This window comes from Thunnus albacares, chromosome 4 (genome assembly GCF_914725855.1).
Source record: "Thunnus albacares chromosome 4, fThuAlb1.1, whole genome shotgun sequence".
Lineage (NCBI taxonomy): Eukaryota > Metazoa > Chordata > Actinopteri > Scombriformes > Scombridae > Thunnus > Thunnus albacares.
This window is the reverse complement of record NC_058109.1, coordinates 11262804-11381466: the sequence shown is the minus strand read 5'-3', so window position 1 is coordinate 11381466 and position 118663 is coordinate 11262804. Positions and strand designations below refer to the sequence as shown.

Genomic DNA, 118663 nt, shown 5'->3' with positions numbered 1-118663 from the left:
GTGCTGAGCACTCCCTTGTCGCTGCTATGTCAAGGGTAACGCCAAAGGCAATGAAATGGTGTGTCCCTCTTGAAGGGAGCCTGGCTGCCATTTGCTGCAGAGGTTTTGGCAAGGTTCCCAGAAGGTTTAATAAGTGTAATGGTGCAACTGGCACTCACACCACTGTCCTGTCTTTGCTTTTTGTTAAGAATTGTTGCGCTGCTAAATCAGCTGGATAGACTGTCTCAGTACATTTTTCATTTGTCTAAGCTTTAGACAGTCAGGACAGTATGAGGAAGTGATATTGTTCTGTCCAGTCGAAAGGCAATCTTTCTTACATCTTTTTGAACGTTTTCTACTATTAAAAGGCCAAATAATGTCCCACAGATCAGCTTAGTCACCAGATTTTATGTTTTTCATGCTTCACAGAGGCCGAATTAAACGCTGATTCTCCCCAATCAGCCATGTATTGTATGGATTTCCCTGGAGAAACCTGCAGTGGTAGTGTGATGCAGCTCTCTCCAGCTGTCCAGTGTAGGAAGGCTGGTAGTCTATTGATTTCAGATGGCAGAATGAGACTTCATTATGTCAATTTAATTAAAATCGAGGCACTGAATTGTTGAGTGGGAAAAGAAATTTCAATCAACAGCAAAAAAAAGTGCCTGGATATTCCAATATGTATGTTTAACTCCTAGATCACTTACAGTACATGTCTTTTCTTCTTATACAATATATTGAATGAATAATCCTAAAAGAAATGCTCAAAAAACATGTCAAGTTGTTGAGCTGAGTGTTTTGTTTGCAGGCAGCACTATGCTTGATATAACCTACAACATAAACACTAACTCCTACTTGACTTGTGAAATGTTGTCTAATTAGACGACTCAGTAATCTATGTCTCCCTGATGAGGCCGCAGCAGTGATCTGTGTCGGTCCTGCAGCTCATACCACCTTCTGCTGTTTTAAATTATTCATCAGTTACATGTTAGATGCCTGTAAACAAGGAAGGGAAGAACCAGCTGCCTTTTATGTTGCTGCTGAGTCTGCCGGAGGTTCACGGTTACTACTGCTGGAAAAAAAAAAAAAAAAAAAAAACTTCCCATCTGTGTTCTGCCTGCCTCTATACTGCAGCAAAACCAGCCCAAGCAGACGTGTAACACCCCCTCACCCATCCTCTCCTCTCCTCCTCCCTCCTCTCCTTCTATCCTCTACTGAGGTCCTCGCACCTCACTGCACTCAGGTTCCTGCAGAGTTCCTGCAGCAGGGAGGCACAAGACCTAAAACTGAGCTCTGTAAGAGCCACTGCAGACTGCTGTTTACCGTCTTCACCACTTCTTTCACTACTCATTGATTCCCTGCTTTTGCTATTTCCTCCCTCTCTCTTCCTCTCTCTCTCTTCCTCCCTTTCGTCCTGCGTCTAATTCTCAAAGCTCAGCACTCCCCATCTGTGTGTACCAAGGGAAAAAGTGAGCAAGAAAAAAAAAAAAAAGGAGGAGGAGCGCAGTTGTTAGTGCGCCACAGAAAATGTAAACCCCCCTCCACCCCTCCCCACCCAATTGATGACAAGGAGGGTTTTTATTGAGTAGCTCCTCAGCCAATGAACGAACAGTGCCGGGAAATACAGCAGTGAAACTGCACCGGCTGTGATGCTTTTTGCTGCTTGTCAGTGTGTTAGAACAATGTTAATCTTTCTGAGTGTTTCCTCTCCTCTCTACCAGATCTGACTTTTCTTCAGCAGCACCTTGAACCAAGGAAAGTCCAGTTTGGAAAGAACCACCTTCCCCCAGGTGAAACTGGGTTTTTTTGCAATGTCTTTTGAGAGTGGGATTAACCAAAGTGCAGATTGTTAAGATTTTTTTCTTCCTGTCAAGAGCTTATCTGACCTGTTCTCTGCTTCCACTCTTTGTTTAGGACGGCAGCACATCTCTCTTTAAAGGTAAGCTGCATATTTTTACTCTGTCTGTCCAGAACAGCATCATCAGTTACTGAGGCTTTGCTGTGTGCCAGGATGTCACAGAGGCACCTAGCCTCATTACACACATCCTGCCTGAACGTGGAGAAAAAAAAGCTCTGCAGAGAGAGAAAGGGAGAATAAACGGCTCAGGGGTAATTATAGCAGACAGTGTTACCGTTTTGCAGTCGCTCCTCATTTTAACGTGGGGAGTCTTACAGTAATAGCAAATCTGCCAGAGTGGAACTTTTACAGCATGCCGGTAAGTCCTCATGTCTGGTGCGTAGCATCATGTCGTGCTGCAGTATACTGTTACATAATAAAAACAAACGTGCGTGTGTGAGGGCAGAACTTGAGATGCTTCTACTGTAGAAACATACAAGACATACTTTCTATTAGTGGAGTAAAATCCAGATGTAAATGACATTGTTAGAAATTGATTAAGAAAGAGAGATGTTTGATTTTTTAAAACACGGGGATATACATGTTCCTGAACAAGAGAAGAAATAGGTGGAAAATAAGATGCATTATGCTGATATATGATATGCACCTGATCATCATGGCTTTTCTAGGGCAGATGAATTTTTTACAGTGTGTCCATCTTTAGAGGGATGATGAGTGAGCTCACTGTTATACAGTAAAAGCTCTGGGGGAGTGCATGCAAAGTCAAATCTGCTGAGCCAGCAAGAGTGAAGGGCCCTCGTAGGAGTCTGCAGAGATCCTTGTGTTGAAATGAATCTGTGAATCGTCCTGTTTGCAGTTTACATAAAGTCTTTTGATACCTTTTCTTTTAATGTTTTGTACTAAAATATGTGATGGATGGTAGTTGAAGGCAAAAGCTCACTAACGTGCATTTAAATTTTCCGCATTACAGCCACTAATGGACACAGATTACCTTGTCAGTCAGTCCGCAGTTTGACATTCTTGTCATTTTCTTGTCATTAAAGCAGCACATTCACTTCTTTTTGTCCTCATATGCATTTTGCTTGGATGGATATTGCTCTGTATTCCGTATATGTATCACAAAAGATTTTATGTTTAGCCACAGATATGGGTGAATGCAATACATGTTATCATCATGTCATGTATGCTCCTGGTCTGCTTATGATGCAGTGAACAGATCAGGGGATGCAGCGGTCCCCAGAGGTGTTTTGAGTTCTGTACATGACTGGGACAATCCTAAGTGCGTGCGCCAAATGAGGGCTTCCTTTTGGCACAGCAGAGGTGAATTAAGGGGTGTGTAGCTGCAGTATGTCTCAACATTTTACACACATACTCTCCTCTCCTACCACCTACAGTCTGTACTTGCCTTTGTGCATTTTGTGCTCCAATTGATGTTTAACGTTTCACCTCTTATTATTAACTCTTATTATAACAATTAACTATTAATAATTATTAAGTCTTTGCTTGAAATGCATTCATAATGTCAGATGAAGTATTTTTAAACTGTGTGGAGGGATGTTGGGCGATGACAAACATTCTGTCAAGAGAAAATATAATTTTGCATTTGAAGTAGTGCTTTCTTGCTGAATTAGCATTTAGCTGCACTCTGAAGGAGGATTAGTCATACAGTTATTGTATGTCGTCTGTGCTTGGTGTCTGGCGATGAAATCAGCATTACTGTACATTTCTTAGATAAGATTATATAATAATGTGTCCCCCTTTATATGAGACTTATCAAGCTTCACTCACAAACATATTCAAGCACGCTTTTTCATTTTATCTTGATTGACATAAATGCATCGTCGTCTTTGGTTTTGTCTTGTTGGCACGACAATTACTGAATGTCCTGGTGTCCACCCACATTGCATCAATGACAGGAATGGTTGAAAACAGCCTCCTGAAACTACCAGCAGGTTTAGTAGGCCACTACTGGTCCATATATGTGTGACTGCATGATTGTAATGTGTATTCAGTGGCTTGCTGAACAGTCAGTTGAAGGACTGATGAGTGTTAGAAATCAAAATTTCAATAATGTTCTCTTCCTTTTTGTAGACAGCTGCAGTTTTCAAATCATCTTTGAGTTTCTACATCTCAGCTCCTCCTGAGGAGAGGTGTGCATGCCCGCAGCACTTCAGCTGCCTGATGGTTCATGAAATGGGATTCTGTCCTGCAGCCTGTAATCCTGTCCTATATCACTGTGCATGAAACACACTGAATGTAGCAATCACAGCAATAGGTTTATTTATTGATGTTTTTTTAAATACTCTACACAGACATTTTCCCCTTGAGCTACCATAAGTACTGTGAAACGTACTGCACTAAAAATATAGCATGCCTTCATAAGCACTAGTACTGACTATACTCAATAACAAAGTCACATTTGATGATGTTGAGAGTTATTTTGACAGCTATCACAGACAGTGATGTCTGACAGTGATGTTTTGCAGACTGTGAAGGCTTCCCTGTGAAAGTTGCTGAACCGTTGTCTTTGCTGGTGCTGCAGTGCGATTTCTGTCAGTTGAATGTCATCAGCACAACACTTCTCTGCCCGAGGATATAGTCAAATGGATTTCTGCTATTGTGTTGATTTGCCGTGTGAAAGAAAAAACAGACGTCAATGCTAAACCTTTGGTGACCTTCAAGATGGAAAACGCTACAAGCACTTAAGTCTTGGAGGACCAGACTATGGAGCACATGGAGGAAAAGGGAGAGAGAAAGCCAAGTCATCACACAGAGTGGGATAACGATAGAGTGAGAAGAAGCCATACAGATTTAATGGGAGAGTGTAGGACCAGAACTGGATTTACTGTGAGTATATAAGGATCTGGTTGACTTTATGAACCCTATTGTATAAACACAATATCTGACTACTGAAAAGGAATCCAAGGTGACGCTTCACTAAAAGGGTTTTTGATTTAAAGTATGATTTGAAGAACTTAGAATAAAATAATAATCTATGTAATCAGTATTTACTCATTATGATCTGATAGAAGAAGCTGATCAAAGTATATAATCATAGAGGGATTGTGATAATAATTACAGAATAATTAGGCTACTAAGTTGAGTAAAAGGACTGAAAATATATCTTTTGTTTTAAAACAAATGTAATGTTGATATAATTGTTAGAAATGAAACAGTTGACTTCATCAAATTGACAAATATGTTGAGATGAAATGTCTGTTGAGGGGCACAGTGTTAGCGTGTGTGCAGTGCTGTGAAACAGAGAAGTGTGTGACATGCCCAGAACGTGCCGAGAAGGCCTGGTGGACATAGATGGCGGGTGAATTTGGGAAGTAGCCGGAATTATGAAATGCTAATAGAGCAAATCTGCACATAGATATAAACAGGAGGGACTTGCCCTGATGTGACCCTGGATCAGGACACTACTGGTTCAGATAGTGTGTAACCAGATTAGATCTATAGATGATGGTTCTTGTCTGTTGCTTTAGATGGAAAATCATCATTTCTTCAGCTTAAATAACTTCCCAGCAAATTCAACAATGGTTACAATAGAGGAAAGAACTGTTGTTAACTAAATCTCTGTCTCTCGTCCTGCCTATTGTGGACAGAAACCTCAGTGTCAAAGACACTTTATTATGAAGGCTGGTCAGCCACTGTCGTACTGGAGTGACAGGTGACAACAGTATATTTCTTTGTTTACCTGTTTATGCAATATTGTTTCACATGCAAAGCAGTTCTAGCTTGGCTCTTAGCAATTCAAAGCTTCTAATGTACATATTTGAAAAAAAATACAGCGATGAAGGTTACACAAAGGATGCTTAAAGAATGACTGCATCTCCTGTGGTAACAATAGTTTAAACTAATATCCAATAAGAAGAGGGGAGTAATACAACAATAGAATAATGATAACAAATGATACAATATCTGTAACATTATAACATTTTGCAGCATTGTACATCATTTAAAAACAATGTCTACAGGGGGAAAGCAAAGCTAAAAAGATGAGTTTTTAAAAGATAGGCAAAGAAGATAGACTTGAGTTTTATGTTTATCCATTTTTATTAATGCTACCTAATAAGCAGGGTTAGGGTTATCTAGCTAGTGTGATAACTTTGATGACACAAGTGCAAATTCAGCTTTTCATACTGCAGATCACAACAGATCAGCTCAAAAACAATTTCATGTTCTGCAGTTGCTGAACTACAAAGAACTACAAACCTTCCAGTAAAAGGCAGCTGAGGGGATGTCAATATTTAGAAGCCATTTGCACAGAAAGGTGAGAGTTTTGTTTTAAATTTTTCAAACAATTAGTAAACCAAGACAAGAGACTTGAATCACAAAATAATTAATTTTAACCATTAAGATGTAGGAAACGAAAAATAGCCAGAATATGAAATTGAGATGCTTCCTTATAATGCAACACAGCCAACAATGTATGATTCTGACGGGTTTGTTTAGCAAGCAGTGGATCCACTGCACAACCAATGTGTTGCTTTGCTTTTTCTGCAATGTGTGCATTTTGTCTTTACAAACCTGCTGAATTTGTTTCTGCAGAATGTTAACCGTGACAATTAATCCCAATTTAACTGCTTCTGTACAAACATGTAATGCAGACAAATCCACTTTAACTGCTGATCATCATATCATTACACAGTTCATAACTGATTATTTATTAGAATTCTTTACACTAATAAAAATCAAATGATATATTAGCTGATATCATTAGCTCAGTGAAGACGGTGCACATGACTCTAGTGTCAGGCCAACCTCTGCAGTCATGTGCAGAGGAGGATCAATACTTTTCAGCAGATCAATTTTGATTGCTTCAGGCGCAAATTAATCTGTTTGAGTACCAGATTGAGCAACAACAATTGGCGTTCCTTGGTACTGTACTGTATGTGCATTTATCTGTATGCCTTTCTACCACCTCTGCTACAAAATTATAGTCTAAATGCTGTAACACTGTAAAACTAAAACTCAAGCTAATGTGGAACATTCTCACTTTTCAGGTGAAGGACATATATTATAAATAGAGGCTGTCTCAGATTTTGAGTCAGTTACAGTAAATCAAAGGTGTTAACAGCGACCGCTTTTCATTCGTCAGGGAAATCTGTCAGACACACTGAAATGTGCATGAAGTCTCCTTGAAGTTTGATCACCATTATAGAGAGCCACGCTTGAACAGTTACAGCTCAAACTGATGTTGGTCACTTCTGTGTATTAAAGAGCACATGAGCAGCACTCTCTGTTGGTGATTCTGAGTCCTGCACTCCTCACAGAGGCTTGATGACCAGGAATGACAGCAACATTAAAGCAATAATACTGTACTTCTATCTATTTATGAGCTGAATGTTGTTGATAACTTAAAATAGAATATTTGATCACTTAAAACAGAGCAATGAGGATCTTTCTGCCATTTTTTTTTTTGGGTTGATGCATAGTATGAACCTGTTTGTGAGGATTTGCTGATGATGGATTTTTTTTAATGGTACCAATTTGTCTTCTCCTCTCTGAGCACGAAACCCCTTGACAGATTTGGAAATTTGCTGGAGCAGAAAATGGAAGATGCCAAGATTGACACATTTGACTCTGATCTGTACGAGATTTGCCTTTGACTTTGGACTAAAGACTTTAAGGATACATCCTTAAATTTTCTTGCTTCTAAATTCTATATCACTTATGTGTATTTTGATGAAGCTTAGAAATCAGAAGGAAAATGACTGTGCGCTACTTAATTAGCAAAAGTCGAGGATGAAATCTGATTTGAAATGGTGGCCAGAGGAAAAAAAGAAATGTAGGAAGTCAGCGCAGAAGGATCCGATAATTACTTACGGCACTCGTGTCCCTTCTGGCTTCTCTTTACTCAGTACTACTCCGTCATGTTGCCCCAGATCTGTGCAGTTGGGCAACCTATCCTTCACTGGTGGAGCAATGTATCCTCTCTCTCTCTCTTTTTCCTCCCTTTCTGTCTCTAAATGTTGCTCTCTCTCTCTGTCCCTACCTCCCTCTCACACCCTAAATGCATCAACATCCAACATTAGTCGGTCAGGCTATTTTCAGCACCAGCAGGAGAGAAACAGAATGTGTGTAGATGAACATATCTGTTTTTGTGTTTGTTGTCAGGGTGGATTGAATCCTGATGATGTGTGCAATTAATCTGTATTTGTAGGAAAAGGATGTGAGGACAGGAACGTGACAGATAGTAGGAAAGTGTAATAAACAAGTGTTAGGTGCAATCTGAGGAATATAAAAGTATTTCTCTGATCACAACTGAACAAATTGTTTAGAGTGACAAAAAAAAACAAAACTTGAAGGACAGGCAGTCACCATCACCTCCAGAAAGACACTTTTTTCACTTTTGTGCAGTTAATCACACCTTTTGTTGTCATGATTTCTGGCAGTTCAAAGCAACTTTTTGATGTGACTGGTTCTGTTTAATTTTTCATGCTTTGTTACTTCTCATCACCAAAGGAAAATGTTTGTGGGAGTCATAGTTGCAATAGTTTGCCTTTAAGCTAATGTATGTGGATGAACTCACAGGGGAAATTTAGAAGGAAGACAATGTGCGGTTAATTACTTTTGTTAGTTTTACCCTTGTGATTACAATTGTTTTCCACGTTTTTCATGATGCAAGTAGATGGTAATATGCTGTTGCACAAAAGTGTTTTGTTACTGATTTCTGATGGACACTGGGAGACGTTTGGTTTAGTTGATGGTTGAATTGTTTAAAAGAAACATGCTTTTTCTTAACTAGTATCTACTAAAGCTACATTTAAGTTGCCAATGTTTCTACTCACCTTCTCAGTTAATTTTAAAGGTTGATATTAGTGTGATGTCCTTCCTGCTGTGTTTGGTGGGCAAGTTCAGGTGGCAAATGGTGGACTCGGGAGGATTGTCAGTTGATGTAGCTCCCCGGTAAGCCTTGGCCTTTGAGGATTTAAAAGCCGGCCCATTTACTCTCTCTTGTCTCTGCTGTCGTCCACTCTGCATCCTCCTCTTATTTTAACACCATTCAGACATTATTTTGACGTCTACAGCACATGTTACAGATACATTTCATTGCAGACTTATTTCCACACTCTAATTTGTTTGAATATTTGATTTTTGTTGAAAAATGAGAGAATTCTGAATCCTGGTGAAAATTGGCGCAGTCATGTGTTGGTTTCAGCCCGTCTTCATCCATAGGGAATTTTGGCAGCTGTAGCTATTTTACTGCTTGTTGGATGGTCTTTTTGGAAACCCCCTCCTCACACCATTTTGATGTTGGATTAGGAGGTGCTGTATCAGACAATTTCTGTAATTTTCCAAAACTGACATTTACACCAACTTGGTGTCATGATTGGCCAGCTGTGTGTAGGGGAGAAAGGAGCCAGGGTTTAACTATTTCTGTCACTTTTCATTTAAACAACCAAGTGCAACACCATGTATGCCTTTCAGGAAAGACAGTCTGAAAATGTGCAATGTTTCCCCATATTTAAATGATATCACCTCTTCCCCTCTATATGATGGTCAGCTTTTAACTCTGCCTTCCAGTGTGGCTGTTTAAAACAACAATAAACACATTTGATTTCCAACAAGGTCTGACAACACATAGTATTAACTGCTTCTTTTCAAGCATTAACGTGACCCTCAGTGCTGTGCTTTGCTGTCTGACACAGTGTCTTTTTTGATAGTACAACTGAGGGGCACCAAAGCTGTAAATCTTCAAATCCTACACACAATTGACTTTGAAGGGGGCAGAACATGCTATTTGTGATTTTCCATCATTTATATATTGTTTTAATGTTTGATGTCTATGTCAAACATGGGTAAAGTTCCAAAACATGAGGTGAGCATATGTAAAAATGCTCCCTGAAAGTCAACACTTTGCAAAGTTACCTCTACTTTCCATGACACTGGCTTCAGATCAAGCCCACAAATGGCCATCCGTTCCATAGCCTTCTTTGCTAAGGTTGTTCCATGGGTTGCTCATGTTGTCTGCACGCATTTTTCGGATCACATTTTGGCTCGGACAGTACAGATGTATTTGAGAAGTTGACATGAGTAAAGAATGAGAAAATGTAGCAGAAGGCAGCTTCTGGGAGCAAACCAATCAGAACAGAGTGGGCTCATCGGTAGGGGGGCCTTAAAGCAACAGGAGCTAAAACGGCCTCTTTCAGACAGAGGCTGAACTGAGGCATTAAGAGCTGGCATAAAATAAATAAGGAGGGTTTTTAAAACTGTAAATTATGCAAAGATACCTCAGTAGAGACTCAGAATAAAAATATAGACCTGAAAATGTGCACGATAAGTCCCCTTTAATAGAACTTCTTCACAGCGATTATTTTGAAATGTTGTAGCAGGAAAAGCACAGGTGTCATTAATAACATTAATGAAAAATGCATCTCATTTAATTATTCCAGTTCCAGGGCCCTCCATGGTCTACTGCATGCTGATTCATTTATATCGCTTTCTGAAACACCTCAAGCCTGTACACATCCATGTTACACCCACACAGGTGTTTCCACTTATGTTGTCTGATTAGGTCTCTTTACACAACCGTGTTAGTGCATACAAACTGAGCTTGATTAACATCTCCCTCACTTTACTGTCAGTTTTGGAGCAAGATAAATTACACCCTCATCATTCTTATTTAGTACATGACGTTTGGTGACATCAGGTAACTCCCAGCATAGCTCCTCCAGACTTCAACCTGAGCAGAGGTCTAATCAGTCAAATGAAGTAACAACACCTGTAAGCGTTTGTGGGGCTTTACAAAGGAAGTGAGTGATCGTTACTGTTATTAGTTCCACCTGTGTGTATGTAAGATAATAGTTTAGTCTTTATAGACAAAGGTAGCCTATGGTCATCCCCTGAATCATCTTTCTATTCACTTGTAGGATGTTTTGGCATTTTTTTGGCCCAGCAAACACAATTATATCCTTTGCTATTTTGGGTTAAACCAGTCATGGCTTTACTCACGTGACGACACTGACCGAGATCTCAAGGCTCTCTTGTCCTTCACTGGGAGACAGTCTCTGTAGTATCACCATGCCAGTAACTCAGTTAGCATGAAAAGCTGCTGTCAAAGCACAAGAGTTCTTCTTCGACACACACACAAACACACACACACACGCATACGCATACTTTGTTGACGAACTGCTACTTGCAAGACTCTCAAACACAGATACGGATGTACTGAGCCAACTATGACCATATGGTGCTTTCTGTTTACTGTTATCCAAGCTGCAGTATGACTGGCCGGAGTGCGGCCAGAGCCTCGCATGTGTGTGAATGTGTGTGTGTGTTTGTGAGAGAGAGAGAGAGAGAGAGAGAGAGAGAGCAATATAGAAAAAGGAGGTTGGCTAAACAGAGTAAAATGATGACGTAAAAGGATAGATGAAAGCAAAGACGAAAGGAAGAAATGAGGCACAGCAGGAAATGGAGGAAGAATGTGAGCAGCTGACTGTTGGACAAACTGCCTTCTAGCTTTGTATTTCTCTGTTACACCCCTGCATTGCAGCACTCCCTGCAGGAGCTGAGGGGGTGCAGTCTTTTCTACATCCTCTCTGCTGCCTCAGAGGAGACAAATCATCTCGACCAAAACGTCCCGGCACAGCTCAGCACCAGCACCAGCTGTCCTTTGCATATGTTTGTTATCTTGGGCTTTGATAGCAGTTGTGTTGCTCTTATCGATGTCCCAGCGCAGCGGAGTTCTCCGGCCTGACTCATCCTTTTTTGGAGAGGACGACTAGTAAAGTGAGATAGGGGGAGTACTTTACTCATTCACAGATGCTCTGAGGAAATGAGAGAGCCAGGGAAGAGCAGGCATATCCCACAATGCACTGAGAATTCAGCTGAACCAATCCTAATGTACTATCACTGCCTGGGTTGATGCTGCAGCTGCATTGTGACCTTGCACTAAACTCTGCCAGAAACTAAAGCTGCTGAGTCAAGAAGAAGCAGAGAAGTGATTTATCAGATCTGGTCAAGAACATTAACTGATTAAATCCAGTGAGCACATTGAGGTGATTGAAAAGCAATTAATTTCTGAAAACTGCAACCTTTCTTTTTTTGCATTTTGTAAAATTTCACTTACAATATAAGATAATTTTTTATGATCAATGGTAGGATTTTTTTTTGTCAATCTTGTTGTTTGATCAATCTTACTAGGAACACAGAGTGGTTCACACTTGGGCTAACGTTACCTACTTTAGCTATATGTGCCAACAAGGCAGGTATCATAATCAAGTAACGTTAAATTAGTATTGTGACAATCGTCCGACTCAGTGTAAGTCCTGGAGCTGGGGAAAGCAGCAGGCTGTCAATCAGCAACCACACGGCAAGTCTTCAAATCTTACTAACAGAGCAATAATTTCCAAAATGACCACCAGCACACTTATTAGAGGGCTAGAATTAAGAGATTGAGACCATAATGAATTAGAGAGAAGTTTAATGGGAGTCAATTGGAGTCAGGGATGTTTTGGAGCCAGCATGTAGCGGCCGTTGATGGTGCCACTAGGGGTCTCTCAATCAAAATAATAACAAAAGACAGAGTGTGATGATGGTGTGAATTAGCATGGTATCATGGGAGTTGTTGTCTTCATTGTTAAACAACCAGCTTCTTCACTTTAGGATTACTTCAGTGTTCATCGTTTAGGATGTTTTTACCGGGACCCGAATTATGTGCGGAGGTCTCCTCCTCTCAAGAACAAATAGACCCGGTGATTAAAACAGGTAAAAACACTGAACAAAGCAGCTTCACGTTAAAAATCAGTGTTTCTTTGATGCTGTTCAGCAGGCACAGGACGTCTGGTAGGTGCTGCTAGCCAAGCTGCTGTTAACGTTTGCTCAGCTTGTTTCTCTGATAACTTAAGATCCATATGTTTAGCAGGTTTTTACAAGGAGCCGAAATATCCATAGAGGTCTCCTAATCTCCAAAAACAATATACACAGGGATTAAAACTGTAAAAATACCGAATAAAGCTGTTTCACATAAAAAAATCAATGTTCCTCTGACAATGTTTGGCAAGCACTGGACTTCCTGGAGGGGCTGCTAGCCAGCTTGCTTCAGCCTCAAACTCTGGTAGTTGCTACTTGCTTCAGCTACATTCCTACTTCTCCAGGATCCTGCGTTTCCATGCAACTTTGCAGTTCCTGACATTCACAACCTGACCACCAGTTGTTGTCAGACTTTCCCACTGGTCCAAATCACCTTATTTCCATTCCCACCTGGTCACCTGTGTCTCTTTCTCCAGTCACTCAGTACCTGATTCCATCATCACCTGATTGTCATCTGCCCTAATCACCCAGTTGCTTACGTATCAGCCCATTTGCCACTGTCCTCTGCAAGTTCATCAATGTTGCCGTGTGCCTTTGCAGTCCAGCTACTTAAAACCTGATCCTGTATTCTGCTACCTCTGTCTGCCTGTAACTTGAACCTGAACCTGTTCCTGATTTTCTTTGCTCTGCTACCCATGTTCTGACCCTGCTGCTTGTTTTTGACCTACCTGTCTGCATTGCTCCTTTTGATTTGTTTGGACTGTTCAGACCACCATCCCAATGCTAAGCCTGTTACTGACCACTGCTGTCAATTTAATCTTTCCTGTTTGCCTCGTGTGTCTGCATTTAGGTCCTCAATCCTGTTGCCTGTGACACTTTGACTCAAAACCTGCTCTCAAAATGGAACAATAATGAAAAAGAATAAACTCTTGGACATGTGGAAGATCAGGGCTGACAAAAATAAAATAGTTTGACCACATAGAGATTTAATTTCATGTTCCATTTGTGTGTGCAGAACGTATGACAAATTTAAATAATTTTAATTTTTAATGAAACATAAATTTTAATCTGCATTGTATGATTTTTAGGAGAAATCACATTAGCTAATAGCAAAAGGACTTTGCCAATTAAATATTGCTTTCTGTTTCTATTTCGCAATATTTGTTAAGAGTCATTCACAGGCTCCTGCAGGCCCAATATTGTTTTTCTAACCCTTCCTATCAGATTCCATCTGTCTAATGCATTAAGGATACTAAAGATAAATGGACTGAAAATACATGTTTTTGCAGAAAAATGTGGCTCTTGAGTACTTAAGTAAGTACTGGAATAACGAGCAGCAAAGAAAATCCAAACCCACTGAGAATAATGTGGCTATTAGTCTTATATCTGATATTTATTGAGTCTCTCGCTCTCTTTATAATAGTGTTTGGCTTTCTGCCATTAACTTTAATCATTTTTTCCCCCTTTTTGCAGTTTATTTTACAAAAAAGACAAGGTTTACTGTGTCCTAAATACTCAGATCCTTTACTCAAGCAAATGTACCAGTACAATTTAAAAATACTCAATTTCATGTAAAAGTCCTGTATTAAAATAAGTAATAAGTAATTAATTATAGGTAAATTATAGTATTATCAGCTAAATGTACTGTATATAAAGTATACAAAGTAAAAGTATCCATTCTGTATGGACCCTGTGACTGATATTGTACAATCTAATATATGACATTATTAATTGTTAACATTGATGCATCATTGCATCAATACCACTTTACTGTAGCAACTGATCAGTTTTTAAAAACTACTTTACATACAATTAATGTAGTCTGGGGATTCTCTGTAGAGGTCAGGCCCACTTCTATAAATCAGATAAATCTGATGGGTCATGAAATTTTTAAAATGAAACACTGGATACCTCTTTGAGCTTCTAAAAGTTATTTAAATTAAACCATGTGAGAAGTTTAGAGGAGAAATCCTTTTGGTGTAACTGCTAACTAATAAATATTTGAAATGTAGTGGAGTAGATGTATAAGGTAGCATAAAATGGAAATACTCAAGTAAAGCACCTAAAATGTGTACTTAAGTGCAGTCCTTGAGTAAGTGTATTTTATGTCCACCACTGGTCCTAAATCTGCTTTTGAGTGAATTAAACTTGTTGTTGCCAACTTGGCTCCTCTGGCAATGCAGATTTACAGTGAGTGATAAATGCTACTGTAGAATTACTGACTGTGGGGACTTTCCAGTGCTGTTTTACTTGGGCAGCAGGGTAGACCAGTGAGTGGAGTCTGTCCTTTAACTTGCAGGCACATTTTCAAAGCCCTGGACAGTAAACATCCACTCTGCAGACACAGAATCCCAGCTGAAGCACTGCTGTTCTGTAGCTCACCCTGACCTCTGACCTTCTTTTGGAGGAGGCACTAAAATTGTGTGCATTGGCCTGAGTTGTAATCTGTCCCACTGCTTTTCACTTTTCTTTTCCCTTATTTTGTTTCCCAGTCTCCCTGTCACAGTCTGCCAACAGTGCAGTAACAAAATTCAAGAAAAGCTAAGCTAACTGCTAAAAGCCTGCTGGTTCCAGCTTCATAATGAATGTGCACACAACAATTGTCTCATCTAACTCTATTCAAACTATTCCTTTAAAGCACCCAAACGTTTAGATGCAGTTGATGTTTACTTCTGCAGGTGTAACATTCTCAGTCTCTCAGTCCTGAAACCACAAACTAGCAACAGATCCTTCTGATGCTTCTTCAATTCTCCCAAGCCACATCTTTTTTACCCTCATGATGTCCCCTCATACACACCTCAGTCTACCAATCCATTAACATCTAATTTTTTAGTTATTTTTAGCTGGCAAGGTCATTTTATTCTCTTCCAGAATGAGGATGCTAAGAGAATCCGATGAAAAAGAAAATCATTAAACATAATCAGGAAATGACTTTGAAGCATGTAGAAATATCCAACCTTATTAAAGCAAAAGACCTTGAACTGTTTTGTACAAAGTTCCAGCTTAATGTTGTATTCAAAAAGATTTGTCTGTGTCACTTCCACTTTTGTCAAATGCATTTAGTAGATGAGTTGGGGAGAAAACAGCAGACAAATATATTTGGGCATAATTTATAAAAGGAAAAAAAAAAAGAAATCTGTGATGCAGCAGTTTTGTGTGAGGTCCCTGCCCCCCTCTGGCAGAAGGAGCTCATTGCGCTGTAACCTGACGTGAGAGGAGCCACATCACGCCAGCTCCTGACAGCTGCTAGCTGAACACGAGCACACAGAGAGGTATTTCCCCAAGGAGACTGAGGAGAGAAAGACAAAGAGTGAATGCCGAGATGGAAGAAGTTCAAATATGAACAGAAGTAACTACATGTGGGACGTTTCCATGCATTTGTTGATTGATTTGAAGCCAGTTTATCTTGCAGTCTGAATATAAGACTGAGCTATGAAGACTTTTTATCCAGATTTTCATATTCAAGCCTATAGCTCTTTACATTTGCATACTGTAGATGTCTTGGTCACACTTCACTTGTTTCATCATGTAATGGTTTTAGCTGGACACTGTTTGCTGCATTTTGTTTGTATTGTAACTGGTTCTTTTGCAATCAGTGAATATATTCACTTCCTATCTTCACTGAGAAGTCTCCTGAGGGATCAGTGAAAGGCAGACAAGTTGACCTAATCATTCTTGTTGTTTGTTCTGAACGGGTTTAACAAGGAAGAATCCCTCCAGAGGGTTATATCACACTTCTGAGATCAATTGCTGGGATCCAGTTAATTGTATGAGCTCAATGTAATATGGTTTGGAGCTGATGTGGTAAAGAGAGCACATCCTTAAGAGTTCGTCAGCCTATCCTACTACCTCAGCCACCGCTACCTTGCTTGTTCTCCATCTCTGATCTCTGCGAATTGTGGCTTTATTCATCAAACACATCCCCTCTTCCTCCTCCAAAGCTTTTGCATATTGATCTTTTACAACTGGCCTCCAATACTCGACCAAAGAGTGGCATGCTGCAATCAGCTGTGTGAGCTGCATCACAAATGAGGTTGGGGAGAGAGAGATGGAGAGACAGAGGTAAAGAGGCTGCGTGCATGAGTACATTGAGGGAGGGAGAGAGAGAGAGGGAGTAGGGAGGTGTGTGACGGGAGGGTGGAAAATGGGGGAGATGGTGTGCATTGGAAAAGGAGGAGGAGGAGGAGGAGGAGGAGGAGGAGGAGGAGGAGGAGGGGTGTAGTGCTGCAGTGGAGAGAAGTGAGAGGAGACTGCAGTCTCTGCTTATGGGAGAGATCAGACTATGCTACCACAGCTCTGAGTAACTGTAGCCCAAACAGTTACTTATATTGGATGGGCCACCTCGCGAGGGGGAATACCACATCTGACCGGTGAGTTTTGTTTTAGAGATCGTGGAAGATTATTTATGTGACATGAATATAATCAAAAACTAAAAGATCTTAGAGGATCTTTTCTGCATTTTCAAACTAAGTGAGCCATTATAAACTATCATACTGTGACTGCATTCTCTGCACCTGAATATCCTTGTGTATCAGGATGTCACAGAGGCTTCTCTTTGTGGCTGAGTGATGCTGGCCAGTGATGAGCTGCAGAAATCAAAGGCAGATAAGGGCTGAGTGCTAATGGAACAGAGGTAAACACTCTGCTAAAACAAGAAGGGGGGGGGGGGGGGGGGGGGACACGGACATATTTTGGTGTATTTGTATTCAGTCGTTATCCTGATCACTGCTCGTTTGAACAGAAAACATATGCTAAGTTATGGAAGTTAGAGTGTTGAGTTATTCCTGCATTGGATCAGTGGATTAGGGGAAAGGTTATGAAGCACGGAGTTAATGTAGTTTATGTGTCACAGACTGTCTTTGCCTTAAATTTGTGTCTGTTGCAGTTTCTGACATGTTTTGTCTAGGGTGATATGCTGAGAAGTCTGTATAATGATTTCTGGGGCAGTTATATTTTTGGGAGGGACCCCTTTTGCAGCTAAAATTTTAATCATAATCATCATCGCAGAGAGGTAGCAGTGTGCGTTCATTTCATGCCCACGCCAACCGCTCCGGCAATGACTTGACAATGGCCTTGAGCCAATTGGTTATTTGATTGGCTGGTCACTCAGACTATAGGTAGGTTGTGGGCAATTCTGGATAGCTGATAGACACTATCAGGATTGCTTAGCAACAATGATCGGCTGGCCTTCAGCACACGGGCCTCCACTGTATGCGAATGGTGTGCATTTGACCACAAATCTCATCAGTTAAGACGAGGGAAACGTTAAAAAACACATACTGGAATGCAATTTTTATTGATCTGTAGCCTGTGAGTCAATGAAGATAAGGTTACATTATGATTGTGTTTGCCAGACATTGATAGAGAAGTCTGCCGGTTCACTTTCATGTGGTGATGCTTTGCCTCAGTTGAAATGACACAAATCCTCGCTACAGCAAAAGACTCACAGTATATCTTTCTAATTTGACACATGAACTGTGTGTGTGTGTCTGTGAAACCCTGGGATCCGTTGTTGTCCTGCTCATTTAAACAGGGGATAGACATTGTCTTTTAAAGTGTGACAGATCTTTTCTCTTTCAGTGCTCTCTGAGGGTGATAAAACCTCTGGATAGCTCTGAACATTTGAGAGCAATGATAATAACAGAGTGTCTTTTTTTATTTGATGTTTCGTTTTTTTTTATTTTATAAACCTACATGTACTCCCACACAGTACTTGCTTTACAGCCTTAGCAGTGACATTAAACTAACTGATGAATCTTTTAAGGAATAAGAGAGAGAATCACGTAACATTTGCTCTGCTTGCTAGAAGATTTATTAATTTCATTACCTTTTCTGTTAAAACACTTTTGTCCAACAGATTCATCACCTTGAAGGAAAAGCAAAAACAAACACTGAGAGATTATAGCTGCAGAACAAGTGGATGGTCGTAAAGTTGCCAATTATTCTGTAGCATTATGTTGAGCTGGTGGGGGGCATGAGAGCATAAAGGCAGCGTCCAAATCATGTTGTTCAGACTGGAAAAAATACCAATCTAAGAGTTTTACTGCAGTAAAAAATGGTTGCTGTTAGCATATAAACTGCTGAACTGCTTGTGCTCTCAGCATCCCTATTAGTGAAATTGCTGTCTACTTTAAGTAATCTAATAAATGACAAAAAAGAAAGAATTGTCTTTCTCTGCACCATATCGTGATTTAATCCTAAGTGAATTGATGCTACAGTTGTCAAAATCTCCCCTGTTTTCTGCAATACACAGCAAACCTAATTTTGGACCAGAGCATCAACACCTCAATTGCTAATAGTGTGCTGGTGTCACTCCTCATCATGCAAAGAGCAGACTGAGAATAAATAATATAATGCTCGCTTGAGCCTGAGAGGTAAATTGATTTTGTTGGCTGTTTGTGGTGGATTGAATTACCAGAGAATAGAAAGCTGATGAATTGCGAGGAGGACGCTTGTTTTAATAGTCTCTCATTGTGGTGAGAATGACAGTCTTATGATAACAGTTTAGTTTATTCCTCTTATTGGACTATAATAAGGATTACAGTAGTGTTAGCATAATGAATGACCAGCCATATGTTACTTATTGATTTCTTTTGATAAATTGTAAATAGTTGGTAGATATTAATACAAATAAGTCAATGCAAACTCATTAATTTTCCATACCTGCTTGTTCTTATTTACAGTCATGAAGGGGTAATAACTTGTCAACATGCATCCGGTGGAATGCAGGTTTCTTGTCCACCACCGGATTAAAACAGACAAAAAAAAGACCCCCAAATCCACCTAACATGCATATCTTTGGACTGTGGAAGAAAAAAAGCAGAGGGAGGACCCAGATTCAACCAAGTGGCAACTACCACGGCTTGAGGCTGAAGCTAATGCGGAAGTCCTTTAAAGTGCCATGCCAAAAATACCTGGCTCCAATTGACTCCCATTCAAAAAGCATCAACTTCTCTCTAGAAATACTGAGTAAATAGTTTTTTTCAACAAGTCATTATTGTCTCAATTGCTAAATTCAGACCCTCTAATGGGTGTGATGATGGACATTTTGGAAATTATTGCTCCGTTAATAAGATTTAAAGACTTACAGTAGCTTTGATGTCTGTCATGTGGGTGTTGAGTGACAGCTGTTATTGACAGTTGGCTCACCTGTTGCTCTCCCCCAGTTCCGGGACTCGCACTTGATTTTGATTATTGTTGCAATGTTTAAGTAAGTTTAATGTTACTTGCTAACGATACCTGCTGTATTAGTTAGTTAATGTTAGCCCAAGTATGCACTGCTCGGTGTTCCCAGTAAGATAGTGTGAAAGGCAACACCGGCACTCCTTATTTGGAAGGTCCTGGCTCCAAACAGAAAAGATGGCACCGACCATAAGCAGCAACTTTGGCCTTCAAACCGGCTCAAATGCCTACCAATGGATGATGTCACACCTCGTTACGTCCACCTTTATATACAGTCTATGGATTCAACCCGAAGATTTCACAGCATTAACAATGGAGCCACCATCTACCTGTAGAGATCTCCCTGCTTCCCCACCTGTCGGAGAGAACTCCTTTAATTCTGTGATAGCTCAGTCAGGACACATCTTTAACTCTGGGTCTCATTCACCTCAGGCAGTTAATTGTGTTCAGAGGGGGAAGGATAATCACCTCAGCTTCTGCTCATTCCTCACACAGACAGTAAATTCACACATCATCTATATAAACGGACGTGTTTGGTTTCAATTTTAATGCTTTTATATCCCGTGAGATATCTCTATTGAGAATGTGTGCTCATCCGCAGCTCTGATTTCTGTATAATCCTTCACTAAAAATGCGTATTGTAGATTGTGATGACTCTCAAACTGTTTACATCTTGATTTCATCATCTTCCAGACAATTGTTTCAGCACTACGTTTATCCTTGGAGTCTCTAATTTGTTCATCAGTTTGGTCCTTTCCCAGTGGATCACAAGAAACTGGATAATGGTACTGACTGATATGTTACCAAACTGTGTTTAAATTTCAGTAAATTTTAGTAACAGTAATCCTTAGGTGAAAGTTTATTTAACATGCAACACTGGCATCATTGCCATCATTTCTTTTTGTTCTTTCATGAACAAATCTCATTACTGAAGTTGTGACACTTCAGTCATTTCATGTTGCTTATCCTTGCTTTCTGTTTGATCTCTGTGTGTTTTAGGGACGCTGCGCCTAGTCTTTGACAATGAAATTCAACTTATTCAGAAGGCCACAGGCTGTGGCAGCCGCAGAGCCCACCGGTGCCACCACCGTGACCATGGCTCCCACCCCGGCGATCATCTCCACCGCGGCGGACACCTCCAGCTCCAACAACACAGAGATCAGCAAGAATGACATGTTTGAAGAAATCAAGAGCAAATTCTTGAATGAAATTGATAAAATCCCACGTAAGTAACTCATAGAAAACACTCTCTGAGTCAAAATGCTCTTTATATGATAAAATTTGTTGTAAGAAATACAGAAGTTCCAACTCGGTCTCAATTTTCCCTCTGTTTTGAAAACCACAGTGCCTCCGTGGGCTCTGATTGCCATCGCTGTGGTGGCTGCTTTGCTCATCCTTACCTGCTGCTTCTGTATAATCAAAAAATGCTGCTGTAAGAAGAAGAAGAACAAGAAAGGGAAGAAGGGCAAGGATGGCTTCAACATGAAGAACATGCAGGGTGGCGAGGTATGATGCTTCGTGCTTTCTACAAGCTGAAAAGTCAGGGTAACAAAATGTTTCGGATGATGTTTTTTTTTCCCTCTTTGCTACCTTCAATTTATTATTCAAGATGCTATTATTATTTATGACATTTGTTGCTGAATTTATTCATTTAAAGATGTCTCTAGCTAACTGAATTTGATCTTTTACCTGCAGCTCTTGTAGCCCAGGCTGTAGAGGACACAAGGAGAGCGCTCTTCCCCTCCATTTATTTGATGTTGTTGTTGTGGTGGTTTAAATGTGTGACGTATTCCATTGTGGCCTGTGGTGAAAAATGACACACTTATTACGGGGTAGTGAGAAATAATGGGTACTGGGAAGTGGAAAGTTTTGTTTTTGACAAGTCCCAAGCACAAAAAGCTGCATATCATAATTAAAGAAAATGGATGAAGGCATGAGGACCACAGATGTATTGGGAGATTTCAGGGGCAAAATACAGTAAATCAGAGGATAAATGTTAGAAAAGCCAGTGATTAATTTGAAGCCTAATCAACTGACATCACCACAGATTGCCCCGCACTCCAGTGACAGTTAATTAAAGCAATCAATTATTAGTGTCCACAATGTGAATAATTGTCCCAGGCTGTGCTGCCGAAAACAAGTGTGTCATTTCTCATCATAATTGTGGTGGTGGTGGTGTTGACTGCCTTTCTTTTGTAGTGCGTTTGGTGTCTTGTGAGTTGAATCTCTTCCTCTCTCTGCTCTCCTCCTTTTTTTTCCCGCTTTGTGTCTGTCTTTATGTGTGCCTCGTGTTTCTTGACTGTGGTGGACTCCTGCGCTACGGTAGGTGGATAGTTCACGCTGATGCTCTCTGGCCCCCTGGGGCGGAGGGGGGTTTCATGGAATGAAAGTCGTAGCTTCCTTGGCATTTTTGTTTACTTTTTAGTCCCCCACCCCAACTTTTTATTTATTTATTGATTTGTTATGACAGCTTGAGAATGTAATAATGGAAAGCTATGATGTGCTCCATAAACCCCAGAGAGGAGAGTCTAACCATCTAACACATTGTTCGTGGGACAATGTAACTGTAACTCACGCCAATATGGAAAGTATTGGATTAAGAGATGATATGCAAGACAATTTTAACACTATTAATCTATGCATGTGATGAAGGGCATGGTTGGTTGGTTGGGAGACATGGAAATGGTGATGATAAAACTGCATGAAATAGAAAAATACTCGCAAATCTGTCTTTCTGATTGTAATACTCAAGGAGGAGTTAGGATGTGGAGACACTGGATGGCCCAGAAAGAGTAATAATGCTTCAAACTCAAGGTCACCTCTGCAATGAGGCTTTAATTTAACTACAGTAATAACACTGAAGCAATAAGACTCTATATTATTCAAATAGCTGGCTGTGCCCTTTAATCCTGAACCATTATTATAATAATGCTGAACTGAAAAGAGAGGCATTTTTTGTGATGCCACATACATTTAGAGGTGGGTCAGTGCAGATAAAAACTTTGGGACTATATCTAGAAATATTAAAGTTTTGAGTGTAGGGTTTCATAAAATAAAACAAATTACAATCCAGCTAAAAGTCAATAAAGTATGAGGTCTTTTGAAAGCCATCTCCTTGCCCTGAATATTATGTCTTTGCCCTTATCATTTAATATGCATTGGCGTTAGCTGTTGTGAGCTAGTTCCTCAGGATTTTTTATATAAACATGTATTGTTAATGCTTTATTTTACAAGTCCTTTAATTTTATACTAATTTCCTAAAAGTTTTCTAATTAATTTGCAGGTATTTAATGGTTATTTTTACAGAAAGGGTGGTGCAATTTGGAACAAATTATGAGAAGAAAAATGTAAAAAAAAGTGTTACGTTGGTTTAATTGGTAAGTAGCCACTCATTATATTTGAGTTGATATTTGTTAATTTGCAAAAAATCTTAATAAATTACACTCTTAACAATCATTTAACAGACAGAAAATACTTAGTTTTCAGTGTGTAGTTTTGTGTATAGAAAGATGTATTAGAGTATTAGGTTTCGGTAACACTTTATTTTACAGATCCCCTTATTTTCCTACTAATTTCTTGGAATTTTCAGATTTTACCTAAAAGTATCTGTGGTGTAATTGTTAATTTTTAGGACATCTCTTTGAAAGGGTTTTATTTAAATATAGGAAATGCACTCAAGAAAGAATCTACTGCAATATGCTAATATGTAGTTTGACAGAAAACTACACATAGAAAACTAAGTATTTTCTGTCAGAGAATTGTTAAGAATTCAATTTATTAAGTTTTTTTTGCAAATTATCCCAAATATAATGGATGGGCACTTACCAACTAAACCAACTTTCTTATACTTTTTTACCAAATTGCAACCTTTCTGTAAAATTAACCATGAAATACATGCAAATTACCGCGATAATGCATGAAAAATGAAAGACCTGTAAAATAAACTGTTAACCATATCTCCTTGTTCATTTGGTGAAATCAAATCCTTACAAATGAGCCTTTTGATAAACAAGACAACAACATAATATTTGATTTTATTGGAAAATGTTTGCATTTATTACCCCTCTTAGTGGAACTAGCATGCAATGCCTCCACTGACACTGGCTGTCACTCTACTGCACTGGCATGTCGAAGGAATTGCCCAATGATCCAAAAACACTGAGAAGACAAGGTGTGCAGAGTTTTTTAAAAAATGTGTGAATATGTGAATTTTGTGATAAATTCCTGGTTATTATCATCAGGTGCTGTGCAGGTAAGCAGTAACCGAAACATGTATCTCCCACGTAAAAACTCCTGAAGCTCCAGTGTCTGTGGCATGCTGGCTGTTGTGGGGAGCCCAATGTTCTGATTCACAGTCCACTGATTGTTAACGCTGTGGTTTCTTTTGTTACCTTCACATCACAGAAACTCCAGGATGACGATGACGACGAGGGAGAGACCGGACTGACGGAGGAGGAGAAAGAGGAAGAAGAGAAAGAACAAGAGAAACTTGGGAAGCTGCAATACTCCATAGATTATGACTTTGAGAATACAAAGGTCTGTTTTTTTTCAAGCTTAAGCTTAAGCTCATTAGTCTCTGTATTAAAAAAACTAAATATTACGAAGAAGCCAGTCAGCTTAGTATGGAGATCAAATTGCCATATGATGGTGATCATATGGATATTAATCTTCATATGATTACATGGAGATATCATAGTTACTTGCTTTCACAAACCAATTTATATCCCATTCGTCAGGAACAATAGCATTTACAAGGCTTTTGCGGACTACAAAACACAAGATGTAATTTATTTTCTTTCTCCAAATGACTGTACAACAACATGTGCAAACTTCTTACAGCTATAAGCACTGGTTATTAGTAATAGAGGAATTATGTGCATACTCCTATGAGGGGACATCTCCAACAATATAACCACAATCAGCAAGAAATAACAAAGTTGTTTGCTCTAAAAGATGTATGCACAATCACACATTATTTATACAGGCTAAAACATGAGTTTCTTCTCATCATCTAAAGAATAAACACATAGCTGAAGGATTTCAGACAGACTCAATTGCATATAAATATCATAATTAATTGCATACTAACACAGTGCTATTGTGGTATGTTGCTGAAATGCTTAGACTGCTAATAGCCCAATAGGTGGCACTAGCACACAGGCTACAGACCTCAATTGATAAGAGTGAATAAGAGTGAATTTTTTTTTGCTGTATCAAAGTGAAGTAATTAAGACAACAACTAAGTGGTCATGCTCCCCGGAATATATATAAAATGATGTATATAACCTTTTGCAAAATAACAATGACTAAAACATTAGATGGATCATATAACGAGAAATATATGTTTTGAAGACAGCAACCCACATTATCAAAACAAAGGTAACTTACAGCTACGAACAGGTAACTCAATGATGTAAGAGAGGTTTGCCAGATTGAGGAATCCTGTTGTGCTCTATGGGTTGTTCAAGGAGCAGCAAACAGCAGGCAATGCCAGCAGAAAAGCTGGTTTATCTTTATGCTTCCCATTAGCCATTCCATTCTAGCATAGTTCCCATCACAAAAAGACCTAGCTTTTCCCATAGCTCTCCCCTGAGTCAGGTCCAGCTACAGGGTAGGCCTTCCGTTCTGTTTTATCTTCAGTTGCAGCTCAAAAGCAAGCTTAGTAAGCTTAGTAAAGTCATTTTTTAAAGAGAAACTCAAAGTCCCCATCTCCATCCATTCTGCAAACTTGCTAACTGGTCCTGCCGGCTACTCAGTGCATGAAGTCGTAAACTAGCCGATGATAGTGTTTGATTGGTGAGAAGCCAGGTTCAACCTGACCTCCCTTGTTTGTTTGTTTTTAACAATGAATTGACCATTCAATGTTGAGCTTGGCCAAGCCTGGCCTCATTCTGATTGGCTACAACATTTACTTTTTGTCTCTAAGGGAAGCCAGGCAAAGCTGGCCTCCTTTGAGCGATCACAAGACAGAGCAGAGGACATAAACTACACATTGTAATGCACACAGCAGAGGGGTGCTTTTTTGCTTGCTACATCAGATAAAGAAGGGATTGGCAAAAATAAGTAAAGGACATATATGTGGAAATAATAATTTTCATCTTCTTTATTAGAATATATTTTGTGGGGAGGCCAGGCTTCCTTTGGCCTCTGAGAAAAACCCCCTCCGGTTTTCAGAAGTTATCACACTGTGACCACTATGTGAAATCGAAGAAAACCTTCTGACATTCAATTCATCTCCAGTCAGGCAAGATGTTTGTGGTGATTGATTTGCTTTAGTTGTCAAGTGATGTTATATAACCAATTTTGCAGCTCTGACTCTGCAGCGGTGACCCCGACACAAATGAACAATCTTATAAATATTGGATTTTCACCCTATAAAATTCTGTCTTCACTGCTTCTGTCCCCTACACCCTGCCCTCTCCTCTGCACACAGCTCACAGTTGGTATCCTTCAAGCTGCGGACCTCATGTCCATGGACTCAGGAGGAACCTCCGATCCTTACGTTAAGGTCCTGCTCCTACCTGACAAGAAGAAGAAGTATGACACCAAAGTTCACAAGAAAACACTGAACCCTGTCTTCAATGAGACGTTTGTATTCAAGGTTAGTCTCTCAGCCTTGTATGTCCGTGATAAAATATATCTACAGTTACAGAATTTGGTGCAGAAGAGGTGTAAACCTCGCTTTACAGCCTGCAATACTTCAATATGTATCCATGCTGCTGTAAACAAAAAGAGAGACGTAGAGCAAACATTTATGGATGATGGTGAGAAAGTGTAATAATAAGACTAAAGTGCAATAGGACTGTGTCTTGTCAGGTTTCACAGGATATGTGTACTCACTGGCCTGTGCAGTCTACATGCTGCTCTTTTTTCTGTCCTGGCTAATAAAGCCCACAGAGACTTTACAAGTGGCTCTGGGTCATGCTGGAAGCTCTGCCTGTCTGCAAATTTGCAGCAGCTAAAAAAACTGACTGTCTGTGAATGTTCTCTCCCAGACAGAACTGAAGAGATGTCCATTGCCACGTTTATTGTTTTCGCTTTCCAGGTTTATTTGAGATTTCTTCCATTTTCAACTTGAAAGCCTTTTTTCAGTTCCACATGTCTAGACTGGGTATCTACAAAGGATGGTAGCATGCAGAGTAGTTCTCATCTTCATTTAATAATGTTTCAGTCAGCTGGAGCATGTTGTCTAATATTCCTAAGCATGTTTTAATTAGTGTTTAATCTCCTCACCTGGTTTTCCTACACGCATGGAAGCGGAGGGTGAGGGGAGGGTATTCAGTTGGTTGTAATCTGCAACCTCACTACTAGATGCCACTAAATCCTCCACACTGCACCTTTAAACCAGAGGAAAAAGGCATGTAATTAAATTTATGTTCTTTAAATACAAATGACTTGTCTTTTTTCCTCAGGTACAAGGTATCTTTTGTCAAATTCAAATGCAAATTCAATTTCAAATTCATTTCAACTTATTTAGTTTATCTTGTTAGCTTCGAATATTTTTTTATTCAATGGTTTCTTGTGGTAGCTGGGAAGTTAATTAAGCTTCTCTAGTCAATCTGACTTACTTGTCATTGCACTTTTTAAGAAAATAAGGGCAAGCAAATAAGGGAAAGTGTACATGTGGTGAAAAATCATTTTGAACATATCAAATTCCTAAAAAAACTTTTACATCTTCTCATTATTTAAAATTCTTTGATTCCATTCAATAGTCATATCATCCCATTGAAAAATAAATTCAAATTTATAAAATGTGTTTGTTGATCAGGTACCCTACGAAGAGCTCGGTGGAAAGACACTGGTCATGTCTGTTTATGACTACGACCGATTTTCCAAACATGACGTCATTGGAGAGGTGAAGATTCCCATGAACACCATCGACCTTGGGCGGCCGATTGAGGAGTGGCGGGATCTAGACAGCGCTGATCAAGAGGAGGTGCTGTTAAGAATCAAACTGATCAAATTATACTGTGAAAGATGAATAAGATAACTGATTGATATGCAGCCGTCAAAATAGATATTTTATATAACTGTGCAAATATTCAATCATCTGAATTCATTTCTATTTTATTTTTGATGGGCTGAAATGTGTCTTGGTTGTCTTCTGTGAGCTTATAAATTTGAGTCTGAGATGTCTGAAATTTTTCATAGAAAATATAATAGATTTTTCACATTTTCTTCTATTAACTATGGTGTTTTTGTCTTTAAAGCAATAGTTCAGTAAATATGTTTATTTGCCAAAAAATAGTCCAATAAAACCACAAATTTCCCTTTTTACACTGGTTTTTGTACAGATTAAGCAAACAAGAAACAACATATCAAGTAGTGAGCTTTAGAGTTGTAGGTTGATAGATTTTGTTATGTTTGGACAGAGCCAGTTTAGCTGTTCCCCCACCCTATTTATTCCAATCTTTATGCTGAACTAAGCTAAATGGCTTCTGACTTTAACTTCATATTTACTGTGAAATCATGACAGCCTTATTGATCTCATCTAACTCTGGGCAATAAAGCGCATATGCATATTTCCCAAAATGCCAAACTATTTTGAAAAACTTTTTTGAGCAAAAACCATCTTATTGAGTGCCAAAATCTTGGAACTAAGAATCTAAATAGGACTGTGAAATTCCAAGAACACAGACAATATTGCCTCAAGGACAAGAAGACCTCAATTTCAGCCCACGGGAAAAAATGCAAGACACACAGCAGACAGTAGCTGAGAGCATTTTGCACCAGGCAATCATATTCTAAATTGAGCAGTTTGCTGGTATTGTCTGATGAGCATGTGTGCCTGTCATTTCTGTCTCTTCTCTCCGTGCTGACTGCTCAGCCTGAGAAACTCGGAGACATCTGCATCTCCCTCCGTTATGTCCCCACTGCCGGGAAACTCACCGTCTGCATCCTGGAGGCAAAGAACCTGAAGAAGATGGATGCCTGTGGATTATCTGGTAGAGAAATGCAGTCATCAACTCAAAGTTACAATGTTGGAATTAGAATTTACACTGCAGCACTTTGATTTAGATTGCTGCTGTTTGGGAACACACAAGGCTTCAATTTGTGTCTCTACAATTGCATCTATGACTATGAATTTCTACTTTTATGATCACTGCAGTCATGACACAATGCTAAGGTACAAGGTGGTCAATTGCATCAACTATAGAGAAAGGAGGGCTCACCACACTTAGGTCCAATGCAAATATTTGATGTTAAAGTCAGTTTTTTAGTCACTAGATCTTCATTAGGGCAACATTTTTTGACAAAGGAAATCCCACAACATATGATGACATCTAATAAAAATAAGCCTGTGCTTTGTCATGAAAGTACACCTCAGAAAAGCAGTTTACAACTGTAATTCCCTAGGTCCAAATACATAGAAAAGTCCACACATATTACATAACACAAAAAATATAATGACAGACATATATTTTAGTGGAAAAAATGTAAGGAAATATTGTATAAACATCAGGAAAGCTAATAACGACAAGAAAATAACTTGCCTTTACGGACTCCATTGCTGATCATATTGTTGCTCTTTGCAGATCCCTATGTAAAGATCCAGCTGCTCCAGGGGGGTAAACGTTTGAAGAAGAAGAAGACTACAGTGAAGAAAAACACCCTAAACCCATACTATAATGAATCCTTCAGCTTTGAAATCCCTCTGGAACAGATGCAGGTACAGTGCAAGTCAAATCAATGCTTTAGGACTAGGATTATCTACTTCTACAGTAGATAATCTTCTACAGTAGATAATCATATTTAGCTGAGTTGTTTTTCTCCCTTAAAAATGTGTTTCAAATGAATCTGCACTTATCTGTTAATGATGTGATGACTTTGTAAATTACAAATTCTCTCTTGTGCCTTTCTTAGAAAATCTTGGTGGCGGTCACAGTGTTTGATTATGACAAGATTGGTAAGAACGACGCCATTGGAAAGATCTTCGTGGGTAGCAAGGCAACTGGTTTAGGTCTGAAGCATTGGTCTGACATGCTGGCTAATCCACGCCGCCCCATCGCCCAGTGGCATCCATTGCAGCCAGAGGAGGATATCGATGGTCAGCTGGCATCCTTGAATGCAAAGAAGTAACGTGCTCGACCAACCAGCTAATGCACTAACTCAGAAACCCAACCCCACCCCTACTTTGCATGAGACCCATGACTTAACACATGACTACTCGTCATGAAACCTGTGCAGCAAAAAAGAGACATCGTAGAATATCCGCTCATTCATGGTTAAGTCCAAAAAAACTCTTTTAAGCATCACATTTCACACGTTAGTGAATGCGGAGAAGAGTGGCATTGAGTTATCGGGTGACTGGTTCATGAATGATCGACTTTTGGTCTTTCTTTGATTTGAAGAAAACTTAGAAACTGATTCTTAGGGTGCTGACTTTGAATGAAAGTCTTGGTGAAGACAATGCTGGAATAAAGCTTTAGTTTAGTTTATAGAGCATGCTTTACTTACCTCCCCACTGCTCTGCATACATCATGCCCAGTATTGTATCTTGCTAATAAGTGTGCTATAACTTGCAATAGAAAGTACTGTAGTATTGGGTTATTTCCTGTTTAAGTCTATCAATACAAAAAGATTTAAATGACAATGAGAGAGGTCAAGGTCACTGAATGCAGTGGCCCATGTTGCAATATGTTTTCAAGAAATATCTGTATAAATGATTCATTTTATCAGCTCACATTTGAGAAGGAGAAACATACAGTACAGAAGCATACAGTATGGCAGGGATGACACAGTTGTCTGATGTTTGTTGCTTGTTTTGTGTTGCCATGAAGGCACATCTATGCATTTAGTTCAACACACATTTGTGTCTTCGGACAGATCTAACGTAGGACAGGAATACAAGGGTGCCTTTCCTGATATGACACTTTGAGAAATATAGTAGGCTTCATCTTTTGTTTTATTTATAGGAGGGGGGCTTTGTGCTGAGTGAATATCATTCAAAAGTAGTCAGGGACATTGTGAATGTGCCATCTGAAATCTGTCTTGGGTTGTGTTGACCACTTGGATGTAAAACCTTACTTATCCATGAAGTAAGGTTGCTCGAAGGCTTACAAATGATGTTCAAAACAATTATGACTATGCTTCTTTTGAATTTTGCTGTTGCTTCATAAAACAGTGCCATCTCACTAATTTTATTTTATATCTTTCCTTGACTAATTTTGTGGTTTATCCAACACAGCACACTTCAAAACTTTAATTGTTTCTGGTGAAATAACATGAGGATTCCAGTCAGAGATGACATTTTTTTTATAGAGAATTGGATTTGAACTGTAAGATGTAGCTGCACTTTTTAAGATAATGTGAATTCAAGTAAAAAAAAGCAGGTTTGTAAAATCTAAATACAGCAAGTGCTACATCAAACATATTATACAATATACAAATCCAGGACCATTTGCTTGAACCAAATAGAGCTGCAGAGTCGAGCATGTATCATGCCTCGCAGTACTTCATGTTGTTTGGAAATGCTCACTCATCAGCCAGCTTCCTCAACCTGGAGCCAAAGTACTGCAACATGGTGGTGTTACAACTTCATCACAGACATACTGTGTTAGTGTGATGTGCAGAGGTATGAAAGCAAAAAAGGATAAGCAAAAGAATTTGAATTGTGAAGTTTAATCACTGCTTAATGTTGAAATTTTAATACTCCGAATTCACAGCACTGTAATATTTCTATTTTTGAAAACCATCTCTCTGAATTTATGTGGTTTATATCATTCTTTGAGATTTCTGTGACGTAATTTCAAGCTGTGCAATTGCAAAAATTGATTGTGCTAAAAGAATTTTATTTCAGGGTTTACAAATTCAGGCAGAAATTTCAAGTGTCCAATATTTCAAAAACTATTTTCAGGTTACTCAGATTCAATCAATCAGTCAATTTTTGATATAAAAATTCAAGTCAAGGCCATTCAAACACCAAAATTCAAAATGAAAAATTCAAACTTGAAAATTCTGGCAATGTTATGTCAATCATATAATCCAAAGCTAAATTCAAATGTGAGACCGATGAGAGACACTTCAATCTTCAATCAGTATTTGTCAAAATGAAAAAAAAATGCACAACTTGAAATCACGTACTAGAAATGTCAAAGATAGGAATTAAAACCACATAAATTCAGACAGATGATACTCAAAGTGAAATATTTATCCTCTATAATTTCAGCAGCATTTAAATCTCAACATCATCAGTAGTGCTTACATTTCACAATTAGGCATTCAGTTTCTCATAAAATTCTAATCATTACATGCTTCCTTTGCTTCCATAGAGGCCATGTTATGACCAGAAGTAAAATTAATCTACAGGATTGTGAGCAGCAGCACACTGATAGGTCCATTCACAGTACTTCTTCCTATTGTTAACATTATGCATCGCGCAAAACTTGTTAATAGGCTACAGCATGTATTTACAAGATGATGTAAATAGTAGCATGTTTTAAAGAGGAACCATAATTATATTGTGTATGTGTGTTTGTGTTCTGTGTCATTTTTGATAATAAAACTGAGTGAAAAAAAAGTATGCACTGACTGCAAAGTGTATGTATTTTTGCTGAATGGGACTGAATGTATGTCTGAATAATCCATGTTACTGTAGGGTTCACGGGCTCCTTTAACGCCTGGAGTTAAAGCAGGGTTGCTTTGTGTCATTTGTGGAAATCCCCTCAGTTTGCCATGATACTGCATGATTGTCTGGTTTTCTGTCATCGTTTGTATGTGTCGTCTTTGCTTAAACCAGTGTTACACTATGCTTGAGCTACAAGTCATGTAGTTATTGTTAATTTCTGCTTGCATTTGTTGTGTTGGTCACTAACCAGTAAAGTGTATATATTTTTAAAAAAGGAGAACATTTGCTGGCTCCTTGCTTTTCTATCTGTACCATAAGTGTTACCTTCATTTACTCCTGCCAGATGGGTGTCAAGTCTTAGTTTATCAAATGTAGATACACGACTATGACTTAATAATTGACTTGCAGCCCTTTTCCTTCATTCCTTCATTAAATTGCACCTCCTCATCTTATTGCTATTCAAATAAACCTTCTAGTAGATGTCTGATTATACTTTTTAACATAAAAAGTGAGTGAAGTCAATAATTAGCATAATAAATGGGGCCAAACTTTGTTTTTTATTTTCATTAAACAGTAGTTTTTGCTTTGCTGAATTAGTTGTGTGAAATATTATGACTGCATATTATTGATGCAGTCCTCTTAAGTAGCTCCAGTCTTATAATTAAGCAATCAATAATCTTTTCATTACAAATGCCACTCTATGAATGAACACGCGGTTTAACTAATGGATTGCAATGGGATGAGCTGGTGGTGTCACTGTCTTGTGCATGCTCTGAGATATCGATGCTGTGTCTAACCATGACATTTCAAATTTGGGGATTTGTTTTCCCCGTCGGCTGTTTTCAGTCATTGTCATTTAGTGTTTGATAAACCTTTATTCACAATGTACAGTGCAGTAATCTTCATGACAGTCAATCTTTTACATTACAATGCAGCTATCTCTCTGTGTTTGAGGAACTGAGAGGAAGACACAACAAACGCATTCCCCTTTTTAATATGTAGTCACATCACATTATTTTCTGCAATGTGTGTCAGATCATCCTTACCAGCTGGGTGTGGCTGGGCTCATTTGATGTACTCTTGTATGAGCTGCCACCAGATTCTGTCTGCTATTTTGTGTATTTGCAATAGGACCAACAGAGCCCGTGTTTGTTTGTTGATGTTCTGTTAATGGACTACATGAGTTTGTCACTTTTCTGCAATGCAGGCAACAAAATCCCATGTCTTCCTGGGTCTCAGAAGCTGTCTTGAACACAGAGCAGACTCAAACAGTGCAGAACAACATTTTCAATGCAATACTGCCAACCGTGCTGCTTCTATAGTGGTTCCTCTTTAGTCAGTCTTTAGTCCTCTAATGTGAACATAGCCATGATACAGAGCACCCAAAGAACTGATTATTATCCCACTCACTCAGTCGTTCACTTACCTAGCAACACAGACAAGGGAAATGCTTGAACTTCTTCTTGACTCTTGTTTTTGTCTTGTTGTAGAGGTGTGTCAATAGTTGTGCCTTTTTGTGAACTGCATGATCTATTTCTTTACGAAACCCATGTTTTCCAGCAAAAAAAAGAAGGAAAAAAAGACCAAAAAATTTGTGCTCATAAAGTATATCACTCTATGTAGAACTGAATTACTCAAGGGAACCAAAATATGGGATGTCATCAGGAGATATCTGTGTGTTGTCATAATGTAATCATAGGAAATAAAGTCATTTTAAGTAGCCTCGTCCAGTGTGGTGTGTAAATGTAACTTAACTCAGGGAGAAGAGAGGATGCTTTTCCACTAATGGTCAGTTGGTGGCATTGTATACAACATGTAAGTAAAAGGGAGCAGTGTTGAACAGCACATGTTCACTCACACCATTGATACAAACAAAATGAGTTGACATGAGAGACCAAATAAAATGCATCACAGTCACAGAGGTTTCAAGGTGTTTTTGTTAGTCTGTTCACCATAGCTTGTACTAAAAGAATCTCACAGATGAATGTTTGTAAAAGCATGAAGACCACTTTCATGGCCCCTTCTCTTCAATCAAACTGGTCATAAAATACTATGTTTTAAATGAAATGAAATAAAATAGAATTTAAACTGATATCTCAGTCAGTTTAGCAAATATCCTTAATTATTCATTTAAAAAATGGCTCATTAAATCTAATAAATGAGAGACAAGATTATTCTTAAGCAATGTGGTGCTTCTAAAGCATACATAAAATATGTTGATGAGTAGGTATTTGTGTTCAATCATGATTATCAGTAAATTTAAAGGATATGTCTGGCGCTTTTCTCTATTTTACTTATTGTTAACTAATCTCACCAAACCAACAAAGAACTCATCCTACTTACAAGTATTGTGTGTGTGTCCAAAGCCTGATATATCTTATTCCTCTGTGCTGTAGACCTAAGCTGTTGTCCAAAAACTACTAAAAACACGTCAAAGAGCCACACTGTTGCACTGGGTGACATGTTCCTTGGCCCAGGAGAGTTTTGGGCATGTTAGTTTGTTTAGAAACGTCATCTTTTCAGTCTCAAGAGGTTAGTTTTTGTACTACAATACACATTGTAAATAACTTTAGTACAAAGTTATTAATAACTTTAGTATAAAGTCATTTATACTAAAGTTGTGAAAGAGGTTGCGATATGTAGCACAAAAAGCTAGTGAGGCTCTGTAAACAGTGGCATCTGTCTTACACAGAACTGCTCTCTGGTGAGTGACAATGTGATAACTGTTACTCTTTGGAGTCGTTTCTAAACAAACTAACATGCCTGTAGTCTTCAGGGCTAAGAAACATGTCACCCAATCCAATGGCGTGGCTCATTTACGTGTTTTTAATCGTTTCTGGACTACATCACAGAGGAAAAAGACATAGCAGGCTTATACTTATAAGTAGGATGATTTTATTGTTGGCTTGGCTCTGCACATGAGATCTGTTGACAATAAAAAAAATATAGAAAATTGCCAACTAAATCCTTTAAGTGAGAATCCATTTTAAAACTGAATTCACACTATTCCCCTTGATTTAACAGTACTTGTACTATTAAAAAAGACAAATTATTAAGCTTCTGCACTGGCCATGAATTGACTAAATCCGTTCAGACATTTACATTCACATAAATCTGTTTTTGTGGTGGTGCTGACAGTTATGAGACAAAATGAGGGGCACTTTTTCACTCTGTGGCTACCTTTTATGCATTTGATTGTTTTTATGTTACATGTTAAGAGGGAAAACATGTCTTGGGCCATCAAACTTCAAGGTAAAGCTCTTAAATCAGAGATGACGCTCCCAGGATAGTGAGATATGCAACTCATCTATCATCTCCTGTCCCTGATAGCTCAGAGCCGGTTTTCAGGGTCTGCATATGGAAAGACAAAATATTTGCAGTTTCCATGGCAATACCTGCAATAGTTTGTCCATTTATGCATGCAGGGATACTGTTGATATGAGACTGCAGTTTCGTGAATGGCTTACTCTCGGACAATCTGTTCTTATAAACACAGTGTTTAAGAAAAAACACATGGACTTGTTGTTTGCATTTGCCTTTATATAGAAATATTTCATGAATATATGACTATAAATGGTATTTTCTCTTTGGGAATGTGTTGCTACTGTAGATACAGTACATTTAAAGGAAGCTGAATTTAAAACCATCTTTTTTTTCACACCTGATGTGAAATGTGTCTTTGTATCTGCGAGTTTCAATCACTCAACTGACAATGAAAAAGCAGGAAGGTCGTCTTTTAAAGGCATCAGAATCATCACCTGTATCCTCATCAATGACAACAGAAAGAATACAGATAGTAGATATAAATATGGCCTCTGACACCCTTCCCTTTTCATCTCGTCCTTTTCTGCTCACTTGGACAGTTTAGTGATGACCCGGATTAAAGCTCCATTCTCATCCTTCAGTCTCTGGTTCTCCATCTTTAGATCTGCTTTAACCTGAGGGAGAGGGCACAAGACAACTAAAGTGGAGACAGAGGTAACATCACATGTTTGTCATAGCCTGAAGGGCCCATTTCCTTAGGGGGAACATTTCTAATCATTCTAGTTAACATAGAGTAAGAGCTGAGTCAATAAACAGCCTAAAAAGACTCACTACAATCCTATCCGACATTCCATGTGTTATTTAATAGCTCTGTGGATTGCTTCTTATTTATGGTTTCAAAATGCATTCATATTTTTTGGGTTGATACCCTCCTTTGATTAATTTCATTCATTTGATTTATATTTGGGGAGTTCTAAAAGTTGCACATATAAATTATGGCACAAAAATGTTTCTTGGAGAGATCATAAACATATTTCCTCATCAAAACTATCTCGTTTTAATTTTTCTTTTGAGATTTTCTCCAAAATCCGCTCATAGTCCCTGTCGCAAATGTGATTTACTGTATAGAATAAGAGTGAAAATGCAATTGAACACAAGCCTGCCAGAGTAGAAGTTCCCCACTTCTACTCTGGCTGCTATTCCCCAAAGTATAGTTGCTTTAGAAAAACAGATTAATCTGATCTCGACAAATGGTGATGCTGAAACAAATACAGTGACGTGTATACACACACACACACACACACACACACACACACACACACACACACTGTTGTGCATTTGCATTTACCAACACACAGACACACTTGGACCAGACTTACCCATTTAAATACTGTACATGTAACAGTGCTTCTCTGTTATGAACGTCTATTTTCAGACCCGCATCCCATATTTGTTTAGACCTCTCATTCATAGTTAACAAGAGGTTTTTGTTTGTATCCTCTTGGGCATAACACAGCAGACATTTGTGAACATAAGACTGTAGATGAATACTGATGGCTCACTCGCTCCAGTGTCAAAGTGCTCACACATTCCACAGCCAGCAGAGCATAATGGTGACAAATGATGTCAGCTAAAATCACCGTAGACAGAACAGCTAACACCACAGCACCGAGTCCCACAGACACTTTACACTGTTTGGATTTGATTGATCACTGTTTTTCTCATGCCAACTGAGCTTAAGCTTTTCCTGTGTAAGAGATGCGACCATATTGTTAACTATTTACATTTTTAAAGGAGAATGAACGTGAATGCTACATTGAAGTAGAAGTGAATATTATGGAAAATAACGTTTAATTTATAAAACATCAGAATTACCTTCACTTGTTCTTCCATATCTGATATCTTCTTTTTAAGACTCCAACTTTCCTACAAAGAAGAACATTCAGTAAAGATAATTAAGGTAAATGAAGTAAGACAATTCAATTGAAAAAACACATTATAATGCTGAGTTTATACCTTTTTTTCTGTTTCGAGCATGTTGGACCCACATTCGCCCTTTCTTCCCTTCTGCTGCAGTGAAAGGTTATTATGAAAAGATTATAGCACAGAGCCTTGAAGCAGAAAGCAGAAAATTTTCATAACAGTGAGCACATACTGTATGCCTGATGTTAAATGTCCAATATAACCACAATCATTCCTAGAAACACCAAAGGGACTTACTATTATCATTACGAAATTCAGAGCTAACACCCAACATCATTTACACTGCAGCTTCCTTTTATAGCAGCTATCTTTCATGTCACATTTCTTTCTCATTCCTTTGTGACTTGATATCATCACAAGAATATGTGGAAGACATTTCTGTCTGTACTGAAGAAAAATTGGACTCATTTGAAGACAAATTCTGTAACTTTCTGAGTTGATTTTCCAGCAAACTTTTCCTTCAGTTCTTTCACACTCGAGACTGTGAATTGTGCACATTAACTACAGACTATGTACATTACCTGTGCTCTCTGCAGCTGTTCCTGAATCATGACGAGTTCCTGTTTACTTGTTTCTAGCCTGGACTTGAGTCTTTGATTGGTGGCCAGTGCCTTTTCATACATCTACAAAACAGCAATGCACAGTTAAGATTTCCAAAAGAATATTTTATCGTTTTTCTTTTTCAATTTTCAGCACACAGACAAATACTGACATCAATGGCCGCTGTGACTGTTTGTGTTGTAGTTTTTACTGTGTTATACTGTTTTTACTGTGTATTATTTCCATTTTCTTGTTCAACCAACAGTCAACACACACAAGGAAATTCAATTTACAACTATATTAAACAGACAAAAGCAGCAAATCCACATATTTGAGAATCAGAACCCAAAAATGTATCAAGCATTTTGGATTGATAATTGACTGAAGTTAATTTTCTGTGAATTGACAAATCAGTCTTTTGACTAATTATCTCAGCTCTGCTATTTATGCAACATTTTGTTATGTACTTGTATTTAAAATTTTTAAAATCGGAAGTGTAGCATCCCTTAGTGGTGACAACAGAACACTCTCTCTACAAAACAACCATCACCAGAAATATGGTGTATTAACAAACAAACTGCATCACCTGCCTTTTTATAGTCATTGTTTGCTGTCTCTTCTTCTGCCTTTTTCCTTGCAGACAGTCTGTTCTCCCTCCGTGAGAAGTATGACTCAGCATGGTTTGTTGTCGTGTCGTTGGAGACGTCAGACGAACCAGTTGAGCTCAATCTGAAAACATTAGAGACGTATTAACAATCCAACACTCAGGTTTAGCTCATTTATTGTCAATATCACTGAGTCATTTTGATAGTTTATGATATCCCCTCAGGTGATAATTAAAGGTGTCTTGTATGTATTGATGGTTTGAATTAAAGTAGAGGAACCTTACCTCGACAGTCTCTCGTGCTGAAATAGAGGAGAAATGCTTTAGATTTGGCTGTCTGACCAAATTTAAAAATGCAACAACAACGCCAGTATAAGGTTTTAGTGAGGACATTCCTGAAAATTTCAGCTTTACACAAACTTAATTTGAACTCTACCACAAGTTAAACCTTACATGGCATAAACAAGTCATGCAACCTCATCGTGACCCTGTTCTCTGTTTCAGTAGATGCTCATTACTAGACAAATGAAGACATAACACAGCTTGACTTCATCGTTTGTTTGACAGGCTGTTTGGGCATGATGTGACATTTATTTAGTACAGTTTACTAAATTGTATTGCATTTTGTGCAGTGCAGACATTTCCCTGCATAACATCATAAAAGTGCAGTTGATATACACACAGGACATATTTCGTCACATGTGCAATGTCAGCAAGTACAATCATTATTAACTTGAAAGTATTATGTGACAAAAATCTCTTGTGCATTAGTAACACTATAAGGAATTCTTCATGAAAGACCTTTTTTCAGTTTTCCAAGAAAAGCTTTATTACAGTCTGAAATACCAAGCTCAGTTAAAGAAGCAAAGAGGAAATGATCCCTCAAATAAACTGACAAGCACAAATAACTAAACACATCCAAAAAAGGTAATAGCTCTGGCAGCGGTCTTCACAATTCGATCATTATTGCCTGCCAAAGTTGGGAGGGTTATACAGTTTCTATGCTGACAGATTTTCAAGCAGGAGAGCAGAGTGGGAGCATCAACAACAGCAGAACAAAAGAAGTTCCTCATACAATGAAAAAATGAAGCAACATACAACACTGCTTCGATGACTATGAGCAGCAAAGGTTTGGATTTACATTAGCAGTAAGAGTAGTGTAAATACCAATAAAATATGCAGATGTAGCCTGATAAATTAAAGCAAAAAACAACATAAAGTGTGTTGTACCCTGAGCCACCAGAACAATTTCATCGCTACTTGAATAGATTCAGTCATGGATCACAACTAAAACTATTGTATGGAAGCATCCGTATTATGTTTTTTCCACTCAATTATTTAAATTCTCCTTTAATTTGTCACCCATCAGTACATATAGGCAAAGTATTACTTTGGATTGCATTATGATAATTTGGCGCCTTTGTCTAAATTGACTTCTATGTGCATTCAAACTCGATAAAAACAAGAGATGTCATCAAAATTGGAGGCGCATCCATCTCAAACAAGCAACTGAAAGTGTATTCAGTGCCACAATACAGCATTCTTCAACAAGGCAATTCAAAGTCCTTTAAGGCTTTAATACAAGATATAAAACAGTGTACCCGGAGGATAGAAATTATGTTGCCGTACTGTATATCCTCTCTGAAGCTGCTGAGCCCATCCTCTCCGTCCTTAAATGCTCTTTCATTATATTAAGAAAAGCTACCATGACTTGTTCTTTCAGTTTTATTACATTCACTGCCTGTGGCGATCACTTCTGCATATATCAGAGAAACATAGATGCTGAAGCTAAACATATTCCTGCTGACATAACCTATAAAACAATACAGGCAGTTCTGTTTTGCAATGTACTTTCCTCTTTTTTTGTACTTTCTTCATTGTGACTTCCTGTGACAGTCACATAAATGGAAGAAATGCAGAGTGACTTAAACAGTTACATGTCTGACTAAATCATGGAAAAGGCAAGTGGATTATTGCAAAGAAGAAACAGGCCTTTAAGATATGTGTAAACAGTGATATGTCTCTCCTCAGACATTTACAAGACCCTTGGATCCTCACCAGACTCTGATGTCAGCTGCTCTCTTTCTCTGGACACTTGGATGTGCTTGGTAAACCGTCATTAATGATATACAGCACTTGGACTTGGAAAAAGCTCTGGTTTAAAATAAGGGACATCATATATAAACAGATGCTGACGGAAAAGTAGGCTTTTGCAACATTGTCCCATGTATGTGAGCGTCTCCGTCACTAAGCTGTCCTCCAGCCTCACTACATCCCATGAGGAACTTCTTGCCTGCTGACCAGCTATTCCCAAGTGGAAAATGTGAGCTTCCCGTAGGACTAGCAGAGAGATAAACATCCATAAATACTGTGTCTGAGTTCCCACAAGCCAGTCCTAAGCACTCTATCCCTCCTCCTCCTCCTCTGTTCTCTGTCATCCTGTCTTTCACCCCCTGCTTTCTGTCTCTCGCTCTCTCTTCATCCTCTCTTCCTGTCTAATTCTCTCTCTCCCTCTCTCTCTCATTGATGTTCTCTGTGTCTCTCTATCCATCTGTTCCAAGTGGATTCTTAGTTTACATGAACAGATAAGACTAACTGCTTATCACAACTTTTCCTTTATTTCATTTTTAAGTTTTGTTCTGCCTTGCTCGGGCACATCAACACACAACTTTGTTTCACAGTTTATGTGAGTTATTAGTGGGACTGTGAAAATGTTATGGGAAATAAAACACATAATAATAATCTGGGGGTCTGGGAGCTATCAGAAATATAGCTAAATTCCCCCAAAACTCTAAGTAAATATCCTAATCTAACCCATTAACATGTCAGTAAAGTTGTAGAAACAATTTGTCTCTGTTCAGCATGTATAGTGTACAGTTTGATATATGATACACTGATCAAATTATCAAATGGAAACAACACCACATGTAGTTTTTGTATATGATTGTCAAGAGTCAAAAGTGACAAAAATAACTGTTTAAAATTATATCATGGCATTACAGGAACACTTGAAGAGTCACCGATTACTCCAGCTCTTGTGAAATTCAGCCTTTATATACTTTTTCTTCATTGTATTAAGAAAAATATTACAATACTGATAGTGACATTAGAAAAAATCTTAAACTAGATTTCAACAGCTGTCATGAGTAAACTGTGTTTTCTAAAAAAGGGATTCAAGTTCATTTCAAATGAAGCAGTAAAAGATCATTAAGGGCTACACATAATTTTCTATTGACTTGCTATATCATGAGTGCAGATTACTTTATTTATGTATTGTCATAAGGTTCAATGGCAAAGTATAGAAAACAGACATAAATACTTGCAGCTTGTTAAAGAGACATTTGTTTGACACCGGCTGAGCTTAGACAGTTGGTGTTTGCATTATGTTAGATGGCATTTCCTCCTTAACTAAACAGAAACTGAAAAGATTAAAAACAATCAGGCCTTACCCTCAGGCTCTTGGTGGTGGCAGTGGATGAAGTTGGAGAAGAGTCAGAGAGGGACTTTCTAATGCGTGGCTGATCTTTGTTGTGAGAGAGTTGAGATGACATCGCTGCGAGTTGCTATAGCCACTGCATGCAGCTGTACTCTGATCCACTGTCCCTCAAAAAGTTAAAAAGAAAAAAGTATTTCTTACAGAAAATACTGTAAGATGTTGAGGAATTATTTTTTTTACCATCCACAGAAATAAGATCCTGATGTGGCTTTATCCTTAGTTAGCAACTGAAGTGTGATCTTCCTGCAATGGTGAGACATTGCATATCTGATGAGAGTGAAAGAACAGCACAAGTGTGAGAGCTGTGGAGGAAGTGGTGGGACTGGGGAGTAGGCGGGCTGTGGTGTATGTGTGGACACAAGGATCTGACAGCAGAATTGTTTACAAGGACTCTCAAGGGACAAAAAAAGCAAAAATGGAAAAAGTGAAGCCCAGTCTCATTAGTCTCATTAATGAAATGTTTTTTGTGTATACTTGAAAGATGTTAAAGTGAAAATTCTTTACATTATCTGTGTATTTAATTTGATCAAAGTATTTAACCTTTGGGTTTTGTTGATGTTGGCTTTACCACATCATTGTTTGGAGTCCCAAGGATCCAACTGCTGCATGTGAAACAAAAACTCCTCTAAACACTTTTTTGCTTTTTTCCTGGTCTTATTAAAACCCTTTAAATAGAAAACTATTGAAGTCATAATCCTTCTCTTTGCCACAAACTGGGCTGCACATTTGATGAAGGTGGCAAAATACGTAAATGACCAAACATCATTATCACACCAAAAAAGGAAATATGTTGATGTTTTGGACCAATTACTATAGCAGTCTGACTCACTTGTTAGAGCTCTTATGAACAAACTCTTGAAACTCTAATAATAGAATTCTAAATCTACTTATGTGGGATTTAGGAGGGGTAGTGCTGAGTAAAAAGTACTGTCAACACCAAAGACAGATACAAATCATATGAAAATTCACTGTATTGACCCATATTTCACAACTGGGGTCTCTGCAAGAAGTAATGTGTTGTTTTCTGCAGTGGACTTCAGGGACATGTCAACAGTTAAAAATTATAATTATTATCAATTTAAATCAATCAACACTGCTGCATTGCTTCATCTAGAGATTTGAGGTCTCTAAACTCAAGCTACAAGAGCCAGCAAGATAGGCAGATCAATTCACACTGGGGTGTGAATTGATCTGCCTATCTGATCTGCCTATCTAGTACCATTTGGATAAACGACCCCCACCATTGGTTTTCATAACTCACCTCTAAGAGCCAGTCTTACATAGAGACGAGCTGGCACCAACTTTAATCCCACAGTGGATTTTGATTTTCAGGACTTGAGTGACCAACCCAAGAACTGATCACTGTGCAAACCAGCATAAGGCACAATACATGCTGCACAATATGCCATGCTCCAGTGACACACACACACACACACACACACACACACACACACACACACACACCCTCAAATGGCATTGACCCCTGCCGTTTGCAGTCAGACCAAAGACCAGAGGACTGTAAAATCCATGGATTAGTTTTAGATTTTGTCTAAGGACAATAATTGTTGTATGTTGATATGTGTGTATATCATATGTGTGTTGTTATGTACTTTGGTTAGACTTTTATTCCACTACCTTTAAGTCAGGACATGTACCACTAACATAATCCCATCATCCATGATAACCCTATCATGTTTAGTACCGCTCTGCTTGTTTCACTGTCAGAACGCTAAAGCTATTATCCAAATTGCAAAATTAGGAATGAAGAAATTGTTAAATTGTAAATACTTTGTTTAATGGAGTAACCATATTCAGGAACTTTACCCGCCTGTCTGTGGACATGGGGGGACTGACTTTGCTACCCCAGAACTTTGCAACCCCTGGGATTGGCCAGGATGCACCATCTGGGCAGGCAGACTGAAACTTTAAAACAGTGTCTTATCTGAGACTCTGTGCTGTTTTTGCCTTTTCTGTTTTTTTAAAGCTGTTTTTAAGTTGTTTTTAGGCGGCTCTTTTGGGCTGCTTGATGCTGCTTGCTGGTTCTTGCTTTCTGCCATGCCAGTGGAAAGCTTTCAGTTTGCTAGTCTGAAGATGTGACTCAGAGCATCTTCTGAATCTGGAGTCATGAGTTGAGGATAAAGCCTAGGAGAACATGAGAGCATAAACCAGGACCTCTCTTCCAATGGAACCTTTTCAAGTCCGGACCGGCCTACTCACTCATTATTACCAGATCCAGACTCCAGCTCCTCAACCCAGTACATTGGACTCCGTTCTCTGCAAGAAGCCACCCCAGGGAGCAAGCAAGTATTCGTACAAAACCTTCATCAACTTGCTTAAACCCTGGTGCTTTCATGATTTGTAATTTCAATTGGCAATTCTGAACTAAGCTGTTGTACCATTGATTTGACTCACTGCTTCTCAGGCTACAGTCATCTCATCTGTTTATCAGGTTTCTCATACCAGCTACACAAAAGGTAACTCTACATCATGCCTTCAACTCATTCACTAGCCATAACCTTGTGTACCAGTTTCCCTTTCCCTCTTGTGTCTTGTTTGTAAAATGTTGTAGTGTTAAGTACTAATACTAGTACTTAAGTACTAGTATTAGTAATAAATGTGCATGTATCTAAAGTGGACTTGTTTGTGTGTTTCTTGTGCTTGCATCTTAGTCACTTAACCTTAAAAGACCTATACCCTTGCAAAATCATAATTAAGATTAATAACTATCATATCATGTCCAACACGGAGGACTATTTGCCTATTAATGTACATACTCTAATATGAATTATGTCGCTGGATGAATAATTTCATGTTGTTCGCGATAATAATTCACAATTCCCCCCATAAAATCATGAAGATATTTGAGTGCACAAATTCCTACAATACTTTGACTGCTATGTAAATAAATTATATTTTCACAATAAAGAAATAATTATGTTAAACTAATTTTGGCCATCTGCACCAAGATTTCAGTTTCTATCGATAGGCTGGATGATCAGTAATTTAGAGAATTTTCACTGTATTAATGATAGGGATTTAATCATGTTATTTTATATATAATATGTATATTTGTTTTGTTTTTTATTTTAAACTGTATATTCTGCATAACTCAGTCACTGTATTGCAAGTCAAAAACTGAAAATCACTCTCTTGCCTAAAGCTTGTGCAAAATACTGCACCAGAGTTTTAACTGGTTCCAAACATAGAGACTACTACATCACTCCAAATTAAGCATCCCAACACAGGATACCAGTCAGTTTTACAAATGGTTTTAAGATTTTGTTGATCACATTTAAAGAACAGCTTGATCTGGCCCCATCCTTAACCTTTTTAAACCCTTAATGTCCCTGCACTAAAAGAGGCAAAGTTTGATCATGCTCAATTTCTGTTCAAGCGGCAAACTGCACTCCTTAAGAGCAGCCTCATGGCTCACCTCTGCCGCTGCTGTGAGGGTAGGAGGCAAAGTTGACATTGTGTGTACATATGTGTGATACATATTTTCTGTTTTTGTATTCTCAGGACAAGGCTTGCAGAGGATCACAGCCATAGTTGGAATTCTGAAAGGAAGTGGGTGACTTTCAATCTGCCATATGAACTTGAGGCTTTTTTTAGCATGCAGATTCACATCTGTATGTTAATACTAATTATGTATTAGCTTATTTGTTCATTTCTAGAAGGAATTTAGCTCCTGTTTTTTTTAATGTAGCCCCTATTTCCATGGCTAAGGAAAATTCAACCAATATTTGTCAGGGTTGGGGGACTCAAGTTGCATGACTTGAGTCGCAAATTTGAGGACTTGTGACTTGGTTGACTAACACTGATAAGACTCGACTTGACTTTGACTTGAGGCAGCTTCACTTTAATCAACTGTGTGACAAATGCAATCCTTCAAGATCAGGTAAACAAGATGGTATTTTTCCTTGATGTTGCTTGATGTTTGAACAATTTCAGTGCTCTAAATTAATGGATGTATTAGTCTACACAATCGACAGCAGAAAAAAGTAATCATCAGATAAAATACTATGTTTCATTGTGTGCCAAATGTGGGAAGATTTTCCATTTGGCGAATAAATATACCAAAATAGTCATGTGTTACAGACCAAGACTCAGGCCAATGCTGGGCTGTAGTATAACTTGCAGTTTTTTTTATTTGCGCACTTTACAACCACAACAAAGGAGTATATGTAGCTTACAGTCCACCAACATATTTTTGCTGCTGTTAAAACCCACTAGCTTTGTGCTAACTACTGCAACTGGAGGAAGTTCCTCTTCTTCTACTACTTCTGCTTCAAAACTCTCACCTTACTCAAAGGCACAACCTGGTGGCAGAATGGCAGAAGTCATACAACATATCCATAAACATTAATATTGCATAAAATACAAAATTATGAACACTAGATCCTGGAAAACGTGTTAGATCAGATTATTTATTTTTGTTCACTTAGTTAATTAATGTGAAGTTAATTTATAAAGTTAATCAACCTGCATAATGTTCTTTAGTTGTTCTCTTTTTCTTTCACAGTGAGAGTCACAGTGACTTAGGACTTGCTTGAGCCTTTAAGGTTAAGACTTGAGACTTGCTTGTGACTTGCACATGTGTAACTTACTCCCACTTCTGATATTTGTGACCATGAACTACTCTCTCCCAAAGCCACAAACCAGACGTAAGACTCAAATTTGTGATACCATCTGGAATAAAGTCTGGAGCTGCTTCATAAACAATGAATGTGAAACTAATTTTGTAGTATTTTTTAATACTCAAATAAGCTTTATTCTATAGTAATCTTTCATATCTGAAACAGAAAATGTACCTGTATACTAGGGTTGGGCGATGTCTACAGAATTGGCATATGATGATGTCCACAGTGAAATATCGCGATGGACGATGATATCAGGTGGGATAAATTACTGCATTTTGCTGTCATTTCTGGTTGTGCTAAGTTTCTCTCCTCTCCTCTGTTTCACCACGGGCGGGGCTCATCGATCCATGCATATGTGAGTGTGTGTCTTCTGAGTGGAGCAGAGAAGAGACAATGAACCAAATGGAGTACTCGAGTTGACGACAGCTAGAGTCGTTGTGTTACTTTAAGTGCAATAAAAGCTCTGTGAGTAAAAAGCAAATAAGTAATTTAATTCACAAAAAAGATGGACAGATGACGGGGGGGGGGGGGCATCTTTCTCAATTCATTGTTTTTGGAAAAGCTCTAGACATTATCAGATGACATCACAAATTTGAATTTTAGAAAAATCATTTTTGGATTTGGGAGAGATTTGTTCATGTTCACTAACATTTTGAACCATCTCAGAGCATGGGATGGGATGGGACATTGTACTGACACAAAGTACAAAACTGTTTTTGCGTCCATTGATGTCTGATGAAGTAATCGGAATGAGAAAAAAATAAATACATTCTAGTAAAGTATTCTGTTTGAGCTCTTATTGGGTTGATCAGCTCCAGACCCACATCATAATTCAATATGGCTGAAACTAAACTTTAAGGATAACACTGAAAATAGTGAATTACTTTATAAAGCAAGCAGTAAAAGGTAATTTTATGATACATTCTGGTTATTAAACATCTTGAAATCTCATACATCTCAAATGGGGATCTGCATTGAATGGATTGCACAATATTATAAAATGTCAGTAGAAAAATGTATATATTTATTCAGTGTAAAAGAAGTTGATATAAAGGTACTTTTACATAGACCTTCTGGTTTTTGTACATTCAGAACCCCATACATTAACATGAAATGTCTGTAGATATATTGGATAGTTGCTTTTAAATACTATCAAATAATAATAATAATAATAATCTAATAATAATTTATATAAAGTAAACCCCATACATTTATGGGAAAAGCCTGTAAATATATAGGAGAGTTGCTTGTAATTGCTGTCAAACAATGTTTATATAAAGAAATGATTATTACTTTATTGTTTATTGTTTTTGTAAACTATTATCACATGATCTTATTTTTTTGTACAGTATAAAACCAACATTTACCAGGGATTTATTGTAAATAGATTGGATAATCACATAAAAATGCAGAGAATGGCCAAAGTAAATATCCGTATTTTTAAAATAAATCTTTGTAGAATAACTTAAGGTTTTTTACTGTTATTCAATGGTAAGTGTTTGGCAACTTTTGCTGCCAGACTTTTTATAATTTTTTTATGATTTTTTTTTTTTTTTTTTACAGTGTATTACACTCTCCAGTCTTCACAGAGGAGTTTCTAAGGTGTGGTGATTAGTCGACTCCTCTAATTCATTCAGTCCTGAAATCAGTGTTTCATTTTCTGACTTAACCTTTCATCCCAAATTCTACTGTTTATTTCTTAAGCATTCCAAACAAAAGGTGTTTCTTCCATTATTATTGCTCACACTGACTCCCAGTTAATATTTCCATATTAACATTTTAAAGCTCAGAAAGCTCTGACCCATCATCTCAACTCTTTATTACGCCTGATAGTTAGGTGCTGCTACTTACCACAGTTATTCAGGGAATTTCAACCTCTCCTCTCCAACAAATGGGCTGCTGGTCATCTTCAGCATACTCCACAAACATTCTTCCTGACTCTGACGTCATCCTCTCTGCTCAAAAAAATCCCTCAAGCCCTCAGACTCATGAGGTAAGTCATGTATAGCTGGTGGTACGATTTACGATTTCATAACATTCATTAATTCCTCATCCAAGTTTGGCCTCCACTGGCCTTTAGACTTCTTCATGGAATTTCCATCTCTCCCCTTTTTTCCATATCTTAATTAACAATTGTTCATGCAGGTGAATCACTCCTATCACTAATTATGTTTACTGTGTAATTGTCTGGTACAGCGTACCTTATCTCCTCTCAGAATTGAATCATCCTTGGCATCCTGTCCTATCTTCATAAGGACCTATATGATTATGAAGATGCCTCACATCAATTAAGTCTAATTGCCACAATAAACACAATAAACACTCTTATTCACTTTCAGTTTATCTCTCCTTATTGAAAAGAAGCTTTGGTGTAAGTTCATTAAGGAAGATCTCTATCATCACACTCTGCCTTTAAATATCATGAGTGGACATTGCTATTTCCTTCTGTTCTATTTCTCCATCACTTCCACTTTCCCACGCTGTCAAAATCCCTTCATTTTCAATTCTGACATCACCACAACTGACCAATGATCTTTCTAGCTGTGTTACTTAGCCAATCAGACTCTTAGTGCTGCTTTTTAAATGTCATTGCAATTTTGCACTGTGTCTTTCAGACCTACAATCATAGGCAACTAAGCAATGGAGCAAGTGGAGCAAACGCATCCCCATTATTCACTTAGGGGGAGCAAAGTTGTAGTTTTGCTACCCTACTTTTTGTCTTTTTAAAAATAAACTTATCATCGTACAGTCCCCGCAATCAGGTGATTATATTTAAGCAGCCTATATCAATGATCATTTTTCTATTTTCAGCAACTGACAAAATCAAGTAATAAAGAAATCTGACGGTTTCAGTCCAAGCGGTGGAAAGTAACTTCTGCAAAATACTCTGCTTTAGTTTCAGTTTTAGTCAGACTTTGAATGGAATTATTAAATACGATGACCCATCACTCCGTGCTCTGCGCTGTGCTTTCATTATTATGATTATTCTCTCATTTTCTCATACAGGGTAAATAAGAGCTGCAAGTTTACTCTAAGTAAGGAAGTAAGGTCTAGTCCTCAACTAAAATGGCCCTTTTAAGTCTTGAGGAGCAAAAATCACCTTTGAGTTCTGCATTAAAATAATCCTTGATTTGAGATAATGTAGATTAAAATAATCTGCTTTTGAAGTCATGATTATTCATTCCTGTATAACATTACAACTACATCAGCTGGTGGTGCTAATAGCTACCACAAGAACCTGTGTGAGGGATTAAATAGTTGTTGTGAGGCCATTTCATTCATACAAATTTGTTTTTACTTTGTTGCAATTGTTAGACTTTGGAGGAGGCTTTGTGAGTATTGAGAATAGCAACCCTCAGGTTTAACGAGGTTTAATTAGACAAATCATATTGTGATGTAAGACTATTTCATTTATATAAATTGTTTGTCCTTGTTTAACCTTGAAGATGGCCTAGTAGCCTGCAACCCACTAACATTTTAGGCTACATGATGTTTTTATGAATATAATTTCAGATATGAAATAGCCATTCTTCTAATAATCATTTCCTGTCCTGATCCATCCAGTTATATACTGTTCTTGATGCATTCCTGGTTTTCATAGCACCCTCTAATAACTAATCTAGACTAGTGCAGGTGGCTGTTACTTGACTTAATCCTGACATCCAAGTTGTCCATCTCAGAGCAGCAGTTTCCTCCATCAGTAGAGCCTGAGAGCAGTCACACCAGCACACCCTGAGAAAGGATGCCAGGTTAGTGTGAAAGGCAGCCTGAGGGACTGTGTGCATTTGTGTGTGATTTTTCCTTTTCCTTTTTTGCTTTGATTTTGGTTTCTTCCTTTTTTTTTATTGGCCAGTGTTTCCTGAAAATTGGGCGATTTCCAGGGAACACACAGTCATTCAGGTAAATTGCGCTTTGAGCTTCAGTTCCATCAGAATGAACCTGAGAACAAAAACAAACATTACCTTTGTATGTTTTTTTTTTTTTTTTTTTTTTTTAAACATGGACTTACTTTAAAAACACCAGGAAAGTGTTTGAATATTCGGGTCAAAGGTCAAACTGTCTCTTTAAACCACTGTGGAGACGTCAATGCTGCTCACTGTGAAACTCCAAAACTGTTCCAAACCTCCTCCAAGCTATCAAAAACATTCTCCAAAACTATCCCAACCTTCTCCAGACTATTCCAAACCTCAGTCCTTTCATTGGCTGTGCTGATGAATGAAATCTCTACATATCATGAAATGAGTCCTGCAGCTACAGTGAAATCTAAAAAGATTAAATATTCGTATATGGTCTGGTGAGAGTTCTTAGGAATAATGAGGCTGCCACTGACTAAACACAGAATCAAAAGAGAATTTTCTCTGTAAATCAGTGAAAACACACTTGCAGTCTGCAGACACAGAGACGACTGGACGGATGGATAGAAGTTTGACAAACTGTGGGTGTAATCTGATTACTTATGATACCTTTTGTACTTTTGGAGCAATTTAAGTCACAAGTGAAGGCTTTTATAGCAGCTTTCAGATCTCATCAGCATGTGACAGCATCAGGCACAGGGGAGAGCAGAGATATTTTTAGACCAGAAAAAAATGTAAACATGTCTCACTCCCACAGTTTAGCAGATCAAGCATATATCACACCTCAAAATGTTGCCACAAGCCTCCTCTCGCTAAAAATGTAAATATATTTCCCATAGGAGTAATAGTTTTTAAAATCTAAACCTTAATTAATCTCATTGACTGCAATAAAAACTGCAGGTGGTCCTTCCTGTTTTTTAAACTTGCAGATTCTCTCTTCCCTCAAACACTGTGTACATATATTATACATTTTCATCCTCAGCTAGTCCTGCTGCCACTAATGATGTACAAATCTCTAAACTTGAAGCTTCAGTTTCAGGGATCCCCCACTGGCTCTGTGGTTAAGCCCTGGTAATGGTCAGCTTTCCCTGTTAAATTGCAAGGTTTAATACCGTCTCAGGGCAGTGCTCCTCATAACATTGCTCTTATGAACAAATTTGCTTTAAATATTGTATCGTGTACCATCATTCAATGTGACTATTTAATATTATTATATAGAACTATAATGAAGCCATGATGAAGAGAGATATGCATATTGATAAAGAGTCATATTTGGCCATCAGGTAGTGCTATACACAAAAAGTACAGTGGTTAAAAATGTTGTCATGTTAGTGCCCTGTTTAGATCCCAAGATTGTGAGTTCGATCCCTGCTAGCATTCAGTAGAGCTGAAGGTGACAAAAATGCAGATGCATACAGGTGCTCCTTATCTCCTGATTACTGATAGTGGCATAGACTGTCACAGACACATACGCCCTTTGTCACTTTTTCTCCTCCTCTCTTCATATAAAGTTCTTTAGAAACAGTCTTAGCTTATTTGAATATACTTCCCAGCATGCATTGCAGTGATGTGAAAATTATCCAGAAAACTAGTAACAAGTTAGTAGCAATCACACACATTTTCCTCAGGAAATGCACATTCTAGTTCTTTATTATTATGGTGGCAATCAGGCACCACCTGCTGGCAGAAAAGAGTACTTCAACCTTTCACAAAAGAGCTTCATGACAAGAGAACAGCATGTACCAATGGAATCATATGTACTCACATGTACAGCACGTACACTTGTACCATAAATAACTTCACAGTGTAAGGCACTACTCATGTACACGTGTTAAATTACAACCTATGAATCCAGTCACATTCATTTCCTCTTTCATATTGCAAAAACAATTGACGTTATATACTCTGTTAATATTGTAATTTGTATATAGCTGAATTATAATGAATTTGACCTCAAATAAATAATTTAATTTATTAAAATGAGTTTTTCTACATAATTTAAAAATGTCATGAGCTAATTCTGAGCCAAAATTGTTTAAATTATTTTTCATAAATTGTCATTTACATCGACAGTTTACTCTCACTAACCTGGGCCATTTCACATTTTCTTATTTTTATATTTCACCCCCCCAACCCTTTCCATGCTCTTATCGATTCATATCGCAATAACAATAGCAATCATCATACATGTTGTCAAGACTTAAATGTATAAAAAAAAGTAATTTCTGATACCATGCTGCATGTTGAAGGTAAGTAAAAACCATAAAAAGCCTTATATGGCTGGAATCTGACTATATAGACAATAATCCTCATATTTTTTGTGATGGACATCTCAACTGACACAATCTATATGTCAGTCAACCCCACCCATGTGGAATATAACAAATAGTAGAAATCATTTAAAGCTATTATTTAAAGAAAGTGTGCTGTATATAAAAATGGTTCCCTGTCATCTATATAGATAAGACTTTAACATCACAGTCACGTGAACTATACAGTAATGGTGGTGCTGCAGTGTTTTACTGGTTTCCAGTCTACTGGAACATTTCATTTACAACTACTCATCCTCTCCATCTTCATCCATCACAACCTCACTATTCAATTCAACTGACTCTTCCTCCACAGTCTCCCTCTCCACAACATCTTCCAATACTTCATCTTCCAAAGTCTGACCCTCTAAAGAGTCTGCTGCGAGCTCCTCTTCTGCTGTCTCACCAGCATCTTCCTGTTCCTCACTCTGTCCTGTAATTTCCTCTTCCTCTTCTGTTACGTCTCCCTCCACTTCCTGTTGCAGTGGCTGTTTCTCCTCCATCGCCTCCTCCTCCACCTGTTCTTCAGCATCCTCCTGCTCAGCCTCTTCTTCAACATCTTCTAGCTTCTCCTGTACCTCTGTGGCATTCTGTGCTGTAGTGGAGATGAACTCCTCTGCTGCAGGGCCCTCCGCATTTGAGTTAAGATTCATTGACCAGGAAGGTCCGTTTGCCAACTGAGGTGGAAAGATATGTTATTAATTACTCATCCAAATGTAATTCAAAAGTTAAAACTTGAAATACAATGAAAGCTGTCATGAAATAGTAAAAATTGTTAAGTTTGTGAGACAAATAGTGAAAGTAAAAGTAGCAGAGTTATACCTTGGAGTGAAAACTTTGCAGCTGAGCCATGATGCTGCTATGGAGGGTCTTTGAAGTGAAAAACTGCTCATCCAGAGTCATCTGAACTGAACTAAGCATCTCTTCCAAAGCCTGGGCACGAATGGCCTGCTTCGCTGCAACAAGTTCCCTGAGATACACACGAGACAGGAATAAACACTCAGCAAAGTGAAAATTAAAATATATTCAGTCATGCAAATAAAGTCTGTAAAATCAAATTGAACTCACTTTATTGCAACCATCTCCTGGGTGTTTGTATAAAGTGCTACATTATGAAGATACAGCGACCCTTTCAGATCATTTAGCTCAGAAGCGTGTCCCTCCAACTGTGCATTAAGAGCCTCCACCAATGCAACTTGCTCATCAGCTCTGGCGCATGCACTGTCCACAGCACTGGTCAGCCCAGCCACCTTAGCAGCCAGTGCTGAGCTGGAGCTCAAACCCGCCACAACACTCTCCTTCATGGCCTCAAACTCCTCATTCTGGTTATTGAACATGGCCTGCAGAGTTGTGACGGACAGGGCGACCTGCTTAATCTCTTCCCATCTGGTATCCATCTCAGCGTGGAGGGCCAAAAGCTGAGAGTCGAAGTCGTTGTGTTTCAACTTCTCTGATGTTGACAGGGCAACCTCAACTTTCTGCTGAGCCTGTTTCTGAGCCTCCTCCAGGGCAAAGATCCTCTCCTCCATAACCAAACCTGTATCCGGCTAGACAGTAAATTACGTTACTTAGCAATGTGTTTTGACTGAGTTCAAACATTTTTAAATATGGTTATAGATTTATGTCTACTGATCTTTTTTTTTTTAATCAATACCACTCTTTCCTAGTAGCAATGAATGCTGATATTAAAGATGTAAAACACACAGTGCATTTATTTCATAATAAAGGGGCTCTGAATGTCACTGAAACGTGACCATCAAGTTGTTCACAGTTAGGACATCCTAAAAATAACAACAGGTGTTACTATCAGTGTCAAGCCACCAGCCAGTTTAAAATGCCTTACAGCCTTAGGTTTTCAAAATAAAACTCAATGACCAACGTATCCATTCAAACGATCTTTTTAAAGGAACAAACTCCTTATATATATGTGACTGGAAATGTCTTTTTGTCATGCACATCCTCATTTATTTATTTCTTTGTTTAATCTTACTCATTCATTAAACCTTTCTTATTTTCAATTGGGAAAACTAAAATTATTCTGAAGGCAAGTATTAATTTCCGGTGTACTCCGTTCTGTTTGTCTAGCTTGACGCAGCTATATATTTTTTTTTTTTTTACCAGCATGCACATCTTGCTTGCTTAGTAAACGACGACAAAATCACGTTTAATTAAGCTAGTTGGCTTAATTTCACTTGGTAAACATATTTAAACAAAATAAAGTAAAGGAATTATAAGTATTTTGTAATGAAATGACCGGTCCAGCAGAAATACGGGTGAGAAAATTAGCTAACTTACCTGTGAGTCCGTCATCTCCATCACCTGCTGGAAGTTTGTGATCCTGTTTTGCATTGTTGTGAAAGACTCTGACAGTTGGTCAAGGGTCTGCTGGTGTTGCACACAAAACCACCCCATTACAGAGGCCCCAATTGTGAAGGTAATGATGAACAACAACAGAGCTGATGAAGCATATGACTTTATCTTTCTTTTAGACTGCTGCGCTGATGGCTCCAGCAGAACTGAGGTGTCTTCTTGTTGCTTCTTTGACTTTCTCTTGGCCATGGCAGCAGATGGGGGACTTGACTGGACCAAGTAGAGCTGTGTGTCTTCAGTGAAATGGATGCAGCAAAGAGGCTTCTCGTCGGGATTTGCTAAGGTATCACGTTTTCTATTCTGCTAGACCCTCTGACCTAGTCATTCATTGGACCCCCATAGCATTCAAAGCAACTGTTGCTGGTGGGGGGCGTGACAGCATATTATGTAACTGCAGTGGTGGAAGAAATACTCAGAAGTAAAATACCACAGTGTAAAAATACTCCAACAGCTGTAAAGGCAAATTTCTAATTAAGTAAAAGTACATTAGTATTAGCTACAAAATGTAGCTGAAATGTAGAAAAATATCTCCAATCAAAAGAGTGTTAAAATATGTAAGCTGATCTGTGTGACCATGTTAAACATTGATAGGGTTGCAACTAATGATTAATCTCATTATCTGCTGATTATTTTCTAGATTAATCGTTTTGTCTATAACGGGTTTTCAAAGTCTGAGGCTGTGGGCTTCCCTTTGGACAAAGTTGGGAAAAAGGCACCTCCCGACTCTTAGTTTACTTGTTTAGATTCGCTCAATTCCTGGATGCCTATGGGTAAGAAATGTAAGAAAATAGTGAAAAATGCCTGCTATGATTTCTAAGATCCCATGATGACTTCTTCAAATATGTTGTTTTGTCTGATCAACAGTCCAAAATCCAAAGAAATTCAGTTTACTGCCATGTACGACTCAGAAAAGCTTAAAATCATCACAAGCTGCAACCAACAAATGTTTGTAATTTTTGCTAAACAACATGACTAAAATGATTATTTGATTATCGAAATGGTTGCCGATTAACTTTCTGTCGATCAGCTAATTGATTAATTGATTAATCGTTGCAGCCCTACTTGCACAGGCATAGTTACTGTAACAACATTATATACAAACAAACTATAAAAAAAGGGAAAGAAAACATTACCTCCTCATTGAGCACCGCCCAGGCACTAAATTCATTTATTAGGACAAGTGATGTTGTTAAGACAGAGTATAACTTTCTTCCAGATAAGAGAGGAAAGGGATGCTGAATTTTATCATATTCAAGTTCTTATGAGTTCCCTGAAAGCAAATCTGTTAGTGTTGATATGGCAACAACTATTGGATCTTAAATCTTTTTCTTTTAAAACATATATCATATTTTCCAGGTGTAGGGTACTGATCATTTCTAGGCAAGGCAGATTTATTTATATAGCACATTTCAACAACTAGGCTATTAAAAGTGCCTCTAAAAGCCACTGCTTCACTGTTGGCACCTCAGCTCTTTCTGGATTTTTTTTTAGCTGTAATTATCCCAAAGAAGAGTTTCTGTTGTAAATCACCACCAATATTTTAAAAGTTGGATCAGGTACCGATCAAATATAGCTCTCTGTCCAGGAACTTGTATGTAGCTATGGAAAAAGGTGGCTTCGCCTGACTCATCACATAGAAACATCTGAAAAGAGATTATGAAGTTTAACTTTCAAATAATGTAGGCTAATCTGTGCAAAATTTAGAATTAAATGAGACAATGCTTGGCATTAACAGAACTGATATGGATTTATCTCAAGCTATTTTGCCATACATCAGTTGATACGTTTACATCCAAATTGTCTTTTCACTCTGTCTTTACATATCCTCCATCACAAATACATCAAGTTAATCTATTGTAACTGTGAAGTTTGAGGGGAAAGATTTGATATAATTTCTAACTTGCAGATTTTTCCACTTTACAAATGTATTATCTGAAGAAAAGGAATGATTTGCTGAGATAGGAAGTAGAAAAAATAATGGAAAGCTATTAAAAGTTGCTCTTTCCTGTCTGCAAAATCGTATTGTAAATAATAGGATTACCTCTCTATAATGTGATTATTATAATTTTTCTAAACAGAGGTGGTGGTTTCAACAGAGGTTTTGCTGGTGTGTCTAAGTGTAAAGTAACCATTCTGTTTACTGTTGTGTTTTTTGTTTTTGTTTTTAGTAATCCATCATATTTAACGAGATTATATAATCTACCTGCACTATAGTATAGCTGTCACATGTGTAAAAACTATAACATTTCCCTCTGAATTGCAGTTGACTCTAAGTAAAAGTATAAGTAAAAGTACCTCAAAACACTACTTCAGTAAATGTTCTTTCTTACTTCCCTCTTCTTATTCATTTATGTTTAGCAGGCTGCAGGTTCACCACAAGGTGGTGCTCTTTTGTCATTTTAAAACCGGGTGTACACATGAAAACCTGTGCATTTCTTGGTGTGATATGGCCACCAATCATCAGTGGAATAATGTGACACTGTGGAACTCAAAATGAATGAAAACACAAAACATGCTCAATTTCGTGTTGTATTTCACCACATTTTCAGTTAAATAGAGACAGAGCCGGTTGATGTAATATCTCCAAACTTTAATAGCATATGACATTTTCCCAAAATGCTCAATTCATGTTTTCTGGAGCTTTCTAAGGTTATAAAATGTTGAAACAGTCACACCATCACACTGGTGGGAAATAGAGTAGCTTAAATTAATCAAAGTTGTCACTCAGTTTAGTCTATTTGATTTAAAACTTAAGGAATCTGTTGGTTTAGCTGTCCATCAACTGCAGCTCTTCTTCACTCTGTAAAGAAACACATTAATACTCTCAGGTTGTTTCATCTACATTAGGGGAAATCTTTGTAGAAAAATATATGATTTTTAGACTTTGTCCAAATGTTAATACCTCTGACATTCAGCATCATTGAGCACTCAGCTGTCCCCAGTTGGTTCTCTATGACGACTTTGTATTCCCCGTCGTCTTTGGGTCCCACCCTTAGTATGAGCAAGGAGCAGACACCACATACATTGGTGATGTAGTAGTTGGTGTCTGTGTTCAGGCTGACATTGTTGCGGTACCATGTCACATGTGGAGTTGGATCACCCTTAACTGCACAGCTCATGTAGCACTCGTAACCTTCTGGAGCTGTGCGCCTCTTCAAGGGAATAGTAAATGATGGAGGTGACTCGAAGTCCAAAGATTTTGTCTTTGGCACATTCAGTTTGAAGTTTCCTGTGGTGCAAAGAACATAAAGTTTAGGCTTTTACAGAATTATGATTGTAAATTACTGAGTTTGTACTAGTGGCCTTCAAAGATATTTTTTTCTAACTTAAGCTGGAATCAAAAAAAGAGAGGCGGAGTCCTGTTTCACTAATTTCTCAATGCAATTTATCTTTGAGTGTTTCTTTTATTGGTCTTTTAAAAACACTGTTAAAAATACTGTTTTTGGAGCTCGACTCATACTAGAGACTAAAAAAAAAAATCTTTGCCTTTGATGCTTCAATTTTGTTTAAAAACAACTCTGTCTACACAAATGGAGTGAACCATGCAACATACTTTTAAGCAAGATTATGTTGCTGAATTGAGTTGAATTTTTGCTTTATTACAAATATCAATGTGACTGTGAAGGTTTCCTTCCTTCCTTTGTTTCCTTATTTCCTTAAAGAACGTCACTTTGGCTCTCTATAAACATTATTACAGGAAAGCCATATTGAGAGTGTAATTTAATTCACAGAGGTGTGTGGATTTTTAAATATAGCAGTGCTTCTCAAAAGTCATCAAGTCTAACACAGGAACCATGATACAGTATTGCGTGCAGGAATGTGAAAATGGAATCAGATGTATTTGCGATTGAATTTTAGGCACAAACCTTTTTCCTTTTTGATTTCAAATGCAGGGGACTTAGAAGGTGGTGAAAGTCCTATGTCATTTTTAGCAAATACCCTGAAGTAATACTCCCGTCCAGGCAAAATGTTGACAACGGTGAACTTATTGTTAAAGATGTTGTCTTCCACTGTTCTCCAAGTGCGTTTGAAGGAGTCACGCTTGGATACCATATAGTGTAGTCTGTCATCCCTCTTCTCATCTGGAGAGGGAGTCCAGGACAGAGTGACTGTTCCTGGGATGTTCTGATCCAGCTGCACTGGTCCTGGAGGCATAGGATCATCTAGAGCCAGATTTAGAGACACAAAAATACTAATTACTGATATTACAGGGTTAGTTTGCTTATTTTAGGTCGGACATAAAAGTGCTGGTTGGGGAGGTGATATCCTCACATGATCTCTGTGAACTAACAGCTAAAGCTAATATTACAGTTGCTCCTGTCAACAACAATATAATCATGGAAAAAATACATTGAATGACTTTTCTGATAACAAGAACATTTTGGAACATTGTTGAACTTGCTCTCTTACACTTTATATTGACATTGGTTAGGCTACTTCAAATTATTTTTGACCCAGTAACAATGATAGAAGACTGATAGCAGCAGTCATCTGCAAAAAAAGGAGCTGGAAATTTCTTTAGTTGGGGGCTTAATGGTTAGCAGAGCAGTGGAGTACTGAGTACATTCAGAAATATATATAATTTTGTTAAGTATGTTCTGTTTCAGGTATAAAATGGATTAAATCTAACCCAGAAAGCGGCATCTTTATTTGAGCATGGAAGTTCAGACCTAGAAAACAGTAGCCTATGTGTAACAAAGTAATCTCAACTCAAGGTCCACTTTCTAGCTTTTTCAGAGCTTTTGCCCATATTATCTTCACTAGTGTATATAGCTCATTGAAAGCTCAGAAGAACCTAGTTAGTGAAGTTTGAGTAGAGATTATCTTGTCATACATGATCTTTATTATGTGCAGAAAATATATCCTACCTATATTTATCCATCACCCTCCTTTCTCAATGTAGCTATGTTTACTGATACCTTTTTGTACTTTTCGTGTTAAATCCTCACTTCCCTCTGTAGTACTTAAAATATTTCTGTGCTAAACAATGGTTAATGCTAAATTTATACCTATGCTAATCTTGCCTGTTGATACTGTTCCTATCATAGCTTCATACCTATTTTAATTGCTTACCTGAAATACGTAAGTATGCAATCATGTACAAGTTATACAATCAACAAGTTACAAATTCAAATCAAGGTCTTTCTATAGTACTGTATGCAACATGCTTAACATGTGACTGTATCCAGCCCCGTTTCTATTTGCTGCATGTGTGTTTTACAGTTTTGAGACTTGGATTCACTAAATCCAACTGAAATTTATTGAGTCAAGTATTTAATGTGTTGGATAGCTGGGTAGGGACAAGTCTCTCTAACCCAATAATGTTGACTAACAATGTGTTAATACTCAGATACTCAGCTCATTCAGATTCACCTGTAACTCTGATTTCAATATTGAAGCTCTCCTGGCCGACAATGTTCTTGACAGTGATGGTGTAGATGCCAGTGTCAGCCCGCTCAGATGTGGGGATCAACAGTTGAGAACCTTTATCAAAGTTGCTAATTGTTACATGTTTGGACACTGGAATACCATCTTTTAACCAAGAGATATCTGGCAAGGGGGAGGCCTGTAGACAATAAGGAAAAGATCAGATTAATATATTAATAAAAATCCAAGTACCGTTACAGTTAACTTACATTCTTAGAAAAATCCACTGGCGCAATACCTCAAAGTTGATGTTGAGACGAACAGTGTTTCCTGATCTCACCACCATAAAGGTCTTCATTTTGCGATCTGTAAACTTTGGCCTCACTTTGAGGGTAAAGTATAGAAAAAAATGTTTAGATTCTTGTATTCATACAATTTAGCAAACTGTTTTTCATTCTTATTAAACTGATATTTTCATTCTTTACATTTTATAATACTCTTTACTGAGCTCTAGACAGTTATGAAATCAAAACTTTTGTTTGAATTTTTGTTTTATTTTCTATTCCCACAGAAATGGACAGAGATGTCTCGAGTAAATGCACAACACTGGGATGAAGACAACTCACTAGTGGTATAAATCTAGATCCATTTCCGATTCTTTGTTTTTTGTAATACATTGCGCTGCGGGTACACCAGTTGTCAAAAGCTGCTACATTTGCTCCATCTCTGGAACCTATTTCTATCCCACAGTGTTGCAACTGATTGAACTGCAGGGTGGCGCAACCAAACACACAGAAGTCAGCAGTTTCCTACATATCCACACAGACAGTCTGTATCAGTTATGTGCATGAAGCTCCTTTGGTTAAAATCAACAACAAAAACAAGTCATTTTGCCTCTACTACAGTGGTGTTTTGACATTGTATCATGCTTTTAAAATACTACTCTTGGCTGGAAGCAGCATTTGAACTTCAATATTTTGTTCTCTGTGAAAATGATTGGAAGCTGTCACAAAACTCCTCTGTTCATGGATGTTATATAAAATATTAAAAGACAGAAAAGATACAAAAGTAAGTCTTGAAAAAGTCCTGAAAGAGATTATAAAAAAAATAATATCTTGATTATATCCTGACATGTTTTTCAGGATTTCGGTTAATTCGTGCAGACTATAATTTCTTAGTGCTGAGATTTACGTTTGACAGCTGTAAGCACATTTTATTTAATGGGTGTACCCGGCAGCTGTATAATGTAGGAAAAACTAAATATTTACTGTATCTTGATTATTTGCAGATACGGAATATGAAATGAGATGTATCAGGATCAGTGCTTATAAAACCCGATCAGGACATTTCTAGGAATAATAGAGCAAAAAGTTATTTCATTAAACTTTAAGAAACCATCAAGTATTGGATTTAAATTGCATGTCTTCTTACCAGGAGGAGGCATGGCAATGATGTAATTGTCAAAACCTTGAGGGTCTCCATCACCTCCATAATTGGTAGCAATTACTCTCACCCAGTATGTGGCCATTGCCTTCAAGCCAAGCACAGTGTAAGAAGTTAGAGTAATTGGGATGACATTACAGCGGGTCCATTCAAGGCTTTCTACTGGTCTGATCTCCACGTAGTACCCCTGGGCTTCATCCTCTACCCCTTTCACTTCCTTAGGTTTAGTCCAAGCCAGGGAAAATGTAGTGTAATTAGATGATGTTAATTTCAGGTCTGTGACTTTGCCTGGGGGTTCTGAAATTACAATAATGTGAGGTTATTGGCTCAGCATGACTGTGCTTTTATACTACACAGAGAGCTGCAGATAGTATAATGTTGAACACCACGCTGGTTCACTGTAAAGCATGATTTATATGATTTTCAGTGAGCTAAGAGAAATGCAGTAAATTGGAAGAATTAATTGTGATTGGCTTACTCATTGGATCCCTTGCAATTATTGTGCCAGATGGAATACTAGGATCTCCAACACCAGATAGGTTTATAGCAGAAACCCTAAACTCATATGCTGCCCCCTCAAAGACATCTTTCACTGCATACTTTGTATCTAGAGAAAAAAGAAAGAAATTATCAGTGTTACATTAGAATCATAAATTAATGCTGAATGGCAAATTCATAGCATGCATTCATTTTTACATAGCGAATAGTGGTATATTCTTGCAGCTTATGATATGAGGGACATACCCTTGATTGGCCCTGCTTGGTTCACAAGGCTCCAGTAATTAGTGCCTTTCTTGTTCTTTTCCAAATTGTATCCCACTATTTTGGTTCCTCCAGTGTCGCTTGGAGCACACCAAGCCAGGTTGATGCAGTCTTTAAAGGCACTGACTGCTTTTAGTGCTGTTGGGGGTCCAGGATAACCTGTAGGGAAACATGTTGTGATATTGGCATGTTGCACTACATTTTTTTTTATCTCCAAAATTAAAACAAGTCCCAAAACTCCAATACACCATTCGTCATGACCCAAATAAAGTTTGGTAGATAGCTGAAAACTTTTGGTGAATGAAGCATTGTCCACTGGAAGAATTGCGCAATGTGTTTTACTTCTGATGGACTTCCATTGAAGCTTACACTGGTAGTACCTCCCTGTGCATGCTTCCCACAGTTAGATATTGATATCTTTATTACTGTGCATCCATCAAAAGAGTTCAACGACTTAATCCATGTCTTTTTGTATGTATGTATTTTAAGAGTTGTTAATGCAGGAGTATTTGAAACATCCTGGAAATTGTGGTCTTCGGGACAGGTAGAAGTGATTTAAACTTCCATGTTTAAGATTTTAAAATCTTGGACTTTGGCGACTCTTAGTGGTAGCATCAAAACATGACATTTTTCTGTACTTTTGCAGTTCTTTTGGATTAATGTTGACATTTTTTTTGATTAGCATAATAGATTTGTCAAAATAAATGAAAATAAATTATATTTGTATCACTGTATGATTCTTTTACCTGGTTTCAAAAACAATTATAGTATTAATATTTAATCACACAGCTGCCACAATAGCCCTTACACCACAAATTTTCCTAATTGCTGGGTTTAAGATGAATGACTTACGTAATACACCAGCTGCTATGTGCTCTGTTTGCAGGTGATCACTGATGCCCTCTGTGTTCTTGGCTCTGATCCGGTAGCAGTATCTCCTTCCAGGGTCTACATCTGAATCTTTGTAAATTGTGCTGCTGCTAGTCATCTCTCCGACATTTGACCATTTATTTCGCCCCACTTGTTGGCGGTCTATGATATAGTTTGTGAGCGGGCATCCACCATCATCTTTTGGCGGTTTCCATTTGAACTCAACAGATGTTACAGCACTTTCTATAATGTCCACAGGTCCCTGTGGTGGTGTGGGTTTGTCTGTTAAAGGAGTGAAAAGAACTCATATTGTGCTAACAGTGAAAAAACATTTATCTCCTTACATACTGTACGTTGTGTAATATCATAATAAGTGGCAAGTCTCTTCTTATCAACTCACCAATTACAATAAGTTTCGAAACTGCTTCTGTTGTACCAAATTCATTTTTAATTTTGATTTTGACCTCTCCACAATCTTTCCTCTGGCACTTAGTAAGGCATAGTTGACTCTCAGTAGCTGATGTTTCAATCTTCACATTGAGGGCAGGCAAAAGCTCGTCATCATCCTTGTACCATTGTATGTTCATCGGTGCCCCACCTGAGAATGGCAGCTTCCATTCGGCATTTTCACCTGCCTTTACAATGACTGGCTTTGTGAATTCTCCTAGAGCGTCAAGGTCGATTTTGGGTGGGTCTTCAATATAAGAGAAAAAGGTTTTAGTCAAAAACAGAAATCCTTTTAAACCACAGCAAAATGTATCAGATTTTATGGAAACAAGCCACCATTTTCAATTCTGACCTTGAATATTCAGTGTTGCTTCTGATTTACGTCCTTCAGCTTCAAAGCGGTACAAAGCTGTATCATCTTTTTTACAGCAATCAATTATCAACCTGTGACTTGCTCCATCTTTAATAATTGTTGCCCCATCATCGTCGGTTATCTTGTCAGATAAAAAGGTTCAGTATCATAGGTTTTTGAATCACAAGTCACATCACAAGTATTTACAAATTACATATAAATGACAGTATGCAATGTGTATAATTTCTGACAACCTCTATGGTTTTAAAAACTAGGAAATATTCATGGCAGTATTCCTATACACTTGAAATTTTCCTGGAATAGTTGACTTACCAGCTTCCCATTTTTATACCAACATCCCTCAGAAGCATCACTGCTTAGTTTGCAGGACAGCTCTGCACGTTCACCAACATTAGCAACAGTGTCTGACAGCCCACTTACAAACTGAACACCATGATCTGCAACAGTAAGAACAAAGTCAAAATTTAAAAAATATATATTACAATTTACAAAAAGTAGAGGTTGTTCATGATTGCATCTTAACTAAATGAAGACTTTTAGTTATGATGCAAGCATTAAATTTTCCACGTGAAAAATTACAGAGCATTTAGTGTCATATATTTGCTGCTTAATCTTGTTGTTTTTCACATAGTCAAAATGTAATTAAGTGACCAGGTAACAAATTTATTATTTGCTTAAGTGATGAAGTTAAGTGAAGTAAGCATCATCAGACATATGGGTCCTGAACATCTGTATTACGTTTTCAAATAGCGATGCTAATGCAATAACTGTGTGCTATTTGTGTCTTCAACCTCAGTTGGTTATGAACCATTTTTAGTGTTTAATTCTGTAACAATAATTAATGTAATACATGTATATCATTTAAAAACACTACCACAGATCTCAGCTTTGATGCAACAAGTGTAAACAAAGGTAGAGAGAATGCAGGAACATATTAGCGTGCTGTTTTCGTGTTGTGTTAATACTGATTACAATTTAAAAAGACCATCAAAATTGCACCTCAGTTTCTATCATTCTCCTGTAAGTGGAGCTGTTTTGTTTTTCTACAGTTTAAAGTTTAAATGATGTTTTCTGATTACTTGTTTTTTTTCCTCTTCAGCTGCTTTGAGTAAGTGAGTTGTGTATTATTATAATATTCAAAAGCCATTATATAATTTCTCCATAAACAGAATGGAACTGTGCCCACTTCACAGTTCAAAGATATTTATTGTAATTTATTGGCCTAAAAATAGTTAATACAAATCTCAGTCCGTACATTTCAGTTTGTTCTTTGCAGTAGAAAGCTCCCTACTGTGAGTATCTCTCATATTTTACTCTGGATTGGTTCAAATTTTAATCCTTGTCAAATTTCCCAGTGCAATTCCTAGGAGTAGCCTAATACTGAGACACTTATAAATGGAGGCCCATATAAAACTGACAATATATGCAGTGGCAGAGACAAATTTAAGAGCACTGGAACTAAAATTATAAAAACTTATATTTATCTCTGTAATGCATTCACACGTTATTCAGTCTACACACAATGCAGTAAGCGGTTTTACCTATAACAGTGTCAGGAAGCAATGGGCCTGTTCGTACTCGCTTCTTTTTATCATCTGCGTCATCATTTTCTGTTTTTCCTTTGTTGTCATCATCTCCATCTGCCTTGTTTTTGTCTTCTCCATCCTTCTTCCCACCAGAACCATCTCCAAAGCCATCGCCAAAACCATCACCAGAACCATGGCCAGAACCATCTCCTCCATCCCCTAGTGCAGCTTTAGCTGCTGCATCTGCAGCATCCTTTTCAGCTTGTGCTCGTCTGGCTGCCTCTAGGTCATCTTTCTGTTGTTGCAGCTTGGCCTGCTGTTCCAAAGCCAGTTTAATCAGATCATCCTGATCCCCAGTTTGGGTGCCCTTACGGCCTTTACTATGATCTGGATCCGCTGAATTAAAGTGAACACACACAGTAGGGAGAAAAAGCAATTTACTCTTGTTGATATTCCATTAATCAATGTATATATCAGAATGAAAACAGAAAAGATGTCCCACCTTCCACTGTGAGAGAGGCACTGCTGGAGGTAATGCCAGCAATGGCATAATATGCACCAATATCTTCTTTTTCACAATTTTTAATCTTTAATGTGTGAATTAGTTTGTCCTCTGAGACAGTGATCTCATATTTGTCCCCATCTTCAAGTGACGATTCCTGTGTTGACCAAGTTATTCTGTTGAGGGGTGTTGACAAGACACACTGGAAGAGGGCGTCCTCACTTTCAAAAACTTTCACATCCTTAATATTTGCTATAAACTCCACATCAGGCACTAAGAGAGGAAGAAAGAAGGGTGTGGAACATGAAAATGAACTGACTGACTTCATGCTTTGATTTGTCTTGCAAATTGCTAATACAATCACTTCTGATATATTACAAGTGCAATAGTTATGGCTCACCTCGAAAGTCAGTTGAAAGAACATTTGCCTCTTCAACATCAACCTGGTAAAATCCAGCATCCTCTGGCTGAGGATCTTTGATGCTGAAAACATAATGAGTCCCAGTTTTCTTTAGGCTATGCTTTGAATTTTCATCATCACCATATGGAACCATTGTGCCGTCCTTTTAAGAGAAAAGTAGTCAGATTTTTGTTTTGTTTTGGGGTTTTTTTAGCTGTTATTTGTTGTAAATTGTTCATCTTGAGATAGATTTTTAACTCACCTTGTATAAGTTAATTGTACTGTTGGGATCCAGTAAAGTCATATCTAGGCTAAATTCAGCTGTCCCATCGGGTTTCACTTCAATTTGTTTCACATTTTCCAGTTTCTCTACAACCTACAAAATAATTTCACTGTTAAGACAGCAGGGTCAAGTCCTGTATAGGTACAGTACATTATCTGTAGGCTTTGATTGAAACTTCAACACTGAAGCCATGACATTTTTTATTAAGCGATATTGAACAGAACATTTGAATTTTTAACACGCACTAGGTCAATGTAACCACAGGCATGAAATCTTCTCCAAGCACAGGAAAGAAAAATTTAAAAAGACTTTAAAAGCATGTCTCATGCAAATGGGTTTTAAAGTTGGCAAAACTCAAGCAAACTTTAGCTGATATTTGGGTCACCCAATACAGCTGAATGCTTGTGGGAAGTGTTATAAACTCTCACAGCTCAACATGCACATCAGTTTTCTTTGTTGTTTAAAAAACTATGAGGCTAGAGCGGCGGCAGCATGACAAACGCTGACAGAAAGTTGAAACTGAAAACCAGTGACACTGAAGAAAATCTGACAACTTAAAAGAAAAAAAAAAACTCACTGACAAAAAGATAGACATGAAGAAAAAATCTAAAGATTGACATTGAAAAACACATCATAATGCAAAAAATATCAAGATAGGACAATAAGATTGGAACTTTTTTAATGCCCATGTTATTGTGTTATGTATTTTTCAGTGAAACTTTTTTCAGTGCCAATACAACTTTCTCTAATACAAGTGTTTCAATGCCAATGTTTCCTTTTTCAGTTCAGGTTTTGTTTTCAATGCCAAATTTTATTTTAGATGCCAAAATTTAACTGTCACTGTTCTGGCCCCATAAAAAACAAACAAGCAAAAAAAAAAAAAAACAAACATCACAAACATTTTGCTGGCTCAAAATAAATGGTCCAGAATTTATGTGCAGATGTTACAAACTCTAACAGCTATCAAAGCCCTGACTATAATTGTAGTTTCAGACTGTGACATTGACAGCATACAGTACCTTTGCCTGTTCATCTTCCTTTTCCTTTTTCAATACTTTCAGTTTTTTCAGCATCCAGCGAAAGTCAGTAACACCATAGTCGATACAGATTTTTTCATAGTCCTTCCTCGGTGCACTGAGAAGCAGTTCCCAGAGCTTAGGATCCATCTCTCCATCTCTCCTTGGTGGGAGTTGTTTTTTTCGTTTGATAACACTGACAAGAGAGGAACAGAGTCATGTGCTTTGTGGGGTTTCACAGCAATACACAAGAAACTTCAATTTGAATCAAACTTACGTTTTCTTAAGCATTGATCTGAAATCCTGTGGTGCAGGTGTACTTGCTGAGAGAAAATGAGATGTAAATTTGAAAAAAAGATATTCATGAGATTCAGGTTTCTTTGATGCCAAATAATTTTATCATCATAATTTTTTAAACTTTACCTATGATTCTGTATAAACCTTAAAAATGTAAAAATAAACAAACAAAAAACCTTTGATCTTTGAAACCACCACCTTCTTTGGCAAAGGCAAAGGGCTCTTTAACAAACATTGTTAATATTATTCAAGAAAAAAAAACAAAAAACAACCTGAAAGTCTCTATAATCCTGAAAAGAAACTCATGGAGTGGTGTATGATAGAAAGAGCAGACGTAAGCTCCTTTTATAGTCCTGTTGTAAATTTCATACCTGCCAGTCCTGTCTTCTTGAAGCCAACTGGAAGAGAACATGAAAACAACAATAAAACAGAGAATGTTAAGTGAGGAGTTAAAATTTAATTTAATTAATGTACAATCAGCATACTGCATAGTTAATCTGTCTCTCACCTTCAAAAACAGTGAGTGTTGCAGTGCAAACAGCCTTTCCGAACTCATTGGTGGCAAAGCATTTGTAGGTGTCAGCTTGTTCTGGTTTTACATCGGGCATCTGATAAAGCAATATTGTCATAGATTACATATTTAGTGCTTAGCATTATGTTCTGTTTCCCATTGATGTGTAGAATGAGCTAATTAACTGAGTAATGTGAAGTACTGTGGTTGAGAGCAAAGTTCATGTTAACTATATTCTACCTCATTATTTTAAACAATTACTGTAATACAGAGCGGCAAGTGTGGGAGTGCAGGTGGACTGTGGTACAATATATTAATTAATATGTCCATGACAGAAGTGCTCATGGATCATTTTAATTTTTTCTGTTGTTTTCTCACCTCAAGAATGTACTCTTGGTCTCTTTCATCATATCTGGTCTTGTACTTTTCTGGGTCATTGATTTCACACTTGTTACGCCCCCATGTGACAGTTGGTGTCGGCTCTCCACTAACTTTGGCTCTAAAATGAACCGTTTTACCTGAACAATCAAAATACAGAGAGCCATACAACAGTGTTACTATTGTAGATAGTGTGATAATGGTGTTGTTTTCAGTTTTATGCTGTTGGTTGTTTTGTTTTTTTACCCTCTTGAACAGTCGTAGCCATTGGCTTCCGGGTGAAGTCAGGTGTTGATTTTCCATTAGGAACTTGCTCAATATACTGAGTGATCATAACCCCAGGAACTCTGGACCTTTTCCTGATAGCCACTGATAAGAACAGAAAATAATATTGAAAAACACTTAAACTTAGCCGTATGAGGTTGTGAAAGCAAACATAGAGAGGGAGTCAAGAAACAGTAAACACAAATGTTACAATGCTTTATGTGTGATGGCAGGTTATATACAATGTGCCAGAGACCCTTACTCTGCATCTACAGGTTATATATAATATACACACTATTAAAATATTCCTAAAAACTATGGGATTAAATATGGCTGAACCAATCAATAATCATTGAATCTCTATTACCATGTGTTAATGTCCACGATTTGTAAAATTATTTTCCGTCATGGACTGTAGAGGGGCATTACAAGCATTTTCACCAGTGCTTTTGCTTTTGGTTGCGGTTATATCTGAATTTCACAAGAGGTCACTATTTCATTTCTTTTCGTCAGTCATTACAACCACTTAATTATGACAAGGCCTGTATTTCCTTTTGCTGTACTGACTAAGATGTATTTTCAATTAAATTATCTGTCTGTCTGATCTGTTTTTATCTAAAAGGCAACATACAGTATATATATCAAGAACTACTTCACTTAAACTTGGTGTTTTTTGTCGCTCATTCATTTTAAAAGAAATTCCAATCAATTTGGCACAAGTGTACAAATAACTAGATTTTGTTCATATTTTTCAATTATAAAATAAATAGATTCATTTTATTTATACCTTTCCAAATTATATTTACAAAGAAATTTAAAAAACAGACATGGTAGTGTAAATGCATGTAAATGGACTGCACTTATATGGCACCTTTCTAGTCTTCCGACCACTCAAAGCGCTTTTACACTACAAGGCACATTCACCCTTTCTCACACACCGATGGCATGGGCTGCCATGCAAGGTGCCAACCTGCTCATCAGGAGGATCTAATCATTCACACACACTTTGACACACAGATGGCACATCGGGAGCAATTTGGGGTTCAGTATCTTGCCCAAGGACACTTCGACATGTAGATTGGAGGAGCCGGGAATCGAACTACTGATCTTCCGATAGAGCGCTATAAAAGAAAAAATGCTTTGAAAAGTCTGCTTCTCTGAGACTTTGAGGATGATTATTACAAAGTCAAGCGGTCAAAAGCATAGTTACTCTTTGTTTTTGGCTTAGACAGTAAAACAGTTGACAGTCCTTTATCGTGTTGGTGTAAAAGAGAGATGGATGACATTTCAACTGTAGGATGACTCAGCACACAACACCAAGTTCATCCAACAGCTGTTGAAATCACTAGATCCAACCCACCATCTGTTTGTCTCTTTTCTGCACAAGCATCATATCTTGTGATGACTCAGCTGCTTCATTCACTCTGGCCTGCACATTATACCATTACTTACTAACAACAGAATTAAATGTACTGCTGTGAGTATAATGTAGTGAGTCACTGCAGTAAAATTTAAACCATTGATTGGTCAGCAGATCTGAGGGGGCTGGAGGTGGAATAGAGGATGAGGAGATTAGAGAGATGCTTTAAAAATAAGTTGAATAATCTTAAGATCAGTTCTTTATTTCCAGCCCATACAGTACAGCTGAGGTTTATGGGAATGTACGTAGTTGACCTGATGATGGCGCTAGATGTAAAATGAGGGGATCACCAAAGTTGTTACAATTTATCATGTGAATGACATGAATTTCTGTACAAATTCATCCAATAGTTGTTGAGACTCAAAAACACAAATGTCGACCTCATGGTGGCGCTATAGGTAAAGTCAGGGGGATCACAAAAGTCAGTAGGATTCATCCTCTGGGGACAATAAATATCTTTACAGAATATAACAGTAATGACAATGGCAATCATGTTTTCAGTTGCAAAATTGAGATTTAGTTAAAAAAAAAAAAAAACACAATGTTATTTTTACCCAGTTTGAAATATGAAACCTTCAGTCCAGTCAAGCATTTATGGCTTTTGTGTCACTGTCTTTATGCAACTCTTCATCAGGTTTATTCAGTAAGTGCTTGCAGCCATCCTGGTTTAATAGTAATTTAACACATTTTGGGACAGTTAAAGCCATTAATCTATGTCCACCATTCATTTACAGGTGTAGAAATTTTATTGGAGATGTCCACAACTTGTTTGATTTATTGGAAATTTAAATGTTATAAGCCCTAGTATATATCCATTTTAGAACTTTATATTGTGCCAGCAGCCCTTCAATGTCTGTCCTACTTTTACCACATCATCTACTAAAGTGGTACAAAATCACATGGATACATGTGTGAAGGCAGGTGGTAATACTCACAAAAAGTACAGATTCAGGGGAAAAAACAACAGTGAAGGAATGAAAAACGGAGAAAAACTATTTCTATTCAATAGCACAAGATGAATTAAATTACTTTGATAATGTGGAAATACAGCTACAAAGTGGACTTCAAAGTGAAGCCAGTCCCTCCTCTCTCTGAAGTAAAGCATCTGCACAGACATACAGTAAATTCATAGGTTGGCTTATTATTTCACTACTTCCAATGTGAGTTTCTTAAAGATTAGCCATTCTACATTACTTTTCTGCAGCAGCCCCTACTCCAGTTAGAGGGCATGTATTGAATATTCATCAAACTGTATGTGTCATCTCTCAAGGGGCTGGTTTACGCTCTTATATCATCTAAATGCAGGCAGGATTTCTTGTAACCTTGTTCCTCCAGCATTGATTCACACATAATCCAAGTCTGGTAGGACAGCAGTCAGTTGTTTGCTTCTGCATACCAATTGCTCCTGGAAGAAGTGTTGGATTTGGACACCAGCAGACATCAGGAGAAGTAGGAATTTGTTGGCTATATTGAGGGGATATCCCTTTCATAAAGCATTTGGTGCATCAGTGGTAGGTGTCTAAAGTAAGTGTAAATGGTTTTAAGAGTGTCCGGGTTAGTGTTTCTTGGAAGCATAAATTTTAATGGGTATACTTTGTCTTTCATATATATATCCATGTTACACTTCTTCCCATTTCAAATACTAAAGATGTTGGATTTCAGGCATCAAATGATGTTTGTTTTGAAGTGGGTGGTAGTAAGGAAGTGTTATTAATTTGTTTCTTCTTCGCTTCCTCTACTAGAATCATATTGTACTCTCCTTCACAAGTACCTTCTGTTAGTAGATCTCAATTAAACCTGGTAATGCATTTAAGGCATATATTAAAAATCAAAAACCAGCTGGATAAAAGTATATCTAAAGTATTTATTAAATGAACTATTAGGGAAGGACTTTCTCTGAATATATAGTGTGACAAAAGTTTATGTTAAATTTTTACTTGTACAATGGTGTATAATACAACAACACACAACATTTTTTGCACATACGACAAACAAAATACAGTATGCACACAAAAAAACAAACAACAACAAAAACATCCCTCACATTGTTTAATCTTACCTGGGGCTTGGCTTGTTTTTAAAGTCATTGCAGCTGTTGATTGTTTGTCACGAGATGTTTCAGAGTTCAGCGTTGGAATCACTGTGTAGCTGAAACACAAAGAAAAACTGTCACAGTTGTATGTAGCTACCTTTATGCTATAAAAGAAAAACATAATAATGATTTAAAAAACTCTGACATTATGTGAAGTACCTATGTTTCTGGCATTATGTTGTTCTGTATGGTCGAACATATGTTTTATTACTTTTCCACTCAGATCTAGCAAAGGGCAATGAGAAAGCCAACTAGTGCATTTGTGGATATTTATGGAAGACATATTAAAGGTTAAAAGGTTCTTGCAAGATATCACCCCCAAAACTAAAAAATTCAAAATAACTTTCAAATGAATGTTAAAGAGATTCAAGTCATGGAAAGGAAAAGCAAACTTCAGTCAATTGCAGAAAATACTGTTTGTTTGGCAATCTTTACATCCGCCTACGGGCCTTGGGGCAGAGTTTCTCAACCTTTTGGTGCAAACCCCACAAGGATTTCCTAGTGTGTCAATATTATCATTATTAACTTTATTTATGTAGTACTTTTGTGGTGTGCTTTACAATAAAACAGCAAAATAAAATGGGAGGAAACAATACTATTTCAAAATAATGAGAAAAAAGTAGAAAATAAAAGAAAACAGAATAAAACTAAAATATTTACAAAATAGTTAAAATAGGCATCCAATGGGCATAATTAAAAAAACAAACTGATTTAACTGGAAAAAGTAAGTATCAAATTTAATTCATTCGGCACTCCCTCTTTGGTCAGAAATATACTCAACATCACATGACTCAACTTGACCATGCAAGGGTCATGAGAACTTGGGAGACCTAAAATTGGGGTCACAGGCCAGAAACCCTGCCTGGGAGGTTCTACTCAAGTATCATTTACGTTGCTGTATGACATCAGCCTGTCAAAGTGGGGATGCCTTGCCTCCTGCAGACACTTGGGGACATGTTGGGACACTGTAAATGGGGAATGTGAAATCCCACCTACTGGCTGACTCTGCCTAACTGCCTGTGGAGTCAAGTGGCTGTGCCAGCAATTTAACTGCTCAGGATCCAAACATAGACAGGAGCAGAATGTCTTTGCATCAGACTGTTATGCCGATGCACATAACTGTAAATCTCTTTTATGACACCTAGTCTTAAAAAGTATGTTTTGCGCTGTGACTCTCGTTAGGCATCTAATCTAGAACTATCAGTAAAAGACTGAAAGGAAAACACAAACTCAAAGCTGACAAAACTGCTTTTCTTGACCAGTCATGTAGATTTGCTTGTGTTGAAATGTGAAAAAGCACAAACTGTGTACTTCATTTGCTAATAGAAAAACAATATTTATCCAGAAAGTTAAAATAAGATTCAGAAATTGTTTTTACCAAGCACTCAGCCATACAAACTGGTGATGACTATGACCTACTTTCACTGTTGCCCAAGAGACTTTTAGGCCAAGCACCAGTGTACAGCAGTGACCAAAAGCCTGTTAGTATAGGTTATTTTATCTATCTCTGAGTTAGTTGAGTAATTCTTTTGGTATCTCCAGAGCTGACAGGCTTTTAATTTGAACAAAATGGGCTGTATATCATGATGATAGCCATAAGGCTTTTTACATGGTCCTTTAATTTTTAGGACCAAGAGGAACACTGAAAACTGTGAACAAGGATATCTGACCTTGAAGATCTACAACCCAGCATAAAATGAAGACTTTGATGTGTCACACATTCTGCAGTGCAAACTGATCATAGGCTTCTGCTCAGTCCTTTGTTAGTCATGGGGAGCCAGAAGAATAAGTCACATTCCTCGCTGAAATATGGCACACTGATGTGATCTTGAATCTCTGTATTATAGGGCGATTGCAAGAGGTTAATTCATATTTTTTTCATTCTACACAGTATAAAAATCCTTGGACACTTGGAAACTGATTGTATGAAAATGGAGATTTTAAAAGCTTTAAATACTTCTGTAGACAGCTTAAACATTTTTTACACATTTATATGAAATAAACAGGTGTCTGTAGATCTTTTTATTTATCTTAAAGGTTATCTGACTTTTCCTCTTTTCTTAGTTATTTTGATTTTTGAAGCAGCAGAATCAGATGCTTTGGCAACCTTTTAAAGCCAAACTAATGCTTATCTTGGCTTAATAAATGCTTGTAATAAAATCACATACAAGAAAATGATTATTAGATTTATTACGCTACCTAATCACTCGTACTGCTATTTGTCTTAAACTAGTTTAATGTGAAATAATCATAGAGCTGATTGTACTAATGTAGTCTCCTAATGTTTGTCTCTCTCAACAAATGATGCCTTTCTGTCCTTCATTTGAATAATATTACATTTGCCTTGATTCGTACCACATATCGATTGAAACCTTACATCATGCAGGTTTCGGTCACACCATTTATTTTATTTGCTTTTAGTCATTTGAAAAATTTGATAAATTACTGACACGCGAAATTTGCTGTTTAATAAAAATTAATCGCACTTACTTTCACTTCTTCGTCGTGTACGTTCAGCCATCCGTCTTCAACTTGTACTCTTCTATCTATCTATCCAGTATATCAAAGGTGACACCCCTTTTTGTTCGGTGATAAAATTCCCATAGGAAGCCTTACATGGGTAAAATGCAGTTGGGAAAAAAACCATATTGCAGCAGTAGTAAAGGGTGAAGGTTACTCTTACCCATCCCTATGAAAGTGATCACTTTGCAGTTAGCACTAGAAATACATTATGACTGTTCATTCAATCTGGTATGGGCCATATCAAGTCAACAGTTTTCCCCCATTACTATTGACAATATAAAATAATGTGCAGCATCATATACTAATATCAAGATTCACATTCCATCTGTTAGATTTAAATAAAGCTATGACACATTCTAGCATTATATCATTAATGTCAATCACATTAGTGATGGATATTGCTGTACATGATGTCCATGGTTGAGGCTTCATGATTTATGGATCCACAATAGACATGTACTGCAATTTCCCGCGTGCAAGAGGGAAAGCATCTCACCAAAAGGTTTCGACTGGCAGCATCACAAGGTCTCCAGAAATATGATCACTATGACCTTTATTGGTCAATAAACATTAACATGAGACATTTTATTTGGTAAAGTAATCTCTAGTTGATATAAATGAATTGGCCGTTCCAATTAGCCTTTGAAAGTATCAACTGAAATTCTCACAGCATGCTTGTGGTATTTGGTGAGTCACATTGGACCTGGGGTGGCATTACAAAAAGGTGGTTGCTCACGGTGTGATGGTGTGTTGTATTCGTTGCACTGAGCAGAATTTTGGGTTCACATTGTCAGAGGTTAAACAAGCATGACTTATCCAGACAGTTTGAATAGTCACCCTGACCTCATAAAAGAGACTGTGACATTACTGCAAGAAAAGCCTGATGACACGAGTGGAGAATCAACACAAATATCACCTCTGACCAGGCAGAGGAAATGAGATAAGCACTTTTACATAAAGGTATATTAACAACTGTACTAAATGTTAAAGGTAGAACAATGCCGCATTATTCTACTATTATCAGTCAGCATAAGGTCATCAGATAAAATAGGAATTCTCATCTTGGCTGTGCTATTTAGTCAAAGGGCTATATCCAACAGCTTCCCTGCTCTGTAAAGATGTCACATGATGGACGTTATAGACTTGATTTACGTTGGCCTTGTCAGTAAAATATAGTATGTAATGTGAATGTACAGTGCCAGTCAAACATTGGAGACATCTTCCTATTCCCTAGTATGCCCAAACCTTTGACTGGCACTTTATATATTGTATGGATGTATGAATCCTTTATTTTAAATATGTACATATTATCAGTTGAACATAGTTGTCTCACCCAAAGACTCAGTTATCTGACTATAGATATAAAAAGGACTAATTTCAAGTTTGCAGTAGGGATCCTCTTATTTACTGGGTAGCTCAGGTGGATATATATGGAAATGCAATGAAAATGTGTGCTCAGTTCCCAGGGGCTTAATGTGGTAATGTGATGTACATGGTGTCGTGGGCTCAGATGTTGGAGCCATGTGCAATTGGAAACACATGCGGGAAACATCTGTTGCCTTAATGATGGCCACTGAGTTTGTTTCTGCCAGTGAAGTTGGTGAAGAATATTTTCAAAGTTATTAATAAAAACAGAATTTCTGTGATAAACAAGATAAAAAAGAACACTACACACGATGGACAGTTTGTTGATTTATTGCAGTTGTTACAAGAGATTTGTCCTATTGTTTTCTGAAAAAAACTGACAAATGTCTTTTAATTTTAGTTTGTCACTTCACTCCTGCTGTATATGATGATGATATATCCCGATGACAATTGCAAATCAGTAACATTTCAAATAAATTAAATAAGTTAGCATTTAGACTATTTTAGATAGTTTTTCTAGGAGTTCAGAGAATAGTATCACACACTTTCAATACAATCTATGCAGTACACCAAAACATTTCACATTCACTTTCACTGTGTTTTCCAAAACATTTCAGTAAGAGGAAGCACATCATAATGCCTTAATGCCACTTCAATCTGTGGAGAAAAAGAAGAGAGAAAACAATCAAGACAAAAATAAACTAGAACAATTTCTTCAGAAAAAATACCAACTCTTAAGTTAAGCCTTACCTCTCACAGTAAGTTTAGTAGAACACTCTGCCTTGCCCAAAGAGTTGACTGCAACAACCCTATATTCACCGCCGTCATTTTCTCGGACTCTGAGAATATACATGGAGCACACACCACATGAGTTGGTGATGTAATAGTTTTTGTCTGAGTTGATGCAGGTGTTGTTGAGGTACCAGGACACATTGGGTGTAGGACATCCTCTGACAGCACATGTCATGTAGAGTTGGTAACCTTTAGGTGGTGTGTGGACCTTCAGAGGGACCAAGATGGATGGGGGCCTCTCAAAGCTTATCTCCATTGAACTAACTCCATTTGATGATATTGGAACTTAAGAGAAAAAAAAAATTAAAGAGAGAAATGTTTGAAAAGATCATTTAGGTCACATGGCAATTGTGTCATCCAGAATCCAGAAATTTCAGACATTCATTTGTATTACCCAAGTCTGAAATATACATTTTTGTGGCTTCCATGCAATGAAGTAATCAGAGATTTCAAAGATTAATGACATTGATTGAACTTTGGAGTTGGGGAAAAACAAAAACAAGACTAACAGTTTAGAGCCATGCCAGTAACCATGTGAGGCTGCACTTAGGAATGGCAGTGATTGGAGCTAAACGCTGATGTCCACATGACAATATATTCACAATGACAATGCTAAAATGCCTGTTTTAAGCAGGTAATGTTTGCCATGGTCATAATCTTAGTGTCAGTGTGCTGGCATGCTAGCATTTGCAAATTAGCTCTGAACACAAAGCACAGAATCATCAGTCGTTTTTCAGTTATTTGGTCATAACCTAAACTATTGGACTCGGAATTTAAATTATGACCTGATGATGGAACAGGATACATTATCTAGAAACCATAGATTTCTGTGTCAAATTTTGTCCCAGTCCATGTATTTGGAGATATTTCACTGGATGATTAAAAAGCTTGATGTGCAGGTGGCACCAGATGAAAAGTCAAGGGATTATCAAAGTCATTAAGGGTCATCTTCTGGGGACCATGAATTTCTGTAAAAAAAATCATTGCAATCCATCCAGTATTTTTCATGATATTACACTCTGGACAAAAGTGGTGTACCCACCGATTGATTGACCAACATTGCCTTTCTTATCTCTTTAGCCCTTTTTTACACAGCCAAACTCAAATTTGCTCAAAATTTGTATTGTTACCACCATGGTGGTGTCTGTCGCTGTGTACTTATTTACAGATTTCACAGATTATTTACCGAAAGGAATAATAATATATAGAATATACAGAATATAAAGGAGAATATATAGAATTTCATCAAGTTGAACAAGTTATTAGTGGACTACTAAGTGATAGGGGAACATACAACACAAGAGACGTTCTGATGATGACATAATGGTGAAATCATTACACCATTATATCTATTGTATGCCCCTTGTAAACATAACTGAATATATTAACCCACCTCTGTTGCTGTTGGCACCCCATGTAGGTGACTGAGATGGATCTGAGAGGCCCATATCATTCTTGGCATAGACCCGGAAATGGTATTCTATCCCAGGGAGAATGTTGTGGGCTGTGTAGGTGTTAGCAAAGAGGCGGTCTGCTACAGTCTTCCACATTCTGGTGTTAGAGTCATGTTGAGACACCACGTAGTACAGTCGATCGTCAAGCTCTTGGTCTGGAGAGGGAACCCATGATACTGCCACTTTGCCATAGACTGTTTGCTCCAGCTCCACTGGCCCTGGGCACTTGGGTTCATCTAGGAACAAAGAACATAAGATGTAGAGGTTAATTTGTTTTGAGTGAACAAACAACAACTGTTGCTTAACCTTTATCCTGTCTTTGTTGTAAAATTTAAAACAGTACTTACATTTTCACTGATTTTATTATAATATGGCTGCTGTATATCTGTAAATCTTTTCAGCCTGTGAAACCATACAAATGAATCTGACTTCTCTTTCCACCACATGTTGGTGATGTTTATGTAATCGTACCTTAAATTTACTTAGGAATTCCTCTGCTGTGGGGGTTTTTGTCAGGACTATATTTGCAATTGACAGCTGGCATAAGATAATAATCCACAAATCATATCCTCTTACTGCATGTCACTCAGTAAGAATTACATTTCTCAATGCACCTGCAAGTGTTCAGTGTTAATTAGGGTTTGACATTAGTTTGCCAATACACTGGTGTGATAAATGCATTTAATTGGCTAAATATTACCTAGTCAGTATTGTCCACTGTTGATAAAACACATTTTCTTCATCACAAGAACACTAAACAATGCAAAGGTCATTTAATGCTTATTGTAAAATTGATTCCTAATTTCCAGAAAATAAATAAAATGTATTTACAGTTAACATCAGTGCAAAATTCTTGCTATCAGAAGTTTTAATGCAAAAATACACTACTGTTATTCCACATCATTTTAGGACTAATTATAGTGTAAAAGCTTGCTTTTTACTTACCTGTGACTCTAACCTCAACGTCAAAGAAAGCCTCACCCACAGAGTTTTTGGCTTTAATAGTGTAGATGGCTGAATCTGAGCGCTTTGATGAAGGAATAACAAGCTGAGACATTCCCTCTGTATTGATGACATTAATCCACGGGGCTATTGGCTCATCATCCTTCAGCCAGGTGATGTGAGGTGGAGGTTCAGCCTGGGGATATCAGTGTCAGATAAATGAGTGTGAGGCATATGCAGTCATGTCACACTGTAGCAAACTCATGACTCAAGATTATGACGTGGCTGGAATGGGAGAGTAAATATGGAATCCAGAACTGGCTTGTTAAGATGGTTTTATGATTTATACCAAGGAGGAAGGGTTCGGTTTCCATGCCAGCATTTAGGTTTATTCATACCTCATAAGAAATCTTGACACGCACAGAATTTCCTGCCCTGACAACAAGGAAGTCCTCTGGGTCCTTAAAACAAGGTCTCACTGGATGGAAACACACACAAAACAGAAAATGCAAAGCGGAAATAAGAAATTATCTGCATAACAAAGTTAAATCATTAATATGCACAGCAAAGGAAGTTAACTTACTGTTGGGATTCTTTGCACACGCCATTGCGGAGGGAGGGCTCGCATCTCCTGCTCCTGATTCATTGATTGCTGAAACTCTGAATTCATACTCTGCTCCCTCAGTGACATCTTTAACTGCATAGTTCACATCTGAAAATAAGGTGAATAACAAGGTAAGGATAAAAATACAATAAAAAGAAGATAATTGTCCTACATAATAGTATGCTTTTGTTCTGACAAACCTTCAATAGGTTCATTAATTGCATTCAGGGCAAGCCACTGATTTGTGTCCTTCTTTCGTTTCTCCACTTGGTAACCAATGATTGGTACTCCTTTGTCATCCTCCGGAGGGGTCCACGTCAAGTTGATACAGGTCTTAGAGGTACTTACCACTTTGGGTTTTCCAGGTGGACCAGAAAGTACTAAAGAATGACAAGTAGTCTGAGTTATCTAGTATGCTCATTTTCAATAATTAAGAAGTAATTAAAGACATGGAATAAATCAACGACATTATTACTGGAGGATATCCCAAAAATTCCTCTCAGAGATATAGCAACTATTACAGCAATGATAAAAGGTGGACTTTCAACAGTGACTAAATAGTGCCAGTGATAAACGATTTGAAGCCAGCACAAAACCTATCCAGAAGCATTTTCATTTATTACAACCTGAGGGAGATTAACATGGGATTTGCTGAGGACTGCTAAATGAGACTTCTTTTTTCTACACTCACTCATTATGCCAGCCATAATGCTATCAGCTGTCTCCAGGGAGTCACTGAGGCCCTGAGGGTTTTCTGCATAGATGCGGTAGCTGTATTTCTTTCCATGAGTCACATTCCTGTCTCTAAAGGAGGTCTTCTCTGCTGAGACATCCCCGAGTTTTGTCCACAGACTATGCCCTCTTTCCTGCCGTTCTATAATGTAGTTGGTGACAGCAGAGCCACCATCGTCTTTTGGAGGGTTCCATTTAATTTCAATTACAGATGAAGTGGTCTCGACAGTCTCCACTGGACCCTCCGGTGGACCTGGACGATCTGTAAGAAAAATGTGGTTTTGTTACCTTTTAAATGAAGTGACAGAAATGTGACTAAGGTGTAAGTTTTGTTTATGTTTGAACATGGCTGTTGATGGTATTTGTATCTCTCAGTATTTCTCACTTTTCTCATTAGATTTCCCTGTGTTTTCGTACCAAGCACAATAAGCTGAGATGTGGCCTCCACAGCTCCAAATGGGTTTTTAAGTTGGATTTTTATTTCCCCCGAGTCTGACCGCAGGCAGTCTCTGAGAAGCAGCCGACTGTGATTGGGCTCCCTCACAATCTTAACTCCTCCTCCGTCTTTCAGCTCAGTGCCATCCTTAAACCAGCTGACCGTCAAAGACTCCTGAGGTTGAAAAGGCATCTTGAAAGCAGCGTTCTGGCCCACTCTTACTATCACAGGTTTGGAGAACTTGTGAAGGTCGTCTTCGTCAAATTCAGGCACATCTATGAGACACAAGGTGTCAGTTTAATACACAAGAGCTGTTGTGTCACTTATATTCTACAATATACGGAAGTAAAATATACCTCCGACTGTGATCCTTCCTTCCGTACTGAGATCCCCTGATACAAAACGAAGGAGTCCAGAGTCTGTATCTCTGCAGCTGTGAATTGTCAGCTTGTGAATGTTTGCATCTTTGGTTATGCTGATCCCACCACCGGATTTTAACTAGCAAATCAAGAGTGAAAAGGAGAACTTCATTCTTTTTCAGGTTACACAACAAACATTAAAAAAGGAAAAGAAAAATATCCAATATGGCAGTTCCATAAGCGTAAGACTTATGTTGTGTCATTCAGTTTGTTGTTTATAATGTTGGCAATGTAGTAATTGAAAGCTTCTCTTACTCTTGCACTCAGATAATCAAAATGAAAGTGTCAGACAAATTTGCAAAATGCTAAATGTGCATTTAAATGTAGTTATTTATGAACTTTACTGGCTCTCCATCTTTGAACCAGGCGCCGTCGCAGTCAGTGTTCATCTTCACAGTTAATTCTGCTGGCTGTCCACGAATAGCATGGATATCAGAGAGTCCAGAGGTAATTCCAGGCTCTGGGTAACATAAAACAAAGTTACTTTCCACTTAACATTTTCATGTGGAGCAGCTTTCAGTTTAAAACTATATATATACTGTATAAAGTCCCCAAGAAAAAAACAGTTACCAATTTACGCTTCTCTCTTCTAATCATTAAGATTAGATTGGTGATGCAATAGTTCATCAGTATCAAAGATTTCCTTGCCAATTATATCACAATTGTACATTACGTGAAGGAAAATATTGTAATGCCTGTGAATTCTACCATTATGTAAAAAGAAAAAATAGTGAGGAATTGAGAGTATAATCTTACCTTGCACCACTAGTACAACCTGAGTTTGTTTTTTTAAAATAAAAAACAGTGCATTCCAATAACTAATACAGTGCATGGCTTAAATATTAGATTACTGTGATCTAGTTAGAAAGTTTATGATACACAAGTTACAGCAAGAGAAATGACATCAAAGGTGAGCACAATGACAAGCAACAAACAAAGTACCATAAGGCTTTGCAAACCAAGTATATTAAGAAAGTGTTACCACATTCGGGTTATAAAGGATCTCCTGTTATTTCACATCTTCACATTTATGAATTGGCCTTCTAAGAGAAGCTATAGTAAATTTACAGGATTAAGATTTTACAGAGAATTAAATAATTTGATTAGATATTGAAAAGTAATAATAAAAATAAATTAGTTTTTTTAACTTTTGTGTTACTAATGCAGATAACAGTTATTTGCTTAGTGCTTATTTGCTTAGTACTTTTTCAGTATTAAATATCTGGTATACCACCTCCTGCATCTGCAAGTGGTTCATCTTGCCTTGCACCACCACTGGCTTCCTCAGCTGAGTGGCCTAACAGTAATAACAATAGTAAGTCATTTAAACTTGATTCAGTAAGTTACTCCCTCATTGTGTGAGAGCAGTACCACATACATACATACATACATACCTACATACATATGTGATGTGCCTTTACATATACATAGAGTAACCTATAATTACACATAAACACACACACATACTAACACACACGCATGCACACATACATGTAAACACACAAACTGGTTTCTCTATCTTTATGGGGACGTTCCCTTTTCAAAATAAAAGCCACTGTATCTTAACAAGAAGCTCAGGATGAGGCTGTTTTTAAAAATAAAAGACCCCAACTGCCACTGTGTGTTAACATGAAACTAAGGATGGACCTAGTTTTTCAAAATAAGATCCCTAGGATCTGATATTAATACAAAGAATTTCTTCTTTCACAGTTTTAAAACATTATTTTTCTGCTTCCAGCTTTGAGAGTTTATCATTTGACTTCAGCTGTTTCAGCAGCATGTTTTAGCTCTTAGCTTCTTCAGCTAATGCACATCAGCTCTCAGCCCCAGCATTACCTTTCAGCTTCCAAGTTTTCGAACCAATACATTTCAGTTGATATCAGCTGTTTTTTCAGCCATTTTCAGCATTGCTTTGGCAATTTCTTTCACCTTTTGACTTCAGATGTATTTGAGCTTTCATCATTCACAGCAGGTTGCAGTGGCAGCAGCAGTAGCAACAGTTGGCAGCACCAACAGCTTCTAGCTCTCACGCATTTTCTGAAATGCGTGTCTGCAGAAAATGCAGACTGCTGCAACTACTCTCTGTATGCTCCGCTGTTGTTTCTCTTACCACCTCCTGCATCTTCAAGTGGGAGGTGCAGCAGCAGCAGCAGCTAACAGCTTCCAGCTCTCACACGCATTTTCTGAAATGCGTGTCTGCAGAAAACGCAGACTACTGCATCTATTTTCTATATGCTCAGCTGTTGTTTCTCTTACCACCTCCTGCGTCTGCAAGTGATCCATCTTGCTTTGCACCGCCACTGGCTTTCCCAGCTGAGTGGCCTAACAGTAATAACAACAGTAGGTCATTTAAACTTGATTCAGTAAATTACTCCCTCATTGTGTGAGAGCAGTACCACATACACATAGGCCTATACAGTCTGTATATAGATACATACATACATATATATACATGTTGTGCCTGTACGTACACATAAAGTAACACATAATTACACAGGAACACACACACGCGCGCACACACACACACACACACACAGGGTGATATTTCTGATATTTCAAATTAAAAGCCACTGTATCTTAACAAGAAGCTTGGGATGAGGCATTTTTTTCAAACTAAAAGCCCATAGAGTAACTGTATATTAACAGGAAGCTCAGCAAAAGGCTATTTTTCAAAATAAAAGCCCCATAGAGTAACTGTATTTTAAGACGCTTGGGATGAAGCTTGTTTTTCAAAATAAAAGACACCAACTGCCACTGTGTGTTAACAGGAAACTAGGAATGGACCTAGTTATTCAAAATAAGATCCCTTGTATCAGATATTAATACAAAGAATTTCTTCTTTCACAGTTTTTCAGACATTATATTTCTGCTTCCAGCTTTGAGAGTATATCATTTGATTTCAGCTGTTTCAGCAACATGTTTTAGCTCTCAGCTTCTTCAGCTAATACACTTCAACTCTCAACTCCAGCTTTACCTTTCAGCTTCCAAGTTTTCAAAGCAATACATTTTGGTTAATATCAGCTGTTTTTTCAGGCGTTTTCAGAATTCCTTTAGCAATTTTGTTCATCTTTCATCTTCCAATGTATTTGAGCTTTTGTCATTCACAGCAGGTTGCAGTGGCAGCACCAACAGCAGCTAAGAGCTTTCAGCTCTCACACGCATTTTCTGAAATGCATGTGTGCAGAAAATGCAGACTACTGCATGTACTTTCTGTATGCTCCACTGTCGTTTCTCTTACCACCTCCTGCATCTTCAAGTGGGAGGTGCAGCAGCAGCAGCTAAAAGCCTCCAGCTCTCACTCGCATTTTCTGAAATGCGTGTCTGCAGAAAATGCAGACTGCTGCATCTACTTTCTATGTGCTCCACTGTTGTTTCTCTTACCACCTCCTGCATCTTCAAGTGGGAGGTGCAGCAGCAGCAGCAGCTAACAGCTTCCAGCTTCCAGCTCTCACACGCATTTTCTGAAATGTGCACACGCATTTTCTGAAATGCGTGTCTGCAGAAAATGCAGACTACTGCATCTGTTTTCTATATGCTGAACTGTTGTTTCTCTCACCACCTCCTGCATCTGCAAGTGATCCATCTTGCCTTGAGCCGCCACTGGCTTCCTCAGCTGAGTGGCCTAACAGTAATAACAATAGTAAATCATTTACACTTGATTCAGTAAATTACTCCCTCATTGTATGAGAGCAATACCATATATAGACATACATACATACATACATATATACATGTTGTGCCTGTACATACACATAAAGTAACACATAATTACACAGAAACAGACACATACACACAAATACACAAATACACACACACACACACACGCACACACACACAGTGTCATTTCTCATTTTCAGAATAAAAGCCACTGTATCTTAACAAGAAGCTCTGTATGAGGCTTTTTTTAAAAGAAAAATAAAAGCCCATAGAGTAACTGTATCTTAAGAGGAAGTTCCTGATGAGGCTCTTTTTTCAAAATAAAAGCCTCATAGAATAAATATATGTTCAGGAAACACAGCATGAAGCTGTTTTTCAAAATAAAGCCCCATAGAATAACTATTTTAAAAAGACGCTCAGGATAAGGTTTGGTTTTTCAAAATAAAAGACTCCAAATGCCACCGTGTGTTAACAGGAAACTAGGGATGGACCTAGTTTGTCAAAATAAGATCCCTAGGATCTGATATTAATGAAAAGAATTTCTTCCTTCACAGTTTTAAGACATTACATTTCTGCTTCCAGCTTTGAGAGTATATCATTTGATTTCAGCTGTTCCAGCAACATGTTTTAGCTCTCAGCTTCTTCAGCTAATACACTTCAGCTCTCAGCTCCAGCTTTACCTTTCAGTTTCCAAGTTTTCAAAGCAGTACATTTCAGTTAATATCAGCTGTTTTTTCAGCTGTTTTCAGCATTGCCTTGGCAATTTCTTTCATCTTTCAACTTCCAATGTATTTAAGCTTTCATCATTCACGGCAGGTTGCAGTGACAGCAGCAGTAGCAACAGTTGGCAGCACCAACAGCAGGGTGGTGCAGGAGCAGCAGCTGACAGCATCCGGCACTCACACGCATTTTCTGAAATGAGTGTCTGCAGAAAATGCAGACTGCTGCATCTACTTTGTGTATGCTCCACTGTTGTTTCTCTTACCACCTCCTGCACCTTCAAGTGGGAGGTGCAGCAGCAGCAGCTAAAAGCTTCCAGCTCTCACTCGCATTTTCTGAAATGCGTGTCTGCAGAAAATGCAGACTGCTGCATCTACTTTGTGTATGCTCCACTGTTGTTTCTCTTACCACCTCCTGCATCTTCAAGTGGGAGGTGCAGCAGCAGCAGCAACTAACAGCTTCCAGCTCTCATACGCATTTTCTGAAATGCGTGTCTGCAGAAAATGCAGACTACTGCATCTATTTTCTATATGCTGAACTGTTGTTTCTCTCACCACCTCCTGCATCTGCATGTGATCCATCTTGCTTTGCACCGCCACTGGCTTTCCCAGCTGAGTGGCCTAACAGTAAAAACAACAGTATGTCATTTAAACTTCATTCAGTAAATTCCTCCCTCATTGTGTGGGAGCAATACCACATATGTACATACATACATACATACATACATTCTGTACACACATACATACATAAATATATATATGTGTGTTGTGCCTGTACACACACATAAAGTAACACATAATTACACAGAAACACACACACATACAGAGTGTCATTTCTCATTTTCAGAGTAAAAGCCACTGTATCTTAACAAGAATCTCTGTATGAGGCTTTTTTAAAAAAAAAACAGATGCCAATAGAGTAACTGTATCTTTAGAGGAAGTTCCAGATGAGGCTCTTTTTCCAAAATGAAAATCTCATAAAATAAATATATGTTCAGGAAGCACAGCATGAAGCTGTTTTTCAAAATAAAAGACACCAACTGCCACCTTGTGTTAACAGGAAACTAGGGATGGACTTAGTTTTTCAAAATAAGATTCCTAGGATCTGATATTATTACAAAGAATTTCTTCTTTCACAGTTTTTCAGACATTATATTTCCGCTTCCAGCTTTGAGAGTATATCATTTGATTTCAGCTGTTTCAGCAACATATTTTAGCTCTCAGCTAATGCACTTCAACTCTCAGCTCCAGCTTTACCTTTCAGCTTCCAAGTTTTCAAAGCAATACATTTCAGTTAATATCAGCTGTTTTTTCATTGCTTTGCCAATTTCTTTCATCTTTCAACTTCCAATGTATTTGAGCTTTCATCATTCACAGCAGGTTGCAGTGGCAGCAGCAGTAGCAACAGATGGCAGCACCAACAGCAGGGTGGTACAGGAGCAGCAGCTAACAGCTTCCAGCTCTCACTCGCATTTTCTGAAATGCGTGTCTGCAGAAAATGCAGACTGCTGCATCTACTTTGTGTATGCTTCACTGTTTTTTCTCTTACCACCTCCTGCATCTTCAAGTGGGAGGTGCTGCAGAAGCAGCAGCTAACAGCTTCCAGCTCTCACTCGCATTTTCTGAAATGAGTGTCTGCAGAAAATGCAGACTGCTGCATCTACTTTGTGTATGCTCCACTGTTGTTTCTCTTACCACCTCCTGCACCTTCAAGTGGGAGGTGCAGCAGCAGCAGCTAAAAGCTTCCAGCTCTCACTTGCATTTTCTGAAATGCGTGTCTGCAGAAAATGCAGACTGCTGCATCTACTTTCTGTATGCTCCACTGTTGTTTCTCTTATCACCTCCTGCACCTTCAAGTGGGAGGTGCAGCAGCAGCAGCAACTAACAGCTTCCAGCTCTCATACGCATTTTCTGAAATGCGTGTCTGCAGAAAATGCAGACTACTGCATCTATTTTCTATATGCTAAACTGTTGTTTCTCTCACCACCTCCTGCATCTGCATGTGATCCATCTTGCTTTGCACCGCCACTGGCTTTCCCAGCTGAGTGGCCTAACAGTAAAAACAACAGTAAGTCATTTAAACTTGATTCAGTAAATTCCTCCCTCATTGTGTGGGAGCAATACCACATATGTACATACATACATACATTCTGTACACACATACATACATAAATATATATATGTGTGTTGTGCCTGTACACACACATAAAGTAACACATAATTACACAGAAACACACACACATACAGAGTGTCATTTCTCATTTTCAGAGTAAAAGCCACTGTATCTTAACAAGAATCTCTGTATGAGGCTTTTTAAAAAAAAAAACAAATGCCAATAGAGTGACTGTATCTTTAGAGGAAGTTCCAGATGAGGCTCTTTTTCCAAAATAAAAATCTCATAAAATAAATATATGTTCAGGAAGCACAGCATGAAGCTGTTTTTCAAAATAAAAGACACCAACTGCCACCTTGTGTTAACAGGAAACTAGGGATGGACTTAGTTTTTTCAAAATAAGATTCCTAGGATCTGATATTATTACAAAGAATTTCTTCTTTCACAGTTTTTCAGACATTATATTTCCGCTTCCAGCTTTGAGAGTATATCATTTGATTTCAGCTGTTTCAGCAACATATTTTAGCTCTCAGCCTCTTCAGCTAATGCACTTCAACTCTCAGCTCCAGCTTTACCTTTCAGCTTCCAAGTTTTCAAAGCAGTACATTTCAGTTAATATCAGCTGTTTTTTCAGGTGTTTTCAGCATTACTTTGGCAATTTCTTTCATCTTTCAACTTCCAATGTATTTGAGCTTTCATCATTCACAGCAGGTTGCAGTGGCAGCAGCAGTAGCAACAGATGGCAGCACCAACAGCAGGGTGGTGCAGGAGCAGCAGCTAACAGCTTCCAGCTCTCACTCGCATTTTCTGAAATGCGTGTCTGCAGAAAATGCAGACTGCTGCATCTACTTTGTGTATGCTCCACTGTTGTTTCTCTTACCACCTCCTGCATCTTCAAGTGGGAGGTGCTGCAGAAGCAGCAGCTAACAGCTTCCAGCTCTCACTCGCATTTTCTGAAATGCGTGTCTGCAGAAAATGCAGACTGCTGCATCTACTTTGTGTATGCTCCACTGTTGTTTCTCTTACCACCTCCTGCATCTTCAAGTGGGAGGTGCTGCAGAAGCAGCAGCTAACAGCTTCCAGCTCTCACTCGCATTTTCTGAAATGAGTGTCTGCAGAAAATGCAGACTGCTGCATCTACTTTGTGTATGCTCCACTGTTGTTTCTCTTACCACCTCCTGCATCTTCAAGTGGGAGGTGCAGCAGCAGCAGCTAAAAGCTTCCAGCTCTCATACGCATTTTCTGAAATGCGTGTCTGCAGAAAATGCAGACTACTGCATCTATTTTCTATATGCTGAACTGTTGTTTCTCTCACCACCTCCTGCATCTGCATGTGATCCATCTTGCTTTGCACCGCCACTGGCTTTCCCAGCTGAGTGGCCTAACAGTAAAAACAACAGTAAGTCATTTAAACTTGATTCAGTAAATTCCTCCCTCATTGAGTGGGAGCAATACCACATATGTACATACATTCTGTACACACATACATACATACATACATCTATATGTGTGTTGTGCCTGTACACACACATAAAGTAACACATAATTACACAGAAAAACACACACACACACACACACACATACAGAGTGTCATTTCTGATTTTCAGAGTAAAAGCCACTGTATCTTAACAAGAATCTCTGTATGAGGCTTTTAAAAAAACAAAAGCCAATAGAGTAACTGTATCTTTAGAGGAAGTTCCAGATGAGGCTCTTTTTCCAAAATAAAAGTCTCATAAAATAAATATATGTTCAGGAAGCACAGCATGAAGCTGTTTTTCAAAATAAAAGACACCAACTGCCACCATGTGTTAACAGGAAACTAGGGATGGACTTAGTTTTTCAAAATAAGATTCCTAGGATCTGATATTAATACAAAGAATTTCTTCTTTCACAGTTTTTCAGACATTATCTTTCTGCTTCCTGCTTTGAGAGTATATCATTTGATTTCAGCTGTTTCATTAACATGTTTTAGCTCTCAGCTTCTTCAGCTAATGCACTTCAGCTCTCAGCTCCAGCTTTACCTTTCAGCTTCCAAGTTTTCAAAGCAGTACATTTCAGTTAATATCAGCTGTTTTTCAGGCGTTTTCAGCATTGCTTTGCCAATTTCTTTCAGCTTTCAACTTCCAATGTATTTGAGCTTTCATCATTCACAGCAGGTTGCAGTGGCAGCAGCAGTAGCAACAGATGGCAGCACCAACAGCAGGGAGGTGCAGGAGCAGCAGCTAACAGCTTCCAGCTCTCACTCGCATTTTCTGAAATGCGTGTCTGCAGAAAATGCAGACTGCTGCATCTACTTTGTGTATGCTCCACTGTTGTTTCTCTTACCACCTCCTGCATCTTCAAGTGGGAGGTGCTGCAGAAGCAGCAGCTAACAGCTTCCAGCTCTCACTCGCATTTTCTGAAATGAGTGTCTGCAGAAAATGCAGACTGCTGCATCTACTTTGTGTATGCTCCACTGTTGTTTCTCTTACCACCTCCTGCACCTTCAAGTGGGAGGTGCAGCAGCAGCAGCTAAAAGCTTCCAGCTCTCATACGCATTTTCTGAAATGCGTGTCTGCAGAAAATGCAGACTACTGCATCTATTTTCTATATGCTGAACTGTTGTTTCTCTCACCACCTCCTGCATCTGCATGTGATCCATCTTGCTTTGCACCGCCACTGGCTTTCCCAGCTGAGTGGCCTAACAGTAAAAACAACAGTAAGTCATTTAAACTTGATTCAGTAAATTCCTCCCTCATTGTGTGGGAGCAATACCACATATGTACATACATTCTGTACACACATACATACATACATACATATATATGTGTGTTGTGCCTGTACACAGACATAAAGTAACACATAATTACACAGAAAAACACACACATACAGAGTGTCATTTCTGATTTTCAGAGTAAAAGCCACTGTATCTTAACAAGAATCTCTGTATGAGGCTTTTAAAAAAAACAAAAGCCAATAGAGTAACTGTATCTTTAGAGGAAGTTCCAGATGAGGCTCTTTTTCCAAAATAAAAGTCTCATAAAATAAATATATGTTCAGGAAGCACAGCATGAAGCTGTTTTTCAAAATAAAAGACACCAACTGCCACCTTGTGTTAACAGGAAACTAGGGATGGACTTAGTTTTTCAAAATAAGATTCCTAGGATCTGATATTATTACAAAGAATTTCTTCTTTCACAGTTTTTCAGATATTATCTTTCTGCTTCCAGCTTTGAGAGTATATCATTTGATTTCAGCTGTTTCAACAACATATTTTAGCTCTCAGCTTCTTCAGCTAATGCACTTCAGCTCTCAGCTCCAGCTTTACCTTTCAGCTTCCAAGTTTTCAAAGCAGTACATTTCAGTTAATATCAGCTGTTTTTCAGGCGTTTTCAGCATTGCTTTGCCAATTTCTTTCATCTTTCAACTTCCAATGTATTTGAGCTTTCATCATTCACAGCAGGTTGCAGTGGCAGCAGCAGTAGCAACAGATGGCAGCACCAACAGCAGGGTGGTGCAGGAGCAGCAGCTAACAGCTTCCAGCTCTCACTCGCATTTTCTGAAATGCGTGTCTGCAGAAAATGCAGACTGCTGCATCTACTTTCTGTATGCTCCACTGTTGTTTCTCTTACCACCTCCTGCATCTTCAAGTGGGAGGTGCTGCAGAAGCAGCAGCTAACAGCTTCCAGCTCTCACTCGCATTTTCTGAAATGAGTGTCTGCAGAAAATGCAGACTGCTGCATCTACTTTGTGTATGCTCCACTGTTGTTTCTCTTACCACCTCCTGCACCTTCAAGTGGGAGGTGCAGCAGCAGCAGCTAAAAGCTTCCAGCTCTCATACGCATTTTCTGAAATGCGTGTCTGCAGAAAATGCAGACTACTGCATCTATTTTCTATATGCTGAACTGTTGTTTCTCTCACCACCTCCTGCATCTGCATGTGATCCATCTTGCTTTGCACCGCCACTGGCTTTCCCAGCTGAGTGGCCTAACAGTAAAAACAACAGTATGTCATTTAAACTTGATTCAGTAAATTCCTCCCTCATTGAGTGGGAGCAATACCACATATGTACATACATTCTGTACACACATACATACATACATACATATATATGTGTGTTGTGCCTGTACACACACATAAAGTAACACATAATTACACAGAAAAACACACACACACACACACATACAGAGTGTCATTTCTGATTTTCAGAGTAAAAGCCACTGTATCTTAACAAGAATCTCTGTATGAGGCTTTTTAAAAAAAAAACAAATGCCAATAGAGTAACTGTATCTTTAGAGGAAGTTCCAGATGAGGCTCTTTTTCCAAAATAAAAATCTCATAAAATAAATATATGTTCAGGAAGCACAGCATGAAGGTGTTTTTCAAAATAAAAGACACCAACTGCCACCTTGTGTTAACAGGAAACTAGGGATGGACTTAGTTTTTCAAAATAAGATTCCTAGGATCTGATATTATTACAAAGAATTTCTTCTTTCACAGTTTTTCAGACATTATATTTCCGCTTCCAGCTTTGAGAGTATATTATTTGATTTCAGCTGTTTCAGCAACATATTTTAGCTCTCAGCCTCTTCAGCTAGTGCACTTCAACTCTCAGCTCCAGCTTTACCTTTCAGCTTCCAAGTTTTCAAAGCAGTACATTTCAGTTAATATCAGCTGTTTTTTCAGGCGTTTTCAGCATTGCTTTGGCAATTTCTTTCATCTTTCAACTTCCAATGTATTTGAGCTTTCATCATTCACAGCAGATTGCAGTGGCAGCAGCAGTAGCAACAGATGGCAGCACCAACAGCAGGGTGGTGCAGGAGCAGCAGCTAACAGCTTCCAGCTCTCACTCGCATTTTATGAAATGCGTGTCTGCAGAAAATGCAGACTGCTGCATCTACTTTGTGTATGCTCCACTGTTGTTTCTCTTACCACCTCCTGCATCTTCAAGTGGGAGGTGCTGCAGAAGCAGCGGCTAACAGCTTCCAGCTCTCACTCGCATTTCCTGAAATGCGTGTCTGCAGAAAATGCAGACTGCTGCATCTACTTTGTGTATGCTCCACTGTTGTTTCTCTTACCACCTCCTGCATCTTCAAGTGGTAGGTGCAGCAGCAGTAGCAGCAGCTAACAGCTTCCAGCTCTCACACGCATTTTCTGAAATGCATGTCTGCAGAAAATGCAGACTACTGCATCTATTTTCTATATGCTGAACTGTTGTTTCTCTCACCACCTCCTGCATCTGCATGTGATCCATCTTGCTTTGCACCGCCACTGGCTTTCCCAGCTGAGTGGCCTAACAGTAAAAACAACAGTAAGTCATTTAAACTTGATTCAGTAAATTCCTCCCTCATTGAGTGGGAGCAATACCACATATGTACATACATTCTGTACACACATACATACATACATACATATATATGTGTGTTGTGCCTGTACACACACATAAAGTAACACATAATTACACAGAAACACACACACATACAGAGTGTCATTTCTGATTTTCAGAGTAAAAGCCACTGTATCTTAACAAGAATCTCTGTATGAGGCTTTTAAAAAAAACAAAAGCCAATAGAGTAACTGTATCTTTAGAGGAAGTTCCAGATGAGGCTCTTTTTCCAAAATAAAAGTCTCATAAAATAAATATATGTTCAGGAAGCACAGCATGAAGGTGTTTTTCAAAATAAAAGACACCAACTGCCACCATGTGTTAACAGGAAACTAGGGATGGACCTAGTTTGTCAAAATAAGATTCCTAGGATCTGATATCAATACAAAGAATTTCTTCTTTCACAGTTTTTCAGACATTATCTTTCTGCTTCCAGCTTTGAGAGTATATCATTTGATTTCAGCTGTTTCAACAACATATTTTAGCTCTCAGCTTCTTCAGCTAATGCACTTCAGCTCTCAGCTCCAGCTTTACCTTTCAGCTTCCAAGTTTTCAAAGCAGTACATTTCAGTTAATATCAGCTGTTTTTCAGGCGTTTTCAGCATTGCTTTGCCAATTTCTTTCATTTTTCAACTTCCAATGTATTTGAGCTTTCATCATTCACAGCAGGTTGCAGTGGCAGCAGCAGTAGCAACAGATGGCAGCACCAACAGCAGGGTGGTGCAGGAGCAGCAGCTAACAGCTTCCAGCTCTCACTCGCATTTTCTGAAATGCGTGTCTGCAGAAAATGCAGACTGCTGCATCTACTTTCTGTATCCTCCACTGTTGTTTCTCATACCACCTCCTGCATCTTCAAGTGGGAGGTGCTGCAGAAGCAGCGGCTGACAGCTTCCAGCTCTCACTCGCATTTCCTGAAATGCGTGTCTGCAGAAAATGCAGACTGCTGCATCTACTTTGTGTATGCTCCACTATTGTTTCTCTTACCACCTCCTGCATCTTCAAGTGGTAGGTGCAGCAGCAGTAGCAGCAGCTAACAGCTTCCAGCTCTCACACGCATTTTCTGAAATGCGTGTCTGCAGAAAATGCAGACTACTGCATCTATTTTCTATATGCTGAACTGTTGTTTCTCTCACCACCTCCTGCATCTGCATGTGATCCATCTTGCTTTGCACCGCCACTGGCTTTCCCAGCTGAGTGGCCTAACAGTAAAAACAACAGTAAGTCATTTAAACTTGATTCAGTAAATTCCTCCCTCATTGTGTGGGAGCAATACCACATATGTACATATATACATACATACACTCTGTAAACACATACATACATATATATATATATATATATATATATATATATGTGTGTGTGTGTGTGTGTGTGTGTGTATATATACATGTGTTGTGCCTGTACATACACATAAAGTAACACATAATTACACAGAAACACACACAGAAACACACACACATACAGAGTGTCATTTCTGATTTTCAGAGTAAAAGCCACTGTATCTTAACAAGAACCTCTGTATGAGGCTTTTTAAAAAAAATAAAAGTCCATAGAGTTACTGTATCTTTAGAGGAAGTTCCTGATGAGGCTCTTTTTTCAAAATAAAAGCCTCATAGAATAAATTCATGTTCAGGAAGCACAGCATGACGCTGTTTTTCAAAATAAAAGCCACATAGAGTAACTGTATTTTAAAAAGACGCTCAGGATGAGGTTTGGTTTTTCAAAATAAAAGACTCCAAATGCCATTGTGTGTTAACAGGAAACTAGGGATGGACCTAGTCTTTCAAAATAAGATCCCTAGGATCTGATATTAATGCAAAGAATTTCTTCTTTCACAGTTTTAAGACATTACATTTCTGCTTCCAGCTTTGAGAGTATATCATTTGATTTCAGCTGTTTCAGCAACATGTTTTAACTCTCAGCTTCTTCAGCTAATGCACTTCAGCTCACAGCTCTAGCTTTACCTTTCAGCTTCCAAGTCTTCAAAGCAATACATTTCAGTTAATTTCAGCTGTTTTTTAAGCCATTTTCAGTATTGCTTCAGGAATTCTTTGCATCTTTTAACTTCCAATGTATTTCAGCTTTCATCATTCACAGCAGGCTGCACAGGCAGCAACGGTAGCAGCAGAAGGCAGCACCAACAGCTGGGAGGTGCAGCAGCAACAGCTAACAGCTTCCGGCTTTCACACGCATTTACTGAAATGCGTGTCTGCAGAAAATGCAGACTACTGCATCTAATTTCTATATGCTCCACTGTTGTTTCTCTTACAACCCCCTGCATCTTCAAGTGGGAGGTGCAACAGCTAATAGCTTCCAGCTCCCACGCATTTTCTGAAATGCGTGTCTACAGAAAATGCAGACAACCGCATCTATTGTTTATATGCTCCAATATTGTTTCTCTTACCACCTCCTGCAGCTGCAAATGGGAGGTGCACCAGCAGCAGCTAACAGCTTCCAGCACTCACACACATTTTCTGAAATGTGTGTGTTCAGAAAATGCAGACTACTGTATTTACTTTCTATATGCTCAGCTGTTGTTTCTCTTACCACCTCCTGCATCTTCAAGTGGGAGGTGCTGCAGCAGCAGCAGCTAACAGCTTCCAGCACTCACACACATTTTCTGAAATGTGTGGGTACAGAAAATGCAGACTACTGTATCTACTTTGTGTATACTCCACTGTTGTTTCTCTTACCACCTCCTGCATCTTCAAGTGGAAGGTGCAGCAGCAGTAGCAGCAGCTAACAGCTTCCAGCTCTCACACGCATTTTCTGAAATGCGTGTCTGCAGAAAATGCAGACTACTGCATCTATTTTTTATATGCTGAACTGTTATTTCTCTCACCACCTCCTGCATCTGCAGGTGATCCATCTTGCTTTGCACCGCCACTGGCTTTCCCAGCTGAGTGGCCTAACAGTAAAAACAACAGTAAGTCATTTAAACTTGATTCAGTAAATTCCTCTCTCATTGTGTGGGAGCAATACCACATATGTACATACATACATACATACATTCGGTAAATACATACATATATATATACATATATATATACATATATATGTGTGTGTGTGTATGTGTGTGTGTGTGTGTGTGTGTGTATATACATACATATATATATATATATGTATATACATGTGTTGTGCCTGTACATACACATAAAGTAACACATAATTACATAGAAACACACACACAAACACACACACATACAGAGTGTCATTTCTGATTGTCAGAGTAAAAGCCTCTCTATCTTAACAAGAATCTCTGTATGAGGCTTTTTAAAAAAATAAAAGTCCATAGAGTTACTGTATCTTTAGAGGAAGTTCCTGATGAGGCTCTTTATTCAAAATAAAAGCCTCATAGAATAAATATATGTTCAGGAAACACAGCATGAAACTGTTTTTCAAAATAAAAGCCCCATAGAGTAAGTATTTTAAAAAGACGTTCAGGATGAGGTTTGGTTTTTCAAAATAAAAGACTCCAAATGCCACCGTGTGTTAACAGGAAACTAGGCATGGACCTAGTTTGTCAAAATAAGATCCCTAGGATCTGATATTAATACAAAGAATTTCTTCTTTCACAGTTTTAAGACATTACATTTCTGCTTCCAGCTTTGAGAGTATATCATTTGATTTAAGCTGTTTCAGCAACATGTTTAAGCTCTCAGCTTCTTCAGCTAATGCACTTCAGCTCACAGCTCTAGCTTTACCTTTCAGCTTCCAAGTCTTCAAAGCAATACTTTTCAGTTAATTTCAGCTGTTTTTTAAGCCATTTTCAGTATTACTTCAGCAATTCTTTTCATCTTTCAACTCCCAATGTATTTGAGCTTTCATCATTCACAGCAGGCTGAACAGGCAGCAACGGTAGCAGCAGATGGCAGCACCAACAGCTGGGAGGTGCAGCAGCAGCAGCTAACAGCTTCCAGCTTTCACACGCATTTACTGAAATGCGTGTCTGCAGAAAATGCAGACTACTGCATCTAATTTCTATATGCTCCACTGTTGTTATTCTTACAACCTCCTGCATCTTCAAGTGGGAGGTGCAACAGCTAACAGCTTCCAGCTCTCACGCATTTTCTGAAATGCCTGTCTACAGAAAATGCAGACAACCGCATCTACTGTTTATATGCTCCAATATTGTTTCTCTTACCACCTCCTGCAGCTGCAAATGGGAGGTGCACCAGCAGCAGCTAACAGCTTCCAGCACTCACACACATTTTCTGAAATGTGTGTGTTCAGAAAATGCAGACTACTGTATCTACTTTCTATATGCTCAGCTATTATTTCTCTTACCACCTCCTGCATCTTCAAGTGGGAGGTGCAGCAGCAGCAGCAGCAGCTAACAGCTTCCAGCTCTCACTCGCATTTCCTGAAATGCGTGTCTGCAGAAAATGCAGACTGCTGCATCTACTTTGTGTATGCTCCATTGTTGTTTCTCTTACCACCTCCTGCATCTTCAAGTGGAAGGTGCAGCAGCAGTAGCAGCAGCTAACAGCTTCCAGCTCTAACACGCATTTTCTGAAATGCGTGTCTGCAGAAAATGCAGACTACTGCATCTATTTTCTATATGCTGAACTATTGTTTCTCTCACCACCTCCTGCATCTGCATGTGATCCATCTTGCTTTGCACCGCCACTGGCTTTCCCAGCTGAGTGGCCTAACAGTAAAAACAACAGTAAGTCATTTAAACTTGATTCAGTAAATTCCTCCCTCATTGTGTGGGAGCAATACCACATATGTACATACATACATACATTCTGTAAATACATACATACATACATATATATATACACATGTGTTGTGCCTGTACATACACATAAAGTAACACATAATTACACACAAACACACACACAAACACACACACACATACAGTGTCATTTCTGATTGTCATAGTAAAAGCCACTGTATCTTAACAAGAATCTCTGTATGAGGCTTTTAAAAAAAATAAAAGTCCATAGAGTTACTGTATCTTTAGAGGAAGTTCCTGATGAGGCTCTTTATTCAAAATAAAAGCCTCATAGAATAAATATATGTTCAGGAAACACAGCATGAAGCTGTTTTTTCAAAATAAAGCCCCATAGAATAACTATTTTAAAAAGACGCTCAGGATAAGGTTTGGTTTTTCAAAATAAAAGACTCCAAATGCCACCGTGTGTTAACAGGAAACTAGGGATGGACCTAGTTTGTCAAAATAAGATCCCTAGGATCTGATATTAATGCAAAGAATTTCTTCTTTCACAGTTTTAAGACATTACATTTCTGCTTCCAGCTTTGAGAGTATATCATTTGATTTCAGCTGTTTCAGCAACATGTTTTAACTCTCAGCTTCTTCAGCTAATGCACTTCAGCTCACAGCTCTAGCTTTACCTTTCAGCTTCCAAGTCTTCAAAGCAATACTTTTCAGTTAATTTCAGCTGTTTTTTAAGCCATTTTCAGTATTGCTTCAGCAATTCTTTTCATCTTTCAACTTCCAATGTATTTGAGCTTTCATCATTCACAGCAGGCTGCACAGGCAGCAACGGTAGCAGCAGATGGCAGCACCAACAGCTGGGAGGTGCAGCAGCAGCAGCTAACAGCTTCCAGCTTTCACACGCATTTACTGAAATGCGTGTCTGCAGAAAATGCAGACTACTGCATCTAATTTCTATATGCTCCACTGTTGTTTCTCTTACAACCTCCTGCATCTTCAAGTGGGAGGTGCAACAGCTAACAGCTTCCAGCTCCCACGCATTTTCTGAAATGCGTGTCTACAGAAAATGCAGACAACCACATCTACTGTTTATATGCTCTAATATTGTTTCTCTTACCACCTCCTGCAGCTGCAAGTGGGAGGTGCAGCAGCAGCAGCAGCTAACAGCTTCCAGCACTCACACACATTTTCTGAAATGCATGTCTACAGAAAATCCAGACTACTGCATCTACTTTCTATATGCTCAGCTGTTGTTTCTCTTACCACCTCCTGCATCTGCAATTGATCCATCTTTCCGTGCACCGCCACTTGCTTTCCCAGCTGAGTGGCCTAACAGGAATAACAACAGTAAGTCATTTAAACTTGACTCAGTAAATGACTCCCTCATTGTCTGAGAGCAATACCACATGCAAACATACATTCTTTACCTACATACATACATACATACATACATACATACATAAGTGTTGTGCCTGTACATACACATACAGTAACACATAACTACAGACAAATACACACACACACACACACAAACTGTTTTTTCTATCTTTATGGGGACTTTCCCTAATACACACACATACACATATACAGAGTGTCATTTCTGATTTTCAGAATAAAAGCCATTGTAACAAGATGCTTGGGATGAAGCTGTGTTTTGAAATAAAAGCCAATAGAGTAACTGTAACTTAAGAGGAAATTCAGGATGAGGCTCTTTTTCGAAATAAATGCCTCATAGAGTAAATGTATGTTGACAGGAAGCTCAGTATGAGGCTCTTTTTGAAAATGAAAGTCCCATAGAGCAAATGCATTTTAAAAAGAAGCTCAGGATGGACCTAGTTTTTCAAAATAAGATCCATAGGATCTGATATTAATACAAAGAATTTCCTCTTATACAGTTTTAAGATATTATATTTTGAGTGTATATCATTTGATTTCAGCTGTTTCAGCAACATGTTTTAGCTCTCAGCTTCTTCAGCTAATGCACTTCAGCTCTCAGCTCCAGTTTATCTTTCAGCTTCCAAGTCTTCAAAGCAATACATTTCAGTAAATATCAGCTGTTTTTTCAGCCATTTTCAGCATTGCTTCAGCAATTTCTGTCATCTTTCAACTTCCAGTGTATTTGAGCTTTCATCATTCACAGCAAGTTGCAATGGCAGCAGCGATAGCAGCAGTTGGCAGCACCAACAGCTGAGAGGTGCAGCAGCTAACAGCTTCCAGCTTTCACACGCATTTTCTGAAATGCGTGCCTGCAGAAAATGCAGACTACTACATCTACTTTCTATATGCTCCACTGTTGTTGCCCTTACCACCTCCTGCATTTGCAAGCGAGAGGTGCAGCAGCAGCAGCTAACAGCTTCCAGCACTCACGCATTTTCTGAAATGCGTGTCTGCAGAAAATGCAGACTACTGCATCTACTTTCTATATGCTCCACTGTTGTTGCTCTTACCACCTTCTGCATTTGCAAGTGGGTGGTAGAGCAGCAGCAGCGAACAGCTTCCAGCTTTCACGCATTTTTTCACGCATTTTCTGAAATGCGTGTCTGCAGAAAATGCAGACTACTGAATCTTCTTTCTATACGCTCAGCTGTTGTTTGTCTTACCACCTCCTGCATCTGCATGTGATCCATCTTGCTTTGCACCGCCACTGGCTTTCCCAGCTGAGTGGCCTAACAGTAATAACAACAGTAAGTCATTTAAACTTGATTCAGTAAATTACTCCCTCATTGTGTGGGAGCAATACCACATACATATATACGTACATTATGTACACACATACATACATACATATATACGTGTACATACACATAAAGTAACATAAAATTACACAGACACGCACACATACGGAGTGTCATTTCTGATTTTCAGAATAAAAGCCACTGTATCTTAACAGGAAGCTCAGCATGAGGCTGTTTTTCAAAATAAAAGCCCCCAATTGCCACTGTGAGTTAACAGGAAACTAAGGATAGGCCTAGTTTTTCAACATACTTTCCCAGTATGTTGCAGTGGCAGCAGCAGTAGCAGCAGATAGTAGCACCAACAGCTAGGAGGTGCAGCAGCTAACAGCTTCCAGCTTTCACACCCATTTTCTGAAATGCGTGCCTGCAGAAAATGCAGACTACTGCATCTACTTTCTATATGCTCCACTGTTGTTTCTCTTACCACTTCCTGAGTCCCCAGCTACTGTTGTTGTTGCTGCTACAGATGTTTTGTCTAAATATTCAATCGACAGTCACAGACAGTTTGAAAACATTTCAGACTGTTGCTGTATCTGTTTACTCATTTATGGATGAATAAGATGTCATATAAAATATGTTTATTTAAGGGTCATTTTGGTGTTTTAAAGCATTTTTCTAAAAATCATTTAAACTCGCTGTAGCATCACATGAGCCAAAGGGTTAGTGAAATGGATGGAGTTTACATTTTCCCCATTGTAAATTTGCATTGCTTTAGTATTACAAATGACTCTAAATACTTTCATATGAGTTGACAAATTATTTTAGTGTTTTTTTTTTGTTTTTTTACACAGGTCTAAAAATGACACAGGCAGCAGAATTGTGAACAGTTGTCCTTGACTTCTCTTCTCAGTTTTTTATGTCTTGCACCTTGGACTTTTTGTTAGAAATGTAATAGGGCCACTCAATTTTAGATTTTGACAATAAAATTGTATTTTTAATGGAAAAAGTCATAGTATTATGCAGGGGTGATATAAGTGATATTTTGAGAAATGTCTTATCATTTGGTGTCCTTTAGAATTCCACCTCCACTCAGAAATGACTTAAATTAAATTACTAATGGTTCAGAGTTTGGTACTGAAGGCAGTTTTCACATTAATAGAAATCAAGTGAGAATGTTGCCTCCCTGAAATCTGTGTTTGAGAAATGAACATATAAAATGATTACTATATGTGACATAACAACTAGTGGCTTACATTTAGAATATTTACTTTTCAGGGAATTTCTAAACGGTATGCTTCAGTGGTTGAACTGTGACCAAACAGGACAGATTGTGCAGATTAAGTATGCAAAATAGAGCTGGGAGCTTTCACCTATTCGCCAAGGATTACCATGGTGAAAGCACTGTCAGCTGCATTGTAACACTTAATCTGGGTTTTGGTCACATCTGACATCTTGTCAAAAGTTTATTCTGAGACCACCACAGTGAGTGGTACCAATGAATAACACAAATAAATAATAAGTCTCAAAAGAAAGCTTTGTTCATGAAACACATGTAACTTTTGTTACACCTGTTGGCAATAGCCAACTGTAAGAGGTACAGGTGTTAGCTAGATCTGGTGCTCAGAAAAAGTTATAGCTAACTGGTGGAGTTGTTTTGCAGTTAAGTAATAATCATACAGAAATAACATGGTTAGAATCAGCTTCACATATTATTTTAAATGATGTGTATGGTTTGTGTAGTTGTATTGTGTTTGCTATAGTCATCTTTTTCAGAGCAGCAGTGGTGGTGGAGGGTGGGATATGGAGCTCAAGGTACCTCCATATTTTCACATTTATCTTAAATTCTCAGTGAGGGAGAATCTGTCTGGAGGGGAGTGTGAAAATCAACTAGCAGAGACTTAACTTGCTTTAGATAGGTAATCCGTGTAGAGATCGAGACTGTTATTCAATCTTCCAATCAGCCTGCAAATGCAACCATACTGAAGTGAACAGCATCAACGTAAAACGTAAAAGCAGCCATGATATTCATTATGATAAATTACCTTACTCAAACATGTTAAATCTCTGCAAGATCATTTCCATACAGCAGTAAAATGACTGCTTATTGAATAATGGAAAAAACACAATCCCAAAAATCCCAAAAAACTACAGCACGCTTTGGAAAATACAGTTGCAGCAAGTTTAAATGATTCATAGAAAAAGAAGCTAAAAGATGCACAAGCTCTGGTACTGCATGGTGCCTAATACAGAAATCAGTTTCTTTGCAATTACCGGTTGATACATAAATAAGATATAATAAATAAGATCTGCATAAGTTTTAGAGAGTAAATTGTTGGGACGTGAAAATAATCTGAATTTAGAAAGTTCTAATGGGTAATATTCAACTTATTTTGAGTATACTTCAGCATGAGACACCAAAACACAAAACAGACATTTAATCAGTGAGCAAAGTGAAGAATACAATATATTCTTGTGCAATAGTATAGTAAACTCTATCGTTGCAAAGAACATTCATTCAATGCCAGGACGCAAAACTTACCTTAAAGAGGCAGACAGTCACATAATGAGTTGACAACACAACATAAAAACCCCAAAAACATTACAATGACCTCAATATTTAATGCAGAGGTTCAAAGTAAAGGCTACCAGGATAAAGAAAAACTGATGACTGAAGCCATAATTTAAAAAAAAGCTGTCATATTCAACTGTGTATTCATGCAGAGGTCACCACAATCATTCTTATATCTTACCAATGCGTTCCACCTTCACTGCTGCACCTTTATCCTTTCCCGCTCCTATCAACCGTTAAAGCTAGTTAGTAGTTGCCCTATAAACAACTTATCATAGCAAGTATTGCATGCAAATTGATGAACATTTTAACAAAAATCAATGGGAAACAAATGGAAAGGTGAAGGACTAGATGAGAGAATGCGGTTGAACCAAGACAATAAGTACATTGAAACAGTGTTGTACTGGTTGTGTAATGAATGGCAAAATCCTATCTTTTTACTGTAAGTGATATTTTATGGTACAGTTTTATAATTTTAAGATGTTTTGACCTCTGTCCTAACTAAAATACATGAGTTTGGGTTTTGTAATTTTTATTTAAAAAATGAATCAAATTTTAAAAAAATGAATTACTAATGTAGCCAGGTTTGCATTGTAGTAGTATTACATGGAGTTCTTCTGGGATTAGGTTATCTGTGTCCTTTATCCTGTAAGAATCTCCTGTGTCTTTCAAGTAAAATTCCAGATTCCCTCCCCTACCATATTTACATATTTTATAAAGCACAGAGGTCATTTTATGATACAAGTCCAGTGTGAATTGGCATCACAGTGATTCAAGATGAAAGATTCCTTATCTTTTTTGCACACTGTTTAGATTTTGAACTTCACCTCCCTTGGGTTGAGAATTATAGTGGCAGCAGGGTTCATTATAAGGAGCATGTTTGTAGGAAGTAAAACGGATGTAATACTTTCATAAATTCCTGAAATAATTCCTGAGATTTGGTCATTTAAAGTGATTCAACACAAATGTTGTTTAGTCTATGCAAATGGACATGGGGGGGGATTCCCAAGTCACGCACAGTGCAGACAGACAGGAAATAATTTCCTTCCTCCTCCTGTTTTGCATTCATGGCAGTTTTGCAGGGGCTTAAAATCACTGATAATCTCTGAATTCATCAGAAATCACCAGATATTCCCATTTGATATCTTTTAGTGCCCTGCCAATATGCCTCCCTTATTTTCAAATTCAACACAGTTTCATAAGTCTTGGGGTCTGCATTCTTTCTTGATTTTGATGGAGCTTTACCGGAATCTGCTGTTTTTTCAGGTTCCTCTGCCGCAGCTGCTTCTGCCGCAGCTTCTCTAGCAGCTTTAATTTTTTCTTTCCTTTCCTCTCTCTCCTTATCCAGTATTTGTTGTTGCTCTTGGGCAACCTTCTGAAGATCTGTCCCAGATCCTCCTGCCCTTGTTGTTTTCCTTGCTGTTTTCTTGCCCTTAGGTGCACCTTTATCAGCTAAATAAAAGAGAAAGAGATTTGCAGTGGGTGAACACTTGAAAATGCCATATTATGACAAAAAAAGTAATAACTTGTACAATGAATTGAGTACCTTGTTATTTCTCATGATGCCATTACAAACCATAATCTTTATCCATTACTTTATGATACACTACATTATCAGTTACAGTCTTTTCGTAGACTGCAATATCTTACCTTCAACAACAAGCCATGCATTGCATGATTTTATTCCTGCACAGGCAGCATAAATTCCTTTGTCTACTACCATGCAGTCTTTGACAACGAGCCTGTGAATGAGCTTGTCTTCTGAAACTTCAATGTCATATTTATCCCCTTGTTCCAGTGGCATATTCTTGCCAAACCACATAAGCTTGGACAAGGGGGCTGATATGACACACTCAAAAACGGCGTCTTCTCTCTCCATTGCCTTCACTTCCTGAATTTTCACCAAGAAATCCACCACTGAAAAATAACAAGTGAATCATTTTAAATTAAATAGTTTGTTACATATGCATGAATGATAATTATTGAAAACACAGTTAAGGTCATTCATTTGTTGTGTATTCAAATGTAAAACGTACTTTTAAAATCAGTGGAAAACATATTCACATCTTCTACATCCAGCTGGTAGAAACCAGCATCTTCTGGCATAAGATCCCTCATGCTGAAAATATACTTTCTTCCGACTTTTCTAAGGCAGTGCTTCATCTTGTCTCCCAACTCCTTTGTGTATGGGATCATTTCACCGTCCTGTGGGGGAAATATACAATGTAACTTCCTTAATTCTTGAAAGTATTCCTGCAAAATATAGCTGCAAGATAATAGCAGGAGAAATTCCACTTTTTTAGTTACAATGGAAAGCATCATAGCAGGACTTCATCCAAGCATCAAACTCAAAACTGTATGCTCTGCTATACTGTACTGTACACTAAGTGACATGTTGCAGATATCTTAGTTAAGGGACTCTCACTTCTCAAACACAGGTATGAAAATTGGTACTGCCAACAGATGGGCCTGTGGATGGGGATGTTGGTTCTCAAAAGATGTCTTGACAAGCAGATTGCAATTAAATTTGTTGTGGAGATGATGACTGTTTTTGATTTCATTGGGCTATCAATGACCTCTCATTTTGTAGGGATGCTAATAGAGTTCTAGATATGTAGTCTTGTTTTCACACTAACCTTGTACAGGTATATCGAGCTGCTTGGATCAAGAAGATCAAATTCAAGCTCAAAGGATGCAGTTCCATCTGCATTGATGTGGATAGGTTTCAGGTCTGACAGGTTTTTGACGAACTGTGTCAAAAAGAGAATAAGAATTAAATATCAATTTGTGATAACAATCATTTGAACATTATTTCAAATTAATGCTTTAAGAATTGCCTTCTGTTACTGGAGTAAACTTAAATTTGTCGAAGTATGTACAGCATATACAGAAAAAAGGAAACAAACCAAATATGCAAATATCACAAATGACAAACCTCAGCTTGTTCCTCCTCTCTTTCCCTCTTCATTTCATTTAGTTTCTTGAGCATCCAGCGAAAGTCAGTCACTCCAAACTCTGCACAGATTCTCTCATAGTCTTTTTTGTCAGCACTCATTAAGAGCTCCCAAAATTTAGGATCAATTTCTCCTTCTTTTTTCTCTGGTTCCTCAGCTTTGGGAACTACTTTACTAGAAATGAAAATAGGTTGTGATTAGTTGAACAATATCGTAAATGTATATAACAAAAAAGACTATCAACTTATGTAACACAAACCAACCTTCTCCTTTTTAGTACTTTCTTAAAATTGCAATTGGCGACTTCTGCTTGTTGTTGTGGGGCTTTTGTCATTTTGAAACCAACTGAAAACAGAAGAAGGCACTTAAATGAATACAATCATGTAATTAAACAACATACAAGAGGGACTGCTACGGGATGGGTATTGGAATGTGTGTAATAGACTCAAAGGTATGGGATAGTAGAGTGTCAAATTTGGATACAAGCGTATTCAGTTGAAGAAGATTTGGGAGTATGCTTGAATCTGCATGCTGTAGATTGAGTGACTCTGCTTTGGTTTAGGAAAGCTACATCTTCTTGAAAGAAGTATAATATTACATACATTGATTTGTTAAAGGCATAACAAGAAAACCATTCTTACCTTCAATAACATTCAGAACAACTGTGACCATGGCTTGTCCATATTCATTTTTGGCAAAACATTTATAGGTATCTGCTTGGTCTGGCTTAACATGTGGCATCTGGAAGATATAAAACATGTAAAATATACAGCAATGGACCCAGTGTTTGATGAAGTCGGCTTTGTCAACATGTTTCACACAATAATGTCTACTTTAAATGAGAATAGAATAAGACTTTTTTATTTTACATTATCATCCTCAAACAGCAGTGAGTTGAGGGGATAAGGGAGTAGATTTGTTTTTTCATGAAACTGACTGTGTTGAGTGTGCCCCTCTCAGGATGAGTAAAATCCCGTTTTCCATCCACATTGAAGAAAAAGTAATCAGCAAAGCAAATACTGATCGGTTGGCAGGCTGTATGACCTTGATGTAATCAAATATATTCTTTCTTACCTCTCCTTTTCTCTGTCTTCTTATCTAGTTCTTCCTCTGTGCTATTTTTATCATTCCTTTACATCAGCATGTTGCTGTATAGTATCACTGAGATTTGATAACCCATATCACTTGCCTCAAATGTATGCTCATTGGAGTTGGGATCGTATTTGGACTGATATCTTGCTGGATCAGACACATCTCCATTATTTCTGCTCCATACTACAGTTGGCTTTGGGTCTCCAGTGACAATGGCTTTAAAAAAAGCAAATTTGCCTGTAAAAAAAAAAAAAAAAAAAGATACAGGCAAGGTCACCTCATGTTGTTATTGTTTTGGAAACACAGTAAACAAATGCAGATATGTTTATTCAAACCTTGTTGTGTCATATATGTATATTTCTTGCATTATAATATACTGTACATTCATTACAACAAATGCTTAATACTTATATGCATACTTTTAAGACAACTAGTGGAAAATTTGTCCTCTGCAAAATGATAGCATTGATTTTTGATCATCTAATCACTTTTTCTGCTTTTAAAATCAAAGTCATAGTGTGTTTAATTCTATCTGACTGACGCAGGAATCTGGGTGTTGAATGGCAGGGCTCTGCTCCCTCTGGCCTTGCACAAAATTCATGGATCTAATCCATTATGCAGAATCATGGAAATTCCACCTTGGAATATTTTGTGATATCAATGTTTAAAATGATTCTTATGCAATCCTAGTCCTACCTTCTTGGATGGTCAAAGCAATTGGCTTGCGGGTGAAGTCTGGATGGCTCTTTCCCTCTGGCAGCTTCTCAATATACTGAGTAATCATCACCCCAGGGACCTTAGATTTTTTCCTGAATCCCACTGTCAACATATGAAAATGAAATGTCAGTGACAATGCATTTGACACAAAAGAATAAAAAAACATGACCATTATCATTATCCAACCTTCAAACTCTGTTGTTTTGTAATCAAATCTTCACCCAATAAACCATGCTGGAACACATTCTAATACATGAAATATTAGAATGTTTAATGTTAAAATCTACCAGTTTGTTATCATTCAGAGCCACAGTGGGGTCCAAAAGTCTGAGACCATTTTCATATTGGACCCCACTATATACAATATGTATGTGTGGCTCTGGTGTGGAGAGCCACACATACATATTGTATACAGTGGGGTCCAAAGGGAAAGTGGTCTCAGACTTTTACAAATTGTGTCACATTTTCACTACATTTACATTTCAGTAACATTTATCTTTTTAACCTTTTTCCTTGGGAATCCATGCCTACATTCCACCCTGAGAACAGATATGTGGTAATGCACCCACATATCCACGCACAAAATACATGTGCGCTACAGAATATTAATAATTCCATTGCATATCAGTACTTCATGCCTTCGTGAGCAGTAGGGAGAGAAAAAATAAAGAGACAGCTGACGACGGGCTTCTCTTTGGTTCTCTAAGCCTACCTTCTTTACCATCCCAATTCTCTGCATCAGGACCTAATAAAGGCATATGTTAAAGAGCATATACAGCACATGTAAGCATAGCATAAGCACTGGATAATGGATTAGACTTAAATAATTAAACTGAGGGACCGTAAATATGATACTAGGACAGCAATAGGTGTGTGGAATGGCTACATTATGAGATTTACAAGATTCAGCTAAATAACATCAGCACAGGTTAAACAATTTCATATTTTTAGCAACATTTTTATTGTTTGTCATTGTCAAGGTGCAACACTATACCACATGTGAACTACCACTTATGAATGCACCAAATTACCAAAGTATATGAAAATATGCAATTCTGCTACCTATGTTTAGGTACACAGGAGTTGTATGCATATAATGTTTATCTGACTTATCCCTCAGACTTTTAATTACAGACTTTGGGTAGGTGTTACATTTGTCCTAGCAATGGCAGCATTTCATTTATTTAACACTTGTACAGGGACAAGTATATAGCATGAACTAATGCCACATACTACAACATTAATAGCCTAGCAATGCAATCAACCTATGCAGTTTACAGCGGTGTGATTATTTTGCAATGTACAGTATGTCTACCTACTTTATGAGCTCCTGTTCCTCTTTAATAGACTGTGTGCACGTGCTATTCAGTTTAAATGTTGTTACTAATGTACAAAGTCAGTCTTGTACTCTGTGAATAATGTCAATCTGATTTTAATTGTATTACAGCCAAAGTGTAAAAGCAAAAGTAGAAGTCTGTGTGGGTACAATGTAGCCTTGATAACAGCCTGTAATTAACCATTTGAATTGAATCATCAGCATTACACATTACACAATTGATTCAAACACACAAACAATCATCGACATTACACAACTAATGCTTGCAGTTAGATATATTTACTATTTTCTTTAGATTTGTTCACAAATGGATCTCCTTTCTACCCTGGTGTGATGGATTCTGTGTGAGTAAGTGATATAAGTGTCTTTGTCAGACTCTGTCAAGGAGATCAAATACTGACTGAAGATAACTTTGTTTGAAATATACAGTATTTTAAGATATTTCTTATGGACACAATGCATGTAACTGTTCAATGTTCTCCTAATCATAAGACTTGATGATTTGACCTGATGATTTGGTAGGGTATTACAAATAATTACATTATTGAATACTACTACTACTACTACTAATAATAATAATAATTATAATAATGATAATAATGATAATAATAGTAATAATAATATAATGATCATTGATTTTATTTGGTTACATGTCACCTCATTGTTGTATCAGATCATAGTTTGAAAGAAAAGAACAGAAACAAACTGTTGAGAAGCCAATATTGTAGAGACACACTAGTTTGATGTTGGACGGTGTTCTTCAGTGCCTCTTTTCGAAGATGAGATCATATTTTATTGCTTACCTTGGCCAGTGGCCGTCCCATCCGTCACTTTTGTTCTTTTAAACATCTTGGGTCTTTTTGTTCCTCGGTGGAATCAGCAAAAGTCCCCAAACTGTAAAAGATGATGGAGGATGATTTAAGTATTTGCTGCTGTACTAATCCATCCAAACAGCAGGACTAGGAAACCTAATTTCTCCTCTCATTTTTCCACAACACAGTTGATAAGTCACTGTAAATCTGCAGTATTGTTGGAAAAATAATGTTGTTTCAAGGATTCAGTTTTGGCATAAGACCTGCCTGACAGCCTCAATTGATGGTGAAAAGGTTCCTTTTCATGCTAAAAAAAGGTCTGCCAAAACATTACCCATGACCATTATTTAACTATAGATTTAAGAGATACAGTAGAAGACACAAAACGTGATCATCTGTGGCTGCACGCCATGCAGCTGCTTGCTGTATGCTGAGCGTTATCACATTCCCCAAAAATAAAATCCTCTTAAAATTAGAACTGGAGTGTAGCATTTCATATTAACAACATGACACAATTTTACACCAGGCTTAAACTTACATTACTAAGGGTTTTTTGTTCTCACTTTAAGCTGCAGCATACTGGCTTGATTTTAAAATTATTGCATGCTTATCAAATTAATATTTTTATGATCTGTTGGTTCCAATCACAGTGGGGTGCTCTGCTAGTACATAGCTATCTTTCATTACACCACATGGTTGCTAAACTTAGAATGACAAATGTCACCTCATAAAAATAAACTGATGGAACATGTAATTGTAACAGATTCTGTGTTGCTGGGGCTTAATGGGATTTGCAGAAATGTTTATTTAGAAAGCAAACTACATGTATATGTGTATGCCTGGCATAGGGTATATTAACGTCACATGACTGAATAACATCACATGACTGTACATTATTGTATGTATTGCCAAAAACCATTTGCTTCTCTCCAGTGTGTGCTTGTTGCACTAAGATTTCAGGAGTATTTAAAGTAACTCTGTCTTAAGACACAATCACACCAAAGACACTCAAAAGTTGTGGAGTCTACACTGGTTGCTTGGCAACCTCAAGATTACCTTAGTCCAAAGTCACTGGGCCCGGCTGCTGTTTGACAAGAAATACATGGGGAGGTTACAACATGTAAAACACATGTAAAAAACACAAATTGTCATTTCTACATTTCTCTTTATGTGTGGATTAAACAAACAAGGTACAATATTTTAATTAGTGAACTTTAGACATGATGTTTGGTATATTTTTGAACTTTAGAGAGGGCCAGACTTGCTTTTAACCCCTGCTTCCAGTCTTCATGCCGAGCTAACTCTTGGCAAAGAAGCAAATAAACATCCATTAATTGATGCTTTAGTCATGCCAGCCCTGAACTGAAGCTGGCCACTCTTTTGCAGCCTCATGGAATTTGATCTTTGGCAGGATTTGCTAACATTTTGGCTAGATATTTAGCTAATGTTAAAAGAAGTCACTACTATTAGAGCAACCTTTCTGTCCAGAGTAACAGCCTATTTCCTTTAAGTGTGATGCCATAATATGTAGGAAATTGTATTGAGATTGTTAAGACCTTTAATGATAATCCTCCCAAAACCAGGTCATAGGGTGGAAAATAGAGAGAGAAAAACCTGTGGGTGATTTAAGCTGCTGTAAATTACAGTTAATCTCTTTCCCAAGTCATTCTCTGTTGCATGACCCAAGAATCTACATCTTAATCATAGTTCAGGTTCAGATATTAGTTTTGTAGTAAAGGTGACTGTGACAACAGGAAGGGGATTGCCTGGAGCTACAATATATTTTCTGTTACAGCAGTCCTAGGTCTTTTGTTGATTTTGGTGGATGGATATTGATTGTAAGCTGCATCCTCTACTTACCCTCATAGCCCCATCACCATCACCACCACACACAAACATACTGTATGTTTGTTATGGTTATTTGACTTGAAATTGATTAAAACAATCCAGAGGGGACATTCAGTCATTCAATATGTATGAGTATGAAGAATGGCTAAGAGTAAATGTGGGTGATTCATTGGGAAAATGTGTTTCCTTAAACTAAATTTTGCTGATGCTGTCTGAACTCTGTAGCTCTGCTCTGGACCATTTCCCCAGCCCCAGTACTTGTTAGAATTGCGAAGCGTAACAGCCCTGCTAATTGTAATTTGTAATTGTAATTTTAGATTATATGGCTCTTTTTTCCCAACTGTTTGATGTGTCTGCACATGCACATTAGAGGTAATGCATGACTCTATTTTGCATTGTGCATGAGCTGCAGAGAAAAGCATCTCTTTGGCTGTAGCAGAAGGTCTCGATCTAATTGCAAACCAGGGTATGAAAGCAATACAGTCTATTGCAACCCCAACAGTCACTTTAGACTGTAAAGCTCCTTATACCTTGAGGTGAAAAGGTAAATAGACACACACACCCACTAACTGACAGACTGTATGAATAACCAACTGACTGATTGATTTTACTATCTCTAGAACTCTGTGCAGTCGTTGGCAGGGCTAACAAGCTGCTGTTACTTCCTGTCATGAGGTACCAGCAAGCGCTATTGCAGAACTAAATCGTGATTTCCGCTAAAGAACTGAGCCATATATGGACAAATTAACCTGACTGAACAATTACATATCAGCATTGATAAATGTTCCAAAAAACACTTCAAATCTATCGGCCCAGTGACTTCTGGTAGATTAAGCACATTGAACTTTTATTTCTGAGATGTTCTGTGACACGTTACCTCTCTCATGTATAGTATTTTGTACAAACCCAACACCACCCAATATAGGCGCGTGATATTCTAGGGTGTTGCTGGTCTACGGCTGTTGGAAGATGAGTAAACTGGATTGTCATATGATAGGTCACATGCCACATAAACTGTGAACATCCCATCTCTAACATCTTAATATGCTTGTAAATCAATGTTGACATGATGAGTGAGTTGTACTACAGTGCAATCTGTTCAGTACAGCAAATTTAATCACTAATTAAAACCTTATTATGGTGCTCTGACGCAAAAAAAAAAAAAAAAGATATGTAATCGATCTTTATTACACCCCAACTCTTTATAAATAATAGTTTTCAATTAGCACCTAACCGCACTAGCTTGGCTTTTCATTACAGCAACTAAATCGGTGTCATCATTATCATCACTATCTTATTTTTCTAAGCAGTACTGTAAATGGTAACAGAAAAAATCGTGCTGAACATGCTTTAACTACAGTTGTGGTGAGTGAGCTCTTCCTATGACTACAAATTGCATTTGATTGAACTAGATTTGTTTCTTTTTTTTAATCACATGATGTGCTCTGGAAGGCTGGTTGTCAGAATTTTATATTTTTGAGCTTAACAGACTTTTAAAACTGGACTGTTTTTTAGTTTTAGGATTGCTTAAAACGTGTTCTGTGTACTTGGCTTCTGACACGGCGCTAAGCGAATCGTCTCCATGCTGTGAGAGTTAGTTTTTATGGGTTTCATGTGGCCTGAGCTGCATGCTGCTTATGTGACCAGCAATGAAATACAGCACGGGACAGTATACTCAGAGACTGAGCGCATCATAAAAATGATTAAAAGCAAGATACTACTAAGGGCATGTTCAGAAAGCGTGTAGCTATCTAGGGAGTTGATATTGATGCTAAACATGTGCAGCAGCAGGTTTGCCTAACAGTTTTCTTATTTTGGGTTATTACCAAACTTTTTTGCCTTAGTTACAGAGAGATATTATGGTTTACAATGTATATTTTTCATTAGCAGTAAAAAAGGACAAATAAGTAAACAGATAAGCATTTATTGGGCAGTGTTGTGGCAGATATTAATAAGAAAGCTTTTGAAAAAAGGATTCTTTTCTAAGTGTCATGGGAAAGTGTTTACATTTTTTTTTAAAGCTTTTTGGTTGTTAAAAACTATTGACTAGCCATGAAGTCACCAATGGACTTTTGAATGGTGTTTAACTTAGCTTATGTTTGGTGATTAGCTATACTGTATGTATATGATAGAACATAGAGACAGAAATATGAATATTAATAAGATATTTTGATTTACTAACTTTCAAAAGTTGTTTGCATAAGATTTGGTGACAACACACATTTTAGTTGTTAATTGAAAATGTTATGAGAAGTCACTGTTGCAATTGCAAGTATACATTAGCATATGTTTGCACTTTCTATAAAAAATGACTCAGAGAGTCTTCTTGGTTAAATTTGTACAAGCTTTGAATTTAACACTAACACAAAATTCTGACAAAATTACACATTTGGAGCAAACATTAGAGCAGCAAAATCACGAAACCATTTGACTGTACTAGTACTGAATAGAATAATGGAAAACTAAAACATTATATATCAGAGCACCCTCTAAAAACGGAGCGCCTCAATTGTGTTTATAGGCAAACACATTCCACAGTTTGCCACATTAAATGAGTGTGTCTGTGGACTAGTTAAGAGCGAATCAGCAACAGGATTAGTTCAGTGTTAAAGACTGTATCCGAAGCTCAATACTTAACACCTCCATTTAAGAGTGGTGCTGTATGTAAGATGAATGATGAACTTACCTCCGTACTCCTCTGATCCTCTTGAGTGGTGCTGCTTCTCAGTCTGATATTTGAGTGTTGCCTCCCTGGTCTACAAGCTATTAAATCCTTACAGGAATGCCAGTGACTCTGCGACAAGCACCCACGTTGTCAGACGCGGTGCCTGCCAAGAAAGGGGATTGCTTTTTTGTTTTTGGCATAAATCACAACCTCTAGCGAGGGGGAGGAGGGAAAGCCAAGGTTGTCTACAAGCCTCACGTTGGGATGACTATGACTATGGCTTCTTGTTGGAAAATGTATGAGCTTCCCTGGGAGATATGGTCAAAATGAGATGCATTTTATGCATGAAAATGGAATTACCTCAAAGACCCTCTATTGTCCACTATACTGCATGTTTTTACTGTTGTTTTGAAATTGTACTATAATAGTTCTACAATGTGACTGATACTGTATCCTCATCCTTTCATGTTATCATTTACAATATTTACAGATTACTTTAACTCTACACCTTTGGAAAGGCAAACCTTAACAGGAAATGTGGACTTCAGTTATAATTTTGAGTTAAACCTACACAGACACTGTGTTTGGTCTTTTTGTTGGCTGTTTAATAAAGATGGAATGTCAGTATTATCTTAAGCAGATTGTGATGCTGAAAGTAAGAACAAGTTTTTAGTCAAAGCTTAGTGTTGACAGCCAAGTATGCTCATGCTGACACTCTTGTGATTTTACAAGAACAACAAAACATTATATTAATGTTTAGATGCACTAATGACTTCTATCCTATTGACACCATCTAAAAATACAATGTGTTTATTGGGGGTCTTTGAGCAGTCTGGAATCGCAACTGTAAACATGAGTGTGAGGCCAGGATCCCTGAAAAATTGTCAAGTGTGCCACAGACTTGTCCTTGGAAATTAGATAGTTTAATGTTACAAATTCCTTGTCATCTCAAAGTTAATATAATACCAGAGGCTACAGTACTTTTTAAGTAGAAGAACTAGTAGGAAAATACATTAAAGAATTCTCCACTGAGATGTCAGTTGTGTTTTTCCAGCCTCATGTAGGTTTTTTACAGGCTTCACATCAAAATACTAATCATTAAGGCATCATGTTTGGCAGGCAAGTGTGTATGCAAATCAAAAAAACATAAAAAGCTATACATTTAAACAATTATTTTACAGCATTGACAGGTTTGTTTTAATCAGTTAGTAATCTGCCTAACTATGTCTATAAAGACAGAGTCAGAATATCCCATCACATAGGGCTGTATTTTGGTGAACCTTCACCAATAACAAAGCTGGAGGACCAATTTTTTCTTATTTCAGGTGATGGCCAACAATAATTTGTTAAATCATAATGGCTGCACTGTTCTAATGGAGTTTTAACCTATTCAAAGCTAAGTACCAGGTGTATTTGATTGTGCTCTGTCAGTTATTAGGCATAAAAGACTTGTCTTTATCTGAAATTCATTTAAATGTAAATATGCCTCAGCATTGGGCTTTCTAATATATGTTATGACTCAAGGTGTTCTTTAATAGACTAGCCCCACTGTTGATGTGAGAAAATCACCAACAACACCTACACCTACCCAACACATACTCTATATCTCCAAGTGACAGGTTGTAGGTCCACTGGAATTTCATTTGGGCTTTATTAACCGCATGGCTGTGCAGTCTCAGTTTTATTAGCCTGACAGATATGACCAGATGTGAGTATACATACTGTACAGTGAGATTATTGTTGTTTAAATAGATGACTGAAAGTTTTGTGTAAAGAGAGCATGGGCTGACGTGATATTGTGAGTACCTGTCAGAACATATCATCACATTAGGCGAAAATGGCACAGTAACTTTCTTGATTCCCCTTTAACTTTTCTGTGTAAATCTGCTGATTGGATAGGAGTGTCTCTGAGGAGGACTTAACTGCCACTGGCCAGCTTGACATTGAAAGTTGAATTCACGGGTAATAAGATGTTTATTTTACTAATCAATTAATTAAAATGAAGAACTCTAAATGTAAAAGTCACAGTGATACCAGTGTTTCTATAAATCAACACCGCCAATAAGTTTTACACTCACAGATCATTTTTATAATTGAGATCTGCATCAGCCACATAAGAGGAAGGAAAACAACTCTGTAAATAATCCTTAAATCAATTTGTTGTTGTAGTTAACAAATAGTTTTACTCGTTAATTTCAGAATTTGAAATGTCAAAAAATTCCTTTCAACAATGAGAAATGTACTGTTAATCTGTTGGAACACACTGACCACCTTGAGGGTATTTACTGACATGCTAGAAGTCATTCAGATTTCTCTTGGAGTCTGGCTGCTGGCACTTTAAACCACAACCTAGTTATTGTGGCCTCAGTAATAACAGAGCTATGCTCAGTTTGAGCACGATTGTGTGTGTGTGTGTGGGTGTGTGTGTGGATATTTCAAGCCATGTAATAAAAGCAGATGTGTGGCACAGGAACTACGACTGTTCTCAGGCATGGGAAGCTGATATGAGAGGCCTGGTGTTCTTGAAGGCATTTATTACAAAGGGTCACTGAAGTCAGAGGCTTTGAATTCTTCCATCCAAACAATGACAAAACAAACCTAACGTTAAGCAACCCAATACAATGTGGAAAAAGGTAACCCCATCTGTGTTAGGGCAGACTTGTTTTTTTTTTTCATTTTCATATTTATTTTCATAGGAAAGTACACTGCATTGACCTATTCCGTGTGTTTGTAATTAAACTACACTAAAACTTTCTTGTTAAATGGAGAAAAAGCATCCATGTTGTCAGAGGAAGATAGTGTCCTTCTTTTTTGCCAAATTACAGGAAACTCCT

The 118663-nt window shown here is 37.9% G+C and overlaps 5 protein-coding genes and 1 long non-coding RNA gene across 60 annotated transcripts; 2 read left to right on the top strand and 4 right to left on the bottom strand.

Annotated features, from left to right (window-relative positions):
- Nucleotides 1–1611: 1611 nt before the first annotated feature.
- Nucleotides 1612–32300, top strand: LOC122981310 (synaptotagmin-2). Of its 2 annotated transcripts, none has more exons than XM_044349976.1 (10): nt 1612–1766; nt 1891–1915; nt 20777–21002; nt 21123–21283; nt 24191–24313; nt 26211–26378; nt 27546–27713; nt 28605–28722; nt 29314–29447; nt 29642–32300. In XM_044349976.1, exons 3-10 carry the CDS (start codon nt 20801–20803, stop codon nt 29855–29857), a joined length of 1290 nt encoding a protein of 429 aa, XP_044205911.1. In that variant the 5' UTR covers nt 1612–1766; nt 1891–1915; nt 20777–20800; the 3' UTR covers nt 29858–32300. The 2 variants fall into 2 exon arrangements, with proteins under 2 accessions (XP_044205911.1, XP_044205909.1); XM_044349974.1 differs by having other exon boundaries at nt 24182–24313.
- Nucleotides 32301–35870: 3570 nt separating this feature from the next.
- LOC122981311 (protein phosphatase 1 regulatory subunit 12B-like) lies at nt 35871–42548 on the bottom strand. 2 transcript variants are annotated; one of them, XM_044349977.1, is made up of 7 exons: nt 42186–42548; nt 39022–39038; nt 38723–38861; nt 38114–38215; nt 37626–37679; nt 37485–37535; nt 35871–36283 (listed from the first exon to the last, which is right to left on the bottom strand). In XM_044349977.1, exons 1-7 carry the CDS (start codon nt 42285–42287, stop codon nt 36197–36199), a joined length of 552 nt encoding a protein of 183 aa, XP_044205912.1. In that variant the 5' UTR covers nt 42288–42548; the 3' UTR covers nt 35871–36196. The 2 variants fall into 2 exon arrangements, with proteins under 2 accessions (XP_044205912.1, XP_044205913.1); XM_044349978.1 differs by having other exon boundaries at nt 37626–37676.
- A 9810-nt stretch (nt 42549–52358) lies between these two features.
- LOC122981427 (protein Ycf2-like) lies at nt 52359–55594 on the bottom strand. Its single transcript, XM_044350149.1, has 4 exons — nt 55331–55594; nt 54104–54582; nt 53858–54005; nt 52359–53712 (listed from the first exon to the last, which is right to left on the bottom strand). Exons 1-4 carry the CDS (start codon nt 55592–55594, stop codon nt 53284–53286), a joined length of 1320 nt encoding a protein of 439 aa, XP_044206084.1. The 3' UTR covers nt 52359–53283.
- Nucleotides 55117–63951, top strand: LOC122981428. Of its 3 annotated transcripts, none has more exons than XR_006403234.1 (4): nt 55117–55308; nt 55525–55688; nt 61344–61403; nt 63864–63951. It is a non-coding gene; the product is annotated as an uncharacterized LOC122981428 (long non-coding RNA). The 3 variants fall into 3 exon arrangements; XR_006403236.1 differs by lacking the exon at nt 63864–63951 and adding an exon at nt 61523–62197; XR_006403235.1 differs by lacking the exon at nt 61344–61403 and having other exon boundaries at nt 63864–63950.
- Nucleotides 57981–75981, bottom strand: LOC122981426 (immunoglobulin-like and fibronectin type III domain-containing protein 1). 2 transcript variants are annotated; one of them, XM_044350148.1, is made up of 24 exons: nt 75847–75981; nt 73324–73412; nt 69827–69949; nt 69581–69720; nt 69200–69299; nt 69063–69089; nt 68672–68717; nt 68398–68590; nt 67358–67471; nt 67096–67258; nt 66696–66968; nt 66209–66580; nt 64980–65104; nt 64647–64788; nt 64248–64541; nt 63830–64129; nt 62960–63136; nt 62694–62822; nt 62204–62512; nt 61071–61156; nt 60779–60971; nt 59272–59568; nt 58308–58634; nt 57981–58205 (listed from the first exon to the last, which is right to left on the bottom strand). In XM_044350148.1, the coding sequence occupies exons 2-24, from the start codon at nt 73349–73351 to the stop codon at nt 58201–58203; spliced, it is 3963 nt and encodes a 1320-aa protein (XP_044206083.1). In that variant the 5' UTR covers nt 73352–73412; nt 75847–75981; the 3' UTR covers nt 57981–58200. The 2 variants fall into 2 exon arrangements, with proteins under 2 accessions (XP_044206083.1, XP_044206082.1); XM_044350147.1 differs by having other exon boundaries at nt 66209–66589; nt 75847–75979.
- A 1577-nt stretch (nt 75982–77558) lies between these two features.
- Nucleotides 77559–115932, bottom strand: igfn1.4 (immunoglobulin like and fibronectin type III domain containing 1, tandem duplicate 4). 50 transcript variants are annotated; one of them, XM_044348782.1, is made up of 40 exons: nt 115851–115932; nt 112373–112400; nt 111308–111398; nt 109881–109913; nt 109148–109270; nt 108549–108688; nt 108001–108100; nt 107623–107704; nt 107341–107533; nt 107042–107155; nt 106442–106610; nt 106056–106322; nt 105651–105857; nt 104587–104631; nt 102321–102371; nt 101762–101827; nt 100425–100490; nt 99063–99128; nt 97320–97385; nt 95611–95676; nt 94319–94384; nt 93013–93078; nt 91727–91792; nt 90428–90493; nt 88984–89049; nt 87555–87620; nt 86180–86245; nt 84880–84945; nt 83855–83920; nt 82968–83083; nt 82561–82702; nt 82186–82479; nt 81728–82030; nt 81237–81416; nt 81016–81144; nt 80831–80910; nt 80436–80628; nt 79430–79726; nt 77995–78321; nt 77559–77901 (listed from the first exon to the last, which is right to left on the bottom strand). In XM_044348782.1, the coding sequence occupies exons 3-40, from the start codon at nt 111351–111353 to the stop codon at nt 77897–77899; spliced, it is 4560 nt and encodes a 1519-aa protein (XP_044204717.1). In that variant the 5' UTR covers nt 111354–111398; nt 112373–112400; nt 115851–115932; the 3' UTR covers nt 77559–77896. The 50 variants fall into 50 exon arrangements, with proteins under 50 accessions (XP_044204717.1, XP_044204720.1, XP_044204723.1 ...); XM_044348785.1 differs by having other exon boundaries at nt 83858–83920; XM_044348788.1 differs by having other exon boundaries at nt 84883–84945.
- Nucleotides 115933–118663: the final 2731 nt, after the last annotated feature.

Coding starts and splice junctions, on each gene's coding strand:
- LOC122981427 (XM_044350149.1), bottom strand. CDS start 55,594: ATGGCCAAGAGAAAGTCAAAGAAGCAACAAGAAGACACCTCAGTTCTG. Junction 54,006..54,103: donor CAGGAGATGGTTGCAATAAA/GTGAGTTCAATT, acceptor TGTGTATCTCAG/GGAACTTGTTGCAGCGAAGC. Junction 53,713..53,857: donor TGCAAAGTTTTCACTCCAAG/GTATAACTCTGC, acceptor TTTCCACCTCAG/TTGGCAAACGGACCTTCCTG.
- igfn1.4 (XM_044348782.1), bottom strand. CDS start 111,353: ATGTTTAAAAGAACAAAAGTGACGGATGGGACGGCCACTGGCCAAG. Junction 95,677..97,319: donor ACCTGCAGATGCAGGAGGTG/GTGAGAGAAATA, acceptor TTTTACTGTTAG/GCCACTCAGCTGGGAAAGCC. Junction 90,494..91,726: donor ACATGCAGATGCAGGAGGTG/GTGAGAGAAACA, acceptor TTTTACTGTTAG/GCCACTCAGCTGGGAAAGCC.
- LOC122981426 (XM_044350147.1), bottom strand. CDS start 73,351: ATGACTTTAAAAACAAGCCAAGCCCCAG. Junction 64,542..64,646: donor AGCAACACTGAATATTCAAG/GTCAGAATTGAA, acceptor CTTATATTGAAG/ACCCACCCAAAATCGACCTT. Junction 58,635..59,271: donor TGAAATCAAAAAGGAAAAAG/GTTTGTGCCTAA, acceptor TTTGCACCACAG/GAAACTTCAAACTGAATGTG.
- LOC122981311 (XM_044349977.1), bottom strand. CDS start 42,287: ATGTCATCTCAACTCTCTCACAACAAAGATCAGCCACGCATTAGAAAG. Junction 37,536..37,625: donor TGCTCGAAACAGAAAAAAAG/GTATAAACTCAG, acceptor TCTTCTTTGTAG/GAAAGTTGGAGTCTTAAAAA. Junction 36,284..37,484: donor ATATGGAAGAACAAGTGAAG/GTAATTCTGATG, acceptor CCTCTCCCTCAG/GTTAAAGCAGATCTAAAGAT.
- LOC122981310 (XM_044349974.1), top strand. CDS start 20,801: ATGAAATTCAACTTATTCAGAAGGCCACAGGCTGTGGCAGCCGCAGAG. Junction 21,284..24,181: donor AGAACATGCAGGGTGGCGAG/GTATGATGCTTC, acceptor TTCACATCACAG/AAACTCCAGGATGACGATGA. Junction 29,448..29,641: donor TCCCTCTGGAACAGATGCAG/GTACAGTGCAAG, acceptor TGCCTTTCTTAG/AAAATCTTGGTGGCGGTCAC.